We start from the raw sequence: 144179 nt of genomic DNA on the forward strand, positions 1-144179 counted from the left end.
CAAAAGGGCTAGAGGGGTAAGGTAGATGTTGAAGATCCACGGCAAGAGGATAGAACGCTGAAGGACTCAGCAGTTGGAGAGTGTGATGGAGGAGAGAAAAGGGCTCAGTTGAACCTGGGATGGTCGGTCAGAGAGGAAGGAGGTCAACCAGCCCAGTGCCTGGTCTGTGATGCCAAGGGCATCACAGAGTCGATTTATTTGGGTGGTATGATTGACTTTATCAAAGGCAGAGGAAAGGTCAAGAAGAATGAGAATGGAAGGAGAGCTGGAGTCGAGATTTGAGAGCAAGTCTTCACCGGTGTTCAGGAGTGCAGTTTCCGAACCTCCAGCTGCTCTGATGCCAGACTGGTGGTCGTCGAGACAACCCAGAGATTCAGTGTGGTGGATCAGCTGAGAGATGACCAGCTTCTCCAAGAGTATGCCCAGGAAGGAGGTAATGGAGATAGAGCGGTAGTTAGCTGGGCAGGAGTGGGTCAGCAGAAGGCTTTTTGAGGAGGAGGGGCCACAAGGGAGTGCTTGAGGAGTAGCGGGAAGGAGCCAGTGGCAAAGGAGTGCTTGCAGAAATTAGCCAAGGCTAGAGCTAGGGATGCAATGTTGTCCTTGATAGTTCTGGAAGAGTAGGGTAGTGCCTGTTTGGAGGAAACTTTCATAGAGGCGACTTGTCTAGAGACCTCACCCGGTTATATAGGCAAGAAAGGAGGGAAGGGGGTCCAAGGGAGGCCTGAGAGGAGCTGTGTAGAGGGGTGTAGAGGAGCGTGAGGACATGGTTTCATGAGTTTTGGTTATGGAGTGAGAGGCTAGTGCAGTGCAGAGTTTCATGAATGGCAGGGGTGAAGTGGGAACTGCACAAGGATTGGTGAATTCCTTGCAGATTTTGAACAGTGCAGTTGTGTTTTTAGTGGCTCCAGAGATACAGGCTTGGATATAGGCTTTTTTTCTTCTAGCGGATGGAGAGTCTGCATTGCCTTTGCAGCAGGTGGCAGGCCAGTCTGTCAGAGGATGTGCTTGAAGCCTGCCGCTTCCACTCAGCAACTCTGCACTTGCATTTCAGAAAGGCAAGGTTGGAATAATACCAGGTGTTGCGCTTGAAGGCAGGCTTCATGCAGATCCTCATGAGAGGGGCGAGGTTGTCGAGAGCGTTGGGGATGGAGAGGTGAAGTTTAGCAAGGGCTGTGTTAGTGTGAGAGTCAGAGGCCAGGGTGGTAGGGGGAGTGAAAGTGGCAGAAAAGGCAGCAGCTGACATTCGCTTCAATGATGGAGAAGGAAACTGGCAGTATGGCAGGGGCTTAGCCGGGGGCCTCAAGAGATCCAGGTGAGAGGACAGGGGAGCATGGTCAGGCCAGGAGAGAGGTGTAGGGAGAGGGTTGGAGATGAGGATGTCTACTGAGATGAGAGCTTCCAAGGTGTGTCCGGCAGAGTGCATCAGACCGGAGGGAAGAATGGAGAGGGAAAGAGAGTCACAGAGGCTACAGAAGAGTCCAGAGGATGCATCAGGGGAGTCAAAGTGAATATTGAAGTCTCACAGGAAGAGAAGCTTGGGGGTGGAGGCCAGGAGAAAAGAGGCGAGGTCAGCCCACTCAGAAGAGAAGAGGAAGACCAGATCAGGGGTTCTGTAGATGGTGGCAAGAGTCAGCGAGAGGATTGGAGAGACACCAAGCCTGCAGATGAGGCATTCAATGGAAGAGTACGTCTGAGTGGGTATGATAGTTGCAGGGACCCATTCATGGAAGATCAGGGCCTCTCCACCCCCAGACTGGTTAGGCCTGGGCTTAGAGAGGATCTTGTAGCCCTCCGGAAGGAGTGTGTCATAAAATAGTGGCAGATCTGGCGGTGATCCCCATCTCGGTGAGAGCGAAGATGTCAAGGTTGTAGTCTTCAAGGAGGGGGCAGATGTCAGAGGAGTGTTTATTGGCAGAGCGAGAGTTGAGGTTAGCTAAATGGAGCTGGTTGCCACATTTGATGGTCTTCCTAGGGGGGGTCGAGGAATGTGTTACACCTGTCAGTGGTGGTGGAGGGGTGGCAGAAGGTGGAGAAGCAGGTGAAGGGAGGAAGTTGATGAGAGATGATGGATGCGTATCAAGAAGGAGGAGTCAGGCTGAGATCCCTGGACCATGACAGTGTCATGCTGGTAGACATTAATGATGCCCCTAGAGGATGTTAATGTTAATGTTGAAGGATATTTGTACCGGGCACTATCACCAGCGGAGTGGTCCCCTGGTTCTCTGGCAGCTCTGAAAAAGGGGGTAAGAGGAGGTGGTGAGTTAGTCGGGATAAGCTGGAAAAGTGCAAGAGAGCAGTGATGTGCTGTTGGCGGCCTCAGCCCGGTGGGTCCATTGGCTGGGCTTGGGGTGTTTTCCGGTCGGTAGTCGTTGTGTGCTGTTGTGCGAGTCTATGTGTGGTTTTTTTTGTTGTTGCAGTGTAGTGAAGTTTGTGCGGATTGTTGTGTTATAGGCTTGTGGTTGTGTTTGGTTAGAGTTTGAGAGGTGTATGCAGAGGGAGGAAATTGTTAGAGGATTGGTTAATTGGCATTGCTGTCTGGAAGCGAGGTGCTAAACTTCTGTATTTTTTCCAGGTGAGGCGCGGGAGCATCTCCGCATCTCCATCCAGGTCTGGGACCGGCCGACACTCACAGTCCCTTCCACACATGACGTCCATTCACATTCATAACCTTTGCTCAAGTTCGGCCCCGGCCACCTTCGTCAAACCTGTCTGTATGCAGGGCAAGCAGGCTTTTGTGAGTCCATCCCAATCTGGCTCAGATAGCATTCCCAATCTAGTGAGTATGCGGCATTGGTCAGCCAATGCTACTCGATCCATGTGTGGCAGTGGAGGGCCTTCATCATCTTATTCAGTTGCTCATGCAGGTTACCATTCACAGCCCCTTCGAAGCGTGGCACATGCCAACGCCTGCAATTATGTCCAAAGGCGGCACCTGCCATCATTCACAACTCCATCTGGTCTCGGCCTATGCCAATGTGCACAACTTAATTCAAGTGTGGCAAGTGCTAACTTTCACACAACTCTACACAAATATGATACCTGGTAGAGATTATGGAGCAGGTGTGGTTGTTGGCTGGAGTTGGCTAGGGATGCTGATTTCTGTCCTCATAGGTGTCACTTGTGACCTATTTGACCTAGCATTGTCTCTCTTGTTATGGTAGGAGTTTTCTTTAGTCGGTTCTGTATGTTTCCAGTGTCATCCTAAATTCTGTCATCCTGTTCTTTGTTTTTCCCATTTGATTGTTTAGTTTTTTCAAGTTGAATCTGTGATGTTGAAGAGCCAGGTTTTTAGTAGTTTTCTGAATTGTAGGTGGTCTTTGGTGCTTCTTATTTCTTTCGGGATGTTGGTCCAGGTTTTTGCGGCTGGGTGGGAGAAGGAGGAGCCCCCAAGTTTTTTCTTAAGGTATGGTTTTTGTTCCAGGCGGATTTCGTTGCTTGATCTGAGGAGTCTCGTTGGCTAGTAGATTGTTATTTTTTTTTGTAGGAATTCAGCTCCCTGTCCGCTGATTGCCCTTTGTGTTATGCACATTGTTTTGAAGGTGATGCATTGTTTGACTGGGAGCCAATGCAGTGTTTTTAGTGCTGGAGTGATGTGGTCTCTTCTGGATAGTTTCAGGAGGAGTCTGGCTGCTTTATTTTGGATGTGTTGTAGTTTCTTCAGGAGGTATTCTGGCATCCCTAAATAGAGGCTGTTTGCGTAGTCGATTCTTGACTTGATGAGGGCAACCATTGTGAGTGTTTTGTGGGTGTTGGAGAGGAAAGGTAAGATTCTTCTTGTTGTGTGAAGGAGGAAGAGCATTTATTGATTATTGCATTTATTTGTGGTTCAGAGGTTAGGGTGTTGTCCATCAGGACTCCCAGATTTTTTACCACCTTAGATGGTGTTGGTGCAGTTTACATTTCCGTTGGCCATAGAATGGAGGTGTTGTTCTCTTGGTTTTTGTATATAATCATGATTTCTGTCTTTCCTGGGTTGATTTTCAAGTTGATGACGTTCATCCAGTTACAAACGTCTTTTAGACACTCAATTAGGGTTGAGTGATCGGCATGAGTGTCTTCGATTTTGTAGATGATTTGAGTGCCGTCTGCGTAGTTGTAGCATGTAATTTTGTATTTTTTGAGGATTCTGATTACTGAAGTCTGGTAGATGTTGAAGTACAGTGAGGATGGTGAGGACCCTTGTGGTACTCCACAGTGGTTAACTTGTGGGGTGGATTTGAAGGGTTTTATTTATTTATGTTCTGTCAGCTAGGAATGATTTAATCCAGAGTAGTGCCATGTCTGTTATGCCTATATCTTCTAGTCTTTTGGTTAGGGTGTCATGACTAACTGTGTCGAAGGCTGCAGAGAGGTTGAGTAGAATCAGAGCTGATGTTGTTTTGGAGTCTGCATTCGTTTTTAGGTCGTCCCAGATGGATAGTAGTGCTGTTTCTGTTCGTCTTGCTGGTCTGAAACCGACTTGTGCTTGGCCTAGCAGGTGGTGTTTTTCTACATGTTCTTGGGTTAATTGGTATACGGATGTTTCAAGTAGTTTTGCTGGGTAGGAAATGTTTGAAATCGGTCTGTAGTTGGAGAGGTCTTCTACGTCGCCATTTGTGTTTTTTAAAAGCGGTTTTATATATGCTGATTTGAAGGATCTTGGTACAGTACCTGTTGCTAGTGAGAGATTTAGGAGGTTACTGTAGAATTCTGATGGCGTTCCTTACGCGAGGATTGATTTGTAGATGTCAGGGGGGTAGGGATCCATGGGAGATCCTGCTTTCCTGCTGTGTTTTACCAGCAAGACGAATGCCTCTGTTGATATTTCAGGAAAGTTACAGTGTTTGTGCTGTGGTTCTTTGTTAGGTCCAGTTGATTATATATTATGGTTGGTCTGTTTTGTATGATTTGTCAGATGTCGTTGATTTTGTTCTTAAAGTGGTCTGCCAAGTCATTGCAAAGTTTCTCTGAGGGGATTGGATTGTTGTCGCAGCCAGTTGGGTTTCTCATTTCTTTAAGGATGTTGAACATTTATTTTTGTGTGTTGGTGGCATTGGTGATTCTGTCATCATAAGGCCTTGTCTTTGCCTTTTGTATGTCCTTCTTGTATGTGCGGATTTGTTTCTGGAGCAGTATTTTCTTGTCTGGGTTGTATGGAAAGAGTACTTCCCATAAGGTCCACCATTAATGGGTGAAGAAGAGAAAGGGGAGAGGACTGAGACCATATGGGTAATCTAAAGGTCCAAAGAGGGAACAACAAACAGGACGTCAGTGACAGTCTGCCTGGAAGGAGTGTTGACGTAGATGTCAGTGCTGGGCAGGCCTGGATTGGAGATCAGGAGATCTTTCTTGATCGTTTTCCTTCCAAGTTTCGAAAAAAGAGAGGGATATGTAGAGGAGCAGGTTGATACAACGTCCCTAGCCCCCGACCTCTCACCTCTGTCATACTTGAACAGCAGAAGAGTCCTATGTGGGACACCAGGTATTATCCCAATGCTGCATCGAGTGTATGAGAGCCGATATGCACTCAGGCAACCGTATCAAATGTACCCTCATACTGAATGGGTGGAAGGATGTCGGCACACACCTTTGGACATCATATAGCTATAAGTGAAATCTGACGAGGGCAGAGTGATGTCATGAAGGGGAGATACAAAGACACACTCAAATGATATGCAAATGCTTAAGAATAACGATGTAACTGAAGCAAAAAGAGAAACATGTAATCAAATATGAAGAAATCATATATGCAAAGAAGATAAAGTAACCTGCTGATTAATAAATGTATATGCACAGAAACTGAAGGCAGATGAGGCATATAGAAGCTTGCTGCAGAAGAAGACATAACGTGGTTGGGACGGCCATGATGGAAAGATGGTTGCTGGACTCATATTAAAACCAATCAAGCTACCTCAGAGACAGACCAGTGCTGCAGAGACTGGAGACGCTGGAAGAACCGCTTCATGTGAGGAATAAAGAGGAGTCCATTGGCCTTGTATCAAGGATTCTACTTCAAGGAATAATTTCAAGGCACAAGGGGAGTCAGAAGGATAAGCCATGTATGTAAGACATAGTTCTCTTAGATTAAGTAAAGAAAACAACATCTGCAGGAGCCAAGTGTTGGACAATTAAAGATTAAAAAGGCCTATACCAGGTGAAGTGAGCAAGTCTCTTGAGGCTGAGAGGAGTGATGACACCCAGCATCATTGAATCAAATAGCAGTAAATAGAAGGTCAAAATGGACACCTTCTTGTTTTCCTCACACGTGATTCAGAAGTTGAAAACAAGGGCTATTCATTAAGCTCCAGACGAAGTCCCAGAATCAAGAGCAGGATGCTCGGTGACCTACAAAGGATAAGCCGTGGCTTGGGGCCGGTCCGATGCAAGATGATGGACTATTTGGGAAAGTGGGGAGTAGTCGGACATTACTCTCAGCACCTGGGGTCCATTTTGCTTATGTGCTGCTAATGAGCCGAAAGTCCAAGGTTGAGAAATCATGCCAACCAATCAAAGGGTCTATGTAGCAACATGCTGTACAATGTTGCAAAGACCAACCTGCTGCCATTGTTTGTTTGTTTGTTTGTTTATTTTATTTGTATAGCGCTCCAAACTCGGAGGTAGAAGGGAGCTTAAGAAGACGGTTATTTGGTTGTGATACATACAGATTCCAATTACAGCAGTTTACAAGGTATACAGACATGTTAGAGCAAAGGCAGGGTACTCCCTTTTTGGGAGGATCTACAGTAATCAAGAACAACAATTTACAGAATTTACATAAATTTGAACCTATGGTGGGGTTACTCATTGTTTAGGAGCCATCTGATGACGTGTTTCCTGAAGATCTGGAAGGACTCGATAGTTTTAATGTGGAGAGGTAAGGTGTTCCAGAGTTGGGAGGCAAGTACTGTGAAGCTAGCTCCTCCAGCTCTTTTTAAGAGGAATCTGGGTACGGACAAGCAAAGGGCATTGGAGGATCTAGTGGTTCTAGTGGCGAATTTCATGGAGAATTTGTTGGTGAGATAAGGTGTGGCTAAGTGGTTTAAGGCCTTGTATGTGAGGCAGATTGATTTCAGGTCGATTTTTTGTCGGATGGAGAGCCATTTGCAGGATTTCCTGGCAGTGGAGATGTGCTCCCGTCTGGGAATGTTGAGTGCTGCGTGTAGTGCGTTATTTTGAAGTATTTGTAATTTATTGATTATGGATTGGTTGGCACCTAGGTACAGGCTGTTACAGTAATCCAGTTTGGATTGTAGAAGGGCTCTTGCAAGAGTAAGGCAGCTGTTGGAGGATAGGAAAGGTCTACTGGCCCTGATAAGTTTGCCGGTGTAAGCAGAGGCTGAGGCAATCATGTTAGTTTGTTTGGAGAGGTTGCAATTAGCATCAAGGTAAAAACCAAGCGTTTTTACGCTTTTGGCGATGGGGATGGTGTGACCATCGATAGCGATGTTGTTGTATTTGGGATTCAATTTTGCAAGGTTGCTGGGAGAGCCGACAAGGAGGAGCTCTGTTTTCTCATCGTTCAGGCAAAGGCCATGGGAGGCCATCCATGCCTGAATGATGGAAAATATCTCGTTTATCCGGGTGACGTCTGTCTGGTAGTTGCCTGTGATGGTAATGAGAATCTGGGTGTCATCTGTGTAATTTGTATAGGTGACACCCAGACGGTCCAGTTGGTCAAATAGAGGCTTTGTAAATATATTATACAAAGTGGGGGAGACACACAGGAGCCTTGTGGGACTCCGCAGGCGATGCGGATGGGGTCAGCAGCATCAGTGGCCGAGAAGACCCGCATGGTTCTGTTTGCCAGAAAGGATTGTATCCAAGTGACTGCAGCAGATGAGAAGTGAGCTGCGGTGGCTAGGTGGCTGCAGAGGATTTTATGGTCGACCAGGTCGAAGGCCGCTGAGAGGTCTAAGAGGAGTACGATAGCGGTGTTGCCTTTGTCTTTAATTTCATCAATTTGGCTTTTGAGGTCAACAAGGGCAGTTTCTGTTCCGTGCTGCGGTCTGAAGCCGGATTGGCGCATTCCTAGTAGTTGGTTGGATTCTAGGTATTCTTGAATTTGGAGGTAAGCGACTCTGTCCAAGATTTTTAGTAGGAAGGGAACTGTGGTGATGGGTCTATAGTTGGTGGGGATGGCTGGGTTGAGGGATTGTTTTTTCAGGAGTGGAAGAACCCATGATTGTTTTAGATTGCTGGGTACAGAATTGTTGAGGAATGATAGGTTGATGAGTTTCCCTGGCCGCGTCCTTTATGATCTGGGCGGGACAGCTATCTCCTTTGCAATTTGAGGGCTTAAGGGAGGAGATGATTTTCTGAACTTCTATCGTGGTTACTTTCTTGAATGTAAAGCCTGATTTGGTATTGCTGGGCGTAGGTGAGCCAAGGTTGGTGAGTTTATTGTTAGTAAGTTGTAGGCATTTGTCCTCGATTTTAGTTTGGAGTCCTATGATTTTATTGTTAAGGGCGTTTTGGATACTGGTGCACCAGGGTTTGTCTTTTGAGCAGGTATCAGTGGGCGGATTGGGATTTTCCAGCTCTTTTAGGATTTTAAATAATTCTTTAGTGGAGGATCCAGCCTGATCAATTCTGATGTTGTATGTCTTTCTTTTAGAGCAAATTATTTCATTTTTGTATAGGGCGGATATGGTCGTGAGAGTTGATTTATTTTCAGTGGTAGGATTGGTTTTCCAGGTGAGTTGTGCTTTTGCTTTCTTTTTTCTGAGTAGCTTGAGTTCTGGGGTGTACCAGGAGTTCAGGTGAGCTCTTGGTTTGACTTTGCGAAGTTTCAAAGGGGCAATGGTGTCCATCGCCTTGGCCATGGAATCATTGAATGTTTCGACCAGTAAGTTTAGGTCAGCGTTAGATGGGAGTGCATTGAGGGTGGGTAGGATCAAGGGTATGAGTGTTTCAGCAGTAATATTGTGTTTGTTCCTGCTAGGGCAGGCTTGAGCTAAGGGGCTATTTTTGGGCATGGGTTGGTTGGTGTTGACCTCAAGTAGGATGAGGTGGTGATCCGTCCAAGTCAAAGGTTGGGGGTCCTTGCAAAGTGTATTGCAGTTGTGGGTCACTACCCAGTCAATGATTCTGCCTTTCTGGTGGGTGGGGAGGACAATGAGTTGTACGAAGCCAAGTTCAGTTCGTGCATTGGCTAAGGATGCGGCAGGTGCGTCGTTGGGGTCGCAGTAACCTAGGTTCAGGTCCCCGAGGATGATGATTTGTGCTGAGGGCTTGGCGTTTTCAGCAATGAGGGATGTGATGTCTTCTTCTGTATAGATTGCCCTACTTCATTTTATGCTAATAATAAAGTAGAACTTTGCCATAATCTTTGAGTCTGTCCCGTCACTTGGGTCAAAGATCGTTATTGGTAATTCCATCTACCAGAACAAACGCTTCAAGGTACTAGAGCACAGATAGTATAGGTGATAGAGTAGCAGTTAAAGTAGCTAGGGGAGATGGAAAGCACCATGGAGGGAGAGAACAGAGAGATGGAAGGGGGAGAAAGAAGAGGGACAGATAAACTGAACAATGCATGACGAACTCACCAGGCTGCCTAGCAGCCACGTGAGTTCCCTGACTGGTTTTGTCGGCCGACCATCTGCGTGGTTAATCATTGCTTCTCCTTTGACCTCAAAGCCTGCAAAACTGGTTATCCCCAGATGCTCTGAATTCCACCCTTGAACTCCTAGCTAGAGAATTTTAATAAATGTATAAAGAAAGCACAGCACATGCACATTTATAAAATCCCCATGCACGTATCTCAATGTGCATGCATCTTTAAGAACTGTTGTCTTACCTCCACAATGACCCCTTCGTGACAGACCCCCCTTCCTCGCATGCACATCATGAAACTCTATGTCGCCCAGATTCTAGGTGCTTCATCGCACACCATGTCTGGATCGTGTTTACATTTCCTTTGGTGGTTTTGGCATTTGTCGTTCTATACGTGTGCATATCTAATAAGTATCAACTTAAACAAAAAGTAACACTAAAGTAAGGTATCCCATTCACAATTAACTACACTGGATACATATGAAATTGTAACATTGCGCTAACTTTGCCGCACCCCCAGTCACCAATATGGCACCTTTTGATCATTGGAAACTTTCCTGACCACCCCGACAGTAGCAATGGTGGGCATCAATGGTTGCGACACAGTTCATTTTAGTGTCTGCCAAATTCTCTTGTTAGTGCCAAATTGATGAGGCTCCCACAAGCCTGAAACCGGTACCCCAATTTATTTCTGGTTTACCAGGTATGGCTTAAACCCATGTAAAGGTAAAGCATTAGGAAAGCCGCCGCGCATGAGGAACAGACAGGCCAGGAAGTCACGCGCTCAGTTATGGAAATAGTCAAGCTAAATGCAAAGTTCTATTTTATCAATAATTCACATAAAACAGGGACAGCAATAAACACGAGGAGTCTCGATGCTCTCAAAGTCCTCATAAGAAATAACAACTTATAAACTCAAAATATGTCATGATTGACATCTTGTTACAATCTTAGTTACAAAAACCTATGAGGTGAAGGTATTGGTGAAGGTATTGGTTAAGGGATTTGACTATGTATAAGGGTTAGCTTCTTCATTGGTTACAGCTTATCTAGTGGCCCCACTTGGGACCACCTCTAAATTGTTAACATAAAAAAGACCAAATTGTAATAGAAAATGATTGCCCACTGCAACAGTTGCAAAACGGCATCATTGGAAAGCGTTGATTGGTTGGCAATGGCTTTACCAACCTCAGATACTTTGCATGTCATCAGCACATGAGCAAAAATAGTGATAAGGGGAGTGACGTTAAGGAGCTGCTTCTTCCCTCCCTGATTTCCTAGGCCACGAGCCAGGGATTCTAGCTTTGAACTTGGCCTTGTCCAGCACCTTTTATTCTGATAACGTTTGGGGAGTTGTGACAGGTGCATATCTGTGTCTGGCGCTAATGAATGGACACTGCTCTCTAGTTAAGAGTCATGTGTGAGGAGACCACATTTTGCATTATTCTGCTCTGCTTTTACTGTGAATTTCGCTCCTATTACCATGGGTGCTAGTATCCTCGTTGGCCTCTAGAGACTCAGTCAAGCTACTCCTCATTCAATTTTAAGCTTTCAATTAGCCAGCACCTGGCACTCAAACGTTGTTTTCTCTTTGCTTAATCTAAGAGAAATATGCCCTGCTCTTGAGAATTACTATCTTCTGTCCTTCTCTGGAGCTCTCCAAACCTCCCTTTTCTGCAGTAACCTTGGAGGGGAGCCGTGTAGCCACTACCTGGCCTGTGCAGGTTTGGGTTTCAGCTACTTCAGCAAATAGAATCTCTCAGCAGCTTCGAGGCGCCTTTGGGTTCCCCATGCACTCTAACGTGATTGCGCTATCCATGTTATCCAATATGGCCACTCGTTCCTGCTGCATTTCTGCATTAAGAAAGCTGTGTGTGCATTCTTATGCGTCTTGCCTTTCAGCGAATACATTGACTATGATATGTTTCTAGTGCCTATTGAGTGTAAAGAACATTCTTCATGTCTAAATGCATGTTGGACCTAGTGTCCGTGTACCTTCATGGTGAGTGCATATCTGCTTTACGTCTAGTGTGTCTACGTGTGTCAGTTTGGCAGTGATGTCACTCGTTCCAGTTCATCTTGAGTTTGCAGATTCATCTCTTCTTCGATGGTTCCAGGATAAGGTCGGTAGGGTTGTCTTAGTGAGTAGCATCTAGCGTGCTTCTGGTATTTTATTTATTTCATTTGATATTTTTAAGGTGCTTATACACCACAGGGTGCTTCAAGGCGTTACAATATAAACAAAAGGGGGGTGGGAGGGACAAGGGAGAAAGATACAATAGTGGTCCTACTAAGCCTTGTGACATTCGGGGTGTGCAAGTGCAGAACAAGAAGTGCGAGGGAGGTGGGGGGGAGTGCCAGTCTGCGCGATATGCAAAGTGCTAGAGTGGGAAGGGAAAAGCAGGGTAAAGAGGATAAGGTGCAAGTGCTAAGGGTAGGCCAGGAAGACAAGTACCATGAATGCAGAGGCGGGAGTCCACAAGATAAGTGCAATGAAGGGGAGTGAACTGTGCGGGGGGCCTGGAGCTCAGAGGGAACCAGGCAGCAAGCCAGTATTTAGGCAGAGAAGTGGCTGACCCCATACACGACATACTTCTCTTGTTTCTACGTTATGGAGGCGGGGAGGGACGGACGTACGTTATGATTGACGTATTGATCTGTCTCTCGACATCTAACTAGCCAGCAGCACAAGTCATTTTGCGCATTTTAATGTCTCTATTCTTCAATGAGATGCTATGTCATAAACATGTGCAACAAAGTTACATGGGTGTTCCATTCAAGTCAGTAGAGAGGCAGGCCCCGGCTCAGGAGTCATGTAAAATGGTACACACATTCCAGGAAGAAACACAGAAGACTGATTACAAGAAGGACACATTTTTCAAGTCGTGCTGCAGTTCGTGTGTAAAAAAAGAAAGTTACTTTGTACGCAGTGTATGAATCCATTATTATTATAATGAAGCAACATTATGGGGTGAAGCTTTTCTGAAGAGCTCACCATGATAAACAAATCACTATTAAGGGCTAAAGATTGGGAACGTTTGAGGGACTGCCCAATTTTAGCAGTTTGCAGCGCATGCAGTTGAATGAGTTGTCCAAGATCACACACTTTGGTTCTGGGGTGGTGATGGAATTGTGGGCTGATTCAGCTATTTCCGCACGTTACCCACTTCTTGCTACTGAAAATGGAAAATATGTGAATGTTTTACTTCATCACCTAACATAATGACCTGTTTTGTAGACATTTCATGGAAGCAATACACATCACGTAATACACCTTCTTGACAGTATTTTTAAACTGTGTTTTACAGAGGCATCGCTATAGGTAATGAGTGTAGCTTTATCTTCATCTCTATCAGAAAAGTCCATTGCAAAAAGAATTTGAACAATAATTGATTTCAGCCTAAAGTCTTAAAGCTCCATTTCAAATCTTCTAATGCACTGCACGTGTAGGCTTGCGGATCCTTATTCGTGATGTACAGAAGAAAATTCGAAATTGTTTCACAAAGCCAGCTGTTGTTAGTGTTAAATATGCATAACTGAAATGAAGCTAGGCAGTGACATATGACATGTGGGTAGTTATTTTCTATCCGAAGCCCTTCCCTACCACTCTAGAAGAAGAAGGTACTCTGCTTAAAAATGCCAATACAATATGAGTAAGCAAACTTTTTACAGAAGACAGCACAGTACTAGATTGACCAGGTTCACTGCATCATCCAGTGGCAAAGATGGCTTTGGTAAATGCGCCTCAGCACTTTTTGTTCCAAAGTGTCAAATGTAGCTGCCGAATCCCCTGCACAGGCTGGCACTTCATGATCTATATTGGCACTGGCTGGCAGTTTTTACAGCCATTGTTTGGCGGTAGAGAGCTCTATATCTTCACAATACCGATGCCATCTTCGTTTTTAAAGCCAGCACTATCGGATGCAGGTGGGTTCCTGTGTAACAGCATACGTCTTACTCTCACCACAGTATAGATACAATCAATCGGCCTCAGAGAAGAAAGGCAAACTCAGCTTAGCCTGAATTGTACTATGTTCAGGGAGATGAACATTGATCTCTGCAACTAGTGTTCAAAACAGTGGACTATCTTTAGTACAAGTGCAATCAAATGTATTGATCTGCATTTCATCTATGGAAACGGCATATAATCAATGGGCCTAATTCCGGCAGTAGGCTTACTGGCACTATTGTTACCGACCGGCCCACTTGTAATGAGCCCCAATAAGTTCACCACATAGAGGTGATTACACTATAGCACTTGTGCTACCATCTGAGACCATACAGAATCTACGACTCTCAACAGAGGACACTGGCCCTCATCATGAGTTCAGCAACGCGTTCAGCAACGCGTGACTCCTCGGCACAACGCGGTTTCCTGGACAACTTAAGTATATACAAGAAACTGGCGTTGCCACGAGTGGTTGAGCCTCTCCCTGCGACCGGCTGGCAACAAGCTAGGGTAAGTTATATACCTGACCTAGAGCAGTACAACGACCAGATTTGGGATGCACAGATCGTTATAACACGTTCACTTATCTGTAGATCAGGGATTCTGAGGGTTTAACACGAAGCTATTATGAACTACTGCCCTGCTAAGGGCTTCTTTGCAGACCTGAGATCCAAAACACACCAATAAGTGAACAGCATACGAGTGGGTATAAGCTGCTCTTATTGTTTTTACCGATAGACGGGCATCATTACCACAGGTACATTTCTGTATATCTGATTGATTCACACGCCCGTGCAAACACTGTACCATATTTCGAATGTGCAGATTACAACCTAAATATCTGTGAGCAGTGAGCGCTGTTCGAGAGTGCAGTATTTCCTCACTTTCTTTTGGAGGCGTGTGCTGAGAGGCGTGTGCTCTGGTGAGCCTCTGGCACATAACCACTTCCCTCCGCGAAGCGGACCGCGAAGGGACTGACAAGGGCAGTCAGCAGTGTGAGCAGTGAGCGCTGTTCGAGAGCGCAGTATTTCCTCACTTTCTTTTGGAGGCGTGTGCTGAGAGGCGTGTGCTCTGGTGAGCCTCTGGCACATAACCACTTCCCTCCGCGAAGCGGACCGCGAAGGGACTGACAAGGGCAGTCAGCAGTGTGAGCAGTGAGGGCTGTTCGAGAGCGCAGTATTTCCTCACTTTCTTTTGGAGGCGTGTGCTGAGAGGCGTGTGCTCTGGTGAGCCTCTGGCACATAACCACTTCCCTCCGCGAAGCGGACCGCGAAGCGACTGACAAGGGCAGTCAGCAGTGTGAGCAGTGAGCGCTGTTCGAGAGCGCAGTATTTCCTCACTTTCTTTTGGAGGCTTGTGCTGAGAGGCGTGTGCTCTGGTGAGCCTCTGGCACATAACCACTTCCCTCCGCGAAGCGGACCGCGAAGGGACTGACAAGGGCAGTCAGCAGTCCGCGGTCGGCGGGAGGAGGAAGGAGAGGTCTGCAATCAGCGCGTGTCGAGGGAAGGGCTTTTCTTACCATGTCTGAGCTGGTGCAGAGAGCCAAAAGGAAACCATCGGTGAATGATCTCGAGCCGAGAAATCTACGGAGCAAGAAGCAACGTTGTCCAGAGCTTCTAAATAGCAGTTTTACCGATGCAGCTGAACAGGTAACAGAATCTGGCCTTTCGCTGGATACACATCATCACCTCCCCCTACCAACATTTTCGAATAATGCAAAGACTCAATCACAACACTCAGAGTGTGTCTTCAATTTCCTCACGATTGAGAGGAGGGGGGAGGAAACCTCCACCTCGGGGAAGGGTGTTACAGACTTCTCTATGACTAGCGAAACACCCACGCCCAAAACTTTGCCCCATGTGGTAAAAGGGGGAAGCAGGGAACCCCAAGCGTCACCCAAGACAAGCCAAGTCCCACGGTTGGAACCCCCCCCCATTAGACTAGAGAACCATCTATGCCCGCTCGTTTCGGAGAGAGAGCCAGTGGACGCCAACGGGAGGAAGGGGGCCTTGGGGGCGGGCCCACCCGATCCGCTTTCTATGGGGGGGGAACAAGTGAATATAATGATACACACGATGGGGGAAATGGACGACCTGCGAACACCGCCAGGCGGCGAGGAGATCTCCCCTCCCACATCATCAATCGATCTAGAGGCTAGCTCCGTAGCTCTAGAACTTAGTCCCTCTACCTCCCTGAAGAGTCTGGTGCCAGCGGACAGGGTGAGATCATTGTCGCCTCAAGGAGAGGCCAGTTCAATAGACTCTTTAAGCCCCCAGGACCACAGCGCCTCGGCTATCACAGCATCCCTTAGCCCGGTAGCGCTGTCCCAGCCGAACGCAAGTCCATTGCCCATCGCTTCTCCAGTGATCATCTTACCATCGAGTCCTCTATCTGACAGAAGGAGGACGGAAACCTCTGCTTACCTAAAGACACAGGGGAACTTAAAGAAAACGCTCCCCAAAAGACCAGCACGCTCAAAAGTTCCGTATAAGAGGGGGGGAGTAGGAGGGAAAAAAACTCAGCATCAGAATCCCCCAAATGCAATGATCACCCTCAAAGACTTTTTTGGCAAAAAATCGCGTCGTGAAGGACGGGGACAGCAGGAATTCTCTGACGCGGAGCTGCTGGCCATAATGGAAGACACGGCCCTACATCTCTCAAATTTAATTCTACCTCCCAAACGTAAACCTCAGGTGGAAGAGGTTATCAACAAGACGGGGGCAGTGAAGCTACCCACCGGGCCGGCAAATGTCCTTCCCAGTAAGTCGTTACCAGGGCTTGAGTTTGGGCTTGGCGAGGAAGGAGACACTCAGGCTGGTCCGGATGTGAGAAGAAGTCCTTCAGCGATAAGTGACGTTCTGGAAGGTGCACCCAGAGAAAAAGAGTGCTCTTTAGCTGCTAAAACCCAGGACCCCGGTCGGCAGCCCCAGGAAGTTCAGGATAAGGATAGGAGGGGCCTGCGGGAGAGGAAGGAGAAGCCCTCGCTCCTTCCTGACTCGGAAGAGGGGGCAGCCTCTTCGTTTAAATCATTCCTCCCTCCACCGCCTCTTGATTCAATTTTCCCCCCTTCCCTTAAAGGAGTCAAGGAGACAGGGTTAGGAAGCGGCTTAGATAAATGCATCGGGAACGCACCGCATCTGAACTCCCCTGTACTTCCTCGACGGATGAGCGAACTTACTGCCAAACCGATGCCAGAAACACCTGGGAAAAAGCTAGACCCAATGACGATCTTGTCCACTGTCACGATAGCATTGGCTCCGTTTGGGAAGCTGTACGAATCGATCCATGAAACTCTTAAAGATCAAAACACCCTAATAGCATTGATGCACTCCAAACTTATCTATCTGGAGGGCTTCGTGCTGGCCCACAGGATTTGTGGGCTTGACTTTCAAAGTGCCTTGGGTAATAAGAGACCTCAACATGCGGACAGGGACCTGATTGATACATCGATGGCGCCCAAACAGGTTTCCTTAAGTAATCAGGAGTCCCAAACAACGGAGGATGTCTGCAGTTCAGCTGATCTGAGGGCCATAAGTGAAAACGCAATCCTCCCCCAGCCCCCTAGGATCGAGGCAGTTTCAATAAACCCGCAAATAAAGAACTCAGCAGGCACGAAAAACGGTGTGGTAGTTCTTGACCTCCCGGAAGATGGTCAGATTCAACCTGCAGAGAAGGGATCCAATTTTGCAGCTTTCCGGATCCCATCAACTTTTGAAATCTTTAAGCATGTAGGAGTTCCCTATCCGGCTCAAGGAAGAAAAAAAGCCCAGAGGGCGGCCAAACCAGTGCCAACTGAGTCGAGGAAAACAGCAAAGCTGAAACCGAACAACACAAGAGAATCAAGGATGGCAAATGACCCATCACCTGTGCAAAATAGGAAAGTGTTCAAACTAAAGCCAGCTGATCAAAATCAGGAGGATCCCCCTGACTCAGAATCGGTTAGCGACTTAGACTCAATTGATCTTATCGACCTTAGCACATACTCGGTGGAAGAGGAAGAGATAGATCTGTCGCCCCCAATCCAGCAAAAACGAAAAATCCCAGAGACTCGTGAAAATAGAGCTGCGGAAGAACCAAAAACAAAAGCCCTCCTTATGGACTCGTCAACATGCACCCCTCGGGCAAAGAACAAGAGGAACTTGAGCCAGACCTCTAAGACAGGTCCAGAGGGACTGAGAACCAAGAAGGATAAATTCTCACACAAACCCACGGAAGATAGGCGCTCCCCCCGGCCTATTACCAGGAAAAAGTATGATAGTGACAACAAAAGAGCTCCTGTAGTTCTAAGAGAGAGGTCGCCGAGGGAAGCAAGAGACCGTAAAGAGAGATCAAAGGCTGGAAGAGCTTCCACAGCAATCCTAAATCCGCATTATAAATCACGAGTCTATGAGCAGAGGTGGAATGAAAGGGGAGCCGGGTCGGAGGGGCTCTCACGAAGAGCAGCTGGGGATCTAGATCCTCCAGGAAAAAAAGAAAAGACTACCAGGATCTTCAAACTCCAAAGGGTCCAGGAAAAACAGGACAGTTGGATCCTGAATCGTAGAGCCCTGGCAAAACTATTTAGCGACGCTTGTCTCTCGCAAATCAACATCACAAAGGAGATTAACATTCTCGAGCCAAATCCTAATGGAAGAAAAGACAGCTCGTATCTCCACATTGATTCAAACTATACACAGCAACAGATTTGGGGGGAAAGGTCTAACCTCTTGAAATTGGGCTTCGAGCTGTTCTATGTCGCAGACGGCATTCTGGGGCCCAAACCATCCCAAGAGGGTGCTTCACGAAAAGCGACAAACTATAAGGTGAACGAACGAAACTACGGTCGCCAAAGGCCGAGCTCGCAAATCACGCGAAGACACGAACCGCGAAGCGAAGAGGGGGGCTTCACTAAATTTGGCAAGTTAGAGGACACCCCACTAGCAAGAAAGAGTTTCCAGCAACTATCTACCGGAAGAAGCAGAAATGAGAGGGAATGGGAACCCGACGAGAAGTCGATTCCTCCTACTCGTCGAATTTTCCATTTAGTTGAACATCAATTGAGTGATAGAGGGGTTCGCAGGATGCCTCCACGCGATCTGCAGCCCTTGAATTTCAATGATCAAAACGGAGATAAGCCAGAATCCAGCAGAGGTCCACAAAGAAGCAAGTAGCCACCACAAGGATTAATCACGGACTTCTTTGGGGATACCAAGGCACCGTCGATATGGGATCCCCCCTCTCTAAAACTAGGGTCTTGGAACACTAGAGGCTACAAACATCTGACTGTGGAGTCAGACGTCGACCTTACAGGTTTCGATGTGTTGTGTTTACAAGAAACTTGGTTAAGGGAGAAACCCACTTTGGACGGTTACCATCTGATTCACTCGCCGGCCCTTAAAGAAAACATGGGCAGACCCAGATCAGGGCTTATTATCGCCATCAGATCGGGAAGTGGCCTTTACCTGAAAAAGATACTCAAAACAACAGAGTTTATATTAGCGGTAATCCTTACTTGGAACACTTCCCGTAACGTTGGTGATAAGGCCCCGCAGCTTGAGATTCTACTGGTGAACACCTATTGGAACCCTAAACGGGTGACCTGTGATAATTACATCAATCAAATGGAGACGATTATCGATGATTATCTAACTTCGAGCACTGCCAACTACACGATCTTGGTTGGCGACCTGAACGTCGACTTAACCAAAGGATTAAACTCGGCTACGGAAAGATCTCGCAGATGGACAAATCTAATAAAGGCTAGAGACATACATAATCTGCTACAAAGAGTAGCCCCTAATGCAGAGGCTATTCCAACTTGGGAGAGAAATAATCAAACGGCCATCATTGATTACATCCAGGTATCAAGGAGCTTTTTAGCAATAAAGGAATCCTTTGAAGTGACCAGGACTAAATACAGTGATCATAACATCGTGAGTTTTTCTTGGGCCTCTCCAAGAGCAGAAGTCCGCTACACAAATGCAAATCTAGAAGTTAACCAAAGTGGCATACGGCTGAAGATGTCCGTATCTGCAATTGCTCAGTTGACACGTCTGTACAAAGAAGAGAAAAATGGAAACCTTATTGGGGCCAAGGCATCGACAGATTACGTCTCAGTTCTCTCGACATTTGCCTGCAACAAAGGAAAGAAGCAGCCAATAGCAAAGCCATTTAATCACGTATTCAACCCGCAATTAGTAGAACGCAGAAAATGGCTGAGAAAATTGAAGCGAGCAGCAGCTATCTCGGACTCTCCAGGGAAAAAAGAAGAAGCAACTCAGGCGGCGATTAACTACAAATCATGGTTAAGGTCATCGAAATACCAGCGTGCTCAAGATGACGCTGAGCTCATGCTACGAACTATTTGTGGTAAGAACGTGCGAGACTTCTGGTCCCTAATTAAGGGGGACTCGAAAGTCCTGAATCAAGCCCTTCAAAACTCAATGGGCCTCATTACGACCCTGGCGGAGTGGGTTTACGCCAGCGGTATTCGCGGCGGACCCGTCCGCCCCACTACGAGTTCCCGTAGCGCCATGGAGCGTTTTCCGCCTGGTTTTTCCGGGCGGAGAAATCCATGGCGCTACGGGACCTTGTTGTTAATTACGCCACCGTATTTTACGGTGGCATAATTAACGCCTTCCCCACTCCCATTATACCCTATGGGGCAAAAATGGGAATGGGGAAGGGTAAAATGGGGAATGGGGATTTACCGCCCCGCCAACCTCGGAATGGGGCGGTAAATCCGCCAACCCCCATGGCGCTATCGGCAGCTTTCCGCCGTGCTCCATGGTGCATTTGGCGCCACGATTTCCGCCAGGGTCGTAATGAGGCCCAATAAGCGATGCAAGTTGGGTATCTCACTTCCAAGACCTCTATGGAGTTCCATCATCATCTAAAAACCTACCTATTCCAGTTCAGCAGACAAAAAAGATCGTTTGGGCGGTTCCGACAGATATCGAGACAATTGAGTGGAAAATTAAAAAACTTAATGGCTCCAGAGCTGCCGGCCTGGATGGCATCACGAACTATGATCTGAAAAAAAATTTGAAAGCATGGTCAATCTTCATTAAAGAGGTCTTCATGGCATGTGTCAAACACTCTGAGATCCCACTATCATGGAAGAAAGCTCTATTGGTACCTATTTTTAAAAAGGGCTCTAAAGACACTCCCTCGAATTATCGCCCAATAGCGCTGCTGGACTCCATAGGCAAAGTTTTTGGAGCTCTATTGTTGGACAATTTTCAATCTTGGATACTTACATCAGCCCTCCATGATCCTTTACAGGGAGGATTTGTGAAAAACATTGGCACGACGGTAAACATATTGGCTTTGAGCACACTGAAAGCCAAGGTTTCAGAGGGACGGCCTAAGATATATATGGCTTTCATTGATTTGGTCCAGGCCTTCGACCGTGTGGATCGAGGACTACTCTGGGAGAAATTATATCATCATGCTTGCCCATCTGAGATTCTGGACCCAATAAAGGCCCTGTACTCAGAAACTTCAATGTGTGTCGGTTAAACAATCTGGGCCGTCTCTCCTCCGAGATCAAGACAGAGAGAGGCGTTAAGCAAGGCTGCCCTCTGGCTCCGGCCTTGTATAACGCCTACATAGCGGATTACAAGGAACACGAGGAGAGAGTACGAAGCTTTCCCCCGACATTGGGAACAAGCAAAATAGCGCGCCTGCTGTATGCAGATGATATTATTCTCATGGACCTTACACCTATAGGCCTCCAGAGACAGATCAACAATCTTAATGCCTATCTCAAAGAAAACCATCTCCAGATGAATTTCGACAAAACCAAAATAATGACGTTTGGAAAATCGTCTCGTGATGCGGAGAAATTCGTCTGGGCAGTGGACAACCAACAGCTGGAAAAAGTGACTAACTTCAAGTACCTTGGGATTATCTTAAACAAAAGCTCAAAAGAAGTCCCAATGCAAGATAACATACTGACTAAAACTCGCCTTCTTGTAACCCAGGCAAGAGCGGTAGCGAACAAATACGGCCGTTTCACATTAGTGCCAGTCCTGACCTTCTACAGAGCGAAGGTAGTCCCCACTTTGACGTATGGAGTTGAAGCCCTACCCAATTTACCATCGAACTTTTGGGAAAAAGTGGAGGGACTCTTCTGGAAACACCTGCTCAATCTGCCACAGTCGCTCCCAATTGTATTAATAAGGAGAGAGTTGTCACTGCAATCGCTGAGCTCCATTGTGGCTCGAAATGAAATCATGCTCTATCGAAAAATGCTACTACCCTCTCCGCCGTTGATACTAAAGGAAATACGTCAAGAAATAATAACAGGGTCGTGCAAAATGCTGTTGGACTGGTCACTAAGAATGACAACCCTCCTAGACTGGGCAAGCAGCTCCAGTGACGACCTTATTAACAATCCGGTAAAGGTGAAAGTGCGCATTAAGGAGCAAGATTGGATTGACACATTGGAGAAGGCATCGACCTCGAAATTGATATCCGACCTACCCTCAATTTGGCAGAAAGTTAATTTTACTAAACAGTACTTGTTGAAATGTCCTGACAAAAAAATACGAGAGTCCTTCCTGAGAATTCGATTGAACATTATTCATACAAAGGAAGTTCTGTTAAGAAGGAACAAGTCTGAAGAAAAAGGGTGCAGATTCTGCGAAATTGGGGACGAGGTGGAAACTATTAAGCACCTGTTAATGAACTGCCCGGCCGTGCTGACAGCACGCACACTACACCTCGGTCCTCTATTCAGAAATCTGCAGTTCTACGATGAAGAGGAATGGTGGTGTCGCCTAATCAGCGGAGAAAAGACGTCCTGGGTCATAGCAGTGGTGGGCTTTTTCCGTGCTATTGGCCTAATAACTCAATAAGGAAGGGAAAGCAAATGGAAATCATGGCTCGAAAATCTTCTCTCTATTATTATTGTGGGAGATCAGAGGGAAACACCATGACTTTTGCAGTCTTCCCCGCCCTTATTTCTCTCCTTATCCTCTTTGTCTGCTGTTCTCTGTCTTCTCTTCTGACTGTGAGATCCCTTTAACATCAAGGTCTTTCTCTTTCTCTTTCTCTTTTTTCTTCTCTTCTTTTCATCTTTTGACTTCAAGGACTCAAAACCTTGTAAAAATTGTTATATACAATTAAATCAAGTAATAAAAAAAAAAAAAAAAAATATCTCTTTATTTTTAAATTTGAATGCATTTCATAATGTGTGATGCCCAGGTATGTACATCTGTTGAATTTCAAATGATACGCTATGATGTACATTTTCCACGTTATATTTTGCTTTTGATACTACACACTTTCAGGGTAATTCATATAATTTCGCACAAAACTGGCGCACGCGGCTGGCGCACAGTGTGCGCGTGCGAATGTCTGCGCAAGCCGCGTGCGCTAAAATCGATTTCTGCGCACAGCGTATTCATGGATTTTAGCCTCCAAAACCAGCCGTGGTGCAGAGTGGCGTAGCGACCCTGCAGCAGCGCCAGTTACACCCCCAAGAACACCCTCGCGCAAGGAAAAGCCATCAAAATCCCCAATTCTGCGCAAAGGGCCAAGCTAACCCTGGACCAGTTTACAGGGCTGCCAAACAGCAAAGCCAAGCAGGGAACGTGTATTACTGGGGTGTGCGTGAAGTTTCACACGTGAAAGGGCCTGTGCGAGTGGGGGTTCGTGTATTCCTGGGGTTCGCGTGAAGTTTGACACGCGAAAGGGCCCTGTGCGAGCGGGGTACATGTATTATGGGGTTTGCAGGAAGTCTCACACGCCATTTCAGCAGGGTACGTGTATAACTGGGGTTCGCGGGAAGTTTTACACGCGAAAGGGCCCTGTGCGAGTGGGGTACGTGTATTCCTGGGGTTCGCGTGAAGTTTTACATGTGAAAGGTCCCTGTGCGAGTGGGGTACGTGTATTCCTGGGGTTCGTGTGAAGTTTGACACGCGAAAGGGCAACGCCCGTGCGCGACATGTCACAGGGCAGCGCAAAGGGCCTTTAGTCCAATGAAATCGCGTACGTGTGCTGACCCGCTTACGCGCTAAGGGCCTTTCCTCGAATTACACACTGACATGCACATTTTTCACGTGCCAAATCACTCTGTATCAAGCTGGCCACGCATACACACACGGAAGACCACGCCCCTGCCCTGAAGGCCATTTTCCTGCCCCTCAGAGCCCAGAGCACGCTCCCACCTGCCATCTGCAGCTGCCTGACTGTCTGCTGCCCACGTTCCCTGCTATTTGGTGCCTGCACATCAGCCATCTGCAGGGGTCCAGTTGCTGTGTCCACCCCTGCTGGAACAGAAGACTCCCGACTGGGATACCATCGCTCCACAGCCCAGCCCCAGGACACAGTTGCCCACCCACGCCTGCCTCGGGGGTCGCCATGTCGGGGCAAACACCATCTGAGACCACTGGCGACCCCCAGCCAGAGGCGCAGAGGGCCACCAGCTTCAGTCAGAAGGAGTCCTACACGTGATTTGGCAGTGTGGGTCCTCCCAGGTGTTCCCTCTACACCCTCCACGGACCCTGCAGGCAGCCCACACCACAGGGGACTACCCCGCACCCCTCGTCATGTCCCGCAGGCAGCCCATCCACCATGGGCATGCCCCCCAGCCAAGCCACATGTCACCTTGCACTACTGATCAACAACGGATGACCCCCTGCACCCCCACCCCCCCAGCAGTGCAGGGCACCTGCCAGCAGGGCCCCACTCATGTCCCACTCATGTCCCCCTGCACCCCCACCCCCCAGCAGTCAGGGGCACCTGCCAGCAGACCCCCACTCATGTCCCCCTGCACCCCCACCCCCAGCAGTCAGGGACACCTGCCAGCAGGCCCCACTCATGTCCCACTCATGTCCTCTTGCACCCCCACACCCCAGCAGTGCAGGGCACCTGCCAGCAGGCCCCCACTCATGTCCCACGCATGTCCCCCTGCACCCCCACCCCCCAGCAGTGCAGGGAAAACATACTGCCGATTACACACTACGTAATCAGACAATTCAAGCCAAGAATTCAAATAAAAAAGAATTTGCAGTAGAGGACAACAAACTAACTGAACATGAGTCTGTTGCTGGGGCCTTTGTCACAGAGGAACAGATCCAATGTGTGGGAGAACTATCCGATTATGACACATTGTCCGGTGAGTGCCCATGCGTGTGTGTGTAATGCATGTTTATGTTGTTTGGGTGACGGGTTCTGATTGAGTGGCAGGTGAGGGTGTGTGTGCCTGAGTGGTATGGGTCACCCATGTGCTTCATCCAAAAGATTCAGCGGCCTTGGATTTGGGTGTGACAGTCTCCCTTCTGCCCACATTAGTAATTTGGCTCAACATTACGGCAGTTGCCCTTGAAGTGGCATCTTGCAACAACATTGTTTGTATTTTTCAGTGTTCGTTCAGGCTGATTGTTTCAATTCTCCCACTTTTGCTATGCATTCCTCAGCCCTATTGTCACATTTGTGACATGCTTTTGTCATTGATGAACCCCACATTGGACCACATGTGTTACCTTGTTAGATGAATGATTTGACCATTCAGGCTAATTGAGTATTGGCCTGATCACAGGAATTTTTGGGGCCTTTTTGAATGTGGAACATTATAGTTGTTTCCTGTCATGTTGAAGTGACAAACCATTTATGTGTACATCGGCCTGCAATCACTGTATTTCTGTACACTGGATGTGTTGCAGTGTGTGGCATACACCTATTTTGTCACACTATGTAGAATTTTTCATCTCATCATGTCCATCTCACATGGATGGCTGACAGTTTTCATTCACTGACATATGGATGTACTTGTGGAATGTACCATGGCTATGGTACATGCCATTTGTGTGATGGCATGTGTGATGTATGTGTATTGGACATGCCACTCACAGGCCAATGTGTGATGGCAGTGCTACCCAGCATGCTGCAAATGTGTTGCTCTTCCATGTTGGTGTCATCAGTGTCTGCTTTTTGCCTCTCCTTCAAACTCAGTGACAGTGCATGCATGGGGGGGTTATAGTCATGTGGGACATGTGTAAATCATGTACTGGTTCTGTAGCTTGTCAGGCCTATTTGTGTGCTATGGTGCTAATGCCTGTTTCCATTTTTTGTCTTTCATGTTTTTGCAGGGGATGACGCACTTGATGCTGTTGAGGTTGAGGAGATGGTGCAGACCCAGGAGGAATCTCAGGCACAACCGGGCACCAGTGGGGGACGTGGTGTGGTGGTGGGTGAGAACCCAATCTTGCTGCAGAACATTCTGTCGAGGGGTGCCTCTGGGTGCACCTCCCCAGACCTCTAATCAGGTGCTGATTTGGATGATGAGACCTATGTGGTGTCGCAGGTAAGTGTTCTTGGCAGGGATTCTGTTCTGTCCAACCCAGCTGTACCAGGGGTAGAACCCTCTATGGGGATGTCAGTGTTGGTAAATCTGCCTTTGGTGGTTACGGATGCAGGGTCACACTCCACAACATCTGATCCTGTTCCTGGGCCAGCAGATCAGAGGGGGAATGCAGTCCTGCAGCCTCAGGCAGTGCCGGCACAGCAAGGCGCAGATCGCCTTGCCCCAAACAGGTGTGGTGCCCGCTGACGCGGTGACCGTACGCCACCAGGCAATACCGCATGGGAACAATCCATTTACGGTATGGCAACCCAACAGGCAACATCAGTTGAGATGATGGCTCAAGCAATGGAGAGCGTGGCCACTACCATTGTCCCCCCTGAAAGGCAGATGGAGCTACTACAGCAGGCAACAGACTCCATTTGCCAATCACACAGGAGAACATGTTGGCGTCCAACAGGGACAGACGGGCGGCACTGGAGACTTTACGCCAATCGATATCAATAGAGTCCCAGGGCCACAGGGAAGCCCTGAGGGTTGAACTCCATCACCTCAGGGAGACTCTTGTTGACCTTGAGGCTTCCACTAACTTGAGGACAGAACAGCAGCTAGAGCGACTCACACGTTCGCTCTCAGCTGAGATGCAGGCAACTCGGGAGGAGATCCGGGCATCACGTCAGGTGCTGCATGGGGATCTCCGCACTATAATCCTCCAGAACGAGACCTTCCACACCCGCATGCTTGCTGCCATGGAGGACCATACCAGGGCTTTGCGTGGGCTGCCTCCCATAGCACCACCACCTCCTGTGGCAGCAGCAGAGGGTGATGAGAGCGACAGCAGCAGTTCTCCCACATTGGCATAGCCGTGCAGGCCATGAGCCCATGGAGGTGTTTTTTTTCCCAACATCCACACAGGTGAGTGTTGGTGTGCACCTGGGTGGCCTCCCCCCCCCCAGCTCCCACATGGTCATATTTGATTTTTGATTTTTGATTTTTTTTTTTTTTTTTTTGCAGCATTTTGCCTTGTGTGGCTCCCGTGGGCATCCACTGTATTCCGGCTGGGCACATGCAGGCTTGTCCTGAGTTTGGGTTAGATGCTTGGGTTCGTGAGAGACACACCCCTCCTGCTTCCCGTTTCCATGGGCTTGCAAAGGGTGTGCCCAAGTGACATTGACTTACACGGTGACATAGGACTCCCATGAGCTGTGTGGGCAGTCTGTAGTCAATACTGTGTATACATTCCTAGTGGATATTGTTGTTGAATTGTACACTGCATGGTGTATTGCTATGTGCTTGTGCATCCATGTCTTTTGCCTAATTTGCAGGTTGATTCCTCATGTCTTCACAAGGCTGTCTACTTTAGAGATGGAGTTCATGTTGTAAGCAGTGCACTTGGACATTTGCGTGGCAGCAGCACTGTACAGTTGGAAGTGGCCGATGTGCTGGCATGATCAGGTTGTAAGACTACCACTACTTTAACTTAGTACTGTCATGTTTACGCTATGTTTGAGGTTGTGTAGCTGCATTGTATTGTTGGTAAGTATTTGGTCATGTGTGTTGTTAGTTCTACATTACTGGGAGCATATTGTGTGTGGGCAGTTTCCATTAAGGACACTGTACTTTGACACTTCTGTCATGTTTTGGGGATTGCTTTGTTTGCTCTCACATAGCATGACATGCCATGGTGTGTTGGGTGGCGATGCTGGGGAGGGGTTGGGTGACATGGCACTGTTGTCATGTTGTATTTTGCAAGGGGGTAATGATTTTTGCAGCATAGCAGTGTGTCTTTTGATGACACAGCATTGGTGGTGTTTGTGTAGGTAGGGATGCACACAATGTAACACTTCCAGGTGACCAATCTCAGGCTGGTATGGTTGTGACAGTTGACTGTCCCTTATGTCATCGTCATTGATTGTCAGCTGGTATGTGCCAGGGCTGTGTGCACTCCACAGCGGTGTGATTTTAGGTGAAGTAATTAGCCACCAGCTGCGTACGGGCTGCCTCACCCCGTGCCCTTTCCCCTCCCATGCGCAGCGGGCGTGCATGCGGTTGGGGATGTGGGGGCACCACCATATCCACGGGCAGGCCCCGGCATGTTGCAACGTTGTGCAGGACACATGCTGCCACTATGATCCTGCACACTACTGGGGGAGCGTATAACAGCTGCCCGCCAGAACAGTCAAGGGAACGAAAGCGTGACTTGAGCACTCCGAATGTGCGCTCCACTATGCCCCGGGTTGCAATGTGGGCTGTGTTGTATCTTACCTCGGGTGGCGTGGTGGGGTTCCGAATTGGCGTCATCATGTGGCTGCTCAGAGGGTAGGCACTATCCCCTGGGGAGGTGGTGATGGGTATCATTAGTGGGGTTGTGACATTGCTCAGTATCTGACATGCATGCATGTGCTGTGGCATTTATACTCACCGAGCAGCCATGTATTGCCATGCCGCCCAGCTTCTAGGTCCCGGTTTAGGGTTGACATTCTGTAAATAAAACTGTCGTGGGTGGACCCTGGATAGTTGGCATATACTGAGGTGATGATTCCCTTGGCATCACATACTACCTGGACGTTGATGGAATGCCAGTGCTTGCGGTTTCTATAGATGTGCTCTGATGCCCTGGGGGGACGTAGAGCCACATGGGTGCAGTCAATGGCACCTAGCACTTTGGGGAAATGTGCCACCCCGTAAAAATCCTGGACGACAGCCTGCCTTTCTGCAGGTGTTCTGGGCAGGTATATGTGCCTGCGGACTGATGGGCGTGCAGTCATGATGGTCAAGACCTGGTGTAGGCAGCGTGACTGCGTGGCCTGTGACACCCCCCCCACTATAGCAGTTGTCCGTCGAAATGATCCAGTGGCCAAGAAGTGCAGTACATTGAGGACCTTATGCAGGGGGCTGAGTGCTTGGGAGCACAGGGTGGGTGATGTGAGGTCATCCTCCCACTCACTGACCAGGTTGAGTATTATGTGAGGTGGAAACCTGTACCTCCCATACACCTGGTCATCAGGCATCCCAAAAAGGCTGGTTCTGGGTGTAAAAATTCTGGGTCTAACTATCCTCATCCTACTCCTGCAGTATCCCACGACCACTGCTGCTAGGAACGGTATATTCATCCTGACTCTGTGCTTGTTTGTTTTTTGCACGCACTTTTATGCTGCGCGGGTCCACGTACGCCTGCTTCCTGCTGGCGTACGTGTTTCCTGATTAGCGCGTCTTTTTTGGCGCACGCCTTAGCCCCGTTCGATTCCATGAATGCGTGTTTTGAATGTGCGTGTGGGTGTTCCGCGCACTTGTCTCCTGTACTTCCCCTGTGATGCCCACATTTTCACGAGTTGTTCCCCATTCCGCGTGTCACGCCCCCTGTTCCTCCTACTTTTGTTGTGTGCACTGCGCTATGTGCGATTTCGCTGTGCGCTTAGCACACGCTGTTTGGAGACGTGTGCACCAGCGTGCACCACGCAGAATTTTGGCGCACATCTTGGGATTTCCATGTGCACGGACTTCCATGAATCGCTGTGCGCGGGTTTCGCTGCGATTTTGGCACTGCGATTCGCACGCTTTCGCACGCTTGCGCTGAAAATTTCAGCGCACATTAATTCCATGAATCGGCCTCTATGATTGTAACATTGCTCAGCCCTGAAGATGGAATTGAATTCCGAAATGCATTGGCTTATGAGCTAACACTGTCAAGACTGCTATCGCCTTTAAGGAAAATTAAACAAGACTTTGGGCACTTTCGCTAAAGAGCCAATGTATTAATTGTGCACATTATCATGACTTCGAAATTAATTATGAAGTAACATATATCAAAAACTGCAGCTTTTTGTAGAAGAGCATATTGTGAGCGATCGGCCCACTGAGTGGAAACACCCAGTCTTTTTTGTCCTCATTATGAGTTTGCCCGTTTCCTGGGGGTAATACTGCCAGGATACCGGCAGTCGGCCCCCAGTACTGTGGCATGCCCGCCATATTCTGAGTGCCGGTAACAGTGGTATATCACGCATTACAGGGAATCCCATAGGACTCCATGGGGGAATTGCCAGTAATACCGGCTATTGTTTGCCGGTACGGTGGCGGAATACTTTGCTGGCATGCAAACATGCCGGTATACGGTAATATCTGCACATTATTTCTGCTCTGGCAGAGCTATAATGAGGGCCATGGCTAAATGCATCTGATTGAAATGTACTTGTCAAACTTGCTCAGAACTGATACCTTCTGCATTGCCCGGTACAATATTGCGACAAGTGTTATTTATTTGTTTTTGCAAAGTAATATGGGGCACACACTTCTTTGAAACAGGCAGCCATGCGCATGTCCCCTCCCAATGTGTGTGCTTGGTCAAGTGCCGTTTTGCCCTCCTACAAAGATGACACTGTCCTACACTCACACCACAACTCTATGTGTTGCTGGCCCACCCTGTTAAGAAAGTCAGGACACAACAGTAGGTTTGTACATGAAAACAGGTCACCTCTGAACGTGCTTCTGCCACAGAGCTATCTGCTGAAACATCTTTGCACTCACATAACATTAACATTCATTAAATGTTGCTGCAGTACATGATCAACATGCTGCTCAATGAAATGGGAAAAGACTATACACACCTGTTTTACTGAATGCACACACTTCTTTTTTACAGTGTACTCCGAAGGCAACGACAGATTGATGGATGAAAAAGGCCTTTATTTACGACCATAAAAACTTCATAATTTAAAGAAGAGCAAATGAGAGGTTCACTTAAATCGGATCTATAATGTGTTAAATAGAATATGTCTAAATGTAATTGGTTATGAATCTTTCTTTGGTTTTACAGATTGTACAGATTTTAGAAGAACGATTTTAAGGTTGCTGGTGATTAATTATGTTTTCTCTTAATTATGTAAAATTATCATTTCAGTGTGTATACATGTGTGTAAAGGTTTAATAAAACTGTACACACAAAACCCAAATAGGATACAAAGATTTGCAGGGTATTCTTTGAGTGCAGTTATTTTTGGCAGTAATTTGGCACATGTTCTATATCCAGTTTTCAACGCCATTGTCATGACAAATAATTCTAAGTCGTACATGAATACAAAATGGCTTTTTTATGTGCCTGGCTACCAACTCTTTCTTAACTTTGGTGAAGACCAATTCACAACACAGTTTTCCACTACCTTCCTTTCCCATTGCACCAGCTCCTGCATGTTGCTTACCCATGTTTTCATTGTTGGCCAAGACTGGTAGACACATCCCCCTTCCATGCCATCAGTGCTGAAATGCATTCCTTTCATACAATATTGCAGACACATGCTACGGAGCACCTTTACATCACCTGTGTGGAAACATTCTGTAAAGACCTTCAAATCTCTGGTCAGCCCCTGTCCCCTGCAATCTTCACAATGACTGTAGGAGGCCACGAGCCAGGTTCCAGCCATTTCTTCCTCTTCTCATGTTCTTCCCTCCCTGGTGGATGCACGCAGCATGATAGTGGGCCTCATTCCGAGTATGGCGGTAAGGGATAGCGGCCACCGGTAACGAGACCGGTGGCGGTGATCCCTTATCGCCATACTCCGAGTTCCCTTTGCGCCCTCGCCCTTAACGCCTGCTTTGAGCAGGTGTTAAAGTCGAGGGCGCAAAGGGGCCTCCAAGCCAATAACGGTGACCGTAATGAACGGTCACCGTTATTTGCATCTTCCCCATTCCCATTGAGCCCTATGGGGGCTCATTTGGGAATGGGGAAGAGCCTTGGTGAATGGGGAATTACCGCCCTGCCAACCTTGGAATGGGGCGGTAATTCCGCCATCCACCAAGGCGCTGCCGGTCCGGGTACGGCGTCAACCAAGGCGTTAATAGCGCCATTGGTTAGCGCCGTACTGGGAATGAGGCCCAGTGTCTGTTTTTCTCCCATGCATGTTTGTTGGCGGTACGGTACTTTACATATGGTAAGCCACTTTCTCACCACTATTTGTTGGGATTGATCATAATTGAGAGACCTTCACCACCAATGATTACTTATTGACTGTGACCAATTTTTTTCTAGTTCTTCACAAACGTTGAAGAATTGATGCCAGATCTGTGGGAACCTCTCACGCATGAAATTGGCTTTATTCACTTGTTTGCCAGTGGCTATCATTTAAATTTCTAAACCTCTGGATTAAAGAAGTGCAACACATTTTATGAAATCGTTCTTCGCCCATCGTACTCCGGAAGTGCATTCTGCAACCAGGACCACCAGCGAGCTTAGAATTGTTATCCTGCATAAATCCTGAACATGATGAGCGCAATGTTTTCCACTAAATCAAGGGCTCTCACGCTGAGCATTACTACCCAACGTAAGCCTTTTTTCTTTGAGTGCATTGTCCATTGCTGCCTGACCTCGTTGCCATGTGCCATCTTATGCAAGGAAAATGTGTTTCATCAGGTATTTTAAGTAGGAATTCTTTTAAATGAACTGTAGTCCAATAAATCACAAAAAGCTGAAATGTTGGTGAACGTCGCAGCACTTAAACACAATTGCACATGTACTACATAGATTACCCACTGCAACAATGCCAAGAAGAGGTTGAGCAGACCAAGAAAGGCTGTTGTGTTCATCTTCACAGGTAACTTGCATTGTTAGGTTGTTGGCAATTACATGTTTTTGAAAATGGATCACAAGTTTGCCACAAGCTGTAGTGTCAGTTAATGTGATGCATGTCAGCATCTTTGCAATGTCCAGCAAATAGCCCTAAAATACTCCTTATTTAGGCTTCCACAACAGACCCTGGTTTGGCAATTCTCCTTCCTCTGCTTCAAACTTGCTAATTTCTTCTACACTAGAGATACTGTAGTCCTGGTGCATGTGATGTGATAGGTAAAGATAGGATCATTAGGGAAAATGATGGCCATTCATAAAGTATGCAATGATAAATACGAATTAATAAATGTTACCATGGAGGTACTGGGATTTTCAAAAATGGTTGAGAAGGAATGGTAGAGAAACGAGTACTGTAACAAATATTGTACAGTTCGCCACTGTGAGTAATAGTGGCCCTACATTATTTCGCCCGTCTGCCCCATCTTACAACCAGGGTTTCCGCCACCGAAGATTATGACAATATTTAGGGCCTCATGACACGGTAGGTGGTAAGGGTTTACCGGTACCGGTAAGAGCACCGGTACCGGTAAACCCTTACCACATTACTACGAGGTCCCTTTGCGGGACCCGACCTTAACGGCTGGTGTAGACCAGCCGTTAAAGTTGGTACCCGCAAAGGGACCTTGGTGCTAATTACGGTACCACAATTTGCAGTACCATAATTAGCTCCTTCCCCATTCCCATTGAGCCGTATGGGGCAGAAATGGAAATGGGGAAGGGCCATGGAGAAAGGGGGAATTACCGCCCCGCCAACCTTGGAATGGGGTGGTAATTCCCCTTTTCTCCATGGTGGTACCGGTATGGTACCGGCGGCAACCATGGTGCTAATAGCACCATGGTTTACCGCATTCCGTGTAATGAGGCCCTTACTCATGAAATGTAATTGTAGTGAAACCCTAGAGATTAAAGGAGCGCAACTCGGCATACAACGTCCAATAAGGTGGTGTCAGCTATGTGCTAATTCTGAGCTGGAAACACTGAAGCACCTGTTAAGAGAATGTGAAAGCCTAAATGGAATAAGAATGACCTTTCTAAAATGTTATGTTTAATAGTGACAATATCTCAACATGTTGGAATTTGTTTATTGAGGGAAATTATATGAATTTTATATATTTTAAAAGAAAGGTTTACTGGAAGTGTATAGAAAATTTAAATCAACTGTCTGATAGGTAGTTTAAAAACTTTCCTTAATTATTGAAGATCTGGTTTTAAGCAATTTTAAAATGATTTTATGATCAAGGATACACATATAGTGATTTGATATTAGATATTGTCAAAGTCCATTGTGAAGATGTGATATATTGTCTTGTGTTATTTCATGTATTTATATTTTGCAATGTTTTTACTATGTTGTACAGACAAAACCTACTAGGTTGTATGTATATTAATTAATTAATTAAATAAATAGGTGATACTGGAACGTTAGGCTCTTGAACATGTAAGACTGTTTTTTGATGGGGTAGATTAGGTAAAATATTGAAATGTAATGAATTCTGTGAAATCTGTTACCTCTTCTGTAAATTATGTCTCCTGGGTAGGAGAAGTTGCAGATTAGCAATGGTCCTTAAAAGACTTGTACAGCTCTGCAATTGCATTTAAAGCAAATTCCAGCCACCGCATGTAGGTTTTTCTCATGAATACATTTGGTGATGCTTCTGAATGCTGCAAAATGAAATCTTCCCAAGTGAATGTCGTTTGACAGCCGGTGTCCCTTGTTTGGGGTGTGATTTGTGCTTTCCAGTTGTCCTTTTTCCTAGGCCTTACTGGGAAAGTAATACAATGTAAAATTAAAATCAGGATGTGATGCCTTAAACACAGCAAATACATGGCTGAATATAGACACGTTTGAAACTAAATAACATTATTATACTTCAGGATAATGTCTAAGCGGGACAACATGAGCACACAAAATAAATTGCTCTTTTGCAACTTCGGGACCTTGTGGAATCTTGTCAGTTCTTGGTTCCCATGAATCGGGTTCGACCCTTGCATGAGATGGAAACAGCTCTTATTTTAATGTATTCATTTTTTATTTTTTATTTATTTAGTGAATTAGTTCAAAAACCACTTCAGACACAAGTAAACAGTCAAGATACAGGATAAACATATCTAACACAAGTTAATTTCATATAAAGTTAAAAGCGATTTCAATAAATTCATCACAGTATAATTTGGGTTATTTGGTCAATTCCACCACAAGTCTTCCCAAGTTAAAAGAGGGTGAATACTAAAATAGAGCTCTTTTGGATATTAGGGAGGGGGATCTTTTGAAAAGCAGTAACAAATTGCATTTCTCTTGTCATAATACTTGACCTTTCGGCAGCGTTCGATAGGTTAGATCACCAGGTACTTACCTGCCCTCGTCTGAGGCCAATGTATCTGTTGCGGCTGTACTTTGGTTTACTTCATTCATTACTGGGCGTAGGCTCAGCTTCCTGCTGGGTGGTTTAGCCACTGACTCTGTTGCTTCTAAATATGGCGTCCCTCAGGGATCGGCCCTTTCACCTTCATTAACATCCCTGTGGAACCATACCACGATCTTCTTTCACAGTTGAATGTCGATGTGGTCCGGATGGTAGGACTAGCGAGAAAACAGGGCCGACCTGAACGATACGGGTGTCTGGCGCAACGCTCGGATGCAGGCTGGCGGTGCGCCACATGCTGCTTTTGAATCCCTACACCAGCCGGGGACCCGGCCTCGTGTTTGCTGGAGCCATGTGATCTGGCCCCGTGGAGAATGGCCCTGTGAGTGGGGAATCATGTCTGGGCTGCTGCAGCTGGGGACTGGAAAGAAAGGGTTGGAGAGTGTGGCCCTTGAGAATACGGATTGGGAGAAACACCCCAACAGGGAGAACCGGCGGGAGCTAGACTGTAACTGGAGGCAAGTGGAGCGGCGCATTGAGGGATATTTACTTCGCCGGCCTACTGCTGATCCTTCCTACGAGGCCTGCCCTGCAGTGTTTGAGAAGATCTGGGCACTGAGCATGCAGGGCCATTAGACTTATGGTGCACATGCGTCATTAGCCTGAAACCCGCCATACAGGGATATGCGAAAGCAGCGTGGAGAAAGGGGATCTTCACTGGATCACTATCCAAGTGGGCTGACCAAGTGGCGAGCTACTCATTAAATGACTGGATACTTCAGGAAAGTGTGGCAGCTGAGGGAGGTCTGGGATCTGCCAACTCTGGCCCATTTTTGATGGAGAAAGTTCCAACAGAGGGGAGTTGGGCCTTTGGAAGATAGACCTCTGTGTGAAGCCTGGGGGAACCCGTGCGGAGATCCAGTGGGACAAGATGGGCAAGGGTGACAAGAACCAACGCAACCTGTCCTTTGATGGGCAAGCGGTACGGAAAAGGCCCAAGGCTTCGGAAGAACCAGCTACACCATCTGGTAGCTCCAAGGGTAGGATGGAGACTATGGAAGAGGCCGACTTGGGCATGAGGGACATCGTGCTTCACCTTAAGGAAGCTATAGGGAAATTAGATACTAAACTTGATGCCCTTGATACCAAGGTGGATCTCATACAACTAAGGCTAGACAAGCATGGGGCCAGACTTGACGAGGCAAAAAACAGAATTTCTGGATTTGTAGTTGCAGAAGCAACTGTCTCGACCAGGTTGGCAGCCCTAGAAACAGCAGTAAAATCAATTATTGTGAAGACTGGGCACAACACAACAATATACGCCTTGTTGGGATCAGACACCTAATGGGGCTGGGTCGCATGGAGGACTTTGTGGAAAATGTCTGCATAACACTATTTGTCAGGGGCGGTACTTTCACCAGTATTCATTGTGGAGCGCTCCCACAGGATCCCAGCCTTGTGCCGTGTATCCTGTCCCAGAAGCTCTGCCACGCCCCAGAATGACCCAAATCCTTGATGACAAGGACCGGGACACAATATTTCAGCTGTCCAGTGGAAATGGGCCCCTCTGCCTCGACGAGGACCAGCTGCAGATATTCCCGGACTTTTTGGCATCAGTACAGGTGGCAAGGAGAACATTAATTGGTGTGACGCGCAGGCTTCGGGATCGTGACATTCGGTACGCCATGTTGTTTCCAGCCAAACTCTGCATCAATATGTGGGGAGAGCACACTTTTTCATCACCGGAGGAACATCAGACAATCACACTTGATATTGAATAGTATGGTCAGGGGATAAAAATGATCAAATGCATTGGTGCGGTGTATGGAACCATTGAGGAAAATTATGGCTTTGTGAAGCGGGCCGCTCTTGGATCCGTCTGTGGGGCTGTTGTGCAGTGGGGAATCTGCAGACATTTTTAGAAAGGTTGGGGCTGGGTGGAGGCACGAGTACCCTGTGTGTGTTCTATAAATGTTGTTAGGGGGTGGAAATGGGGTATTCCTAGACTAGTTGGGGATGGTCCTGGGGGAAGAAGGAGGGTTGGATATTGTTGGACTGTTCATCTTATGATATGATATGATATTTTATTTGTATCACGCTCATACACAAGTGTTTTCAGAGCGCGACGAGGCAAGGGAGGGGGACAAGGGAGAACAAAACAGCGATCTTACTAGGCCCCGTGACATTGAGAACACACAAGTACAGGGCAGAGATAAAGGGGGAAAGTGCAGGGGGGGGAGTGGAAAGTGCTGAGCAAAGGATAAAAACAACAAGTGATAGTGCAGCCAGCAGGTTGCAACTGCTATGTTTAAGGCACAGACAGGAAGTGTCTGATTAGTGCAGAAAAAGGAAGGACTGTAGGGTTACAGATACAGACCCAAGTGCAAGGTTTGCCAGGAGGCAGTGCGGGCGCATGGCATGGTGGGCAAGTACCTGGGCCCAAAATCAGAGAGTAACCAGGTGCACAATGCCCAGCAGAACAGATCAGCAGGGGAGAGGAGGAGAGAAGGCAGAAGCAAAGAGGAAAGTCTTGAGGTGCTTCCGGAACCAGCGATAGTTCTCCTCAAGTTTGTGGCAGGGAGGCTGTTCCAGAGGGAGGACCCAGCTGAAGACAGAGATCTACCCCCAGCTCGTTTCTTTGAGAAACGACTGCCCCTGAGGGAGTTAGAGGTGGAGGAGCGAAGAGCTCGAAAGGGACGGTATTTACGGACGGAGAGTTGAAGGTAATTTGGACCCAGGCGCCAGAACACCTTGTGGACAATACAAAGGGTCTTGAATTTAACCCTTGAAGCCACTGGGAGCCATTGAAGAGATTTTAGGGCTGTAGAGATACGATCCCAAGGCTTGAGGCCAAGGACAAGTCTCACAGTCATGTACTGGATGAGTTGCAAAGGGTAGAGAGTAGAAGCAGGTAGATTTAGAAAGAGGCTGTTACAGTAGTCCAACCTAGAGAGAACTAGGGCTCGAGAGACAGAGAGCTTCTGGGGGAAGGAGAGGAAAGGCAGAATACCTCTGAGGGGGTGCAGTTGGAAATTTGACTTTTTAGAGACATCAGAGATGTGGGCAGAAAAGGAAAGCGTGGAGTCAAAGATGACCGCAAAGTTCTTAGCCTTGCAGGTGGGGGTGGGAGGAGAGCCAAGGGAGGCCGGCCAGACAGTGACAGGAAAGGAGGGTGAAGGTGTGCCGATGAGGAGAATCTCCATCTTGCTGACATTAAGGTAGAGATTGTTGGCGGCACACCACTCCTGAATAGCAGACAAACAATCCAAGATGAGAGAAGGAGAAGGGGTGGCAGAGGGAAGCCTGAAAATGAGTTGAGTGCCATCTGCATACACTGAAAATTGGAGCAGAGAGTGGCAATGCAGTGTGCGAGAGGTGCCAGCTATTGGTTGAAAAGCCAGGGAGAGGGGTTAGACCCCTGGGGAGTTGGTTTAAGCCTGGGAGTGGTTTGAACAAACCACCCCTTAGGGGGTTGAATATTATATACATTTCTGTTGTGAGAGTGTCTCATCGCAAGAGCTGTTTCCTAATATTCTGCATTCATGCAAAGAGCCGGCCTCGATCCCTTGGCAGGTCAAGTGTCCTAATAGCTTTTTGTGGTATGCGGGTGGGGCTGACTCAGACATGATAGAATGGGAGGGGGGGTGACCTAGAGGTCAGGGTGTTAGAAGTTTTAAAATGATGACCTGGAATATATGAGGGACAACCTACCAGACAAGCTCCATAAAATACTCCTTTATTTGTGATGGAACGATGTTAGTGTGGCATTTATTCAAGAGACCCACCTCATGCAATCCCCTGAAGGTAAAGGAGCATCACAATGGGGCTGCCAGTCATAGTATTCGTCCTATTCCTGCTATGTGAGGGGTGAAGCCATCCTTATGCATAGCTCTCTCTGATTCCGCCTGCATGAGGAGCACAGGGATTGAGAGGGGAGGGATATATTGAGGGGATCGGGTCTCTTTACTAAATATATCCTTTCTGAATATTGATGAGCCAGAATTCTACGATGGTCACTTCGCATCTTTCTCGGGTTCGGCAATTTTCTTGGGGGAGACTTCAACACGGTTATGGATGGGGACATAGGCAGATCCCCTAAGGGTATAAGGTGTCCATCCAAGTCGTGTCGTAAAATCCTGGACCTCTGCACCCTATACAACCTAACAGACATTCGGCGTATACAACACGCAACATTACGTGATTCCTCTTTCCACTCGGGGGTACATCGCACAGTTTTTCGCATTGTCTTTTTCCTTGTGTCCAAACAAGCGACCTTGGGTATGGAAGGCTACAAAATATCGCCACAAACCTTATCAGATGACTCTCCAGTCACCTTAAAATGTTATATTTCCGGAGCAGCTGTGATGGGTGGAACTGGTGTTGCAAAGCAGAATTATTCCAGGACTCTGCCTTTCATGGGGAGGTAAAAAACAAAATATGCATATTTTTGACAAACAATGAGGGCACTGTTGACTCCCCGAGTACATTGTGGGAGGCTTTCAAGTACTGTATGCGTGGGATTTGTCTCTCCAAAGAAGTTGGTCTCTTAAAACTAATTAGCAAGGACCTGGAGAGTGATGCGACCAAGCTTAAAGCTGTGCAGCGAACACTGCATCAGACAGGAGAGAGTAGCACGTTAGCAGATTTTAGGAAATAACTTAACGAGTTTCAAGCAATGCAGTTAGGGTGGTCCGATTTCTGTGTTGGCCTTATATTGTTAAGCAATATGGTGCGGGGCAGAAGACTGCTGTGCTTCTAGCTCGAATGCTGGCTGCGGAGAGACAGCCGGCTTATATTGACTGTGGCTCTCATTACAAGTGATCCGGTCCTGAAATAAAGGTGCCGGTAACAAGTTGCCGGCAGTTTTTCCGAACCCGGTCACTGCGAGTCTGCCGGTAAGGGCACGGAACGCCCGGCAAGCCTGACCTGCCGGGAAATCAGGCCCCTACCAGCAGCAGGCTGTTCACTGCAGCACCGGCACTGTTACTAACAGTGCCAGTGCTTCAGGTTTCCCATTCCCATGGAGTCCTGTGGGACCCCCAAGTTTGATGGGGCTACCTTTGTTCATGTGTCATGGGAATGTCCTCTGGAAGCAAGACTTGGAGGGGAGGTGTTTGAGACAATATCGTCCATGCTCAGAGAGCGTGTGATGCCGACCCAGTGATAGCACTTTTGGGGTTGACCTTACATCTGCCCAAATATGCCAGACGGCTGGCCGGCCTCCTGCTGATACTGGCATGCAGAAGAGTAGCCATGGTGTGGTGGAAGAGACCACTTCCGACCGGGTTTCGGTGGGCGGAGGATATTGCATAGTGCCATGATTTTAACATATCCTACATTCGGTTACTGGCCTTACACGCTTGCCCCTCCCCCCACCCCCATGTGTGGGGAATCTCTGGCTAGTTTGCATTGACCATCTCTCGGGCGCTCTCTCTGTCAGATCATCGATAGGCACTGTGGTGAAGTGCAGGGTATTGGACTGGCATCTATAAGTTCATATGATGAACTGTGGGACATCATGTTGACACTCTAAATGCTATATTACTGTGAACAATGTCTTTTTTTTAAAAGTTGGTTTCTTTATTGTTTGTTGTAAAAGCGTTTTTTTAAAAATGCGTTAGCACACCTCCATCTATTCACATATGCTTGGTAGGCCTACAGCCTGCTCATTGGCAGTGCAGTTTGCATCTAGCAACACACCGGGGAGAGAGTGGAGAGGTGTGATCAGTTTCTCTTTTGTCATATAGACAATGGAAAAAAAGAAATACATTAAGCACAGGTCACCCGACAAGGCTCTCGTCCACAGGTAAAAGGGGCATTGTGCATGAATCGATATTCCAGATCTCATAGACAATTAGCATCTGGGGCGGAGGCGCAGCCAATCAGGTTCCGCGGATCTTGGGCTGAAACCTGTAACTTCAGCCCCACCTGCAGGCTGCCTCCCCTGCTGCGGGCCGCCATCTTTCCCCCAGCCCTCCCGTAATTAAAAATAAAATAAAAATCTCATTTCCCTCCCCACTTCCCTGACTGTTGCGGTGGCAGTAGCAGCACCTGCCACTGCAGCAGCTTCATTTTTTCTCTGACCGCAATGGTCATTGTAGAGGGGCTCTGTATGGAGCCTCACCTTCTATAACCATGGCGGCCATCTTGGTTAAATATTTTTCGTCATTCAGTGGGATGCGCACCACGTCCCGTTGAATGAAGAAAAACTTCTTTTTTTAGCACCCCGGGTTACCGCTTTGGTAACCCTGGGTGCTGATGCCGTTAATCCCCGTTCCAAGGCCAAGGTTAACGGCCCGGTGCCCCACTACGCTCGGACTGATAACTTGGGATGCCGGGCCGTTACCCCCTGTTCCAACCATTGGAACAAGGGATTAACGCCATAGTATTGTATTTTCTTATGTTGCTGGTCCATGTAGCTATCCCAAACAAAACCAGAGAGAGAGAGAGAGAGAGAGAGAAAACCAGAGAGAGAGAGAGAGAGAGAGAGAGAGAGAGAAAGAGAGAGAGAGAGAGAGAGAGAGGAGAGAGAGAGAGAGAGAAAGAGAGAGAGAGAGAGAGAGAAGAGAGAGAGAGAGAGAGAGAAACAGAGAGAGAGAGAGAGAGAGAGAGAGAGAGGGGAAGGAGAGAGAAAGTGAGAAGAGAGAGCAAGTGAGAGAAAATGATGGATCTCTCAACGAAAGGTAGTTGAAAATTGATGAAAAGTCTTGGGCCTCATTACAACCCAGGTGTTCACCATGGTGCTATTGGCGCCATGGTTCACGGCAGTACCTTACCGATTCCGCCATGGTGAATGGCGGAATTACCGCCCCATTCCAAGGTTGGCAGGGCGGTAATTCCCCATTCACCATTGGCCCTTCCCCATTCCCATTTTTGCCCCCATAGGGCTCCATGGAAATCGGGAGGTGATAATTACTGTACCGCAAATTGCGGTACTGTAATTACCTCCAAGGCCCTTTTGCGGGTCTCGTCCTTAACGGCTGGTAAAACCAGCCTCTGAGGGAGGACCCGCAAAGGGACCTCGGAATTGGGCGGTAAGGGATTACCGGCACCAGTGCCCTTACCGGTACCGGTAATCCATTACCGCCCGGGTCGTAATGAGGCCCAAAGTCCACTTTTCAAAGATTCTTAGAGTAGTGGGTGAACCATTTCCCCTTGCAACTGGTCACATCAATAGCCATGACAATTGTAGACTAGCCAACTATTCTGAGGTGAGGCAGAGTAGGAGCACATAAAAACATACCAATTTTAATTCATTTATTCGAATAAAAACTGTGTTCTTTATTTTTAGTTAACAGGCAAAATTAAGTCTGGTTTAAAACGGTTATTTAGTTGAAGTCTATGTCGATGTCAATTTCTCTTGCATAATATTTCTTTCTACAAAGGCAAGTTCATAATAAAATAGTTTGCTTGAAGGTTCGCAGAGATGTGAGGTAGCTATCATTGTTATATTGTGTATTTATATAGCATGTACTTAGGAACAAGGGCAGACAAACTCTGTCTGGAGCACATAAGGGAAGCAGCGCGTGGGAGGCATTGTTGGAACACCTAAAACATTCTGATCATAATGAGGGCTCGAGAATGGTGCTGGGGAGTCTCAGTGGGGGAGACACAGAGCCCCCCCTCTCACTAGGCTGATATACTCTGCACAGGAAGGATGTTATTCATGCATGGGAGCGCAGGTGCTCCTTGATAACTTGAGTCTTGATGGAGGGCATGTTTAGCTCCCATGCCCACCCAAACGATTTAGGGTGAGGAAAATATATTAATGCGTGAGAAACTGAATGCATGCCACTGCAAGGGGGAGAAGCATGCAAAGTGGGAATAGCAAATATAGTGTTTGGTAGCAGTTATGGACACGTAGGTAGGCCCCGCTCTCAGGCACGAGTGATATTAAAGTACAAAAGTTGAAATATAGTGTACAAGGATGTAAATAATAATAATAATTTGGCACTTATATAGCGCTACGAACCCTCAAGTATCTGAGCGCTGCTTTTTATTACCCACGGTGTGTTGTGGTGCTCATTTATCGACCTCGGAAGGATGAAAGGCTGAGTTTGGCCCTGCCGGGATTCTGCACGGATGTCAAAGCGAGCGCTCTACTCGCTGTGCCACTTGACCAGTGTGTCCCTGTAAATGTTGGCCCTGGTACCAGATGCAGGAAATAAAGAAGCACCGCCATATTTGAAGTGAGGCCTAGTCTGTTGTGGGTCATGGTGAAAGTTGCTGCAGGACAATGAGTTTTGAATCACCTTCCCATCGCAAGCCCAGCAGGGAAACGGGACACAGAGGCCTTCAGGCCTGATAGATAAAAACACAATCGTATCGCGTTGCAGGCCTGCAAAACCAGAAAGGAATGTGAATGGCCAAGCAGGGGCAGGGCTGCATCTGTCCTGAAGGACAACCCTGTGGGAGCCAGGGTAGAGGTCTGGAGCTGCCAAAAGGCCTGGCTTAGATTTAGAGCATTAGCGCCCCCCAGAATCATGGCCATCCCATTTGAACTGCTAGATGCCCACAAGCAGAACACCTAAATCTATCAGAATTTGGCTGATTAGTGTGGTCATCTAGAGGCCCTTTAGAAGCTCCGGGGAGGGGTTGCTGATAAGGGGGGGAGCAAGGAGTGAAACCTCCCCTGATTTGTATTGCAAGGAGCAAGAGGTGATGCCAACAAATGCAGTCCTGCAACAGGGAGTCATGGTGGGGCGTCCGTATGTCTAGTATCAAGATAAACGCTCCATTATTCTAGAGGGCCAATTTCACCTCAGAGGTATCCACTGAGCTCATGCTAATGAGCAGGTGCACACCATGTGACTAGGCCCGTGAGGAGGGTAACACTCCCAGAGGCCTGCCAGTCAGGTAATGGGAACCCAAGGTTACGGAGCAGAGGACCACGTGGGCAGGGGTAGATTAGAGTGTGGCCTATCAGCCGAGGGACTGTAGGGAACTGTTACTACGTATATAGGGGTAGCCAATGAGGGCGGGAGAGGGAGATGAAAACTGTATATTATGTGCATCACGAGTGACGACATTTTGTTTTATAATGGCATGTCTGCTTTGAACTAACCAAGATCTCCGCGGCAGTTGGGTTCTACGATACCCTCTGTCACCCTTTTCCTTAACCGTTGTTGTCCTTCCAAAGAAGTGCACCATGCTTTTTTCCTTAGAGGATTATTTGTTTTCTGTCTGCTTGTCTGGAGGTCTGTTTTACAGGTGCTTACTCATTTCTGAGTTGTAAAGAGATGATATGAGTCTGGTGTATTGGCAAACGCCGTGGAACATAAAATGGCATTGATTGCTCTCAGAGTCTTCTCATTCTTTAATGTCTGAAGATTCATTCTGGAGAGGCTTTGACACCTGGCTCTGCCTACCACCCACCCCCCCTCAACAGATGTCCAGCTTCTCTGCCAGATACATTGGTGAACTTGTCTTCCCACCATTAGAGTTGGCAGAGCTGGAACTGAAGATGATTTGTGCTTGGATGTTGTCCATGGCGGGTGCAATGTAATTACATTTAGGTTGTCCCTTGATTAGGCAGGTGGCTGTGTTTAATGGGTTTTTCAGTGGTGCCTCTCTGGAAATACTGGCAAGTAGAGCATTGCCACCATCTAGGTGTGAGAGGATTAGGGCTTGGATGGGAAGTCTTATTCAGGTTGGTATGGCTTCAATGTGTGGAGTAGAAAAGCTGATAATGAGGACTGTGGATTCTCCCTGTGATATGGTGACAGATCCCAGGCAATGGATTTTCAAAGTGTAGCCAGATAGCAGAGAAAGAGAGATGAGTTATAATGCAGTACATAAGGGAGTGGCATGTCCACTTCTTAGCATCCAGCAGCAGCCTAACCTCCACCCTCCAAATCACCTACCTTGTTAGGAAAGTTAAGGCTGACAAGTAGCTTTCTCATCATCAGGGAATGAGATCAGACATAACCTTCAACAGTCTTCTCTTCCTGGCAAGATGTCCTCTTATGCCTCCGCGGTAAGTCCCATTCACCAGTCATTACTTTCATCATTAGTCCGTCTTCTCCATTTTGTGCACCTGCTATAATGATCACATGAGACGATTAATCTTGAATTGTCCAGAGTAAGCAGTAATGTTGGGGAGAACTGATGCTTTCCTCCCATCGTGGGTTGACTGTACCTCTCAACTACATGCATGTCACAAACACAATGGGGGTCATTACGAGGTTGGAGGTAAGGGAAAAACAATGCCGGTAAAGGATTACCTGCATCGCTTACCGCTCCGGTCCATTACGATCCACCAACCAGCTATTAGCGGCACCGTAAATAACGGTGCCTCTAATAGCGGCATTGGCGCGTGCACGCGACCCTACATGCCGGCAATAGCGGCATGGCGTAAACAGGAGCTGAATACAAGTCAGGCGGACATGCAAATAACGGCCTACTGAAGCCCGCAAAGTACCTTACCAGCATGGAGTAAATACCGGCATCGCGAACCATCCGTAAACGGCCATGTGCAGTGTTCCCAACTACCAAAGGTGCACACAATCATCACAGGTGGAGGCAATGTAGACTGGGCCAGCACAAAAGGAACACAACCCACCCCTACCCACACCCAGTCACACACCAAAATGATTCCAATACTAGTAGCAATACTGGGGCTGGAGGACATTATTGCAGTGGAACTCCAGCAACAACAACAACAACAACAGGCAGCACAGAGGAGATACAGGAGGAGAAGGAGGGTGAGGCAGGCACAGCATGCACCACCAGTGCAGGCAGTTGTACAACACAGGCAGCCCCCAATCCCTCGAATAAGAGCCAGTCCATTCAGCCTAACCCCTGAGCAGATCCACACCCTGTATCGTATGGACCGGGACACCATCACCACCATTGTGGACATGATACATAATGACATTGCCAGCCTCATAGACATCCGTACCGCCATCCCCCCTCTACTGAAGGTGGTGTCTGTGCTCCACTTCCTGGCCACAGGCACCTACGAGCACACAGTAGGGCAGATGCATTGCATATCACAACCATTATTCTCACGGACGCTGAACCAAGTGCTCGATGCCCTCCTGAAGCACACAGGTGACCACATATTCCTACCACGGACTGCCCAGGAGATCTCAAACACCAAAGTGGCTTTCATTCACTGGCAGGCTTCCCAGGTTGCATCGGTGCCATCGACTGCACCCATGTCGAATTGGTGGTCCCACATGCCATGGAGGCAGTGTACCGCAACCGTAAATTATACCACTCCATCAACGTGCAAATGGTATGTCACTCAAACAAGATCATCACACATTGTTATGCCCGATTTCCCCGATCAACCCATGATTCAATGGTCATGCAGAACTCCACGATACCACGCTACATGGAGCGACACGCAGGACAACAATCCTGGCTATTCGGTGAGTTGTATGTCAAGCTCATGGCAGTGTGATGTGGGAAGATGATTGGGGGAGAGATGCATACTTCACCTGGCTGAGATGGGGGGGGGAGAGATGCATACTTCACCTGGCTGAGATTGGGGGGAGAGATACATACTTCACCTGGCTGAGATGGGGGGGGAGATGCATACTTCACCTGGCTGAGATGGGGGGGGAGAGATTTATACTTCACCTGGCTGAGATGGGGGGGGAGAGATGCATACTTCACCTGGCTGAGATTGGGGGGGAGAGATGCATACTTCACCTGGCTGAGATGGGGGGGAGAGATGCATACTTCACCTGGCTGAGATGGGGGAGAGATGCATACCTCACCTGGCTGAGATGGGGGGGAGATGCATACCTCACCTGGCTGAGATGTCGGGGGGGAGATGCATACTTCACCTGGCTGAGATGGGGGGGGAGAGATGCATACTTCACCTGGCTGAGATGGGGGGGGAGATGCATACTTCACCTGGCTGAGATGGGGGGGAGAGATGCATACTTCACCTGGCTGAGATGGGGGGAAAGATGCACACTTCACCTGGCTGACATGGGGGGGGAATGGTGCATACTTCACCTGGCTGAGATGGAGGGGAGATGCATACTTCACCTGGCTGAGATGGGGGGGAGAGATGCATACTTCACCTGGCTGAGATGGGGGGGGGGGAGAGATGCACACTACACCTGGCTGAGATGGGGGGGGGGATGCATACTTCACCTGGCTGAGATGGGGGGGAGATGCATACTTCACCTGGCTGAGATGGGGGGAGAGATGCATACTTCACCTGGCTGAGATGGGGGGGAGAGATGCACACTTCACCTGGCTGAGATGGGTGGGAGAGATGCATACTTCACCTGGCTGAGATGGGGGGTAGAGATGCACACTTCACCTGGCTGAGATGGGGGGGGAGATGCATACTTCACCTGGCTAAGATTGGGGGGAGAGATGCATACTTCACCTGGCTGGGATGGGGGGGAGATGAATACTTCACCTGGCTGAGATGGGGGGGGAGAGATGCATACTTCACCTGGCTGAGATGGGGGGGAGATGCATACTTCACCTGGCTAAGATGGGGGAGAGATGCATACTTCACCTGGCTGAGATGGGGGGGGGGAGAGATGCATACTTCACCTGGCTGAGATGGGGGGGGGATGCATACTTCACCTGGCTGAGATGGGGGGGAGATGCATACTTCATCTGGCTGAGATGGGGGGGAGAGATGCATACTTCACCTGGCTGAGATGGGGGGGAGATGCATACTTCACCTGGCTGAGATGGGGGGAGATGCATACTTCACCTGGCTGAGATGGGGGGGGGATGCATACTTCACCTGGCTGAGATGGGGGGAGAGATGCATACTTCACCTGGCTGAGACGGGGTGGGGAGATGCATACTTCACCTAGCTGAGATGGGGGGAGATGCATACTTCACCTGGCTGAGATGGGGGGGAGGGATGCATACTTCACCTGGCTGAGATGGGGGGGAGTAGAGATGCATACTTCACCTGGCTGAGATGGGGGGGAGGAGACGCATACTTCACCTGGCTGAGATGGGGGGGGAGATGCATACTTCACCTGGCTGAGATGGGGGGGAGAGATGCATACTTCACCTGGCTGAGATGGGGGGGGAGATGCATACTTCACCTGGCTGAGATGGGGGGATGCATACTTCACCTGGCTGAGATGGGGGAGATGCATACTTCACCTGGCTGAGATGGGGGCGGGATGCATACTTCACCTGGCTGAGATGGGGGGGAGAGATGCATACTTCACCTGGCTGAGATGGGGGGAGATGCATACTTCACCTGGCTGAGATGGGGGGAGATGCATACTTCACCTGGCTGAGATGGGGGGAGATGCATACTTCACCTGGCTGAGATGGGGGGGAGATGCATACTTCACCTGGCTTAGATGGGGGGGAGATGCATACTTCACCTGGCTGAGATGGGGGGGGAGATGCATACTTCACCTGGCTTAGATGGGGGGGAGATGCATACTTCACCTGGCTGAGATGGGGGGGGGGAGATGCATACTTCACCTGGCTGAGATGGGGGGGAGATGCATACTTCACCTGGCTGAGATGGGGGGGGAGATGCATTCTTCACCTGGCTGAGATGGGGGGGGAGATGCATACTTCACCTGGCTGAGATGGGGGGGAGAGATGCATACTTCACCTGGCTGAGATGGGGGGTGTGATGCACACTTCACCTGGCTGAGATGGGGGGGAGAGATGCATACTTCACCTGGCTGAGATGGGGGGAGATGCATACTTCACCTGGCTGAGATGGGGGGAGATGCATACTTAACCTGGCTGAGATGGGGTGGGGGAGAGATGCATACTTCACCTGGCTGAGATGGGGGGGAGAGATGCACACTTCACCTGGCTGAGATGGGGGGGAGAGATGCATACTTCACCTGGCTGAGATGGGGGGGGAGATGCATACTTCACCTGGCTGAGATGGGGGGGAGAGATGCATACTTCACCTGGCTGAGATGGGGGGGAGAGATGAAAACTTCACCTGGCTGAGATGGGGGGGGAGATGCATACTTCACCTGGCTGAGATGGGGGGGGAGATGCATACTTCACCTGGCTGCGATGGGGACGAGATGCATACTTGCATACTTCACCTGGCTGAGATGGGGGAGAGAGATGCATACTTCACCTGGCTGAGATGGGGGGAGATGCATACTTCACCTGGCTGAGATGGGGGGGATGCATACTTCACCTGGCTGAGATGGGGTGGGGAGATGCATACTTCACCTGGCTGAGATGGGGGGGGGATGCATACTTCACCTGGCTGAGATGGGGGGAGAGATGCATACTTCACCTGGCTGAGACGGGGGAGGGAGATGCATACTTCACCTAGCTGAGATGGGGGGAGATGCATACTTCACCTGGCTGAGATGGGGGGGAGGGATGCATACTTCACCTGGCTGAGATGGGGGGGAGTAGAGATGCATACTTCACCTGGCTGAGATGGGGGGGAGGAGACGCATACTTCACCTGGCTGAGATGGGGGGGGAGATGCATACTTCAACTGGCTGAGATGGGGGGGAGAGATGCATACTTCACCTGGCTGAGATGGGGGGGGGGAGATGCATACTTCACCTGGCTGAGATGGGGGGATGCATACTTCACCTGGCTGAGATGGGGGAGATGCATACTTCACCTGGCTGAGATGGGGGCGGGATGCATACTTCACCTGGCTGAGATGGGGGGGAGAGATGCATACTTCACCTGGCTGAGATGGGGGGAGATGCATACTTCACCTGGCAGAGATGGGGGGGAGAGATGCATACTTCACCTGGCTGAGATGGGGGGAGATGCATACTTCACCTGGCTGAGATGGGGGGAGATGCATACTTCACCTGGCTTAGATGGGGGGGAGATGCATACTTCACCTGGCTGAGATGGGGGGGGGGGAGATGCATACTTCACCTGGCTTAGATGGGGGGGAGATGCATACTTCACCTGGCTGAGATGGGGGGGGGAGATGCATACTTCACCTGGCTGAGATGGGGGGGAGATGCATACTTCACCTGGCTGAGATGGGGGGGGAGATGCATTCTTCACCTGGCTGAGATGGGGGGGAGATGCATACTTCACCTGGCTGAGATGGGGGGGAGAGATGCATACTTCACCTGGCTGAGATGGGGGGGAGAGATGCACACTTCACCTGGCTGAGATGGGGGGGGAGAGATGCATACTTCACCTGGCTAAGATGGGGGGAGATGCATACTTCACCTGGCTGAGATGGGGGGGAGATGCATACTTAACCTGGCTGAGATGGGGTGGGGGAGAGATGCATACTTCACCTGGCTGAGATGGGGGGGAGAGATGCACACTTCACCTGGCTGAGATGGGGGGGAGAGATGCATACTTCACCTGGCTGAGATGGGGGGGGAGATGCATACTTCACCTGGCTGAGATGGGGGGGAGAGATGCATACTTCACCTGGCTGAGATGGGGGGGAGAGATGAACACTTCACCTGGCTGAGATGGGGGGGGGGAGATGCATACTTCACCTGGCTGAGATGGGGGGAGATGCATACTTCACCTGGCTGCGATGGGGACGAGATGCATACTTGCATACTTCACCTGGCTGAGATGGGGGAGAGAGATGCATACTTCACCTGGCTGAGATGGGGGGAGATGCATACTTCACCTGGCTGAGATGGGGGGGATGCATACTTCACCTGGCTGAGATGGGGTGGGGAGATGCATACTTCCCCTGGCTAAGATGGGGGGAGATGCATACTTCACCTGGCTGAGAATGGGGGGAGATGCATACTTCACCTGGCTGAGATAGGGGGGGTGAGATGCATACTTCACCTGGCTGAGTTGGGGGGGGGAGATGCATACTTCACCTGGCTGAGATGGGGAGGCGGAGAGATGCATACTTCACCTGGCTGAGATGGGAGGGGGAGAGATGCATACTTCACCTGGCTGAGGTGGGGGGGAGATGCATACTTCACCTGGCTGAGATGGGGGGGATATGCATACTTCACCTGGCTGAGATGGGGGGGAGATGCATACTTCACCTGGCTGAGATGAAGGGGGGAGATGCATACTTCACCTGGCTGAGATGGGGGGGGGGGAGATGCATACTTCACCTGGCTGAGATGGGGGGAGATGCATACTTCACCTGGCTGAGATGGGGGGAGAGATGCATACTTCACCTGGCTGAGATGGGGGGGGGAGAGATGCATACTTCACCTGGCTGAGATGGGGGGAGATGCATACTTCACCTGGCTGAGATGGGGAGAGAGATGCATACTTCACCTGGCTGAGATGGGGGGGAGATGCATACTTCACCTGGCTGAGATGGGGGGGAGATGCATAATTCACCTGGCTGAGATGGGGGAGAGAGATGCATACTTCACCTGGCTGAGATGGGGGGGAGATGCATACTTCACCTGGCTGAGATGGGGGGAGATGCATACTTCACCTGGCTGAGATGGGGGGGAGATGCATACTTCCCCTGGCTGAGATGGGGGGGAGATGCATACTTCACCTGGCTGAGATGGGGGGGAGATGCATACTTCACCTGGCTGAGATAGGGGGGGTGAGATGCATACTTCACCTGGCTGAGATGGGGGGGAGATGCATACTTCACCTGGCTGAGATGGGGAGGCGGAGAGATGCATACTTCACCTGGCTGAGATGGGAGAGGGAGAGATGCATACTTCACCTGGCTGAGATGGGGGGAGATGCATACTTCACCTGGCTGAGATGGGGGGGAGATGCATACTTCACCTGGCTGAGATGGGGGGGAGATGGATACTTCACCTGGCTGAGATGAAGGGGGGAGATGCATACTTCACCTGGCTGAGATGGGGGGGAGATGCATACTTCACCTGGCTGAGATGAAGGGGGGAGATGCATACTTCACCTGGCTGAGATGGGGGGGAGATGCATACTTCACCTGGCTGAGATGGGGGGAGAGATGCATACTTCACCTGGCTGAGCTGGGGGGGGAGATGCATACTTCACCTGGCTGAGATGGGGGGAGATGCATACTTCACCTGGCTGAGATGGGGGGAGAGATGCATACTTCACCTGGCTGAGATGGGGGGGAGATGCATACTTAACCTGGCTGAGATGGGGGGAGAGATGCATACTTCACCTGGCTGAGATGGGGGGGAGATGCATACTTCACCTGGCTGAGATGGGGGGGAGATGCATACGTCACCTGGCTGAGATGGGGGGAGAGATGCATACTTCACCTGGCTGAGATGGGAGGGAGAGATGCATACTTCACCTGGCTGAAATGGGGGGGGGGAGATGCATACTTCACCTGGCTGAGATGGGGGGGGATGCATACTTCACCTGGCTGAGATGGGGGGGAGAGATGCATACTTCACCTGGCTGAGATGGGGGGGGGAGAGATGCATACCTCACCTGGCTGAGATGGGGGGGGAGATGCATACTTCACCTGGCTGAGATGGGGGGGAGATGCATACTTCACCTGGCTGAGATGGGAGGGAGATGCATACTTCCCGTGGCTGAGATGGGGGGGAGATGCATACTTCACCTGGCTGAGATGGGGTGGGGGAGAGATGCATACTTCACCTGGCTGAGATGGGGGGGAGAGATGCACACTTCACCTGGCTGAGATGGGGGGGAGAGATGCATACTTCACCTGGCTGAGATGGGGGGGGAGATGCATACTTCACCTGGCTGAGATGAGGGGGAGAGATGCATACTTCACCTGGCTGAGATGGGGGGGAGAGATGAACACTTCACCTGGCTGAGATGGGGGGGGAGATGCATACTTCACCTGGCTGAGATGGGGGGGAGATGCATACTTCACCTGGCTGAGATGGGGGGGAGATGCATACTTCACCTGGCTGAGATGGGGGAGAGAGATGCATACTTCACCTGGCTGAGATGGGGGGGAGATGCATACTTCACCTGGCTGAGATGGGGGGGGGAGATGCATACTTCACCTGGCTGAGATAGGGTGGGTGAGATGCATACTTCACCTGGCTGAGATGGGGGGGATGCATACTTCAGCTGGCTGAGATGGGGAGGGGGAGAGATGCATACTTCACCTGGCTGAGATGGGAAAGGGATAGATGCATACTTCACCTGGCTGAGATGGGGGGGGAGATGCATACTTCACCTGGCTGAGATGGGGAGGCGGAGAGATGCATACTTCACCTGGCTGAGATGGGAGGGGGAGAGATGCATACTTCACCTGGCTGAGATGGGGGGGAGATGCATACTTCACCTGGCTGAGATGGGGGGAGATGCATACTTCACCTGGCTGAGATGGGGGGAGATGCATACTTCACCTGGCTGAGATGAAGGGGGGAGATGCATACTTCACCTGGCTGAGATGGGGGGGAGATGCATACTTCACCTGGCTGAGATGGGGGGAGATGCATACTTCACCTGGCTGAGATGGGGGGAGAGATGCATACTTCACCTGGCTGAGCTGGGGGGGAGAGATGCATACTTCACCTGGCTGAGATGGGGGGGGGAGAGATGCATACTTCACCTGGCTGAGATGGGGGGAGATGCATACTTCACCTGGCTGAGATGGGGGGGATGCATACTTCACCTGGCTGAGATGGGGTGGGGAGATGCATACTTCCCCTGGCTGAGATGGGGGGAGATGCATACTTCACCTGGCTGAGATGGGGGGGAGATGCATACTTCACCTGGCTGAGATAGGGGGGGTGAGATGCATACTTCACCTGGCTGAGATGGGGGGGGGGAGATGCATACTTCACCTGGCTGAGATGGGGAGGCGGAGAGATTCATACTTCACCTGGCTGAGATGGGAGGGGGAGAGATGCATACTTCACCTGGCTGAGATGGGGGGGAGATGCATACTTCACCTGGCTGAGATGGGGGGGAGATGCATACTTCACCTGGCTGAGATGGGGGGGAGATGCATACTTCACCTGGCTGAGATGAAGGGGGGAGATGCATACTTCACCTGGCTGAGATGGGGGGGGATGCATACTTCACCTGGCTGAGATGGGGGGAGATGCATACTTCACCTGGCTGAGATGGGGGGAGAGATGCATACTTCACCCGGCTGAGCTGGGGGGGAGAGATGCATACTTCACCTGGCTGAGATGGGGGGGGGGGATGCATACTTCACCTGGCTGAGATGGGGGGAGATGCATACTTCACCTGGCTGAGATGGGGAGAGAGATGCATATTTCACCTGGCTGAGATGGGGGGGAGATGCATACTTCACCTGGCTGAGATGGGGGGGAGATGCATAATTCACCTGGCTGAGATGGGGGAGAGAGATGCATACTTCACCTGGCTGAGATGGGGGGGAGATGCATACTTCACCTCTCTGAGATGGGGGGAGATGCATACTTCACCTGGCTGAGATGGGGGGGAGATGCATACTTCCCCTGGCTGAGATGGGGGGGAGATGCATACTTCACCTGGCTGAGATGGGGGGGAGATGCATACTTCACCTGGCTGAGATAGGGGGGGTGAGATGCATACTTCACCTGGCTGAGATGGGGGGGAGATGCATACTTCACCTGGCTGAGATGGGGAGGCGGAGAGATGCATACTTCACCTGGCTGAGATGGGAGAGGGAGAGATGCATACTTCACCTGGCTGAGATGGGGGGAGATGCATACTTCACCTGGCTGAGATGGGGGGGGAGATGCATACTTCACCTGGCTGAGATGGGGGGGAGATGGATACTTCACCTGGCTGAGATGAAGGGGGGAGATGCATACTTCACCTGGCTGAGATGGGGGGGAGATGCATACTTCACCTGGCTGAGATGAAGGGGGGAGATGCATACTTCACCTGGCTGGGATGGGGGCGATATGCATACTTCACCTGGCTGAGATGGGGGGAGATGCATACTTCACCTGGCTGAGATGGGGGGAGAGATGCATACTTCACCTGGCTGAGCTGGGGGGGGGATGCATACTTCACCTGGCTGAGATGGGGGGAGATGCATACTTCACCTGGCTGAGATGGGGGGAGAGATGCATACTTCACCTGGCTGAGATGGGGGGGAGATGCATACTTAACCTGGCTGAGATGGGGGGAGAGATGCATACTTCACTTGGCTGAGATGGGGGGGAGATGCATACTTCACCTGGCTGAGATGGGGGGGAGATGCATACGTCACCTGGCTGAGATGGGGGGAGAGATGCATACTTCACCTGGCTGAGATGGGGGGGGAGAGATGCATACTTCACCTGGCTGAAATGGGGGGGGGGAGATGCATACTTCACCTGGCTGAGATGGGGGGGGATGCATACTTCACCTGGTTGAGATGGGGGGGAGAGATGCATACTTCACCTGGCTGAGATGGGGGGGGGAGAGATGCATACCTCACCTGGCTGAGATGGGGGGGGAGATGCATACTTCACCTGGCTGAGATGGGGGGGAGATGCATACTTCACCTGGCTGAGATGGGAGGGAGATGCATACTTCCCCTGGCTGAGATGGGGGGGAGATGCATACTTCACCTGGCTGAGATGGGGTGGGGGAGAGATGCATACTTCACCTGGCTGAGATGGGGGGGAGAGATGCACACTTCACCTGGCTGAGATGGGGGGGGAGAGATGCATACTTCACCTGGCTGAGATGGGGGGGGAGATGCATACTTCACCTGGCTGAGAAGGGGGGGAGAGATGCATACTTCACCTGGCTGAGATGGGGGGGAGAGATGAACACTTCACCTGGCTGAGATGGGGGGTGGGAGATGCATACTTCACCTGGCTGAGATGGGGGGGAGATGCATACTTCACCTGGCTGAGATGGGGGGGAGATGCATACTTCACCTGGCTGAGATGGGGGAGAGAGATGCATACTTCACCTGGCTGAGATGGGAAAGGGAGAGATGCATACTTCACCTGGCTGAGATGGGGGGGGGATGCATACTTCACCTGGCTGAGATGGGGAGGCGGATAGATGCATACTTCACCTGGCTGAGATGGGAGGGGGAGAGATGCATACTTCACCTGGCTGAGATGGGGGGGAGATGCATACTTCACCTGGCTGAGATGGGGGGGGGAGATGCATACTTCACCTGGCTGAGATGGGGGGGAGATGCATACTTCACCTGGCTGAGATGGGGGAGAGAGATGCATACTTCACCTGGCTGAGATGGGAAAGGGAGAGATGCATACTTCACCTGGCTGAGATGGGGGGGATGCATACTTCACCTGGCTGAGATGGGGAGGCGGATAGATGCATACTTCACCTGGCTGAGATGGGAGGGGGAGAGATGCATACTTCACCTGGCTGAGATGGGGGGGAGATGCATACTTCACCTGGCTGAGATGGGGGGGGAGATGCATACTTCACCTGGCTGAGATGGGGGGAGATGCATACTTCACCTGGCTGACATGGGGGGAGAGATGCATACTTCACCTGGCTGAGCTGGGGGGGAGAGATGCATACTTCACCTGGCTGAGATGGGGGGGAGAGATGCATACTTCACCTGGCTGAGATGGGGGGAGATGCATACTTCACCTGGCTGAGATGGGGGGAGAGATGCATACTTTACCTGGCTGAGATGGGGGGAGATGCATACTTCACCTGGCTGAGATGGGGGGGAGATGCATACTTCACCTGGCTGAGATGGGGGAGAGAGATGCATACTTCACCTGGCTGAGATGGGGGGGAGATGCATACTTCACCTGGCTGAGATGGGGGGAGATGCATACTTCACCTGGCTGAGATGGGGGTGAGATGCATTCTTCCCCTGGCTGAGATGGGGGGCGATGCATACTTCACCTGGCTGAGATGGGGGGGAGATGCATACTTCACCTGGCTGAGATAGGGGGGGTGAGATGCATACTTCACCTGGCTGAGATGGGGGGAGATGCATACTTCACCTGGCTGAGATGGGGAGGCGGAGAGATGCATACTTCACCTGGCTGAGATGGGAGGGGGAGAGATGCATACTTCACCTGGCTGAGATGGGGGGAGATGCATACTCCACCTGGCTGAGATGGGGGGGAGATGCATACTTCACCTGGCTGAGATGGGGGGGAGATGGATACTTCACCTGGCTGAGATGAAGGGGGAAGATGCATACTTCACCTGGCTGAGATGGGGGGGAGATGCATACTTCACCTGGCTGAGATGAAGGGGGGAGATGCATACTTCACCTGGCTGAGATGGGGGGGAGATGCATACTTCACCTGGCTGAGATGGGGGGAGATGCATACTTCACCTGGCTGAGATGGGGGGAGAGATGCATACTTCACCTGGCTGAGCTGGGGGGGGAGATGCATACTTCACCTGGCTGAGATGGGGGGAGATGCATACTTCACCTGGCTGAGATGGGGGGAGAGATGCATACTTCACCTGGCTGAGATGGGGGGGAGATGCATACTTAACCTGGCTGAGATGGGGGGAGAGATGCATACTTCACCTGGCTGAGATGGGGGGGAGATGCATACTTCACCTGGCTGAGATGGGGGGGGAGATGCATACGTCACCTGGCTGAGATGGGGGGAGAGATGCATACTTCACCTGGCTGAGATGGGGGGGAGAGATGCATACTTCACCTGGCTGAAATGGGGGGGGAGATGCATACTTCACCTGGCTGAGATGGGGGGGAGATGCATACTTCACCTGGCTGAGATGGGGGGGAGATATGCATACTTCACCTGGCTGAGATGGGGGGGAGAGATGCATACCTCACCTGGCTGAGATGGGGGGGGGGAGATGCATACTTCACCTGGCTGAGATGGGGGGGAGATGCATACTTCACCTGGCTGAGATGGGAGGGAGATGCATACTTCACCTGGCTGAGATGGGGGGAGATGCATACTTCACCTGGCTGAGATGGGGGGGAGATGCATACTTCACCTGGCTGAGATGGGGGGAGAGATGCATACTTCCCCTGGCTGAGATGGGGGGGAGATGCATACTTCACCTGGCTGAGATGGGGGGGGGGAGATGCATACTTCACCTGGCTGAGATAGGGTGGGTGAGATGCATACTTCCCCTGGCTGAGATGGGGGGGAGATGCATACTTCACCTGGCTGAGATGGGGGGGGGGAGATGCATACTTCACCTGGCTGAGATAGGGTGGGTGAGATGCATACTTCACCTGGCTGAGATGGGGGGGGATGCATACTTCAGCTGGCTGAGATGGGGAGGGGGAGAGATGCATACTTCACCTGGCTGAGATGGGAAAGGGAGAGATGCATACTTCACCTGGCTGAGATAGGGTGGGTGAGATGCATACTTCACCTGGCTGAGATGGGGGGGGATGCATACTTCAGCTGGCTGAGATGGGGAGGGGGAGAGATGCATACTTCACCTGGCTGAGATGGGAAAGGGAGAGATGCATACTTCACCTGGCTGAGATGGGGGGGGGATGCATACTTCACCTGGCTGAGATGGGGAGGCGGATAGATGCATACTTCACCTGGCTGAGATGGGAGGGGGAGAGATGCATACTTCACCTGGCTGAGATGGGGGGGGAGATGCATACTTCACCTGGCTGAGATGGGGGGAGATGCATACTTCACCTGGCTGAGATGAAGGGGGGAGATGCATACTTCACCTGGCTGAGATGGGGGGGGGGGGAGATGCATACTTCACCTGGCTGAGATGGGGGGGAGATGCATACTTCACCTGGCTGAGATGGGGAGGCGGAGAGATGCATACTTCACCTGGCTGAGATGGGAGAGGGAGAGATGCATACTTCACCTGGCTGAGATGGGGGGAGATGCATACTTCACCTGGCTGAGATGGGGGGGGAGAGATGCATACTTCACCTGGCTGAGATGGGGGGAGATGCATACTTCACCTGGCTGAGATGGGGGGGGAGATGCATACTTCACCTGGCTGAGATGGGGGGAGATGCATACTTCACCTGGCTGAGATGGGGGGGGAGATGCATACTTCACCTGGCTGAGATGGGGGGGAGATGGATACTTCACCTGGCTGAGATGAAGGGGGGAGATGCATACTTCACCTGGCTGAGATGGGGGGGAGATGCATACTTCACCTGGCTGAGATGAAGGGGGGAGATGCATACTTCACCTGGCTGGGATGGGGGCGATATGCATACTTCACCTGGCTGAGATGGGGGGAGATGCATACTTCACCTGGCTGAGATGGGGGGAGAGATGCATACTTCACCTGGCTGAGCTGGGGGGGGGATGCATACTTCACCTGGCTGAGATGGGGGGAGATGCATACTTCACCTGGCTGAGATGGGGGGAGAGATGCATACTTCACCTGGCTGAGATGGGGGGGAGATGCATACTTAACCTGGCTGAGATGGGGGGAGAGATGCATACTTCACTTGGCTGAGATGGGGGGGAGATGCATACTTCACCTGGCTGAGATGGGGGGGAGATGCATACGTCACCTGGCTGAGATGGGGGGAGAGATGCATACTTCACCTGGCTGAGATGGGGGGGGAGAGATGCATACTTCACCTGGCTGAAATGGGGGGGGGGAGATGCATACTTCACCTGGCTGAGATGGGGGGGGATGCATACTTCACCTGGTTGAGATGGGGGGGAGAGATGCATACTTCACCTGGCTGAGATGGGGGGGGGAGAGATGCATACCTCACCTGGCTGAGATGGGGGGGGAGATGCATACTTCACCTGGCTGAGATGGGGGGGAGATGCATACTTCACCTGGCTGAGATGGGAGGGAGATGCATACTTCCCCTGGCTGAGATGGGGGGGAGATGCATACTTCACCTGGCTGAGATGGGGTGGGGGAGAGATGCATACTTCACCTGGCTGAGATGGGGGGGAGAGATGCACACTTCACCTGGCTGAGATGGGGGGGGAGAGATGCATACTTCACCTGGCTGAGATGGGGGGGGAGATGCATACTTCACCTGGCTGAGAAGGGGGGGAGAGATGCATACTTCACCTGGCTGAGATGGGGGGGAGAGATGAACACTTCACCTGGCTGAGATGGGGGGTGGGAGATGCATACTTCACCTGGCTGAGATGGGGGGGAGATGCATACTTCACCTGGCTGAGATGGGGGGGAGATGCATACTTCACCTGGCTGAGATGGGGGAGAGAGATGCATACTTCACCTGGCTGAGATGGGAAAGGGAGAGATGCATACTTCACCTGGCTGAGATGGGGGGGGGATGCATACTTCACCTGGCTGAGATGGGGAGGCGGATAGATGCATACTTCACCTGGCTGAGATGGGAGGGGGAGAGATGCATACTTCACCTGGCTGAGATGGGGGGGAGATGCATACTTCACCTGGCTGAGATGGGGGGGGGAGATGCATACTTCACCTGGCTGAGATGGGGGGGAGATGCATACTTCACCTGGCTGAGATGGGGGAGAGAGATGCATACTTCACCTGGCTGAGATGGGAAAGGGAGAGATGCATACTTCACCTGGCTGAGATGGGGGGGATGCATACTTCACCTGGCTGAGATGGGGAGGCGGATAGATGCATACTTCACCTGGCTGAGATGGGAGGGGGAGAGATGCATACTTCAACTGGCTGAGATGGGGGGGAGATGCATACTTCACCTGGCTGAGATGGGGGGGGAGATGCATACTTCACCTGGCTGAGATGGGGGGAGATGCATACTTCACCTGGCTGACATGGGGGGAGAGATGCATACTTCACCTGGCTGAGCTGGGGGGGAGAGATGCATACTTCACCTGGCTGAGATGGGGGGGAGAGATGCATACTTCACCTGGCTGAGATGGGGGGAGATGCATACTTCACCTGGCTGAGATGGGGGGAGAGATGCATACTTTACCTGGCTGAGATGGGGGGAGATGCATACTTCACCTGGCTGAGATGGGGGGGAGATGCATACTTCACCTGGCTGAGATGGGGGAGAGAGATGCATACTTCACCTGGCTGAGATGGGGGGGAGATGCATACTTCACCTGGCTGAGATGGGGGGAGATGCATACTTCACCTGGCTGAGATGGGGGTGAGATGCATTCTTCCCCTGGCTGAGATGGGGGGCGATGCATACTTCACCTGGCTGAGATGGGGGGGAGATGCATACTTCACCTGGCTGAGATAGGGGGGGTGAGATGCATACTTCACCTGGCTGAGATGGGGGGAGATGCATACTTCACCTGGCTGAGATGGGGAGGCGGAGAGATGCATACTTCACCTGGCTGAGATGGGAGGGGGAGAGATGCATACTTCACCTGGCTGAGATGGGGGGAGATGCATACTCCACCTGGCTGAGATGGGGGGGAGATGCATACTTCACCTGGCTGAGATGGGGGGGAGATGGATACTTCACCTGGCTGAGATGAAGGGGGAAGATGCATACTTCACCTGGCTGAGATGGGGGGGAGATGCATACTTCACCTGGCTGAGATGAAGGGGGGAGATGCATACTTCACCTGGCTGAGATGGGGGGGAGATGCATACTTCACCTGGCTGAGATGGGGGGAGATGCATACTTCACCTGGCTGAGATGGGGGGAGAGATGCATACTTCACCTGGCTGAGCTGGGGGGGGAGATGCATACTTCACCTGGCTGAGATGGGGGGAGATGCATACTTCACCTGGCTGAGATGGGGGGAGAGATGCATACTTCACCTGGCTGAGATGGGGGGGAGATGCATACTTAACCTGGCTGAGATGGGGGGAGAGATGCATACTTCACCTGGCTGAGATGGGGGGGAGATGCATACTTCACCTGGCTGAGATGGGGGGGGAGATGCATACGTCACCTGGCTGAGATGGGGGGAGAGATGCATACTTCACCTGGCTGAGATGGGGGGGAGAGATGCATACTTCACCTGGCTGAAATGGGGGGGGAGATGCATACTTCACCTGGCTGAGATGGGGGGGAGATGCATACTTCACCTGGCTGAGATGGGGGGGAGATATGCATACTTCACCTGGCTGAGATGGGGGGGAGAGATGCATACCTCACCTGGCTGAGATGGGGGGGGGGAGATGCATACTTCACCTGGCTGAGATGGGGGGGAGATGCATACTTCACCTGGCTGAGATGGGAGGGAGATGCATACTTCACCTGGCTGAGATGGGGGGAGATGCATACTTCACCTGGCTGAGATGGGGGGGAGATGCATACTTCACCTGGCTGAGATGGGGGGAGAGATGCATACTTCCCCTGGCTGAGATGGGGGGGAGATGCATACTTCACCTGGCTGAGATGGGGGGGGGGAGATGCATACTTCACCTGGCTGAGATAGGGTGGGTGAGATGCATACTTCACCTGGCTGAGATGGGGGGGGATGCATACTTCAGCTGGCTGAGATGGGGAGGGGGAGAGATGCATACTTCACCTGGCTGAGATGGGAAAGGGAGAGATGCATACTTCACCTGGCTGAGATAGGGTGGGTGAGATGCATACTTCACCTGGCTGAGATGGGGGGGGATGCATACTTCAGCTGGCTGAGATGGGGAGGGGGAGAGATGCATACTTCACCTGGCTGAGATGGGAAAGGGAGAGATGCATACTTCACCTGGCTGAGATGGGGGGGGGGATGCATACTTCACCTGGCTGAGATGGGGAGGCGGATAGATGCATACTTCACCTGGCTGAGATGGGAGGGGGAGAGATGCATACTTCACCTGGCTGAGATGGGGGGGGAGATGCATACTTCACCTGGCTGAGATGGGGGGAGATGCATACTTCACCTGGCTGAGATGAAGGGGGGAGATGCATACTTCACCTGGCTGAGATGGGGGGGGGAGATGCATACTTCACCTGGCTGAGATGGGGGGAGATGCATACTTCACCTGGCTGAGATGGGGGGAGATATGCATACTTCACCTGGCTGAGATGGGGGGGAGAGATGCATACCTCACCTGGCTGAGATGGGGGGGGGGAGATGCATACTTCACCTGGCTGAGATGGGGGGGAGATGCATACTTCACCTGGCTGAGATGGGAGGGAGATGCATACTTCACCTGGCTGAGATGGGGGGAGATGCATACTTCACCTGGCTGAGATGGGGGGGAGATGCATACTTCACCTGGCTGAGATGGGGGGAGAGATGCATACTTCCCCTGGCTGAGATGGGGGGGAGATGCATACTTCACCTGGCTGAGATGGGGGGGGGGAGATGCATACTTCACCTGGCTGAGATAGGGTGGGTGAGATGCATACTTCACCTGGCTGAGATGGGGGGGGATGCATACTTCAGCTGGCTGAGATGGGGAGGGGGAGAGATGCATACTTCACCTGGCTGAGATGGGAAAGGGAGAGATGCATACTTCACCTGGCTGAGATAGGGTGGGTGAGATGCATACTTCACCTGGCTGAGATGGGGGGGGATGCATACTTCAGCTGGCTGAGATGGGGAGGGGGAGAGATGCATACTTCACCTGGCTGAGATGGGAAAGGGAGAGATGCATACTTCACCTGGCTGAGATGGGGGGGGGATGCATACTTCACCTGGCTGAGATGGGGAGGCGGATAGATGCATACTTCACCTGGCTGAGATGGGAGGGGGAGAGATGCATACTTCACCTGGCTGAGATGGGGGGGGAGATGCATACTTCACCTGGCTGAGATGGGGGGAGATGCATACTTCACCTGGCTGAGATGAAGGGGGGAGATGCATACTTCACCTGGCTGAGATGGGGGGGGGGGGAGATGCATACTTCACCTGGCTGAGATGGGGGGAGATGCATACTTCACCTGGCTGAGATGGGGGGAGAGATGCATACTTCACCTGGCTGAGCTGGGGGGGAGAGATGCATACTTCACCTGGCTGAGATGGGGGGGGGAGATGCATACTTCACCTGGCTGAGATGGGGGGAGATGCATACTTCACCTGGCTGAGATGGGGGGAGAGATGCATACTTCACCTGGCTAAGATGGGGGGGAGATGCATACTTCACCTGGCTGAGATGGGGGGGGAGATGCATACTTCACCTGGCTGAGATGGGGGAGAGAGATGCATACTTCACCTGGCTGAGAGGGGGGGGAGATGCATACTTCACCTGGCTGAGATGGGGGGAGATGCATACTTCACCTGGCTGAGATGGGGGGAGATGCATACTTCCCCTGGCTGAGATGGGGGGGAGATGCATACTTCACCTGGCTGAGATGGGGGGGAGATGCATACTTCACCTGGCTGAGATAGGGGGGGTGAGATGCATACTTCACCTGGCTGAGATGGGGGGGAGATGCATACTTCACCTGGCTGAGATGGGGAGGCGGAGAGATGCATACTTCACCTGGCTGAGATGGGAGGGGGAGAGATGCATACTTCACCTGGCTGAGATGGGGGGAGATGCATACTCCACCTGGCTGAGATGGGGGGGAGATGCATACTTCACCTGGCTGAGATGGGGGGGAGATGGATACTTCACCTGGCTGAGATGAAGGGGGAAGATGCATACTTCACCTGGCTGAGATTGGGGGGAGATGCATACTTCACCTGGCTGAGATGAAGGGGGGAGATGCATACTTCACCTGGCTGAGATGGGGGGGAGATGCATACTTCACCTGGCTGAGATGGGGGGAGATGCATACTTCACCTGGCTGAGATGGGGGGAGAGATGCATACTTCACCTGGCTGAGCTGGGGGGGGGGGGAGATGCATACTTCACCTGGCTGAGATGGGGGGAGATGCATACTTCACCTGGCTGAGATGGGGGGAGAGATGCATACTTCACCTGGCTGAGATGGGGGGGAGATGCATACTTAACCTGGCTGAGATGGGGGGAGAGATGCATACGTCACCTGGCTGAGATGGGGGGGAGATGCATACTTCACCTGGCTGAGATGGGGGGGGAGATGCATACGTCACCTGGCTGAGATGGGGGGAGAGATGCATACTTCACCTGGCTGAGATGGGGGGGAGAGATGCATACTTCACCTGGCTGAAATGGGGGGGGGAGATGCATACTTCACCTGGCTGAGATGGGGGGGAGATGCATACTTCACCTGGCTGAGATGGGGGGGAGATATGCATACTTCACCTGGCTGAGATGGGGGGGAGAGATGCATACCTCACCTGGCTGAGATGGGGGGGGAGATGCATACTTCACCTGGCTGAGATGGGGGGGGAGATGCATACTTCACCTGGCTGAGATGGGAGGGAGATGCATACTTCACCTGGCTGAGATGGGGGGAGATGCATACTTCACCTCGCTGAGATGGGGGGGAGATGCATACTTCACCTGGCTGAGATGGGGGAGAGATGCATACTTCCCCTGGCTGAGATGGGGGGGAGATGCATACTTCACCTGGCTGAGATGGGGGGGGGGAGATGCATACTTCACCTGGCTGAGATAGGGTGGGTGAGATGCATACTTCACCTGGCTGAGATGGGGGGGGATGCATACTTCAGCTGGCTGAGATGGGAAAGGGAGAGATGCATACTTCACCTGGCTGAGATGGGGGGGGGGGATGCATACTTCACCTGGCTGAGATGTGGGGAGATGCATACTTCACCTGGCTGATATGTGGGGGGGAGATGCATACTTCACCTGGCTGAGATGGGGGGGGAGATGCATACTTCACCTGGCTGAGATGGGGGGAGATGCATACTTCACCTGGCTGAGATGGGGGGGAGATGCGTACTTCACCTGGCTGATATGTGGGGGGGAGATGCATACTTCACCTGGCTGAGATGGGGGGGAGATGCATACTTCACCTGGCTGAGATGGGGGGAGATGCATACTTCACCTGGCTGAGATGGGGGGGAGATGCGTACTTCACCTGGCTGAGCTGGGGGGGGGAGAGATGCATACTTCACCTGGCTGAGATTGGGGGGGAGATGCATACTTCACCTGGCTGAGATGGGGGGGAGATGCATACTTCACCTGGCTGAGATGGGGGGGAGATGCATACTTCCCCTGGCTGAGATGGGGGGGAGATGCATACTTCACCTGGCTGAGATGGGGGGGGGGGATATGCATACTTCACCTGGCTGAGATAGGGTGGGTGAGATGCATACTTCACCTGGCTGAGATGGGGGGGATGCATACTTCAGCTGGCTGAGATGGGGAGGGGGAGAGATGCATACTTCACCTGGCTGAGATGGGAAAGGGAGAGATGCATACTTCACCTGGCTGAGATAGGGGGGGGGGGGATGCATACTTCACCTGGCTGAGATGGGGGGGAGATGCATGCTTCACTTGGCTGAGATGGGGGGAGATGCATACTTCACCTGGCTGAGATGTGGGGAGATGCATACTTCACCTGGCTGATATGTGGGGGGGGGAGATGCATACTTCACCTGGCTGAGATGGGGGGGGAGATGCATACTTCACCTGGCTGAGTTGGGGGGGGGAGATGCATACTTCACCTGGCTGAGATGGGGGGGAGATGCGTACTTCACCTGGCTGAGCTGGGGGGGGGGAGAGATGCATACTTCACCTGGCTGAGATTGGGGGGGGAGATGCATACTTCACCTGGCTGAGATGGGGGGGAGATGCATACTTCACCTGGCTGAGATGGGGGGGAGATGCATACTTCACCTGGCTGAGATGGGAGGGAGATGCATACTTCACCTGGCTGAGATGGGGGGGAGATGCATACTTCACCTGGCTGAGATGGGGGGGGGGAGAGATGCATACTTCACCTGGCTGAGATCGGTGGGAGAGATGCATACTTCACCTGGCTGAGATGGGGGAGATGCATACTTCACCTGGCTGAGATTGGGGGGATGCATACTTCACCTGGCTGAGATGGTGGGGAGGGAGAGATGCATACTTCACCTGGCTGAGATGGGGGGGAGATGCATACTTCACCTGGCTGAGATGTGGGGGGAGAGATGCATACTTCACCTGGCTGAGATGGGGGAGATGCATACTTCACCTGGCTGAGATGGGGGGGAGATGCATACTTCACCTGGCTGAGATGGGGGGGAGAGATGCATTCTTCACCTGGCTGAGATGGGGGAGATGCATACTTCACCTGGCTGAGATGGGGGGGGGGATGCATACTTCACCTGGCTGAGATGGAGGGGGGGAGAGATGCATACTTCACCTGGCTGAGATGGGGGGAGATGCATACTTCACCTGGCTGAGATGGGGGTATGCATACCTCACCTGGCTGAGATGGGGGGAGAGATGCATACTTCACCTGGCTGAGATGGGGGGAGATGCATACTTCACCTGGCTGAGATGGGGGGATGCATACTTCACCTGGCTGAGATGGGGGGGGGGAGATGCATACCTCACCTGGCTGAGATGGGGAGGCGGAGAGATGCATACTTCACCTGGCTGAGATGGGGGGGAGATGCACACTTCACATGGCTGAGATGGGGGGGGGAGATGCATACCTCATTTGGCTGAGATGGGGGGAGAGATGCATACTTCACCTGGCTGAGATGGGGGGAGATGCATACTTCACCTGGCTGAGATGGGGGGGATGCATACTTCACCTGGCTGAGATGGGGGGGGAGATGCATACTTCACCTGGCTGAGATGGGGAGGCGGAGAGATGCATACTTCACCTGGCTGAGATGGGGGGGAGATGCATACTTCACCTGGCTGAGATGGGGGGGAGCTGCATACTTCACCTGGCTGAGATGGGGGGGAGATGCATACTTCACCTGGCTGAGATGAAGGGGGGAGATGCATACTTCACCTGGCTGAGATGGGGGGGGAGATGCATACTTCACCTGGCTGAGATGGGGGGAGATGCATACTTCACCTGGCTGAGATGGGGGGAGAGATGCATACTTCACCTGGCTGAGCTGGGGGGGAGAGATGCATACTTCACCTGGCTGAGATGGGGGGGGGGAGAGATGCATACTTCACCTGGCTGAGATGCGGGGAGATGCATACTTCACCTGGCTGAGATGGGGAGAGAGATGCATACTTCACCTGGCTGAGATGGGGGGGAGATGCATACTTCACCTGGCTGAGATGGGTGGGAGATGCATACTTCACCTGGCTGAGATGGGGGGAGATGCATACTTCACCTGGCTGAGATGGGGGGGAGATGCATACTTCCCCTGGCTGAGATGGGGGGGGAGATGCATACTTCACCTGGCTGAGATGGGGGGGAGATGCATACTTCACCTGGCTGAGATAGGGGGGGTGAGATGCATACTTCACCTGGCTGAGATGGGGGGGAGATGCATACTTCACCTGGCTGAGATGGGGAGGCGGAGAGATGCATACTTCACCTGGCTGAGATGGGAGAGGGAGAGATGCATACTTCACCTGGCTGAGATGGGGGGAGATGCATACTTCACCTGGCTGAGATGGGGGGGAGATGCATACTTCACCTGGCTGAGATGGGGGGGAGATGGATACTTCACCTGGCTGAGATGAAGGGGGGAGATGCATACTTCACCTGGCTGAGATGGGGGGGGGGGAGATGCATACTTCACCTGGCTGAGATGAAGGGGGGAGATGCATACTTCACCTGGCTGAGATGGGGGGGAGATGCATACTTCACCTGGCTGAGATGGGGTGAGATGCATACTTCACCTGGCTGAGATGGGGGGAGAGATGCATACTTCACCTGGCTGAGCTGGGGGGGGGTGCATACTTCACCTGGCTGAGATGGGGGGAGATGCATACTTCACCTGGCTGAGATGGGGGGAGAGATGCATACTTCACCTGGCTGAGATGGGGGGGAGATGCATACTTAACCTGGCTGAGATGGGGGGAGTGATGCATACTTCACCTGGCTGAGATGGGGGGGAGATGCATACTTCACCTGGCTGAGATGGGGGGGAGATGCATACGTCACCTGGCTGAGATGGGGGGAGAGATGCATACTTCACCTGGCTGAGATGGGGGGGAGAGATGCATACTTCACCTGGCTGAAATGGGGGGGGGGGAGATGCATACTTCACCTGGCTGAGATGGGGGGGGGATGCATACTTCACCTGGCTGAGATGGGGGGGAGAGATGCATACTTCACCTGGCTGAGATGGGGGGGGAGAGATGCATACCTCACCTGGCTGAGATGGGGGGGGAGATGCATACTTCACCTGGCTGAGATGGGGGGGAGATGCATACTTCACCTGGCTGAGATGGGAGGGAGATGCATACTTCCCCTGGCTGAGATGGGGGGGAGATGCATACTTCACCTGGCTGAGATGGGGTGGGGGAGAGATGCATACTTCACCTGGCTGAGATGGGGGGGAGAGATGCACACTTCACCTGGCTGAGATGGGGGGGAGAGATGCATACTTCACCTGGCTGAGATGGGGGGAGATGCATACTTCACCTGGCTGAGATGGGGGGGAGAGATGCATACTTCACCTGGCTGAGATGGGGGGGAGAGATGAACACTTCACCTGGCTGAGATGGGGGGGGGAGATGCATACTTCACCTGGCTGAGATGGGGGGAGATGCATACTTCACCTGGCTGAGATGGGGGGGAGATGCATACTTCACCTGGCTGAGATGGGGGAGAGAGATGCATACTTCACCTGGCTGAGATGGGGGGGTGATGCATACTTCACCTGGCTGAGATGGGGGGGGGAGATGCATACTTCACCTGGCTGAGATAGGGTGGGTGAGATGCATACTTCACCTGGCTGAGATGGGGGGGGATGCATACTTCAGCTGGCTGAGATGGGGGGGGGGAGATGCATACTTCACCTGGCTGAGATGGGGAGGCGGAGAGATGCATACTTCACTTGGCTGAGATGGGAGGGGGAGAGATGCATACTTCACCTGGCTGAGATGGGGGGGAGATGCATACTTCACCTGGCTGAGATGGGGGGGAGATGCATACTTCACCTGGCTGAGATTGGGGGAGATGCATACTTCACCTGGCTGAGATGAAGGGGGGAGATGCATACTTCACCTGGCTGAGATGGGGGGGGAGATGCATACTTCACCTGGCTGAGATGGGGGGAGATGCATACTTCACCTGGCTGAGATGGGGGGGAGAGATGCATACTTCACCTGGCTGAGCTGGGGGGGAGAGATGCATACTTCACCTGGCTGAGATGGGGGGAGAGATGCATACTTCACCTGACTGAGATGGGGGGAGATGCATACTTCACCTGGCTGAGATGGGGGGAGAGATGCATACTTCACCTGGCTGAGATGGGGGGGAGATGCATACTTCACCTGGCTGAGATGGGGGGGAGATGCATACTTCACCTGGCTGAGATGGGGGAGAGAGATGCATACTTCACCTGGCTGAGATGGGAGGGAGATGCATACTTCACCTGGCTGAGATGGGGGGAGATGCATACTTCACCTGGCTGAGATGGGGGGGAGATGCATACTTCCCCTGGCTGAGATGGGGGGGAGATGCATACTTCACCTGGCTGAGATGGGGGGGAGATGCATACTTCACCTGGCTGAGATAGGGGGGGTGAGATGCATACTTCACCTGGCTGAGATGGGGGGGGAGATGCAAACTTCACCTGGCTGAGATGGGGAGGCGGAGAGATGCATACTTCACCTGGCTGAGATGGGAGGGGGAGAGATGCATACTTCACCTGGCTGAGATGGGGGAGATGCATACTCCACCTGGCTGAGATGGGGGGGAGATGCATACTTCACCTGGCTGAGATGGGGGGGAGATGGATACTTCACCTGGCTGAGATGAAGGGGGGAGATGCATACTTCACCTGGCTGAGATGGTGGGGAGATGCATACTTCACCTGGCTGAGATGAAGGGGGGAGATGCATACTTCACCTGGCTGAGATGGGGGGGAGATGCATACTTCACCTGGCTGAGATGGGGGGAGCTGCATACTTCACCTGGCTGAGATGGGGGGAGAGATGCATACTTCACCTGGCTGAGCTGGGGGGGGGGAGATGCATACTTTACCTGGCTGAGATGGGGGGAGATGCATACTTCACCTGGCTGAGATGGGGGGAGAGATGCATACTTCACCTGGCTGAGATGGGGGGGAGATGCATACTTAACCTGGCTGAGATGGGGGGAGAGATGCATACTTCACCTGGCTGAGATGGGGGGGAGATGCATACTTCACCTGGCTGAGATGGGGGGGGGAGATGCATACGTCACCTGGCTGAGATGGGGGGAGAGATGCATACTTCACCTGGCTGAGATGGGGGGGAGAGATGCATACTTCACCTGGCTGAAATGGGGGGGGGGAGATGCATACTTCACCTGGCTGAGATGGGGGGAGATGCATACTTCACCTGGCTGAGATGGGGGGGAGATATGCATACTTCACCTGGCTGAGATGGGGGGGAGAGATGCATACCTCACCTGGCTGAGATGGGGGGGAGATGCATACTTCACCTGGCTGAGATGGGGGGGAGATGCATACTTCACCTGGCTGAGATGGGAGGGAGATGCATACTTCACCTGGCTGAGATGGGGGGGAGATGCATACTTCACCTGGCTGAGATGGGGGGGAGATGCATACTTCACCTGGCTGAGATGGGGGGGAGAGATGCATACTTCCCCTGGCTGAGATGGGGGGGAGATGCATACTTCACCTGGCTGAGATGGGGGGGGGGGAGATGCATACTTCACCTGGCTGAGATAGGGTGGGTGAGATGCATACTTCACCTGGCTGAGATGGGGGGATGCATACTTCAGCTGGCTGAGATGGGGAGGGGGAGAGATGCATACTTCACCTGGCTGAGATGGGAAAGGGAGAGATGCATACTTCACCTGGCTGAGATGGGGGGGATGCATACTTCACCTGGCTGAGATGGGGGGGAGATGCATACTTCACTTGGCTGAGATGGGGGGGAGATGCATACTTCACCTGGCTGAGATGTGGGGAGATGCATACTTCACCTGGCTGATATGTGGGGGGGGGAGATGCATACTTCACCTGGCTGAGATGGGGGGGAGATGCATACTTCACCTGGCTGAGATGGGGGGGAGATGCATACTTCACCTGGCTGAGATGGGGGGGGGGATGCGTACTTCACCTGGCTGAGCTGGGGGGGGGGGAGAGATGCATACTTCACCTGGCTGAGATTGGGGGGGGAGATGCATACTTCACCTGGCTGAGATGGGGGGGAGATGCATACTTCACCTGGCTGAGATGGGGGGGAGATGCATACTTCCCCTGGCTGAGATGGGGGGGAGATGCATACTTCACCTGGCTGAGATGGGGGGGGATGCATACTTCACCTGGCTGAGATAGGGTGGGTGAGATGCATACTTCACCTGGCTGAGATGGGGGGGGATGCATACTTCAGCTGGCTGAGATGGGAAAGGGAGAGATGCATACTTCACCTGGCTGAGATGGGGGGGGATGCATACTTCACCTGGCTGAGATGGGGGGGAGATGCATATTTCACTTGGCTGAGATGGGGTTAGATGCATACTTCACCTGGCTGAGATGTGGGGAGATGCATACTTCACCTGGCTGATATGTGGGGGGGGGGGGGGAGATGCATACTTCACATGGCTGAGATGGGGGGGGAGATGCATACTTCACCTGGCTGAGATGGGGGGGAGATGCATACTTCACCTGGCTGAGATGGGGGGGAGATGCGTACTTCACCTGGCTGAGCTGGGGGGGGGGAGAGATGCATACTTCACCTGGCTGAGATTGGGGGGGGAGATGCATACTTCACCTGGCTGAGATGGGGGGGAGATGCATACTTCACCTGGCTGAGATGGGGGGAAGATGCATACTTCACCTGGCTGAGATCGGGGGGAGATGCATACTTCACCTGGCTGAGATGGGGGGGAGATGCATACTTCACCTGGCTGAGATGGGGGAGATGCATACTTCACCTGGCTGAGATGGGGGGGATGCATACTTCACCTGGCTGAGATGGGGGGGAGGGAGAGATGCATACTTCACCTGGCTGAGATGGGGGGGAGATGCATACTTCACCTGGCTGAGATGTGGGGGGAGAGATGCATACTTCACCTGGCTGAGATGGGGGAGATGCATACTTCACCTGGCTGAGATGGGGGGGAGATGCATACTTCACCTGGCTGAGATGGGGGGGAGAGATGCATACTTCACCTGGCTGAGATGGGGGGAGATGCATACTTCACCTGGCTGAGATGGGGGGGATGCATACCTCACCTGGCTGAGATGGGGGGAGAGATGCATACTTCACCTGGCTGAGATGGGGGGAGATGTATACCTCACCTGGCTGAGATGGGGGGGAGATGCATACTTTACCTGGCTGAGACGGGGGGGAGAGATGCATACTTCACCTGGCTGAGATGGGGCGGGGAGGATGCATACTTCACCTGGCTGAGATGGGGGAGGGAAGAGATGCATACTTCACCTGGCTGAGATGGGGGGGGGGAGAGATGCATACTTCACCTGGCTGAGATGGGGGGGAGAAGAGATGCATACTTCACCTGGCTGAGATGGGGGTGGGGGAAGATGCATACTTCACCTGGCTGAGATGGGGGGAGAGATGCATACTTCACCTGGCTGAGATGGGGGGGGAGAGAGATGCATACTTCACCTGGCTGAGATGGGGGAGAGAGATGCATACTTCACCTGGCTGAGATGGGGGGTAGAGATGCATACTTCACCTGGCTGAGATGGGGGGAGATGCATACTTCACCTGGCTGAGATGGGGGGGAGATGCATACTTCACCTGGCTGAGATGGGGGGGAGATGCATACTTCACCTGGCTGAGATGGGGGGAGATGCATACTTCACCTGGCTGAGATGGGTGGGAGATGCATACTTCACCTGGCTGAGATGGGGGGGAGAGATGCATTACTCACCTGGCTGAGATGGAGGGGGGAGAGATGCATAATTCACCTGGCTGAGATGGGGGGGGGAGAACTGCATACTTCACCTGGCTGAGATGCGGGGAGATGCATACTTCAACTGGCTGAGATGGGGGGAGAGAGATGCATACTTCACCTGGCTGAGATGGGGGAGAGAGATTCATACTTCACCTGGCTGAAATGGGGGGAGAGATGCATACTTCACCTGGCTTAGATGGGGGTGGGGGGAGATGCATACTTCACCTGGCTGAGATGGGGGGGGGGAGATGCATACTTCACCTGGCTGAGATGGGGGGGGAGATGCATACTTCACCTGGCTGAGATGTGGGGGGTAGAGATGCATACTTCACCTGGCTGAGATGGGGGTGGGGGGAGATGCATACTTCACCTGGCTGAGATGGGGGGGGAGAGATGCATACTTCACCTGGCTGAGATGGGGGGGAGATGCATACTTCACCTGGCTGAGATGGGGGGGAGAGATGCATACTTCACCTGGCTGAGATGGGGGAGATGCATACTTCACCTGGCTGAGATGGGGGGAGAGAGATGCATACTTCACCTGGCTGAGATGGGGGGAGATGAATACTTCACCTGGCTGAGATGGGGGGAGAGATGCATACTTCACCTGGCTGAGCTGGGGGGGAGAGATGCATACTTCACCTGGCTGAGATGGGGGGGGGGGAGAGATGCATACTTCACCTGGCTGAGATGGGGGGAGATGCATACTTCACCTGGCTGAGATGGGGAGAGAGATGCATACTTCACCTGGCTGAGATGGGGGGGAGATGCATACTTCACCTGGCTGAGATGGTGGGGAGATGCATAATTCACCTGGCTGAGATGGGGGAGAGAGATGCATACTTCACCTGGCTGAGATGGGGGGAGATGCATACTTCACCTGGCTGAGATGGGGGGAGATGCATACTTCACCTGGCTGAGATGGGGGGGAGATGCATACTTCCCCTGGCTGAGATGGGGGGGAGATGCATACTTCACCTGGCTGAGATGGGGGGGAGATGCATACTTCACCTGGCTGAGATAGGGGGGGTGAGATGCATACTTCACCTGGCTGAGATGGGGGGGAGATGCATACTTCACCTGGCTGAGATGGGGAGGCGGAGAGATGCATACTTCACCTGGCTGAGATGGGAGAGGGAGAGATGCATACTTCACCTGGCTGAGATGGGGGGAGATGCATACTTCACCTGGCTGAGATGGGGGAGAGATGCATACTTCACCTGGCTGAGATGGGGGGAGATGGATACTTCACCTGGCTGAGATGAAGGGGGGAGATGCATACTTCACCTGGCTGAGATGGGGGGGGAGATGCATACTTCACCTGGCTGAGATGAAGGGGGGAGATGCATACTTCACCTGGCTGAGATGGGGGGGAGATGCATACTTCACCTGGCTGAGATGGGGGGAGAGATGCATACTTCACCTGGCTGAGCTGGGGGGGGGGATGCATACTTCACCTGGCTGAGATGGGGGGAGATGCATACTTCACCTGGCTGAGATGGGGGGAGAGATGCATACTTCACCTGGCTGAGATGGGGGGGAGATGCATACTTCACCAGGCTGAGATGGGGGGGAGATGCATACGTCACCTGGCTGAGATGGGGGGGAGATGCATACTTCACCTGGCTGAGATGGGGGGGAGATGCATACTTCACCTGGCTGAGATGGGGGGGAGATGCATACGTCACCTGGCTGAGATGGGGGGAGAGATGCATACTTCACCTGGCTGAAATGGGGGGCGGGGAGATGCATACTTCACCTGGCTGAGATGGGGGGGGATGCATACCTCACCTGGCTGAGATGGGGGGGGAGATGCATACTTCACCTGGCTGAGATGGGGGGGAGATGCATACTTCACCTGGCTGAGATGGGAGGGAGATGCATACTTCCCCTGGCTGAGATGGGGGGAGATGCATACTTCACCTGGCTGAGATGGGGTGGGGGAGAGATGCATACTTCACCTGGCTGAGATGGGGGGGAGAGATGCACACTTCACCTGGCTGAGATGGGGGGGGAGAGATGCATACTTCACCTGGCTGAGATGGGGGGGGAGATGCATACTTCACCTGGCTGAGATGGGGGGGAGAGATGCATACTTCACCTGGCTGAGATGGGGGGGAGAGATGAACACTTCACCTGGCTGAGATGGGGGGGAGATGCATACTTCACCTGGCTGAGATGGGGGGGAGATGCATACTTCACCTGGCTGAGATGGGGGGGAGATGCATACTTCACCTGGCTGAGATGGGGGAGAGAGATGCATACTTCACCTGGCTGAGATGGGGGGGTGATGCATACTTCACCTGGCTGAGATGGGGGGGGGGAGATGCATACTTCACCTGGCTGAGATAGGGTGGGTGAGATGCATACTTCACCTGGCTGAGATGGGGGGGGGATGCATACTTCAGCTGGCTGAGATGGGGAGGGGGAGAGATGCATACTTCACCTGGCTGAGATGGGAAAGGGAGAGATGCATACTTCACCTGGCTGAGATGGGGGGGGGGAGATGCATACTACACCTGGCTGAGATGGGGAGGCGGAGAGATGCATACTTCACCTGGCTGAGATGGGAGGGGGAGAGATGCATACTTCACCTGGCTGAGATGGGGGGAGATGCATACTTCACCTGGCTGAGATGGGGGGGAGATGCATACTTCACCTGGCTGAGATGGGGGGAGATGCATACTTCACCTGGCTGAGATGAAGGGGGGAGATGCATACTTCACCTGGCTGAGATGGGGGGGAGATGCATACTTCACCTGGCTGAGATGGGGGGAGATGCATACTTCATCTGGCTGAGATGGGGGGGAGAGATGCATACTTCACCTGGCTGAGCTGGGGGGGAGAGATGCATACTTCACCTGGCTGAGATGGGGGGGGAGAGATGCATACTTCACCTGGCTGAGATGGGGGGAGATGCATACTTCACCTGGCTGAGATGGGGGGAGAGATGCATACTTCACCTGGCTGAGATGGGGGGGAGATGCATACTTCACCTGGCTGAGATGGGGGGGAGATGCATACTTCACCTGGCTGAGATGGGGGAGAGAGATGCATACTTCACCTGGCTGAGATGGGGGGGAGATGCATACTTCACCTGGCTGAGATGGGGGGAGATGCATACTTCACCTGGCTGAGATGGGGGGGAGATGCATACTTCCCCTGGCTGAGATGGGGGGGGAGATGCATACTTCACCTGGCTGAGATGGGGGGGAGATGCATACTTCACCTGGCTGAGATAGGGGGGGTGAGATGCATACTTCACCTGGCTGAGATGGGGGGGAGATGCATACTTCACCTGGCTGAGATGGGGAGGCGGAGAGATGCATACTTCACCTGGCTGAGATGGGAGGGGGAGAGATGCATACTTCACCTGGCTGAGATGGGGGGAGATGCATACTCCACCTGGCTGAGATGGGGGGGAGATGCATACTTCACCTGGCTGAGATGGGGGGGAGATGGATACTTCACCTGGCTGAGATGAAGGGGGGAGATGCATACTTCACCTGGCTGAGATGGGGGGGAGATGCATACTTCACCTGGCTGAGATGAAGGGGGGAGATGCATACTTCACCTGGCTGAGATGGGGGGGGAGATGCATACTTCACCTGGCTGAGATGGGGGGAGATGCATACTTCACCTGGCTGAGATGGGGGGAGAGATGCATACTTCACCTGGCTGAGCTGGGGGGGGGGAGATGCATACTTCACCTGGCTGAGATGGGGGAGATGCATACTTCACCTGGCTGAGATGGGGGGAGAGATGCATACTTCACCTGGCTGAGATGGGGGGGAGATGCATACTTAACCTGGCTGAGATGGGGGGAGAGATGCATACTTCACCTGGCTGAGATGGGGGGGAGATGCATACTTCACCTGGCTGAGATGGGGGGGGAGATGCATACGTCACCTGGCTGAGATGGGGGGAGAGATGCATACTTCACCTGGCTGAGATGGGGGGGGGAGAGATGCATACTTCACCTGGCTGAAATGGGGGGGGAGATGCATACTTCACCTGGCTGAGATGGGGGGGAGATGCATACTTCACCTGGCTGAGATGGGGGGGAGATATGCATACTTCACCTGGCTGAGATGGGGGGGAGAGATGCATACCTCACCTGGCTGAGATGGGGGGGGGAGATGCATACTTCACCTGGCTGAGATGGGGGGGAGATGCATACTTCACCTGGCTGAGATGGGAGGGAGATGCATACTTCACCTGGCTGAGATGGGGGGGAGATGCATACTTCACCTGGCTGAGATGGGGGGGAGATGCATACTTCACCTGGCTGAGATGGGGGGGAGAGATGCATACTTCCCCTGGCTGAGATGGGGGGGAGATGCATACTTCACCTGGCTGAGATGGGGGGGGAGATGCATACTTCACCTGGCTGAGATAGGGTGGGTGAGATGCATACTTCACCTGGCTGAGATGGGGGGGATGCATACTTCAGCTGGCTGAGATGGGGAGGGGGAGAGATGCATACTTCACCTGGCTGAGATGGGAAAGGGAGAGATGCATACTTCACCTGGCTGAGATGGGGGGGGGATGCATACTTCACCTGGCTGAGATGGGGGGGAGATGCATACTTCACTTGGCTGAGATGGGGGGGAGATGCATACTTCACCTGGCTGAGATGGGAGGGAGATGCATACTTCACCTGGCTGAGATGGGGGGGAGATGCATACTTCACCTGGCTGAGATGGGGGGAGATGCATACTTCACCTGGCTGAGATGGGGGGGGGGGGATGATTACTTCCCCGGGCTGAGATGGGGGGGAGATGCATACTTCACCTGGCTGAGATGGGGGGGGATGCATACTTCACCTGGATGAGATAGGGTGGGTGAGATGCATACTTCACCTGGCTGAGATGGGGGGGGATGCATACTTCAGCTGGCTGAGATGGGGAAGGGGAGAGATGCATACTTCACCTGGCTGAGATGGGAAAGGGAGAGATGCATACTTCACCTGGCTGAGATGGGGGGGGATGCATACTTCACCTGGCTGAGATGGGGGGGAGATGCATACTTCACTTGGCTGAGATGGGGGGGAGATGCATACTTCACCTGGCTGAGATGTGGGGAGATGCATACTTCACCTGGCTGATATGTGGGGGGGGGAGATGCATACTTCACCTGGCTGAGATGGGGGGGGAGATGCATACTTCACCTGGCTGAGATGGGGGGGAGATGCATACTTCACCTGGCTGAGATGGGGGGGAGATGCGTACTTCACCTGGCTGAGCTGGGGGGGGGAGAGATGCATACTTCACCTGGCTGAGATTGGGGGGGGAGATGCATACTTCACCTGGCTGAGATGGGGGGGAGATGCATACTTCACCTGGCTGAGATGGGGGGGAGATGCATACTTCACCTGGCTGAGATGAGGGGGAGATGCATACTTCACCTGGCTGAGATGGGGGGGGGAGATGCATACTTCACCTGGCTGAGATGGGGGGGGAGAGATGCATACTTCACCTGGCTGAGATGGGTGGGAGAGATGCATACTTCACCTGGCTGAGATGGGGGAGATGCATACTTCACCTGGCTGAGATGGGGGGGATGCATACTTCACCTGGCTGAGATGGGGGGAGGGAGAGATGCATACTTCACCTGGCTGAGATGGGGGGGAGATGCATACTTCACCTGGCTGAGATGTGGGGGGAGAGATGCATACTTCACCTGGCTGAGATGGGGGGGATGCATACTTCACCTGGCTGAGATGGGGGGGAGATGCATACTTCACCTGGCTGAGATGGGGGGGAGAGATGCATACTTCACCTGGCTGAGATGGGGGAGATGCATACTTCACCTGGCTGAGATGGGGGGGGGTGCATACTTCACCTGGCTGAGATGGAGGGGGGGGAGAGATGCATACTTCATCTGGCTGAGATGGGGGGAGATGCATACTTCACCTGGCTGAGATGGGGGGATGCATACCTCACCTGGCTGAGATGGGTGGAGAGATGCATACTTCACCTGGCTGAGATGGGGGGAGATGCATACCTCACCTGGCTGAGATGGGGGGGAGATGCATACTTTACCTGGCTGAGATGGGGGGGAGAGATGCATACTTCACCTGGCTGAGATGGGGCGGGGGGGGATGCATACTTCACCTGGCTGAGATGGGGGAGGGGAGAGATGCATACTTCACCTGGCTGAGATGGGGGGGGGGGGAGATGCATACTTCACCTGGCTGAGATGGGGGGGAGAAGAGATGCATACTTCACCTGGCTGAGATGGGGGTGGGGGAAGATGCATACTTCACCTGGCTGAGATGGGGGGAGAGATGCATACTTCACCTGGCTGAGATGGGGGGGAGAGAGATGCATACTTCACCTGGCTGAGATGGGGGAGAGAGATGCATACTTCACCTGGCTGAGATGGGGGGTAGAGATGCATACTTCACCTGGCTGAGATGGGGGGAGATGCATACTTCACCTGGCTGAGATGGGGGGGAGATGCATACTTCACCTGGCTGAGATGGGGGGGAGATGCATACTTCACCTGGCTGAGATGGGGGAGATGCATACTTCACCTGGCTGAGATGGGTGGGAGATGCATACTTCACCTGGCTGAGATGGGGGGGAGAGATGCATTACTCACCTGGCTGAGATGGAGGGGGGAGAGATGCATAATTCACCTGGCTGAGATGGGGGGGGAGAACTGCATACTTCACCTGGCTGAGATGCGGGGAGATGCATACTTCAACTGGCTGAGATGGGGGGAGAGAGATGCATACTTCACCTGGCTGAGATGGGGGAGAGAGATTCATACTTCACCTGGCTGAAATGGGGGGAGAGATGCATACTTCACCTGGCTGAGATGGGGGTGGGGGGAGATGCATACTTCACCTGGCTGAGATGGGGGGGGGGGGAGATGCATACTTCACCTGGCTGAGATGGGGGGGGAGAGATGCATACTTCACCTGGCTGAGATGTGGGGGGTAGAGATGCATACTTCACCTGGCTGAGATGGGGGAGAGATGCATACTTCACCTGGCTGAGATGGGGGGGAGAGATGCATACTTCACCTGGATGAGATGGGGGGGTAGATGCATACTTCACCTGGCTGAGATGGGGGGGAGATGCATACTTCACCAGGCTGAGATGGGAGGGGAGAGATGCATACCTCACCTGGCTGAGATGGGGGGGAGATGCATACCTCACCTGGCTGAGATGGGGGGGGATGCATACTTCACCAGGCTGAGATGGGGGGGAGAGATGCATACCTCACCTGGCTGAGATGGGGGGGGGATACATACCTCACCTGGCTGGGATGGGGGGAGTTGCATACTTCACCTGGCTGAGATGGGGGAGATGCATACCTCACCTGGCTGAGATGGGGGGGATGCATACCTCACCTGGCTGAGATGGCGGGGGAGAGATGCATACTTCACCTGGCTGAGATGGCGGGGTAGAGATGCATACTTCACCTGGCTGAGATGGCGGGGGAGAGATGCAATGCATACTTCACCTGGCTGAGATGGGGGGAGATGCATACCTCACCTGGCTGAGATGGGGGGCGATGCATACCTCACTTGGCTGAGATGGCGGGGGCGAGATACATACCTCACCTGGCTGAGAAGGGGGGGAGATGCATACCTCACCTGGCTGAGATGGGGGGGAGATGCATACCTCACCTGGCTGAGATAGGGGGAGATGCATACCTCACCTGGCTGAGATGGGGGGGATGCATACTTCACCAGGCTGAGATGGGGGGGAGAGATGCATACCTCACCTGGCTGAGATGGGGGGGGGATGCATACCTCACCTGGCTGGGATGGGGGGGTAGATGCATACTTCACCTGGCTGAGAGGGGGGGAGTTGCATACTTCACCTGGCTGAGATGGGGGGGGATGCATACCTCACCTGGCTGGGATGGGGGGGTAGATGCATACTTCACCTGGCTGAGAGGGGGGGAGTTGCATACTTCACCTGGCTGAGATGGGGGGAGAGATGCATACTTCACCTGGCTGAGATGGGGGGAGAGATGCATACTTCACCTGGCTGAGATGGGGGGAGAGATGCATACTTCACCTGGCTGAGATGGGGGGGAGATGCATACTTCACCTGGCTGAGATGGGGGGGAGATGCATACTTCACCTGGCTGAGATGGGGGGGAGATGCATACTTCACCTGGCTGAGATGGGGGGGAGATGCATACTTCACCTGGCTGAGATGGGGGGGAGATGCATACTTCACCTGGCTGAGATGGGGGGAGATGCATACTTCACCTGGCTGAGATGGGGGGAGAGATGCATACTTCACCTGGCTGACATTAGCTGAGAGGATGGACCATGCTCATACCCCAAAGTAGGCCAGACTGGACCTGACACCTAAATGCAAGACGTAAGCTGCACTACTATAGAAACGAGGCAGTGCTGCAACCATTCCATAGCCATCAACATGTACACTGCACATAATCAGACCGTAGCCCCTGCAACACAATGCAGCGACATGCAGTTAGTATGGCCAATGCAAATGACTGAATAACATCATCACAATGGACATGTGTCCATTAGTGAGTACAAAGGAGTCACATGAGGCCAAAATACAGAATCTCACTCCTACACCACCACAGAGGTCCAGCATACCAGCATGGCTACATCAGGCGTGGAAAGTCAGATCATCAAGAGTCTGGCTTCAACGGTGACAGGATAAAAGCATACAATTAACTACACATCACCTAGATCATGGGAACAACCGGCATGGGCAACCACAGTGCATGAGCACTCTTAAGGAATAGGACACCCCTGCGCCCACTAGACGATGCCACACACACCTGTCGATCATATGAATTCCCACATTGCTGTTACTTTGAGTAGCTCTATCACTGCATGGATATGAGGATGCAGACAGGAAATAAATGCATGTTATTGTGTCATAGGTACAGGTCCCATTTGATGTAATCACTTACACATAACCATTGTTGCACACATGCAGGTGATGCTGGCTATCCCTTGAAGAGGTGGCTCCTTACCCCTGTCCAGAACCCACAGAACAGGCACGAAGAGGACTACAATCGTGCACATACACGTACCCGTGTGGCGATCGAGCAGACATTTGGGATTTTGAAGGCACGGTTTCGCTGCCTCAGCAGGTCTAGTGGGGCACTCCTGTACGGGCATGAGAAGGTGGGCAAGATCATCATGGCATGTGTCATGCTACACAATATGTGCATCAGACGGAATGTGCCTCTGCCCCCTGACATTGAACTGCAACCACCTGACGAGGGGGATGAGAAGGGAGGAGATGGGGCTGCACATCAGGGAGTTAGCGATGCACAGGAGGGACGTGTCGTGCTCCAGACTTTGATTAACCAATGTTTCTAACACACATGGATGCGGATTGTGCCATGGAGGTGGGCGTCAGGGCACTGGTTGTGTTGGGGACATGGACACTGTTCACCAATAAAGCACACGTACACAATAAGCAATGTACGGTCATGTGAATTCTCATATCACAACAGGTGTATTTAACAAGAAGAACATTGAATGTGCACAAAGCCCGCCTCCCCACACACCCTCTCCCCCTTCCCCTCCCCCCTCAACTTCCCCACATACCCTCTCCCCCTCCTACTCCCCCCTCAACTTCCCCACACACCCTCTCCTCCCTCCCCCCTCAACTTCCCCACACATGGTATGCACCTGCATGCTCCATTAGTCTGCAATAGTTCGGAATGGCAGGCTGCACCTACACCCCTTGTCCATTGCCAGCATCGGGTGGACCCCTGTCCGAACTGCGCAAGTTCCGCACAGACCTATGCAAGGGGCTGGTCTGTGTGGAGCTGGCATGCGAGGAGGTGCCTGGTTGTTCGATCACCTGTGCAGGACGCAGGGCCTCCAAGGCTTCCACCATGCAGGTGAGGACCTGCCTCACAGCCGGCAAATTGTTGCATATGTTTGTGGAAGTTGACTCAATGGCAGCTTTGAGGGACGCTGCACATTCCCTGAAATCCTCCCTTGCCTGTAAAACTAGAAAGGTACTCTTACTGTTAAAGCTGTAACCACAGAAGTTCAAGAAGAACAGGTCAAAACAGTTGATTGGGCTGATATATCGGACTGTTTGAAAAGAGGTGAGTTGCTAGATTTAAGCAATCCCTAGGTGAAACAAACCGCTCAATTGGTCTATACCGCCCACTCAGGAGATTCATTCTAAACAATTCGACAAAAACATACAATTATACAAACAAAAAGTTGATAAGAAAATGTGTTTTATAAAAAGTAATCATAAAAAATATTTTGGAACAAATAATAAACAAATAGTGCAAACAAGTTTCATCTGTTCAAAACATAATAAAGCAGCTCCAAACGAATAGTGCATCAAATTTAAGCAGCTCCAAACGAATAGTGCATCAAATTTAAGCAGCTCCAAACGAATAGTGCATCCAATTCAGTTCAATAACAAAAACATAATGTACATGCATGTGCAGTTTAGTGAAACATTCATTGCATCATGCGTCCCCCTAATTTCGTACAATAGTTCCTTATTTGTAGGGCTGACATTTTTTGCTGAAAAAGTCAATGAGTTATGCAGGGTCTTCGATGCAAGATATCTGATCAATTGCCAATGTGGTTGAATACTAGTTGGTAACGGAGATTCCAACTAGCTGTAGAACAGGTAGACCAATGTTCCCTGTAATCGTCACATTTCGGCGGTCAGAAGTGAATGAACAGGCCGCCTTCATCAGGGCTCCAAATCAGGGACCCTGTATAAGATAACATTATTGTGGTATGAGTGGGTTGTGAGCCGCGGAAGCCATAATTAATAGGGCATATGCTAATACCAAGTTAGTTCTCATGGCAGCCGGTTAGGAGACTTACTTGCCGGTGCGCATCATCTCAAGGGCATAGGTGCGCCCACACATTCGATAGGAGAAGGACACCAGATGCCAGGACCAGTTGTGCAGGTGCCGGGCCGAGCGAAAAGGCTTCACAGTAAATGCAAAAGTTTCACAGGTATTCTCGAGGCTGCGAAGGGATAAATCATAAAGGGCAGCCATTGGTGGTTGTAGGCCATCATAGCAATCATGGCAGCAAGTTCATAGAGTAAAAAGTGCACAGGTGACCCAGCCACATATGGGTACACACGGCGGTATGTGCGTAAGAGAAATAGGTTATGAAAAAAGAAGAAAGGGAAAACAGTCCAGGAGGAGATTGTACACTTTAAAATGAATAATTTATGCACATGGGTGAAGATTATAATTGCTCCACTATGAGCTGGTGCATGGAATGGTGGTAGGCAAAAACAGCGAGTAAAGCCCGTGCACATGACTGTCACAGTGTTCAGAAGTGGAGACTGCCAGTACCAAGTACTAGAATTAAGTTAACTGCATGTTAAGGCTGGTGGAGCAATCTCACATCTGGTAAAGTATGAATTGCAGCTCTGGGACTTGCCTGTGTGCTAGTGAATGTAGTGCTACATGCGAGCGGAGGGTGGGTGCTGGCAGGGTGGCAGATTTTCAGTTTAGAAAGGGGGGAAGCGCTGCCCGGCGCGCACACGTGGTCTGGTCAGAGTGGACTAGAGTAACGTGGGTGCGCGCACGAACAGGCGGCCCCAGGCTCACCTAGTTATTTCGGCAGGACACGAGAGACGGCAACCACTCTAATCTTCTCAGCCTGAGTCCGACTGAATCGCACAGACGCGCCTCCGGGAATGCGGAAGTTTAGGGCAGCGCGCCGCGTAGAGCCAGCGTTATGCTGGTTGCTGGGGAAACCGAGCATGCGCGTTCGCTCGAGTAGTTTGTGTATACTCGTTGCCGTGGTAACCGCGCATGCACCCTGCCAGTTGTTAGCAAGTATGTCATGTATTCGGTGGAAGAAAGATGCAGGTGTCGATTTGGTGCGCAGCATGCAGAGACGTCTGTAAAACACTATACACGGAGTGAAGTTGGGAATGGTGCGCCAGACACGAGTGACTGGTTAGGTATACAATATTCAATGATGTCTGGCTGCCACTGTGGGCAGAATAAAGTGATATAAGAATGGTGAACCAAACACCAATTAGGTATTTGAATTAACTATTTGTCAACTTGGTTGTCCGGAATGGAACATGTCAGTAATTGGGAAGGGCAGGGCGGCATGCTCTGACTATGGCCCCGGAATGTGGGGTGAGAAAGATGGTAATGTAAGTTAACTAGCTAAATCCCAACCTTAGAAAGTTGAGGCAATTTAGAGGTTGTTATAATTAGCAAATGGTAGGGGAGATAGTCTATGGAGCCAGCATTATAAATCTTTATGACAAAGGTTGGAAAATCTCATTAAGGCCACCATGATATGTATCCAGTTTATGGATCCATTGTGCCTCTTTCTTGAGGAGGCTGTGGTGGATGTCTGGTCCTCCCTTAACTTTCTCGATAACCCACCACAGAATGCTGTTAGGAGTGTGGTTGGCTGACAAGAAATGTTCGACCAATGGCGCTGATAAGTTTTTACAGTGGATTTTGGACCTGTGTTCAGATATTCTGGTGTTGATTGCTCGTGTGGTTTGACCAATATATCTAAGACCGCAGGGGCACTCTATGCAGTAAATTACATTTTGACTTTTGCAATTGTTCAGGTCCCGAAAAGTCCATTTGCGTGTGCCAATTAAGAAGAAACTAATTTTCTTAGTAAATTGGCAGGCCACTGTGGGATGTATTTACCCATGCATCCGAGCCCTACCTCAAAACTGTGCAGTATTGACATGGAAAACATCATGATGGCCAGAGCTTCCCAGAAAATGCACAGGGAAATGCATGAAGAATAGGCTGCCACTCATTTTTGCCGATGTTATGGGCACAGAAGGACGCTGCCTAAAACCACCATTGGACTACCCACACAGTAGTCTGAAACCATTGGGAGTGGCAATGCTGATTGCCAAAAGCAAACCCATAACTGTTGGGAATTCATTTTCTTAAATCCCAAAAAGGGGTGCAGTACCAGTACTCACCACTATCCAAAAGCCGGCGTTTTAAAACCACCAGATTTTGTAGAAAACTGAATAAATGAACCCAAAGCAAGCCAAAGAAAGACTTACTGAGAGGTGGATCCAATGTAAAGTTATATTCTGAAGTGACTTGAAGGTTTATAGCACGACTGGCTGAGCTGTGGATTTCAGCAGTTTAAGTAAATTTGGACTGAAAGACACTACAAATCTAAATGTTTAAATTGACTGAGTGACCTATTTCTGAGTGTCACATAGGTTGCAATTGTTTAAATGTCATAGTTTTGAACTTAGAATCAGCATTCTAGCTGCATATGTAAAAATGTTTAGTTTTATTTGAATGCAGAAAACTGGGGAACAGAAATGACATGTAGCTAAAAACTGGCTTAAAGAGATTCCAATTTTGCCTGGCAACTACCCCCCATCAGGAGTGAAACTTGAGTCACAGCTGTGTTCCCAGGCCTATCTGCCTTTTGCTGGCCACACTAAGGATATGCCATCTCTCTGATAATTGAATTAAGGGGAGCCCCCACAGAATACAGGAGCTCTGAACAAAGCCCTGTCCTGACCCAGGCAGATGGTTTATTGCAGATGTCATAAATGTAGCTTCCTCCTGGAAGGACAAAGGAGGGGCACTGCCTGTGAGAGCAAGCTGGCTTGGCAGAACTGGAAAAACCAGAAATTCAACCTTGTGCTGGAAGGAAACCACACCCCTTTGGGGCCAGAACATAACTCTAAAAAGATGGATAACTCATAGTACGGACATGTGAAAATTTTATAAATGACACCATAATTCTTGTGATTTTTCTGCCCACATTTTAAGAGGTTTTTAGAACCGGTGGCATGTTCAGGGGGGTTTTAGCGGAAAAGAGGATATTACTCAAAATGTGTGCATGTGAAAAATCTGACACTTCATCAACTAATGTCCATACTCCTTGCGCACATGTGTGTAAATTTGGGTTAATGTCCGATATTGCAAACCAGTTAAAAAGTGCAAAATATTGCCATTTCTGAATGCAAGCCCCCAGGAAGAGCAGAGTTGGAACAGGGGATACCTCCTGTGATATGTGATGGGTGCATGTAATTTCAAACCACTGTGTAGCTATGAAATATGTATTTGGTTCAAATCTAGATTTGTGTGCAAGTTGACAGGAGGAGTGGACTTTCTGCAGGCTGTAAAATGACATCACTCTGACACAACTTAGCTCCCCCAATCAGGGGAGAAATGAAAGCTTGGCCAATGATAAGTGGAGAGGGGCTGGCTAGTGATGCTGCTCACACACACCCATTTCAAAACACATAAAAGCAGAGAGACAGGACAGATAGGGACCTTCAAATCCATTTGCTGCGGGACGCTCTGCTGGAAAATCCCTACTTTACCTCCATCAACCTTCAGAGAGCCAACATAGAGACTTCAAATCTATCAAATTTCCAGAACCAGAGAGAGAGCAGAGCTGACCCAGACCACTGTTAGCAGGACCAGAGAGAGCTGACCCAGATCACTGTGAAGTGCAGAGACCAGAGTCCAGTCTAAAACCTGACCAGATCCGTGGCAAGGCCCATTTCACTCAAGAATATAGTGTGAGTACCTAGAAAACTGTGCAGAACCAATCTCTTAGTTAAAATAATATAATTCAATCCTATTTTAATCTAAGTAGAACTGCCTCCTAACTGCCACCTGTCATTTGTAAAGCTGTCACTTGTCATTTTCTAGTTGCAAGCTGCACTTGTCTTTTTGAACTTTAAAATTTCAAATCTGAAAAACGACCTTTATTTAATTGCTCATATCTCCGTGACCGTTTGTGCTAGAGACTTGCGGTAACTTTCCTCAGAAAGCTTAGAATCGTGGCTTTCCTACGAACCTAGAACCGCATTCCTACCCCCTATAGTTTTGCCGTAATCGTGAAAAACGCACTCGCGAATTTTGCCACGATTTGCAAATTTCTCCACGTGTGAAAACAGAAGCTTCTTGCTTTCATTTGCCAGAAATTCGTTTAACCTGCTAATTATCCCTGAATCATTGCTAGTGTGAGCCTGGACTAATATTAACTAGATACCACTCACCCTGAACCTCTAGAGGGAATTAAAAGCATTTTAACATATTTTCACTCCATTGCCAGCACATATCAAAGCATTTTGCCTGTGTTTTCAACTTCTGTAGTCTAAGTTGCTGGGTGAACTGAATTACATTTGAATTGCATTTCTGAGAATTGTGTGCCTTCCTTCCATTTCCTTGCATTGCATAAAAGGGGGGGTGAATTGTACAAGAAAGTGGTTACATTGTCTTTGCTGAAATCCTATCAAGTTATTTTCTTTACTGCATTTCATTCCACATTGCATCCATTTGAAACCATAAAAGTATTGTTGCTATCTTATCCATTTCATGTCAACTCCTTAGTGATTATCAAGAAGTGTGCTAGTGCCAGATTCTCCGTTGTTAATCTTGATCATCTCAGATTAAGTGTGATATTCAATTATTAATTTATTATAAAGCGTGATATATATATATATATATTGTTTAAATTATCAAATAAACCTTTAACTTGCAAAACAGAACTACTTCTTGGCTCAGTGGGGTCAGGAGGATTCCAAGAGAGGGGTGTTATATAGGGGTAGTCATCCAGAACGCATGAACTGGACATAAAGATATATCAATAAGGGTTTTCATTCAGTATTCTAGACTAGGCGTTGATTTGGCTGTAGTGCTGAATTGCATCCTCTTACAAATTGGGGGCTCGTGCCGGACGTTTGGATTAGATCTATCACTTGTGCAGATTAATACAGCGTGCCAGCTGACCAGATACACATATCCGGTCGGAGCACACGCTGTGTTACGCTGTAAAGCACTTCTCAAAGGAACGCTCTAAGAAAAAGGTCTGTTTTGCAAAAATAAAATACAAACTTCTGTAAGTCAGGACAGAGACCAATCTCTAGAATGACGACCTTAGTAGACATGAAAATAGCCAGTGAGCACTTCTTACTTAAGTTATTTGTGAGAGGTGAGTGGACTCACCAAGACCAAACAGTCTGGTTGCAGGCCATCACACCCCAAATCACGGAAACAGGGTCAGATATATGGAGAGACCAGGGTCCCTTACATGTGGCCCTGAGTGAACTATATATGTCCTCTAAGGCCAAGGATGAGCACAACAAGATTGCCAGGGTAGCGGCATATTTATATTTACATATGGGAGCCATGCAGGACAAATGTGCTGAAGGCCAAGATTTGGTGAGTAGGCAACTGCTGGCATTACAGAAGGCCCAATCTGATCTGGACTCTTCTGAGCAGAGGCTGCAGAGGAGCCAGGAGTCAGAAAATGATAGTAGGCAGTATATCAATAAAATAAAAGAGGACATGGATATACTGCAACAGGAAAAGGCTGACCAGGATACTAGATTTCTGGCCCTGCAGAAGGAGCACCAAGACAGTTTGGACTCCTTACTGCAGAGCCAGAAAAAGCTGGAGCAACAATTAGACTTTAACAGGGCATGCACGGAGCAGGTAGCCACCCTGCAAAGTCATCTAGATAGAGTGAAGGTAGAGAGCAACAAGCTGATTATGAAAGACCTGGATACCCAGGCAGAGTTTGATGAAGAACGCCAGAAAGCTGGTGCCTTCCAAAGGCAAAGGGACGACCTGGCGGCACAAATGCAGGCTCTTAGTCAGGAAAGAGACGCCTTAGGCCAGGAAGTCTGCCATTTAAAAAGAAAAATGGAAGAAAATCACCTGGCCCACCAGGGACTGGGTGACCTCCAAAAAGAACACCAGAACTTGTTAGAGCACACCAGGAGGGTGGAGGATGCTCTAGCAAGAAAGGAGCAGGCCAATAGAGACACAGCTCAGGAGGTAACCCTCCTGCAGCAAAGACTGGCCCAGTGCTCCAGGACCAATCAGGAAACACAGAGAGAGAATGAGGCTCTCTGCCAGCACAATGATAGGCTCCAGCAACAGGTAGCGATGCAGGAGAGACTGATAGAGTCTAGTAAGGCCTTAACTGAGTAACTGAAGGCACAAATGCAGGCTCTTGCATTGCAACAGGGAGCAGGGGCGGATAGAGATGAGGTTCGCTGGGAAAGGGAAGCTCCGGAGCATAACCTCAGGAGCCCTAGTACCAGAGGCCCTCATACCTCTCAGTCACTGGACTCTGCCACCCCCATATTCCCTGGCGCACATGAGCACCGGGCCACAGGGATGGCAGACTACTATCCAGACAAAAGTATGGGGCTCATAGGCCAGTACCACCCAGGTATGGAGGGGCGGGCATCCGGGTATGGGCACCCCAGCACAGTGCAATTTAGTGGGGAACCCCAGGAGAGTAGGCCCATTAAGGGCATCCTGAAAACCTCTGCCCAGTTAGGTCAGTGGGGGGGGGTACCCATCAAATCCTGGCAACAAGGAGGAATCTGAAGACTCCTCTGAACTGCGCAGGACACAGGAGACCAGGTCCCCACATTCTGCCAGCCATTCCCAGGCTCGCAGAATCCGGGAAAACCTGGAAGAGCAGACAGGAACCTCTGGGAGCAGTGCCTCTGAGTCAGAGGATGAATGGACAAGGGTTACCCGAACCAAAAAGGCCAATAAGGCAAAAAGGGCCTTGCTTAAGGACCCCTTAAAGCAGATTAAGGCGATCAGGAGCGTCATCACGCCTTACCATAAGAACGCTAAGTATTCTGTTTGGGAGCACTTAGAGTTGTTTGAGCAAATGATGGAGACTTTCCATTTGAAGGACAGCCAAAGCTGTATTCAATATGTAAAGTGGACCTTCTCCCCGGAATACTCCAGTTTCTTTGCGGGGCTGGAGGACCAAAATCATTTAAGATGGTACACCTATAAGGCGGCCATCTTGAAACATTTTTCCATTCATAGAAATCCTCAAGAGGCTCGCAAGGCAGCCTACAATTTACAATGTGGGGAGGATCAGGCCCCACAAGAATTTGTGCAGGAGTTAAAGCGTGCTTTTGCGCAGAGCACCAGAAGGGTGCGCACAGACAGTAGAGAATTCATTAATACATTTTTTCATGCCTTGCCCAAATACATAATGACCCAGCTCGTGAGGGATTTTCACGAGAAAAGATCTTTAGACTGGGTCATTGAACAGGCTACCCGGATCTATGAGGTGCAGAAACCGGTAGATAGCAAAAGTAATGCCCAGAAAAACCCCAAAGCCAACAGCACCCCTGCTGCTGCCAAGGTGGCAGAGGTAAAGGTCACCCCCGTTTTGGATTTGGAGATGGGGGGGCCTAAAAACCTACCTGCACCTAATAATGCTAGGCCCAGAAGGTCCTCGGGCCAGTCACAGACAGGGAGCCAGGGAGGCAGCCCCACAAATGGGGTCCCTCGCTCTCCTGATTATGTAAGTCCCCGTTACAAGGGAAATCGACCCATCCTGGGTTATGTGTGGACTCCTCCAGCCCAAGGGGGGGGATCCAGCCAAGCACCTAACCCAGGGAACTTCCCTCCCAACTTCCCACAGGAGGGCAGAAATTTACCAAACCCTGGGCAGAACTTTTTCCCCAGATATCCACCTGACTTTCAGCCCCAAAACCATCCATCCTTCTTTCCCCAATTCCCTGAGCCCAGACCACTGAATCCGGGAGAGGGGAGGCCAAGGGTGGAGGGGTATCCAAATCTTCCCAATCAGGGGTACTACCAAAGAAGGGATAGCTACCCTTCCCGGGATCAGCCCAGGGGAGAAAACAGGGCCCCGTATCAGCCTGAGCGGGTTTCCCAGTTAGAGCGCCAGGTTCAAAACATGGCGCGGGATCTGGGTCACATACTGAGGGCTCAGCAGAACCCTCAGATCGGCATGCCGGCGCAGAACGCACCCAACTCTGGACCTGGTGCTCCAGAACAATGACGGGGGCAGCACCCCGATAACTCACCGGTTCCCAGGGAGGAGGCACAAGGGGAAGGGGGGTGTAAAGCCTTGGAGGAAGCTTCCTTCCTCACTTGTAAACAGCCCCTGGAAACCCAGGAACCGGAAACAAAATCTCTTGCCCCTGAAAGTCTGCCTCCTAAGGAGCAGAGGGGGGGTAGGAGAAACAAAAGACCCAAACAGACTCAGTTTGAGGAGGAGTTACAGATCTTCCAATTTGAGGGAGAGGGATCCTCAGAGGATCCTGGGAAAAGGATCTTCTCCTTCAGAGAGGGGGGAACTCCTCCCAAAGAAAAATGGGTCCCTAGGGATGCAAATCCAGACTGGGGAGATGTGGAGACTGAGCTACCGCCGCCCACCATCACATCCCAGAACCAACAGCAAGAAAATCCCCTGGTTCAGACCCATCCTGGTGACTGCCTCCAAAAAGGGGGGGGCGGCCCGGAACCGGAGCCAGGGGAACCCACAATGGCTCTGATCTCCAGTTGCCAAATTTTTCTTTCAGATTCCCAAGGCTCTCCACAGAATTCTGCCCAAATCTCTTCGCTAGCGATGTCCAAAACCAGAAAATTAGCCCACCAGTTGTCCAAAAATGTACATTATCTGTGCCCCCTTGAGGAGAAGGAGGGAAGATATTATGCCCCGGTACAAGTACAGGGGCAGGGTACAATTTTGGCACTGGTGGACACTGGATCTCAAGCTACCCTTCTGTCCAGAAGGGCCTTTGACGAACTAAATGCAGGAAGGGGAGGGAATTACCAAATTCCTCTCACCTCTGTTCCTGGGCAACTCCAGAACTTTGACGGGAAGGAAATTCCCGTTGAGGGGACTGCAGATCTGGACATTAAAATTGGGCGACACAAGTTGAAACACCCGGTCATAGTTGTGACCCCAGAGGGCACCCGTTGTTTACTAGGGAATGACCTCCTGAGAAGGTTGTCACCCCTAATAGATTGTGTAAACAAGGTCCTCTGGACCCAGACTAGCCGACCAATAAAATTAAAACAGAGTGTCAACCATGTTAGTTTAAACGGCACCTGCCACATGGTTGAACAAAAATCTGACCAAGTAGAATTTCACTTCCAGAATAGCCAACTTCCAGACATGACAGTAATAGCAGTAGGACAACAGACTGGTGATGGAGGGTCCTCTCTATTTCTGAAAATCAACCTTCCTTCCAGCCTAAAGTGGTACTCCACGCTGGAAGGAAACACTCTGAAATTCTATACTAATCCACAATCAGAAACTCCCACTCCTATAGTCCAGAAAGATGTGAAATCAGCTCAGAGCCTGGCTGATATTCAGCAAATTGGAGAGCAGTTGTTCATCCCTGTTCAGTTAAATGATGGGAAGGACTCTGTTCTCGCTCGAGTGTGTGTGAACAACGGTAAGAGCTTCATCAGCGAAGCCATGTTCCGCCAACTCCCAAAAGATCCAGCCATTCCCACATTCAAACTGATAGACAAATGGGAAATGGACCTGGAAGCACCTAATTCCAAACATCTCCTGCCAAGCAGGTGTATGCTCAAAATCTCCATTGGCAACAAGAGCATAGTCCATAACTGTTGGGGCGTGCGAGACGTCACTGCCGCCTTTTTACTTAGGCGGTGACATTCTCAATCGCTTTGCCATTAGTTTGGACCTAATAAACTTCAAAGCTTGGTCCCGATTAGCGGATAATCCCATGGGCTTTGATTATCCAGAAAAAGCATTTAGGTCAGCTCAATTGCTACCTTATGCAGTTGAAATTCAGATTAAAGAGGAAGTCACCATCCCAGAAAGGACCCGACAATTCTCCCTGGAAGTGAAAGTTAAAAGAGGACAACATTTGAAAAACCCTGATGCTTACATACATCTAAACTCTTCTCTCCAACAGCAAGGGTTGGGGGTAAACCCAACTCCATTAGTCAACATAGAACATGACACCATTCCAATAGAGGTGGATAACAGCGACTTAAAGAGTATTACTCTAGCCGCAGGCACCATTATTGGAATGGCGGTTGATGACCGACATTTCTCCATTGATCTTGGAAATGAACTGTTAGGACCAATCCCCAAGGACTGCATTGACAGTGACAGTGACGACAATACAACACCAGACAGGATTTTTACCCGGCATGGGGGGAACTTCCTGGTGTACACTTCTTGCCCTTATGGTAAGGAAGATGTGACTTGTGACTTCAGGAGGGATGAGGTGATTTTCCAGGTCCATGATGGCTGCTTTTCCCACCTGAAGCCTCCAGTCCAAATCAGCGCTCTGACCAGGGACTTCTCCACCCAGCTGGAGGAGGCCGCGGAGATAGCCAAACCAGAAGTCTTTCCAGGCTTCAGGCAGATGGTGGAAGAGAGAGTCAACCTAGCTGATGCCTGTGTGACTTTGGAACAAAAGCAAAAGTTGAAACATGTTTTCTTGGATTTCCAAGATCTCTTTGCGGTAGACTCATATGACTGTGGTCGCACTGACATCCACACAACAACAATCCCCACGGACCCTGGCATGACTCCAGTGTTTGTGAAGCAATATTGCTTGCCTCTCGCATCAATGGAGTCCCTTACTGAAATAATTAAGAACCTTGAGTCCAGGGGAATAATCCGTCCCATCCACAGCACCTTCAATAATCCGGTGCTGGGAATATTAAAGCCAAACGGCCAGTGGAGACTCTGCGCTGACCATAGGGAGCTCAACAAACGGGTCCATACTTCCCGATGGCCTCTGCCCTACATTGACCAAGGGCTGGCCCAGATCCAGGGGTCACAGGTATTCACTGCAATAGACCTGACCAATGGATACTGGACCGTGCCTGTCAGCAGGGAGGACCAATACAAACTGGCTTTTACCTTTGGGGGCCAGCAGTACACATGGACCCGGACTCCCTTCGGATACCTCAACTCCGGCAATGAATTCAACATTTTCCTACATAAAGCCATGCCCGACCTGGGTGCGAGGGGTAACCTGGCTTATGTAGATGATGTCCTCATCAAAAGTTCATCTGTGGAGGAACACATAGCGGAGATCCGGTATGTTCTGACCCAGTTGAGGGCCGCCGGAGCAAAACTTTCCTTTCAGAAAGCACAGTGGTGTAGAACCCGTGTTAATTTCTTGGGGCATGAGATTACTCCTCAGGGTCTCTGTCCCCAGGAAAAGAAAGTGGAAGCACTTCAGAAACTGAAAGACCCCACAACTCTGCGGGAACTAAGGAGCCTCCTTGGACTGACGAATTACAGCAGAAAGTTCATTGAGGGCTACGCAGAGATCACCAGACCCCTGATTCATCTCCTGAAGGGGGGGGTCAAGTGGGAATGGGGTCCATAACAAGCCGAGGCAGTAAGACAACTCAAAAAAAGCGTCTCACAAGCACCTTGCCTAGCTTACCCTGTCAGAAACAAGGAGTTCTTCCTGGAGACGGGGTTCTCTAATACGTGCTTGACGGCAGTATTATACCAAAAGCATGACAGGGTCAATAAAGTAATCTCCTATGCGAGCAAAACTTTATCCTCTGTGGAGGAAAAATTCAACGATTGTGAGAAGGCACTCCTGGCAACGGTGTGGGCATTGAAGAATTACCGCCCGTTTATCCAGGGGGAACACATTATAGTGGAGACTCCACACCAGCCTCTGCAATATCTCCAAAGTGACAGAATCCGGGCCGGAAATGTGAGTAATTCCCGAATTACTTCCTGGATTCTGTCAATGCAAGGCTTTCCTGTGGAGGTCAGATATGGCCAAAACAAGAAGAGTCCCCTCGCGCAAGGTCTGGCTGACTTGCATGATTGTGCCAGAGAAAACTGTCTCGAGGACGAAAGTCTAAAAATCAAGGACAACATGGAGGCATACCTTAATTCCTCACACAAAGTCTTTGAAGAGGACAAGTGTGAGGGAATGCCCACTGTCTATGTGGATGGATGCTCGTACCATGTTGACAACAACGGGGAGAAAGAACTGGTGGCCGGCGTAGGGAATGCATGGGTGAATGAGTCCCCAGAACCCTCCGCTGGATACAAAATTGGTCCCCGAAGTAGTCAGGTGGCAGTATTGATGGCTGTGCATCAGGCCATCCTCACTGCTGTCCAGCATCAACTCCACGAACTGGTCATAATCACAGATTCGGATTATGTACGGAACGGCTTCGTGGAGCACCTGGTTAATTGGAAAACCAGAGGCATGTTATGTGCTAACAACAAACCCTTGAAACATGGGAAGTTGATCCAAAACATTGATGATCTGGTCACCTCGAATGAGATGACCATCTATTGGAAAAAGATCAAGGGTCATTCCAAAGTAGAGGGACCAGACAAAACTGGAAATGACTTAGCTGATCAGCTGGCCAAAACCGGGGCCATCCAAGGGGATCTAATTGAGATTGAGTCCCTGTTGGGGGAAATCCAGGTCACTGCTATCACTAGGTCCCAGACAAATGCTCACAACGACCTTTCAATTGCACAATGGAGTAAGGAGACCCCTGATGCTGATTTGATTACAGCTCAGAAGGGGGATCCAGTTATTGGTAAGTTTTACCAGCACCTTGAGGACCCTGAGAACTTTCCCCTGACGGATACCGATTACACTGGGAAAGAGGACCTAAGAGTGTTGATGAAATGTCCAAAAATGTTCCGAATCCAAGACGGTTTGCTGGTAAGGAAATCCAAAGCTGGCCACGATCAGTGGGTGATTCCTACCTCATTCCGAAGCCTGATGTTAAGTCACGCCCATGATGCGGCCACCGCCGGTCATAGGGGGTTTCACACAACATTGGAAATCTTAAGAGAGGTTGCATACTGGCCACACATGGGGCAGGACCTCGACCAATACTTGAAGGGGTGTCTTGTGTGTGCACAATTTCAGCCATCATCCCTCACGCACCGTGCGCCTCTCCAAAAGAGGGGGATGACACTGCCATGGTCAGATTTACAAATCGACTTTGTAGGCCCCGTGATTCGCTCTGCTAGGGGGAATAAGTACATGTTTACCGTCACATGCTTGTTCACCAAGTGGGTGGAATGTCTCCCAGCCCCAAATTGCAAGGCAGAAACCGCAGCTGCCATGATGATTAACCACATCTTTTCCCGTTTTGGTCTACCTCAAAGGATTGAGTCAGACAGGGGTAGCCACTTCACCAGTGAAGTAATGACAAAGATGTGGGAGATACTGGGGGTCAAAAGGAAGTTGCATATTGCTTATAGACCAGCTTCTTCTGGGGCAGTAGAGAGATATAACCGAACCATTGTGAGCGTATTAAAGAAGTTTGTGGCAGATTCTGGGCCAAGTTGGGATATCCGATTACCTCTGGTCCTAATGGCCATCAGATCTACCCCTTCATCTGCAACCAAAATGTCACCATTTGAGTTGATGAATGGGCGCAAGATGGTGCTTCCTCAGCATTTGCTCTACAGGACCCAAGAGCAGACACTGATAAATGCCTCCACTACTCATGAGTATGTGGAGAATTTAAGGAAACACCTTCAACATGCTTTTGCTTATGCTCAGCGGAATCTAGAAAGATCGGCTGATAGCATGAAGACCCACTATGACCTGAAGACTTCCAGGAAGGAATATCAGGTGGGGGACCGGGTCTATCTATACAACTTCCAAAGAAACCAGGCAAAACAGCGGAAATTCTTGCCTACATTTGAAGGGACCCTTTGAGATCATCGACAAGACCTCCCCTGTGGCCTACAAAATCCACATCCCCAAAGGTTCGGCAGAGGGGGAAGACAAGTGGGTCCACATAAACCAGTTGAAATGTTGCCATCCCAGGCACACTCTGCAACAACTGGAGGAATCCTCTGGAATCCTAGCGGGTACTGTCTCAGACTAATTCAGTTCCAACCATAAAACATACCACATCTAGTCTCTAAAATATTGTGATTTGCATGAAACTGTATCTTAGTTATACTGTTTTTTTTTTCAAAATAAGAATGTAATGTTTCGTTATGATGAAATGCATATGCTTCCCCACTATCTCAACAGTGGTGGAAAAATGTCTATGAGTAGGTATTGCCGCTCTTCCTTTGTCGTCCTAGGAGAAAGAAAACCTTGAGACGGGCCAAGGAGGACGATCCGGAGACCGCGAGCAGAGACGCAACGGGCCCGGGGTACCGCCCAATTTTCCCATCAGGACCGGCGAGGAGAACCGATCGATCCGACCGGATGGAGAAAAAGATGCTGAACTGTGCCATCTATTGGAAGAAGATGAGGAAACATCCCAGGTCTTGCGAGTCCCATTCGTGAAATAGAATGGCCATCGCCAGAGGGGGGCTTGTGGGATGTATTTACCCATGCATCCGAGCCCTACCTCAAAACTGTGCAGTATTGACATGGAAAACATCATGATGGCCAGAGCTTCCCAGAAAATGCACAGGGAAATGCATGAAAAATAGGCTGCCACTCATTTTTGGTGATGTTATGGGCACAGAAGGACGCTGCCTCAAACCACCATTGGACTACCCACACAGTAGTCTGAAACCATTGGGAGTGGCAATGCTGATTGCCAAAAGCAAACCCATAACTGTTGGGAATTCATTTTCTTAAATCCCAAAAAGGGGTGCAGTAACAGTACTCACCACTATCCAAAAGCCGGCGTTTTAAAACCACCAGATTTTGTAGAAAACTGAATAAATGAACCCAAAGCAAGCCAAAGAAAGACTTACTGAGAGGTGGATCCAATGTAAAGTTATATTCTGAAGTGACTTGAAGGTTTATAGCACGACTGGCTGAGCTGTGGATTTCAGCAGTTTAAGTAAATTTGGACTGAAAGACACTACAAATCTAAATGTTTAAATTGACTGAGTGACCTATTTCTGAGTGTCACATAGGTTGCAATTGTTTAAATGTCATAGTTTTGAACTTAGAATCAGCATTCTAGCTGCATATGTAAAAATGTTTAGTTTTATTTGAATGCAGAAAACTGGGGAACAGAAATGACATGTAGCTAAAAACTGGCTTAAAGAGATTCCAATTTTGCCTGGCAACTACCCCCCATCAGGAGTGAAACTTGAGTCACAGCTGTGTTCCCAGGCCTATCTGCCTTTTGCTGGCCACACTAAGGATATGCCATCTCTCTGATAATTGAATTAAGGGGAGCCCCCACAGAATACAGGAGCTCTGAACAAAGCCCTGTCCTGACCCAGGCAGATGGTTTATTGCAGATGTCATAAATGTAGCTTCCTCCTGGAAGGACAAAGGAGGGGCACTGCCTGTGAGAGCAAGCTGGCTTGGCAGAACTGGAAAAACCAGAAATTCAACCTTGTGCTGGAAGGAAACCACACCCCTTTGGGGCCAGAACATAACTCTAAAAAGATGGATAACTCATAGTACGGACATGTGAAAATTTTATAAATGACACCATAATTCTTGTGATTTTTCTGCCCACATTTTAAGAGGTTTTTAGAACCGGTGGCATGTTCAGGGGGGTTTTAGCGGAAAAGAGGATATTACTCAAAATGTGTGCATGTGAAAAATCTGACACTTCATCAACTAATGTCCATACTCCTTGCGCACATGTGTGTAAATTTGGGTTAATGTCCGATATTGCAAACCAGTTAAAAAGTGCAAAATATTGCCATTTCTGAATGCAAGCCCCCAGGAAGAGCAGAGTTGGAACAGGGGATACCTCCTGTGATATGTGATGGGTGCATGTAATTTCAAACCACTGTGTAGCTATGAAATATGTATTTGGTTCAAATCTAGATTTGTGTGCAAGTTGACAGGAGGAGTGGACTTTCTGCAGGCTGTAAAATGACATCACTCTGACACAACTTAGCTCCCCCAATCAGGGGAGAAATGAAAGCTTGGCCAATGATAAGTGGAGAGGGGCTGGCTAGTGATGCTGCTCACACACACCCATTTCAAAACACATAAAAGCAGAGAGACAGGACAGATAGGGACCTTCAAATCCATTTGCTGCGGGACGCTCTGCTGGAAAATCCCTACTTTACCTCCATCAACCTTCAGAGAGCCAACATAGAGACTTCAAATCTATCAAATTTCCAGAACCAGAGAGAGAGCAGAGCTGACCCAGACCACTGTTAGCAGGACCAGAGAGAGCTGACCCAGATCACTGTGAAGTGCAGAGACCAGAGTCCAGTCTAAAACCTGACCAGATCCGTGGCAAGGCCCATTTCACTCAAGAATATAGTGTGAGTACCTAGAAAACTGTGCAGAACCAATCTCTTAGTTAAAATAATATAATTCAATCCTATTTTAATCTAAGTAGAACTGCCTCCTAACTGCCACCTGTCATTTGTAAAGCTGTCACTTGTCATTTTCTAGTTGCAAGCTGCACTTGTCTTTTTGAACTTTAAAATTTCAAATCTGAAAAACGACCTTTATTTAATTGCTCATATCTCCGTGACCGTTTGTGCTAGAGACTTGCGGTAACTTTCCTCAGAAAGCTTAGAATCGTGGCTTTCCTACGAACCTAGAACCGCATTCCTACCCCCTATAGTTTTGCCGTAATCGTGAAAAACGCACTCGCGAATTTTGCCACGATTTGCAAATTTCTCCACGTGTGAAAACAGAAGCTTCTTGCTTTCATTTGCCAGAAATTCGTTTAACCTGCTAATTATCCCTGAATCATTGCTAGTGTGAGCCTGGACTAATATTAACTAGATACCACTCACCCTGAACCTCTAGAGGGAATTAAAAGCATTTTAACATATTTTCACTCCATTGCCAGCACATATCAAAGCATTTTGCCTGTGTTTTCAACTTCTGTAGTCTAAGTTGCTGGGTGAACTGAATTACATTTGAATTGCATTTCTGAGAATTGTGTGCCTTCCTTCCATTTCCTTGCATTGCATAAAAGGGGGGGTGAATTGTACAAGAAAGTGGTTACATTGTCTTTGCTGAAATCCTATCAAGTTATTTTCTTTACTGCATTTCATTCCACATTGCATCCATTTGAAACCATAAAAGTATTGTTGCTATCTTATCCATTTCATGTCAACTCCTTAGTGATTATCAAGAAGTGTGCTAGTGCCAGATTCTCCGTTGTTAATCTTGATCATCTCAGATTAAGTGTGATATTCAATTATTAATTTATTATAAAGCGTGATATATATATATATATATTGTTTAAATTATCAAATAAACCTTTAACTTGCAAAACAGAACTACTTCTTGGCTCAGTGGGGTCAGGAGGATTCCAAGAGAGGGGTGTTATATAGGGGTAGTCATCCAGAACGCATGAACTGGACATAAAGATATATCAATAAGGGTTTTCATTCAGTATTCTAGACTAGGCGTTGATTTGGCTGTAGTGCTGAATTGCATCCTCTTACAAATTGGGGGCTCGTGCCGGACGTTTGGATTAGATCTATCACTTGTGCAGATTAATACAGCGTGCCAGCTGACCAGATACACATATCCGGTCGGAGCACACGCTGTGTTACGCTGTAAAGCACTTCTCAAAGGAACGCTCTAAGAAAAAGGTCTGTTTTGCAAAAATAAAATACAAACTTCTGTAAGTCAGGACAGAGACCAATCTCTAGAATGACGACCTTAGTAGACATGAAAATAGCCAGTGAGCACTTCTTACTTAAGTTATTTGTGAGAGGTGAGTGGACTCACCAAGACCAAACAGTCTGGTTGCAGGCCATCACACCCCAAATCACGGAAACAGGGTCAGATATATGGAGAGACCAGGGTCCCTTAGATGTGGCCCTGAGTGAACTATATATGTCCTCTAAGGCCAAGGATGAGCACAACAAGATTGCCAGGGTAGCGGCATATTTATATTTACATATGGGAGCCATGCAGGACAAATGTGCTGAAGGCCAAGATTTGGTGAGTAGGCAACTGCTGGCATTACAGAAGGCCCAATCTGATCTGGACTCTTCTGAGCAGAGGCTGCAGAGGAGCCAGGAGTCAGAAAATGATAGTAGGCAGTATATCAATAAAATAAAAGAGGACATGGATATACTGCAACAGGAAAAGGCTGACCAGGATACTAGATTTCTGGCCCTGCAGAAGGAGCACCAAGACAGTTTGGACTCCTTACTGCAGAGCCAGAAAAAGCTGGAGCAACAATTAGACTTTAACAGGGCATGCACGGAGCAGGTAGCCACCCTGCAAAGTCATCTAGATAGAGTGAAGGTAGAGAGCAACAAGCTGATTATGAAAGACCTGGATACCCAGGCAGAGTTTTATGAAGAACGCCAGAAAGCTGGTGCCTTCCAAAGGCAAAGGGACGACCTGGCGGCACAAATGCAGGCTCTTAGTCAGGAAAGAGACGCCTTAGGCCAGGAAGTCTGCCATTTAAAAAGAAAAATGGAAGAAAATCACCTGGCCCACCAGGGACTGGGTGACCTCCAAAAAGAACACCAGAACTTGTTAGAGCACACCAGGAGGGTGGAGGATGCTCTAGCAAGAAAGGAGCAGGCCAATAGAGACACAGCTCAGGAGGTAACCCTCCTGCAGCAAAGACTGGCCCAGTGCTCCAGGACCAATCAGGAAACACAGAGAGAGAATGAGGCTCTCTGCCAGCACAATGATAGGCTCCAGCAACAGGTAGCGATGCAGGAGAGACTGATAGAGTCTAGTAAGGCCTTAACTGAGTAACTGAAGGCACAAATGCAGGCTCTTGCATTGCAACAGGGAGCAGGGGCGGATAGAGATGAGGTTCGCTGGGAAAGGGAAGCTCCGGAGCATAACCTCAGGAGCCCTAGTACCAGAGGCCCTCATACCTCTCAGTCACTGGACTCTGCCACCCCCATATTCCCTGGCGCACATGAGCACCGGGCCACAGGGATGGCAGACTACTATCCAGACAAAAGTATGGGGCTCATAGGCCAGTACCACCCAGGTATGGAGGGGCGGGCATCCGGGTATGGGCACCCCAGCACAGTGCAATTTAGTGGGGAACCCCAGGAGAGTAGGCCCATTAAGGGCATCCTGAAAACCTCTGCCCAGTTAGGTCAGTGGGGGGGGGTACCCATCAAATCCTGGCAACAAGGAGGAATCTGAAGACTCCTCTGAACTGCGCAGGACACAGGAGACCAGGTCCCCACATTCTGCCAGCCATTCCCAGGCTCGCAGAATCCGGGAAAACCTGGAAGAGCAGACAGGAACCTCTGGGAGCAGTGCCTCTGAGTCAGAGGATGAATGGACAAGGGTTACCCGAACCAAAAAGGCCAATAAGGCAAAAAGGGCCTTGCTTAAGGACCCCTTAAAGCAGATTAAGGCGATCAGGAGCGTCATCACGCCTTACCATAAGAACGCTAAGTATTCTGTTTGGGAGCACTTAGAGTTGTTTGAGCAAATGATGGAGACTTTCCATTTGAAGGACAGCCAAAGCTGTATTCAATATGTAAAGTGGACCTTCTCCCCGGAATACTCCAGTTTCTTTGCGGGGCTGGAGGACCAAAATCATTTAAGATGGTCCACCTATAAGGCGGCCATCTTGAAACATTTTTCCATTCATAGAAATCCTCAAGAGGCTCGCAAGGCAGCCTACAATTTACAATGTGGGGAGGATCAGGCCCCACAAGAATTTGTGCAGGAGTTAAAGCGTGCTTTTGCGCAGAGCACCAGAAGGGTGCGCACAGACAGTAGAGAATTCATTAATACATTTTTTCATGCCTTGCCCAAATACATAATGACCCAGCTCGTGAGGGATTTTCACGAGAAAAGATCTTTAGACTGGGTCATTGAACAGGCTACCCGGATCTATGAGGTGCAGAAACCGGTAGATAGCAAAAGTAATGCCCAGAAAAACCCCAAAGCCAACAGCACCCCTGCTGCTGCCAAGGTGGCAGAGGTAAAGGTCACCCCCGTTTTGGATTTGGAGATGGGGGGGCCTAAAAACCTACCTGCACCTAATAATGCTAGGCCCAGAAGGTCCTCGGGCCAGTCACAGACAGGGAGCCAGGGAGGCAGCCCCACAAATGGGGTCCCTCGCTCTCCTGATTATGTAAGTCCCCGTTACAAGGGAAATCGACCCATCCTGGGTTATGTGTGGACTCCTCCAGCCCAAGGGGGGGGATCCAGCCAAGCACCTAACCCAGGGAACTTCCCTCCCAACTTCCCACAGGAGGGCAGAAATTTACCAAACCCTGGGCAGAACTTTTTCCCCAGATATCCACCTGACTTTCAGCCCCAAAACCATCCATCCTTCTTTCCCCAATTCCCTGAGCCCAGACCACTGAATCCGGGAGAGGGGAGGCCAAGGGTGGAGGGGTATCCAAATCTTCCCAATCAGGGGTACTACCAAAGAAGGGATAGCTACCCTTCCCGGGATCAGCCCAGGGGAGAAAACAGGGCCCCGTATCAGCCTGAGCGGGTTTCCCAGTTAGAGCGCCAGGTTCAAAACATGGCGCGGGATCTGGGTCACATACTGAGGGCTCAGCAGAACCCTCAGATCGGCATGCCGGCGCAGAACGCACCCAACTCTGGACCTGGTGCTCCAGAACAATGACGGGGGCAGCACCCCGATAACTCACCGGTTCCCAGGGAGGAGGCACAAGGGGAAGGGGGGTGTAAAGCCTTGGAGGAAGCTTCCTTCCTCACTTGTAAACAGCCCCTGGAAACCCAGGAACCGGAAACAAAATCTCTTGCCCCTGAAAGTCTGCCTCCTAAGGAGCAGAGGGGGGGTAGGAGAAACAAAAGACCCAAACAGACTCAGTTTGAGGAGGAGTTACAGATCTTCCAATTTGAGGGAGAGGGATCCTCAGAGGATCCTGGGAAAAGGATCTTCTCCTTCAGAGAGGGGGGAACTCCTCCCAAAGAAAAATGGGTCCCTAGGGATGCAAATCCAGACTGGGGAGATGTGGAGACTGAGCTACCGCCGCCCACCATCACATCCCAGAACCAACAGCAAGAAAATCCCCTGGTTCAGACCCATCCTGGTGACTGCCTCCAAAAAGGGGGGGGGCGGCCCGGAACCGGAGCCAGGGGAACCCACAATGGCTCTGATCTCCAGTTGCCAAATTTTTCTTTCAGATTCCCAAGGCTCTCCACAGAATTCTGCCCAAATCTCTTCGCTAGCGATGTCCAAAACCAGAAAATTAGCCCACCAGTTGTCCAAAAATGTACATTATCTGTGCCCCCTTGAGGAGAAGGAGGGAAGATATTATGCCCCGGTACAAGTACAGGGGCAGGGTACAATTTTGGCACTGGTGGACACTGGATCTCAAGCTACCCTTCTGTCCAGAAGGGCCTTTGACGAACTAAATGCAGGAAGGGGAGGGAATTACCAAATTCCTCTCACCTCTGTTCCTGGGCAACTCCAGAACTTTGACGGGAAGGAAATTCCCGTTGAGGGGACTGCAGATCTGGACATTAAAATTGGGCGACACAAGTTGAAACACCCGGTCATAGTTGTGACCCCAGAGGGCACCCGTTGTTTACTAGGGAATGACCTCCTGAGAAGGTTGTCACCCCTAATAGATTGTGTAAACAAGGTCCTCTGGACCCAGACTAGCCGACCAATAAAATTAAAACAGAGTGTCAACCATGTTAGTTTAAACGGCACCTGCCACATGGTTGAACAAAAATCTGACCAAGTAGAATTTCACTTCCAGAATAGCCAACTTCCAGACATGACAGTAATAGCAGTAGGACAACAGACTGGTGATGGAGGGTCCTCTCTATTTCTGAAAATCAACCTTCCTTCCAGCCTAAAGTGGTACTCCACGCTGGAAGGAAACACTCTGAAATTCTATACTAATCCACAATCAGAAACTCCCACTCCTATAGTCCAGAAAGATGTGAAATCAGCTCAGAGCCTGGCTGATATTCAGCAAATTGGAGAGCAGTTGTTCATCCCTGTTCAGTTAAATGATGGGAAGGACTCTGTTCTCGCTCGAGTGTGTGTGAACAACGGTAAGAGCTTCATCAGCGAAGCCATGTTCCGCCAACTCCCAAAAGATCCAGCCATTCCCACATTCAAACTGATAGACAAATGGGAAATGGACCTGGAAGCACCTAATTCCAAACATCTCCTGCCAAGCAGGTGTATGCTCAAAATCTCCATTGGCAACAAGAGCATAGTCCATAACTGTTGGGGCGTGCGAGACGTCACTGCCGCCTTTTTACTTAGGCGGTGACATTCTCAATCGCTTTGCCATTAGTTTGGACCTAATAAACTTCAAAGCTTGGTCCCGATTAGCGGATAATCCCATGGGCTTTGATTATCCAGAAAAAGCATTTAGGTCAGCTCAATTGCTACCTTATGCAGTTGAAATTCAGATTAAAGAGGAAGTCACCATCCCAGAAAGGACCCGACAATTCTCCCTGGAAGTGAAAGTTAAAAGAGGACAACATTTGAAAAACCCTGATGCTTACATACATCTAAACTCTTCTCTCCAACAGCAAGGGTTGGGGGTAAACCCAACTCCATTAGTCAACATAGAACATGACACCATTCCAATAGAGGTGGATAACAGCGACTTAAAGAGTATTACTCTAGCCGCAGGCACCATTATTGGAATGGCGGTTGATGACCGACATTTCTCCATTGATCTTGGAAATGAACTGTTAGGACCAATCCCCAAGGACTGCATTGACAGTGACAGTGACGACAATACAACACCAGACAGGATTTTTACCCGGCATGGGGGGAACTTCCTGGTGTACACTTCTTGCCCTTATGGTAAGGAAGATGTGACTTGTGACTTCAGGAGGGATGAGGTGATTTTCCAGGTCCATGATGGCTGCTTTTCCCACCTGAAGCCTCCAGTCCAAATCAGCGCTCTGACCAGGGACTTCTCCACCCAGCTGGAGGAGGCCGCGGAGATAGCCAAACCAGAAGTCTTTCCAGGCTTCAGGCAGATGGTGGAAGAGAGAGTCAACCTAGCTGATGCCTGTGTGACTTTGGAACAAAAGCAAAAGTTGAAACATGTTTTCTTGGATTTCCAAGATCTCTTTGCGGTAGACTCATATGACTGTGGTCGCACTGACATCCACACAACAACAATCCCCACGGACCCTGGCATGACTCCAGTGTTTGTGAAGCAATATTGCTTGCCTCTCGCATCAATGGAGTCCCTTACTGAAATAATTAAGAACCTTGAGTCCAGGGGAATAATCCGTCCCATCCACAGCACCTTCAATAATCCGGTGCTGGGAATATTAAAGCCAAACGGCCAGTGGAGACTCTGCGCTGACCATAGGGAGCTCAACAAACGGGTCCATACTTCCCGATGGCCTCTGCCCTACATTGACCAAGGGCTGGCCCAGATCCAGGGGTCACAGGTATTCACTGCAATAGACCTGACCAATGGATACTGGACCGTGCCTGTCAGCAGGGAGGACCAATACAAACTGGCTTTTACCTTTGGGGGCCAGCAGTACACATGGACCCGGACTCCCTTCGGATACCTCAACTCCGGCAATGAATTCAACATTTTCCTACATAAAGCCATGCCCGACCTGGGTGCGAGGGGTAACCTGGCTTATGTAGATGATGTCCTCATCAAAAGTTCATCTGTGGAGGAACACATAGCGGAGATCCGGTATGTTCTGACCCAGTTGAGGGCCGCCGGAGCAAAACTTTCCTTTCAGAAAGCACAGTGGTGTAGAACCCGTGTTAATTTCTTGGGGCATGAGATTACTCCTCAGGGTCTCTGTCCCCAGGAAAAGAAAGTGGAAGCACTTCAGAAACTGAAAGACCCCACAACTCTGCGGGAACTAAGGAGCCTCCTTGGACTGACGAATTACAGCAGAAAGTTCATTGAGGGCTACGCAGAGATCACCAGACCCCTGATTCATCTCCTGAAGGGGGGGGTCAAGTGGGAATGGGGTCCATAACAAGCCGAGGCAGTAAGACAACTCAAAAAAAGCGTCTCACAAGCACCTTGCCTAGCTTACCCTGTCAGAAACAAGGAGTTCTTCCTGGAGACGGGGTTCTCTAATACGTGCTTGACGGCAGTATTATACCAAAAGCATGACAGGGTCAATAAAGTAATCTCCTATGCGAGCAAAACTTTATCCTCTGTGGAGGAAAAATTCAACGATTGTGAGAAGGCACTCCTGGCAACGGTGTGGGCATTGAAGAATTACCGCCCGTTTATCCAGGGGGAACACATTATAGTGGAGACTCCACACCAGCCTCTGCAATATCTCCAAAGTGACAGAATCCGGGCCGGAAATGTGAGTAATTCCCGAATTACTTCCTGGATTCTGTCAATGCAAGGCTTTCCTGTGGAGGTCAGATATGGCCAAAACAAGAAGAGTCCCCTCGCGCAAGGTCTGGCTGACTTGCATGATTGTGCCAGAGAAAACTGTCTCGAGGACGAAAGTCTAAAAATCAAGGACAACATGGAGGCATACCTTAATTCCTCACACAAAGTCTTTGAAGAGGACAAGTGTGAGGGAATGCCCACTGTCTATGTGGATGGATGCTCGTACCATGTTGACAACAACGGGGAGAAAGAACTGGTGGCCGGCGTAGGGAATGCATGGGTGAATGAGTCCCCAGAACCCTCCGCTGGATACAAAATTGGTCCCCGAAGTAGTCAGGTGGCAGTATTGATGGCTGTGCATCAGGCCATCCTCACTGCTGTCCAGCATCAACTCCACGAACTGGTCATAATCACAGATTCGGATTATGTACGGAACGGCTTCGTGGAGCACCTGGTTAATTGGAAAACCAGAGGCATGTTATGTGCTAACAACAAACCCTTGAAACATGGGAAGTTGATCCAAAACATTGATGATCTGGTCACCTCGAATGAGATGACCATCTATTGGAAAAAGATCAAGGGTCATTCCAAAGTAGAGGGACCAGACAAAACTGGAAATGACTTAGCTGATCAGCTGGCCAAAACCGGGGCCATCCAAGGGGATCTAATTGAGATTGAGTCCCTGTTGGGGGAAATCCAGGTCACTGCTATCACTAGGTCCCAGACAAATGCTCACAACGACCTTTCAATTGCACAATGGAGTAAGGAGACCCCTGATGCTGATTTGATTACAGCTCAGAAGGGGGATCCAGTTATTGGTAAGTTTTACCAGCACCTTGAGGACCCTGAGAACTTTCCCCTGACGGATACCGATTACACTGGGAAAGAGGACCTAAGAGTGTTGATGAAATGTCCAAAAATGTTCCGAATCCAAGACGGTTTGCTGGTAAGGAAATCCAAAGCTGGCCACGATCAGTGGGTGATTCCTACCTCATTCCGAAGCCTGATGTTAAGTCACGCCCATGATGCGGCCACCGCCGGTCATAGGGGGTTTCACACAACATTGGAAATCTTAAGAGAGGTTGCATACTGGCCACACATGGGGCAGGACCTCGACCAATACTTGAAGGGGTGTCTTGTGTGTGCACAATTTCAGCCATCATCCCTCACGCACCGTGCGCCTCTCCAAAAGAGGGGGATGACACTGCCATGGTCAGATTTACAAATCGACTTTGTAGGCCCCGTGATTCGCTCTGCTAGGGGGAATAAGTACATGTTTACCGTCACATGCTTGTTCACCAAGTGGGTGGAATGTCTCCCAGCCCCAAATTGCAAGGCAGAAACCGCAGCTGCCATGATGATTAACCACATCTTTTCCCGTTTTGGTCTACCTCAAAGGATTGAGTCAGACAGGGGTAGCCACTTCACCAGTGAAGTAATGACAAAGATGTGGGAGATACTGGGGGTCAAAAGGAAGTTGCATATTGCTTATAGACCAGCTTCTTCTGGGGCAGTAGAGAGATATAACCGAACCATTGTGAGCGTATTAAAGAAGTTTGTGGCAGATTCTGGGCCAAGTTGGGATATCCGATTACCTCTGGTCCTAATGGCCATCAGATCTACCCCTTCATCTGCAACCAAAATGTCACCATTTGAGTTGATGAATGGGCGCAAGATGGTGCTTCCTCAGCATTTGCTCTACAGGACCCAAGAGCAGACACTGATAAATGCCTCCACTACTCATGAGTATGTGGAGAATTTAAGGAAACACCTTCAACATGCTTTTGCTTATGCTCAGCGGAATCTAGAAAGATCGGCTGATAGCATGAAGACCCACTATGACCTGAAGACTTCCAGGAAGGAATATCAGGTGGGGGACCGGGTCTATCTATACAACTTCCAAAGAAACCAGGCAAAACAGCGGAAATTCTTGCCTACATTTGAAGGGACCCTTTGAGATCATCGACAAGACCTCCCCTGTGGCCTACAAAATCCACATCCCCAAAGGTTCGGCAGAGGGGGAAGACAAGTGGGTCCACATAAACCAGTTGAAATGTTGCCATCCCAGGCACACTCTGCAACAACTGGAGGAATCCTCTGGAATCCTAGCGGGTACTGTCTCAGACTAATTCAGTTCCAACCATAAAACATACCACATCTAGTCTCTAAAATATTGTGATTTGCATGAAACTGTATCTTAGTTATACTGTTTTTTTTTTCAAAATAAGAATGTAATGTTTCGTTATGATGAAATGCATATGCTTCCCCACTATCTCAACAGTGGTGGAAAAATGTCTATGAGTAGGTATTGCCGCTCTTCCTTTGTCGTCCTAGGAGAAAGAAAACCTTGAGACGGGCCAAGGAGGACGATCCGGAGACCGCGAGCAGAGACGCAACGGGCCCGGGGTACCGCCCAATTTTCCCATCAGGACCGGCGAGGAGAACCGATCGATCCGACCGGATGGAGAAAAAGATGCTGAACTGTGCCATCTATTGGAAGAAGATGAGGAAACATCCCAGGTCTTGCGAGTCCCATTCGTGAAATAGAATGGCCATCGCCAGAGGGGGGCTTGTGGGATGTATTTACCCATGCATCCGAGCCCTACCTCAAAACTGTGCAGTATTGACATGGAAAACATCATGATGGCCAGAGCTTCCCAGAAAATGCACAGGGAAATGCATGAAAAATAGGCTGCCACTCATTTTTGGTGATGTTATGGGCACAGAAGGACGCTGCCTCAAACCACCATTGGACTACCCACACAGTAGTCTGAAACCATTGGGAGTGGCAATGCTGATTGCCAAAAGCAAACCCATAACTGTTGGGAATTCATTTTCTTAAATCCCAAAAAGGGGTGCAGTAACAGTACTCACCACTATCCAAAAGCCGGCGTTTTAAAACCACCAGATTTTGTAGAAAACTGAATAAATGAACCCAAAGCAAGCCAAAGAAAGACTTACTGAGAGGTGGATCCAATGTAAAGTTATATTCTGAAGTGACTTGAAGGTTTATAGCACGACTGGCTGAGCTGTGGATTTCAGCAGTTTAAGTAAATTTGGACTGAAAGACACTACAAATCTAAATGTTTAAATTGACTGAGTGACCTATTTCTGAGTGTCACATAGGTTGCAATTGTTTAAATGTCATAGTTTTGAACTTAGAATCAGCATTCTAGCTGCATATGTAAAAATGTTTAGTTTTATTTGAATGCAGAAAACTGGGGAACAGAAAGGACATGTAGCTAAAAACTGGCTTAAAGAGATTCCAATTTTGCCTGGCAACTACCCGCCATCAGGAGTGAAACTTGATTCACAGCTGTGTTCCCAGGCCTATCTGCCTTTTGCTAACCACACTAAGGATATGCCATCTCTCTGATAATTGAATTAAGGGGAGCCCCCACAAAATACAGGAGCTCTGAACAAAGCCCTGTCCTGACCCAGGCAGATGGTTTATTGCAGATGTCGTAAATGTAGCTTCCTCCTGGAAGGACAAAGGAGGAGCACTGCCTGTGAGAGCAAGCTGGCTTGGCAGAACTGGAAAAACCAGAAATTCAACCTTGTGCTGGAAGGAAACCACACCCCTTTGGGGCCAGAACATAACTCTAAAAAGATGGATAACTCATAGTACGGACATGTGAAAATTTTATAAATGACACCATAATTCTTGTGATTTTTCTGCCCACATTTTAAGAGGTTTTTAGAACCGGTGGCATGTTCAGGGGGGTTTTAGCGGAAAAGAGGATATTACTCAAAATGTGTGCATGTGAAAAATCTGACACTTCATCAACTAATGTCCATACTCCTTGCGCACATGTGTGTAAATATGGGTTAATGTCCGATATTGCAAACCAGTTAAAAAGTGCAAAATATTGCCATTTCTGAATGCAAGCCCCCAGGAAGAGCAGAGTTGGAACAGGGGATACCTCCTGTGATATGTGATGGGTGCATGCAATTTCAAACCACTGTGTAGCTATGAAATATGTATTTGGTTCAAATCTAGATTTGTGTGCAAGTTGACAGGAGGAGTGGACTTTCTGCAGGCTGTAAAATGACATCACTCTGACACAACTTAGCTCCCCCAATCAGGGGAGAAATGAAAGCTTGGCCAATGATAAGTGGAGAGGGGCTGGCTAGTGATGCTGCTCACACACACCCATTTCAAAACACATAAAAGCAGAGAGACAGGGCAGATAGGGACCTTCAAATCCATTTGCTGCGGGACGCTCTGCTGGAAAATCCCTACTTTACCTCCATCAACCTTCAGAGAGCCAACATAGAGACTTCAAATCTATCAAATTTCCAGAACCAGAGAGAGAGCAGAGCTGACCCAGACCACTGTTAGCAGGACCAGAGAGAGCTGACCCAGATCACTGTGAAGTGCAGAGACCAGAGTCCAGTCTAAAACCTGACCAGATCCGTGGCAAGGCCCATTTCACTCAAGAATATAGTGTGAGTACCTAGAAAACTGTGCAGAACCAATCTCTTAGTTAAAATAATATAATTCAATCCTATTTTAATCTAAGTAGAACTGCCTCCTAACTGCCACCTGTCATTTGTAAAGCTGTCACTTGTCATTTTCTAGTTGCAAGCTGCACTTGTCTTTTTGAACTTTAAAATTTCAAATCTGAAAAACGACCTTTATTTAATCGCTCATATCTCCGTGACCGTTTGTGCTAGAGACTTGCGGTAACTTTCCTCAGAAAGCTTAGAATCGTGGCTTTCCTACGAACCTAGAACCGCATTCCTACCCCCTATAGTTTTGCCGTGATCATGAAAAACGCACTCGCGAATTTTGCCGCGATTTGCAAATTTCTCCACGTGTGAAAACAGAAGCTTCTTGCTTTCATTTGCCAGAAATTCGTTTAACCTGATAATTATCCCTGAATCATTGCTAGTGTGAGCCTGGACTAATATTAACTAGATACCACTCACCCTGAACCTCTAGAGGGAATTAAAAGCATTTTAACATATTTTCACTCCATTGCCAGCACATATCAAAGCATTTTGCCTGTGTTTTCAACTTCTGTAGTCTAAGTTGCTGGGTGAACTGAATTACATTTGAATTGCATTTCTGAGAATTGTGTGCCTTCCTTCCATTTCCTTGCATTGCATAAAAGGGGGGGTGAATTGTACAAGAAAGTGGTTACATTGTCTTTGCTGAAATCCTATCAAGTTATTTTCTTTACTGCATTTCATTCCACATTGCATCCATTTGAAACCATAAAAGTATTGTTGCTATCTTATCCATTTCATGTCAACTCCTTAGTGATTATCAAGAAGTGTGCTAGTGCCAGATTCTCCGTTGTTAATCTTGATCATCTCAGATTAAGTGTGATATTCAATTATTAATTTATTATAAAGCGTGATATATATATATATATATATTGTTTAAATTATCAAATAAACCTTTAACTTGCAAAACAGAACTACTTCTTGGCTCAGTGGGGTCAGGAGGATTCCAAGAGAGGGGTGTTATATAGGGGTAGTCATCCAGAACGCATGAACTGGACATAAAGATATATCAATAAGGGTTTTCATTCAGTATTCTAGACTAGGCGTTGACTTGGCTGTAGTGCTGAATTGCATCCTCTTACACCACACAATTGCCGCAAGGGTGATGGCCATATAGAGGTCATAGAGTGCGAGTGACATTTGGAACTGGTTGGAACAGTGAATGGACAAGATGTTCTCTTAGGTTTTTTCCTCGTTTGTAGGGCATCTGGGCGCAGGGTCCTCAGGTAAGTTCAGATGGGCTATATGCCAGTATTTATTAATGATCTGTTTAATTCTTGAGGAATGAGCTCCAAAAGTCACTACACAGGTTAGGCGTTCATCTTGAGGACCTGTGTTATCTCGATGTAATTGGAGAAGTGAGTCTCGGTTAGAGCTCCGGGCACGTTTGTTGGCTTGAGCTAGCTGTTTCTTAGGATAGCCTTGTGCTGTTAAGCGCGTAGTCAGCTGTTGGGCATGTTGTTTGTAGTCCTCCGGGGAGGAGCAGTTCCGACGTATACCTAGAAATTGTCCATATGGTAAGTTGTTTTTAGTATGGGCCTACCTAAAGCAACTACAAGTCATCTACTAATTACACGTGTCAGAACGTCCTCCCAACTGGGTCTAAACCTCCCACAACAACAACCACAATATGCCTATGGATACCTGGTGTAAGAACGTCCTACTACAACTTCACATACGTCCTTCCTAATAAAACTACAAACACATACTCATATCTGATGACAGAACGTCCTACTACAACTCCAAACTACAACTCCAAAACACCCAAAAACAACAGGTGTCATCACTACGCCTACTCAAGAATGGCATAACAATCCATTCCAAAAACTTCTCTAATACACCAAAACAACTGGTGCACAACAACTTCAACTACTAATGGTGCTACACATACCCAACTGCACCAATACACCTATCAACACCGTTTCACTACCGGTGACTCCTAACTCGACTGCTCAAAAGGTTCTACAGTAAGTGCTACAATGCACCAACCCGACAACACACCAAAGTATGAGCTCTCCACGAGTGATGCCCACAACTTACAAACCACGGAAACATCCACCGCACACCAAGCATTACATTACTCTACCAAATGCAACTCACCAAAACCACTTACACTTCCAAGCAAACTAGGTCACATTCCTGAGTCACCTAAATGCAGTGGTGACCAGGCACTACATTACATACAAAACACATACACATTTGGATAAATACTAGCAAATGTGCCACCTACGACTGCATGTTGCCCGAACGCTATAAAGGTACACTTCCCCTTAAACATGTCACACAAAAATCAAAATTCTAAAACATTACATTTCATTTTCAATATTCTATGCATGTGATACTCAAGGATAAAGTATAAAAACTCCATCATTGTTGCAATCTATTTGTGTTCTACTTCTATTAATTAGCACTATAAAATCAACTTCACATGCACTCCTCTTCACACCATAATGGTACTCCTAAACCCATCATTATACAGCCTAATCCACACTTCACTCAACACACATCACTTTAAACCGGCCAGAACACACCACCAAAAGCATGCAAGCCTTGTCTCGAGAGGATAGCTCAGGAGCAACGCGCTTGTCTTGAAAACAAGACAACGCGGAGCAACACAGGTTGATCCCTGGGTCCACACTTAGAAACCTATGGGTATTAAGCGCATTATAAATAACCAATTACAATTATAACAACATCCAACACCTACTTCTCTTAACATTAATTACATTTCATCATGGCGCACAGCTCCCCAACAACTTATTTCCGGTGACAATTCCATAGAAAAATGTAAACATACTCTCTAGAAAACCAAAGGAAATGCTGGAACGCGCGCTACTGGACCCTGGCCAGAGATTTCTACAAGATCACTCTCAAAATAAATATACTCCTGGGCTCCTTTTAAGCATCACTCGTTGCCAAAATGTGGTATGCCGGACCACAGGAAGGACAGTCAGGACGCAGGAACCAGACATGGACCAGGTAAGTACACAACAGGAATGTACTTTATTTGTTACAGGTCAAAGGTAAAAGTTGAACAGGACAGTAGGCTTCAACATACTTCCATGTCCCAGCTCCCATTTTGAAGTTTCTTCCGAACTGCCAAACCCAGAACTCTCAGCCCCCCTGAATTCCGCATTACCTCACACATTCCAGGGACAGCTCACAGCACAACCATCAGAGCATGCAGGATACCACAGTATTAAATCTAATGTTGTGGGTTGATTCATTTGCATGCACGCGACAACCATGATTTGAAGATGGATGACTTGAAGCTTTATATGCACCCACGAACCATACAACACTATCTCTCTCTACTGACCTGAACTACGGTTCCCGAGGGCGTTCAAATGGCCAGAGCTTTGAGGTCATACCAATGATATATAAGGCGCTATATAAATGCCAAGTAACATAACATAACATATGACGTTACCTAAAGCAATCCTCAGATATAGTTAGCTTTAGTTGACATGCTGGTCAATGGTGTCTTTACGTTTGGCCAACAGGACTCCTCTGGGTCTACTGTTGGCATTAAAGATCTAACAAGTGACAATGGACCTTTGTGGGCATCCAAATTTCACTGGTAGCTTTTGATATAACCATGATCCGATTTGGAAGAACTGGTGTCTGTTGCTTATGCAGAGTGAAATCTTTCAAAATATTGTTTGTGAGGTTTCCCATTGATTGGTGAAGTAAAACGATCCCACAAAACAAACAAGGACACCGCAGTGTTTTTGTGGTATGTCTTAGTATGACACACCAAGCTCAAAACTGGAAAGCCAAGAAAGAAAATATTTACTATAAAATCCAAAAGAGCAAGTCACTGCCCAAAGTTACAATCCTTTATCATAACAAAGTTAATAGTCAGTCTTAAACCAATATATATATATGTATATATGAATTAGTACTGAACAGCCATACATATACTTATATTATGCCACTATAGAGACTTTACAAATATGTGCTCAAATATACATACAAGAACACATTTTTTACAAACAAATGAAAAACAATAACCCAGGTTTGCGCAATACACTCGTTTGATGAAGTGTTAAACATTGCTATCAGTTGGGCTGTTTCTTTTGCAATTGTTTTATGGTTGGTATTTGTAGCGCTTGGCTACTTCATGTCAAAAAAGAATTAGCCATGCTGGATCTTTTCCAGATCTTGTTAGATCCAGCTGCTGCTACAAACTTAAAAAGCATAGCACTAACACATGCCTCTTGCAAGAATGAACGGATACTTGTATTTAGCAAGACAAAAACTCAGTACGTCATTATTTTGAGTTAGGCTTGCATGACCCAATGGGATCTTTATTGAGCTGGTTTGCCAAACCCTGGTTTGCCAAACCCTGGAATTTAATTTTAGTTCCAATGTTTTTCCATTCCGTTCTTTAATTGGTTGGTCATCCTGCTTCTTCTACAATTTGCACATGCCATGGTCCCTCTGTTGAGGATTTGGCACCTTTTCTATTTTGTTGTGCTATAATTAATTCCTTAAAGAGGAGATATTTAATTCTGATTTTTAGGGGCCTTGGTTTTGGGCAAGTTATAGCTGGAATAAATACTTGTACTGACTTTGCATTGTATTCTTTTATTCAAAACACCCTAACACTAAGGAGGCAATGCCGTATATGTCACCATATTTGATTTACTGATTTGTGCTTCATTATTCTTGTTTTGTGTTGATTAATTGTGGATTCTTATTTTCCATTTATGGTGGTTTTTTAACTTTTGGAATAAAGATCGAGAAGGAAAGGCAAGAATTATCCAGCAGGGCACATGGAAAAAGCATGAGGCCGTGGCCTACACCTCAGGCCAATTTGTATTACAGCAATGAATTGCAGGATGGCCTAATCCCAACCCATTGGATATCAGATGTTTGGAGACCGAGGGGGGCGGCCCTTGAACCATCGAGTATGGGAAGGGTAAATGGCTGGGAATCGTGTAACCTTAAAGGGGTTGACTGACTGGACCTTGACAAAGGAAGCCCAGCCAAACCACTGGGATACAAACTCCTGTCGTGAAATATATTGGGTTGGCAAGGGTCATCGATGACCCGTAATGGAAATCCTTTGACAGAGGTTTCCATGTAGTGCTGCTTCAGGAAACCTGGGCTGTTGAAAGTTGTTCGCTATCCTGGCTGTCAAAGGCCCCATAGGCAGGCCAAGTGGGTGCCTCTTGGTCTAGATAGATCTTAACCTAGGCTGGGTGGTGGTGGAATGTGTCTGTCCATTCAATCAAGCACCAGATAAGTCTTTTCTTTTGTATAATCTTTATAATAGACCCAATGGAATGTGCAGGTTGGATAAATTACAGGAATTGGTATTTAGCCAGGATAAAACAAGCCCCAAAATGCAATACAGCTTTGTTGCGGGTGATGTTAACCTCCAGTTTGAGCCGATAGGGGAACTGCAAGCTCATTGGGAAGAGCAAGATCTGACCTGTGATAATCCCACCGTGACACCAGCATACCCTAAAATAGCCTGTTGCCTAGCTATAGACACGCCCCGTATATTCCACAGTTTAAGTCTAAGGGACTGCAATGGTCACTCTAGAGAAGGATCAGGGGCGAAGTTCTATTTCAATGCCAGTAATGGTATGTCTAACATTGATCATGGGAAAAGATTAGGCAAGAGTGGGTAATTCTGAGGTCCTTGAGAGGTCTGAAAGTGACCACAACCCATTGAGCCTTAAAGTGCTGGGGAATTTGGCATCCGGCATCTGGGATCCGGCAGAGCGGAATTCACAAATAATCTCCATTTAGAACATGCCAGTAAATCACTGACGTGGGCTAAATTACTTGAACACTCTGTTAAACCTGCTATCTATGGTGCGATTCCGAATAATCTGGATTTTATTTGCCGGGAGGGGAGTTCTTCCTTGGAGACTGTGCTAGAGTTTGAGTGTCTGAATCCGAATTTGACTCCATTTATCTCATCCGACCCAGGCAGAGTAAAGAAAAGGGTGTTACAAAAGGATAGTCGCTATGACAGCACCTGCAGAGAAACTAAAAAGAAAAGAAAAGAAAGGCTTGCGTCAGACATGGTTCTAAAGTGGATAGCCAACCTCAGATTAACCAGGGCCAATTACAAAAAACTTACGGCTATTAAAAATAAAGATTATGCTTTAAATCAGTGGAAAATTCTCTCTGAAGCCCTTGACGATGGCGATAATGTACTCTTTTGGAAAATTATCGCTGTTACAGAATTGAATGGGGATCAGACACTAGATTGGTTCATCCCAAGTGATTCTTGGCAGTCTAACTTTTCTGAATTATAGAATGGGTTTGAAAGGAAAACATCAAGCGGGAGGGTTACCAAGGTGATGCCAGCACTGGCCAGTAGGAATGTAGTGGTTACCACGTAATCGGTGATCTCCAAGCTGGCTTTAGGAAGAATAGGGGGACAGTTGACCAGTGCTTCATGCTTTCCCTGTTGGTCTAGAAATATACAGCACTCAAGAAAATTAAGCTGTATGCAGTTTTTCTGGACCTGACGACAGCTTTTGAGATAGTAACATTTTATGGCAAACACGGCTGTCTCGGATCATTCAGATGCTCTCCTCGGAGAATCAAGTTATAGCCCGGTTTGGCCTAGGAGGAGAACTGACATCCCCATTCGACATCAATACTGGCGTGAGGCAGGGCGCGTGCTGGCCCCCTGCTTTGCAGCGTATATGTTCATGAGATCGTTGATGGATTATTGATGGTGTGCTAGGATTGTCCGAGGATGGTTGCAGAAAAATATCAAGCTCTGTTCAATGCTGACGATGCTGTGATTCTGCCCACCAGGCCTGAAGGCCTCCCTGAGTGTCTTCATGAAGAGTGTCTTCCACAGAGCTCCCCAAGTGCTCTAGCCCACCCTGGGCTTGGCACACTCCCTGATGGAAAGATGGTTGCCATGCAGCCAGATTTCTACTGGATTAGGTTATGACGTTTCGAGGGTCTGGAAAAATATTGCAGTGCATTGATACAGCTAATGACCCTGGAGGGTGACAAAAGCTCAAAATGGGTCTCCCATGTAAAGAAGGCTTTATTTGCTCCCGAGGAAGGTGGATACAGGCAGAATCTGCAGAGCCTAGATGGACAGGCACTTACTGAGAAGAAAAAGGGCCTTTATCCGTTCTAACGAACTGTTGTTAGGGACGGCATCTAGACTGAAACCGAGTCCAGTGTAACTTGGCTATAAAATGAAATCTGGATTTGAAACTTGTTTAGATATTGCTGTACCACCAGTTGAAAGGTCACTGTTTGTATTGTATTTATTGATTTTATATAGAGCTTTCATCCAAAGCGCTTTACAGTTTAACAACAAGAATAGATCGAACATGGAACAGTAGAAGCAAATAACAATATATACCAAACCAGTCAAACAGTATGTGGGCGTTGCCCCTAGCTCCCTTTACTAGATCCTGGAGTAGCATGGGCAAAGGTGAACGCCAATGTGTCGGGATAAAAGCGAAATAGTGATTCACTTTTTTTGTATATGTGCCGTGACCATCAAACTGAGACGTTCCTATTTGAGCCCCATTATCAGGACGGCTGGGGTGCGCCCTGCCAGTGAAGCAATGAATGATCCCATACAATCATTGGCACCGCATGTGGTCTTTGCAACTGCACGCTATCTGCATAGAGAGCGGATGTTAAGAAAAAGAGCTATAGAGCTGGTTGGTCTCAAAGGTGCGGGTAACGACAGTGCATGGAATCAAGAGGTGCTTCTTCTTAGATTGCTACTTTTGTAATAACTTGGTACTTTCCTGTGCGAGGCTGTGAGCTCTCCTCGCAAATTTGTATGTATTTGGTACATCTGTGTTATTTTGTACCTAGTATTTATGGAATCTTGTACAGTACTCTATTTATTAATGCTTGTATTTTGTCCCAAGTAATCATGTAACCTGTTGTGGCTTTTTACATCGTGTACCAATGCTGGAAACTGAAATGAACTGAATTCCTTTTAATGTGTCCTGCTTTGTACTTGAAGGTTGCATACCGAATAAAAGGAGAAACTGATCGGAGGACGGGGGTTAAGAGCTTCCTAGCATTACTAAGTGCTCTGCACACACCCTAAAATATTGACCCAGGTAAATGGAAAAAAGGACAAGAACAGAACTAGTTACAAGGATCCCATTCAAAAGGCTCAGAGTTGCTGCTCTTCTGGATATTGGGACTGGGTGGGCAAGAATACCTTCCAGATGTGTTAGTCCAGAGCATCATTTGCCTTGAGAGTTCCTGGTAACATAAGTAATCCAAGGGTCTAATCACGTGTGTCTACTGGAAGGAGGAACCCTACAGTATTGGGGGCAGTTCCCACAAGGAGGGTAGCTGCACGTCCGGGTCTGCTCATAAAATACATTGTGTGCACGGACTTTCCTGACTTTGTAGTGGTTCACTCGACGAGTGCACAGTGAGTGCAGTTATGCAGGAGGAGCTCTGAGCTTTGTGATTGACATTGTGAATCTTTTTTGGACTTTCCAACACATATGGACTCATAAGGACTTACAACGCCTATGTTTTAGAGTCCTACTCGAAGTTACGTCTGAGCCACGCATCTCCATGCCCAATCTGCTATAAAAACAACACCTTGCACGCATTCCCACGCGCGCATCGGATGAGTGCGCAGCAAGTGCAGTTACGCAGTTGGGCGGATGGGTGCTGGCTGCCTGAACTCTATTCAAAAACCAATATCACCATATACCAGTAAAGCTATTTATTTATTTGATATCTGTTCCTTTTCAACTTAGGACCTCTTCCTATACACTGAAATCAGCGATGCCTGTGTATTTTAAACCACCAGACCTAGCATCTGAATTATCAAATGACCAAAGAGAAAATGAAAGCGGTGTGCTATTACTTCCGACGCTCAAGAGTCGGAGAAGAACGCAATTCCTAACAACAGATATAAGAGCACATTGGAATCCAAAGTTCTCTGCAAATACGCATCTTATGGCTGTGACCGGAAATGTAGAAATCCAGAGGCTGACACAACACCAACAGAATCAACCAAGTCCATTGATATAACAGACCAATTGATGTCAGCGGTGGCTGCAGATCATGAGGCTAACATTGCGACTCTTGCAGTCAATTCGTCAAATGATCTGCAACTCGCCAATGAACAACGTAAAATGCTGGAACGGAATCCTCCGATTTCGGAATCTGTATTACATACAGTAATGGCGCAAATTCACATACCTAACGCAACCCTGTGTATCGCCGCGCTCGGAGTTTGCACCCGCGAAGCTGCCTACTATTGCTCCCTGTCTTGCCTGCAAAAACTATGCGCACTTTAATTGCCAGAAATGTAGACATACCTGTCCCTCAGCTCCAATCACCCGAGATACTGAGTTCTCTTTAGTTCCAGAAACCCAATTTCCTAACCTTCTGCCTCTATGTTCTATCCCATATCTACATGATCTAGCCCAATCATCCATTATAGGTATACATTCACCCAATTCCAGTGATTCATCCAATTGTGGGTCAGTTTCCTTTGCTAATCCAACTCCATGCAGACTAGATTTACGTAATCAAGATTCACCCGCTTTGTAAGAAGTAACACTCGGTGCACTGCCCTGTTGTCACTTGCTAAATTATATGAGGTGTTGGATAATAAAGTAGGATTCCAATCTAACCTTTGATATGAGATTAAACCATATCTCACTGAGCCTTTGACCCAAACACAACTTGGGACTGCCCAATCTCATCGGGAGCATGAAGCTGTTGGGTGTAACAGTAAAATGGCACCACCCCTCATTAAAACGTAGTTAAACCCATCCAACTTAAATACATCATGCACATGTATAGATCAAGCCATGCAACTGACTCAGCCAAGAGACAAGGCGTCTGTAGCCTCACAAACTACTATTCTAGATTCGAGTGGGTTGCCTCCCCAGTTTGAGGTTCCTATTTTCGAAATCTTTGGAGGAAAAAAACAAAGTCAAATCAACACAAAAAAATATATAAGAACCTAAAATGTCCACCTAAATGGGCAAAGTATGGCTCTAGAAAATGTATCCAAACTCTCACGACCCGAGACTAGATGACATTTTATCCTAAATCTTGCGTGACGAGAAAATTAAATAAGAACAACAATACACAAATGACTCCCAAGGCCTTGCTTTCTACTGGTGAATCTGATCTATCAGACCAAATTACTTAAATTCATGACCCCCTTGTTGAAGCAGACTGAATTACTGAAATATGTGAGCCTTCAGGTGATCTAATCCAAGCAGCTGAAAAGCTATCGGAACAACAAACTATTAATGTCGAAGGTAAAGATATGCATCCTCTAAAGGTCAGTCAAGATACACGTGCAAACCACTCGAATATTACAGAGAGTATTATGAGCTCTCACAACTCTTGGCACCCAGACAAACCTTCTTTAATATTTGAACAAAGAAGAAATGCCCTAGAAGGAAATAAGTCAACCTCAGTACTCCAGAAAGAATCTCAAATTCATAAACTAAATCCTCAGCCATATGATGATGTGTCTGTACCTCCTTTAGCACACATATGTGCTGATATGCAATGGTCTGGCCCTATAATGAATGTAATATCTAGCACTAATTTAACACAAACAACAAAAGGCCACAGCCTCTTGGTATAATGTAACCCTTCACCTGCTCCATAATATGAATTAAACAGAACCAGGATCCTAAATCTTCTTCATGATGTTGATGTGCTAAAGGATATTCAATCATGCGACATAACATAAGCAGAATTAATTCAAGAAAACAATCCCAGTATAGTAAGACTGTGGATTGAATCAGGAGTAATCCATAATTCTTTATGGCAAGCTAGATCGCAACTGTTCCTACTAGGTCTTTCTTTCAATCAAGATCATACACAAAATGAGACATCAGTGAACCAAATAATAAATACCCATCTCATCTACCTCATTACGATGAGAAACATTGTCATACCCCAATTGAAGAAGGCAAACGTGTCAGAACAAATGCAAAGTGTACTAAAGATCAATTTAGAGAAATCGACCAAGTTATTTTGAATCCTCCCAAAACCTGGGAAAATGAATGAGCTGAACACAAATAAAACATAACAACTCAATGGAAAAAGCTCACAACATCTGAAGTTAGCCAGCTGGAACACCAGAGGGTTCAAGCACTTGTTTTTTTAATTAAAATGATACCCTCAAAAATGATGATATTGTATTACAGGAAACAGGGTACATCAATCATCCGGTGTGGGATGGCTATGTTACTGACCATTGCCCAGCTAAAAAAGGCGAGTAGATCCTCCCAAAGTCAGGACTCCTAGTAGCTACTAGAATATCTTTGGGACTTGTCTTAGAGCATTGGGCTTCTCCAAACATATATATTCAGCTGGTGAAATTGAAGATGGCTAGAGGTAATTTAGCGATACTTAACTTGTATCGGAACCACTGGACATATCAGAGCATCATTTCCTCGCAGAAGTCATACTGATGCTAGAGTTCGTAAATTCGGACCCTGATATACTTGATATTGTGATTGCAGGAGATATCGATATAAGGTACATAACTGACAAGAACGTAGATCTGACTGACTCCGTGAGGCAATGGATGGCTCGTATGGAAGAGAGGCAATTTCTAATGCTGAATGGTACAATGAAAGGAGATAACCCCCCTAAACCAATGTGGAAACGCTGTATTTTAGAGTCAACAATAGGTTATATCTTTATTCAGAGAACCATGTTAAACGATATTTAAAATTTTGAGATAATTGAACAACAAGAACTTGATCATGACTTGCTACAATGCACCTGGAAATGGCAGGTAATAGATGATATCATCCAATATTATAGACACACCCTACTCGTCTCAGGTGGTAGGAACCGATTTAGTTGTACCGAGGAAACCCTAGCAAAGCTTAATAATTATATTGATACACAAAATGTGAAGTTTGACTCCAAAATATATAACCTGGAGGGTCGATATGTTCATATTACAGCCACCAAGCATGTCAAAGCCATGCTATATCCACAAACATGTGTTTGATCCTAAACTTGCTGATAAGAAAAGAAAACTACGAGCTGAGATACGAGCTCTTGCTGGCCAAGACTTGCCTTTAAAATCCAAAAAGATACATCATCTTAAAATGATTTATAGAAATTGGTGCTAAACTCGCCAAGCAAAATTTTATCAACAAGACCGCAAACAGATGTTAAATACCATTGCATCAAAAAACAGTGGCCAAATTTGGGCAACACTGAATAGCACTTATCAAACAAACAAACTACCCATCCAGGTGAATGCTGCACAAGAGTCGAGCTGGGTCAATTACTATGAACAACTTTATGGAGTATCCATATATCCTCAGGACACAGCTCCTAAAACATGGATTTCTGAAGCAACACTGATTTTTGATAGGGAGGATATTCTCCTCTTGATATGAAAACTTAGCAGACCAAGAGCCCCTGGCCCAGATGGTCTCACAAATGCAATGTTGAAGGCTCATCCTGAAGCGTGAACATATATCTTATATAATGTTTTCAATACAATACTTCAATCACAATATCTGCCCCCAACTTGGAAGAAATCAATTGTTATACCCATATTTAAAAAAGGACACCGAGAGCTCCCACAAAATTATCGGCATATAGCCCTACTTGACATTCCATGGAAAATGTTTGCTAGGCTGGTGTTAAGAGACTTGACAAAATGGGTGAATCAAAACCGTTTGGCAGATACCTTTCAAACAGGGTTTATTCCTGGTTTAGGCACAGCAATAAATCTGTTTGTCCTTTCTTTGATCAAACGTCAAGGCCACCAAACAAATCAGCCACTATATGTGGCTTTTATAGATTTTAACTGCTTTTGATTCAGTTCCCAGACAACAAGTATTGGAGAAATTGGAAAAAGCAGAGTATCCACAGTATATCTTAGCCCTAATTGGCCAGTTTTATTCAGATGCATCTTATCAGATTAGATTTTCTTCTGAAGGTCAATTATCAAGGTCCAATAAAACACACAAAGGCTTAAAGCAAGGCTGTATACTTGCAGCGACTTTGATTCACTGTCAAAAACCTCTACTTCTGAGTCACTTAATACAGTTGAGTCCCCCTCCTCCTCACCTGTTTCTTCTGATGATGAGAGTTGTTTCTTGCCCTTCTGTCGCCGGTCATACTGTTTTTTCCTGAAGAGCTACGGCCCTTCCTCGGATGGAAACCACTATGCCGCTGTACTGAATATGGCAGGCAAAGGACCCCCTCCCGAGAACACCAGAAAAGAGGAAAAAGACAATGGCTTAAAAAACCTTTTGAAGAAATGGTCTTGCCAAGTTTGTTCGTAGAACAGACGATCTTGAATGGAGAGTGAAAAGTCAGGAAAGGTCCAGTTGGACTGGATAGTCTGTGAGTAGGTGGGTAGGCAATCCGAGTATACAATCTGCAAATGGTTTTAGGAGAGGACAGCAAAATCCCCCATGCTCTGGTAGCGCAAATAGCGACAGCAATGAGAACAGAGGCAGCTGCAGTGTTATGCCAAACAAAAGCAGGAAGAGAGAAGGGGAGCGAAAGGTAAACAGAACAGAAAACAAAGGCGAGTAAGAAAGGCAGAAGAAAACTGTAAGTAATTATCGAAAGGGTACCGCCAAGAGCAGAAGAAAAGACAGGAAAGCAATGAACAAGGAGCGACTCGAAAGAGGGGCAGAGCGGGGAAAACCATCGCCAAGAAAAAAACAAAGCCGAACCAGCCCCGGTAAACGGAGTGAGACCCGTGTAAAGGGAAGCTGGTTGCGGAATAAGAAAAAACCACAGCAAAGACATAAAGGAGAGGGAACAAATGGAATAAGCACGCAAAAAGGCTGGCAGTAAAAAACATAGCGTTGGACCCAAAACCAAAAGTACTGGTAGGGTTGCAACGCAAAGACGGAAGTGAGGGGTGTGGTTAAGAAGGATGGAAACGACCAAGGAGGTCAAAAGACTAGAACGTTGCAGGAAGCAACGTGGAAAGCGTAGTGGAACTATTCAATGGCAGCGAAACCTCCATGTATTCCATAGGTGCCAGGATGGCAGGCACGTGACAATATGCCCCTTCCAAGGGGCAGACGACCTGGTTTGCTTGGGTGTAGACGATGGTACATAAGAACCAATCTGGGTGCATGTACATGCGAAACGGGTTCCAAGGAATCTACTGTATGGGGATATCCTTTCCAGTGAACCAAATATTCAAGATGCCCTTTCCTGTATCTAGAGTCCATGATCTTAGCGACCTCATATTCCTCAGAAGAAGTATTAACAGGAATCCGTGAGGAGGGAGTAGAACGCTGATAGGGATCCCCCTGGTATTCTTTGAGCAAGGAAGAATGAAACACAGGATGGATCTGTTTCATGTGTCTGGGCAGTTGTCAGCGGCAATCCACCGGGTTAATTCTTTTCAAAACGGGAAATGGACCCAGAACACGAGGTAATAGTTTTGATGGTCGCAAATAGCATGGCAGGTACTTAGTAGAGAGTCAAACCACGGTGCCTTTGGTCCAGGGTAGGTGAACTCTGGCGATGAGGGTTGGTCTGAGCACAATACCAGGCTTGAGTGACTTGTAGACCCTCACTAGCAACCTTGTGTGCATCCGTGATGTTGGCAAGGATGGCATCTACCGAGGGTATGGAAGAAGTTTGCAAATCCCTTGGTAGGATGGTCAAAGGGTGAAACCCATAATTGCAGTAGAAAGGGCTGAGACTGGTGGCAGTATGTATTGCGTTGTTGTAAGAGAATTCAGCAGTGGGCAACAACGATACTCAATTGTCTTGATGGTAGGTATAGCAGCGCAGGTACTGCTCCAGAGTGGCATTTAATCAATCGGTTTGCCCGTTAGTCTGCGGATGGAACCATGAGGATAATGCTCTCTCAATCCCCAGTTAATCACACAAAGCCTTCCAGAAATGTGACGCATATTGACTACCCTGATCAGAGGGTATTTTCTCAGGCAAACCGTGTAACCGGAACACGTCTTTGGCAAAAACGCTGCCTTAGCAGCTGCTCTCTGTAAACCGGATAGCGGGGAAAATGAGCCATTTTAGAGAAGGTATCAACCGTGACCATGATGCACGTACAACCCTCAGAAAGAGGGAGGTCCACGATGAAATCAGTGGTGAGACTATTCCAAGGTCGAGTGGTACCATTCCAGGGCATACTGTCGGGACACCGAGTTGGGGAGATAAAGACGGTCATTGACGAATATCAGCCCATCGCATCTGCAGACTATATCCTGTGGTGTGGTCTTGGGGGGTGAACTAGCATGACCTGTGGCCTCTCTCACTTTCTGGATGAAGGTGAAAACCTGACACACAATTCTTTTGTGAGGAACAACGTATCCCGGTTGATGATCAGAGGAGAGACCTGGTATGGGGATCCTGGAAAGAGAGTCGGCTAAGACGTTCTTGCTGCCCGGCAGGATTGAGATGGTAAAATCCTATTAAGCAAAGAAGTGAGCCCATCTGGCATGCCGGGGAATTAACACACTCCATCTGTTGGATCACTTTGAGATTTTTGTGATTAGTTCGAAGAAGAAAAGGAGGGGCAGCGCCTTGAAGTAGATGAGGCCGCTCGTCACAAGCAGTCTTCATGGCTAGCAGTTCCTTTTCGATCACAGAATAGTTGGTTTGACTAGCATTTAGAGTCTTCGAAAGGTAGGTCACGGGATGTTCCACTCCTTTGTGCTCTTGTAGCAAAGCTGCCCCTTTGGCTGCTGCCGATGCGTTGGCTTCGACGATAAATGGTAGAGTCTGGCCAGGTTGGTGAAGAAACGGAGCAGAACAAATAAAGCATTTTCAGGTGTATGAAGGCTTCTTCCGCCTTTCCTGACCAGGCAAATGGAGTGGCGGTCTTCTTAAGAAGAGCTGTGATAGGGAGAACCACATCTGAAAACCTTGGTATGAACCTACGGTAAAAATTGACTAGGCCCAAGAATCTCTGGTTCTCCTTGATGGAGGTGGGACATGGCCAATCCAAAATAGTTGCCACCTTCCTGGGGTCCAGCTCTACCCCATGCTTAGACAGGATAAACCCTAGTAGAAGCCTTAAATATGCACTTCTCAGGATTAACCAACAAGTGGTGTTCTTTGAGGCGATGGAGGATCTGGTGAAAATGTTCTTGATGACTTTGCGTGGAAGTAGAGAACACCAAGATTTTGTCAAGGTAAATGATGGTATTGTGGAACAGCAGATCTGAAAAGATTCAGTCTATAAACCTCTGGAAAATAGCGGGCGCATTCATGAAGCCAAATGGCATCACCCTGTACTCGTAGTGTCCGAACGAGGGGAGGAAAGCGGTCTTCCATTCACCCCCCGCCTGGACACGCAACAGATGGTACGCACATCTTAAATCCAGCTTGGAAAATATAACAGCTCCCTGGACCGCCTCCAAAATGTCCCTGATTAACGGCATCGGATACCTATCCCTGACGGTGACCTAATTAGGACCCCTGTAGTCTATGCATGATCTTAATTCATTGGTGTCTTTCTTGGGGACAAAGAATAATGAAGCCCCGGCTGGTGAGTAGGATGGCTGTATCAAACCATTGTGTAGGTTGGAATCGAGGTAATTCCAGAGCACCTCCTTCTTCTTGAGAGAAAGAGAGAACATGCACCCAAAGGCAATGAGAGAGTCAGGTAGTAAGTCAATGGCGCAGTCCTCAGGTAGGTGGGGTGGTAGCTCCTGTGGATCTTTATCCAGAAAAACCTCACTGAAGTCACACAGATCAGTAGGTATCAGGTGGACATCAAGTGGCATCAGAGAAGAGGGTGAGTCATCCACGGCCTTAACCGTCTGGTCGTACCGCAGCTTCAAGGGAGACCTGCTGCTTTAACAGGGACCACACGGGGGGACCATTAACCAGAGGGACTCCACGATGAACAACAGACAGGAAGATGGGTGGGACTTATTATCATAAGGTAGTGTCGCCAGAGATCTTTCTGCTGAGAGAAGGTTTCCACCACTTTAATATTGGCGCACACCTTTTTCCTGTTTTCACCCCTTTACCTTTCCTGTTGCAATGCACACTGGTTATAACCTCCCGGATACAGGATATTGTCGGTAGGGACCTCAGGATTGGTTCATTAAGGTGGGCTTAGCCAACACCAATCTCTGTGGCCCACTTGGCTTTAAAAGAGGGCTGGATCCCGTCTTTAAGAAGAACACCTGAAGACTTTGCAAGAAGTAGCAAGAAGAATTAATCCTAGGACACTGGCTGAAGGTACATTCTGCCTTATGTCTTCCGCCAGTGAAGGAAGGCCGGGATATCCAAAAAGGAAAGCAAGATCCCTCCCCTAAACATCACCCAGGGAACAGAGGGAGATACAAAACTCAGAGGACCCTCCAGCCTCTCCCGAACCAGTACCCAGCCAGCACACAGAGTGCCCTGTTAGGTTCTGCAGCAAGCTTCTTGGCTAGGAATTGCCGGAAGGTCTCTGGACCTACAACCAAGGACAGCGGAGCTGCCTTCAACACACTCCACAGCTGTGGGCCAGTCATCTTAAAGGACAACATAAGTCCATTGAAAAAGCAGCGAGAAGTGCTTTGACAAGCACCTACCGATGACCGCTATAAAGGACCTTTTCAAGCCAGTCGAGTTCCTCGATCTGCAACCCACGACAATGCTGACCTTGTCAAACCGCCATCGCTTAAAAACATCTAAGAGACATTTTAAGACCCATTTCTCCCTTTCTGCTAAAACCAAGAAACTTTAACAAACTGTTGTGGTTATTAACCATACCGACTACCCTCTTGTCAGTATCCAGAGTGCATCCCCTTTCTTTCTTTGAAATTGTCTGTCCTCTGCATTACTTTACAGGGTGTGTTGTATTTTGTGTAGTGTTGCTAGAACTGTCTGTTGTGAGCTTATGGCCCTTTAGGAGAGTGCATGTAATGGATGGGTTCACACAGAATAACTTTGAATCCAAATAATAGAACCAACTCAGGAAGAATGCAAAGTACTGTTTTATTAACAATGATCTAAAACAGGGAGTTTACAGAGAACATCAACGGACATACGCTCAGGTTCTCTCAGCGATTTTGACACAAACAATAGCTTTTATATCAAAGATACGTCAGAGGTGACATCATACTACGTGACAATAGTCAAAAACCTAACAAGGATCGTGTTTGGCTAAAGGGAGACATCTAAGTATATCTTCTATATGGACTAGGATTGTGATTGGCTGCTCACTATCAGGTAGACAACACATGCCTACCTCTAAAACACGTCATCTTCAAAAACCTTAGGTACACAGTTTCCCATTGGTCTTCAAACTATAAGGTACTTCAATATATGGACTGATATATTTGCTTAGCAAGCTTGTGCCATGTCTGGAACGTTCGGTTCACTTAGCAGAATGTAAGCCCAGACCCCGGTGCAGAGAGATGGGCAAGACTCTACCTCCCCACCCAGTTAGCCCAGCATCTCTCATCACCCATGACTTCTGACATGAAGATTGCCTTTGTACTTGGCCTTGCAAAGTATCCTTGTCATTGAGAATAAATGGGAATGTGAGCACTCGCTATCATGTCTAGGACTCCAAATCCGAACTCTATTTTCATCCGTGGCTCACGTGACAGGAGACCATGATTTGGTCCATCTTGCAGGTTTTAAATGCTCTAAATGAATTAAACTTGCCATTCTTGGTGTTCTTTCTTGCACCTTAACAAGGGATCATTCATCCTCTGCATATGTGCTCCTTTTCAGAATAGATAGCCGACCTTGGCTGCTTCTGTCTTGACTCCAGGTCAGACAACCTCACCATGCAGCTCCACGATTCTGCTTATTCTTGCTGCAACACTGCTCTCCCTTCTCTCTTCACGGGTCCTGCCTGACATCAGTATTCATGATACTGATGTCCAGCTTCTATATAATAGCGGCTTCATCTGCAGTCTATTTATTACGTATAGCCAGCTTCTATTATTGGTCTACCTTGCATTTCAGCATCTGTACAGTTATTGAACAGTTGATTTTCTGCAGCACTTCATGCACATGTAATCTTTTTCATCATATTTAAAGTTTACTTGATTCTCTACTTCATCATTAGGTTCTTTAGGATCCATACATCCTCTTCAGCCAGTGTCTTCGGGACGTCCTACATGCCTCCTGTCACAGCACTAGCTTCTTTTTGTTGCTCTTTCTCAGATTCCTTCAGGGAGTTCCTCCCTTAGGTTTCCATCACTTCGGGGATACATTTGATAAGGTAATGGCAGATGTCAAACACAGCACAGTCTAGTTTCTCTGACATATGGGAGGAGGGGGGGCGGAGTCTCCTGCAGAGGTATACAGCTGCTCCTCTACATTCCCCCCTCTGGTCGAGTCCACAACCACCTCCTCAAGTTTTTCGACAGCTTGATATTCTCTCTTGAAGAAGTGTTTCTTTGGTGTCCATATCTTCATCACCCCCCTCAGGGTGCCTGCTGTTCTGACATGTTCATCTACACTCCAGGTCATGTACTTACATTATCCTTCCAGAGTAAAATAGACCCATTGTCCCATGTACTTCTTGTGATTCTTTGGATACAGAAACTGTGTTCCCTCAGGTGCCATGATGCTGGCCTCTATGTGCTTTCTGACAGCATCATCAGTCAGCTCCTTGGTGTCTGGTTTGTCGCTGGCATCAATCATGATCTTAATTCCTACTGCTTTCTTTGCCATTTTCTTGTATTGGGAAGTCATTGTCCTGAGTAGACAGAACCCAAACATTACTAGCACCAGTATCGTGCCAAGGACTTTGAATAGATTTGCCAACCACAGAGGAATCCATGAAAACAAGGAGCCAAACCAACTGTCATCGTCAATGTCATCTGTCTCATCTTCCATCTTGGTATTGTTATGCTCACCTGGTCTCTGCGGGGGCATTGGGGCACGGTTGGAGCCCTCCCTGGACTTGGCTCCCCTGGGTCAGACTTCTTCCCCAGCTGCTGTAGGGTGGGCTGCTCTGGTTGCTGGCACTGACCCTCAGAGAATACGAGAGTCAGTGAGAATGCTGTGGCTGGACTGTGATTTCCCTCGAAACCCTTCGTTCCAGGATGAGGTGAGCATGCGTTTACCCATGTAGTGTTATCTGTTTTCTTGTGAGGATGAGCTCTCTGTCCTGCTTGTCATCAGCAGGGGTGCCTTTGATGGACCTTGTTGCTTCACTGGTCCGTGTGCGTGGCAGCCCAGAGCGGCTGTGGCTGAACCACTTTGAAGGTAAGTGTTCTTAACAATGATTATTGTCCATATCCTTTTGCAATGTCTTTTTCTCGTGATTATTGTCCGTAACCCCTGCAATGTCTTTTCTCTCCCCAATAGGTTTGAAGATGGCCACGCGGAGTCGCAGTGTTAGGAGCGAGTCCAAATGGGTGCCAGAGGGGATTACGAGGTTCCCAATTAGAAGGTAAGTTGGGTTTCAAGGTCGAGCGCATGGCTTATGTGTTGCGCGACCAAGTGTAAGATATTTATGCAGTCTCTAACCTTGTGTGTCCTTTTCTCTTGCAGGGATGGCCTAGCGGCGTCAGATGGGAGGCAGCTATCCGAAGATCTGCCAGCGATTACTGGATGGATGGATCCGTGAGGATGCTGGGTGAGAAGAAGAGCTCCCGCATAGCTAGACGCCAGGAACAGGTGAGGAAGCACCTCGACTCCGATGACAAGGGGAATCAGGTAAGATGCGATGCACTGCAGGCGATGGGATTGCAGGAGACAGGTAAAATGCGCTTCCGGCGATGGTGTTGCTGGAAGCAGGTAAGGTGCGCGCTGAAGGTGAAGTGTTGGAGTCAGGTAAGCTGACTTCAAGCAATGGTGTGGCTGGAGTCAGGTAAGATGCGCGCTGAAGGTGATGTACTGGAATCAGGCGAGATGCGCGCTGAGATGATAAGCTGGAATCAGGTAAGAGCGTCTCAGGCGGCGGTAAGCGTTACGCTGCAGGAAACAGACTAACGCAAAGCGCTTGCATGTGGGTGGGGCAGGCTTAAATAGCCTGGCCCCAGCCACGCCCCTTTGGCTCTGCCTTGTGGCCATACCTTGCCACTCCCAGAGACTGCTGTACGTGCACCCTGATGTTTGCTAATGGCCACGCCCGGCCTGGATGCATGTGGGGAGCCTGCTGGGGAGGAAGTAACACGTGCCCCAGAAACAAAGTGTGCAGAGCACACTTTCTCATGAGCCTGGCGCCAAAGGCGTCAGGACTGGGTCCATTTGGACCCTTTAGATGATAAAGAAGCCCTTGTCCAGTGACCATGACAGGTATGCAGGTCTGTCAACATCGTATGGCCTCTGTCAGGGTCCCATTCTGGCCATTGTGAGAAAGTATGAACGTGCAACATGATGGCCCGGTTTTGGTGCAAACTCCTCCTTCCATTGCTGTGATCATATCAAGGACGTCCCTATTCTGGAGGGACATCAATCGTATGGCTCTCAGCTCTTCTTTAATTGCGTTGAATCCCTTTATGATATGAAATGATAGTTTATTTATATAGCATCTATACACAATGTTTTTCAAAGTGCTTCAAGGGAAGGGAAGGAACAAGGGAAAATACAATGACATTCTTACAGGCCATGAACAGTAAGGATGTTAAATTAACTATCGTACTCGGCCTGACGACATTTCAGATAGTGCAAGAGCTAAGACATAGATAAGGAAGGAAGGGGGAGAGTGGGAAGTTAATGTAAACAGACAAGCGACTATCGTACTAGGCCTGACGACATTTCAGATAGTGCTGGAGGGGTGGGGAGGTAAACAAGTGAGGGGAGGGGGGAGGAGAAATACCAGGTTGCTATCATACTAGGTCCAGTGACAATTCTGATAGAGTAGGTGCATAGAAGAAAGTAAGGGGAGGAGGGGAGGAGATAGAAAAAGGGAGAAATGGAGAGGAGGAGAGAACAGAGAGTAAGCAATGAAAAAGAGTGGAGAAGCAAGAGGGGAGAGCAAATACAATTACAGAAGTCAGTAGTAACACATAATGTTGCAAGCCTCGATACAAGATGAAGATGGGAACAGCATGACTCAGGGACACCATGAGAAAGGGTGACGCACCGTGAATCAATGAAGTGCATAAAAGTTAAATCCAGCAATGGCCACAAGACGGTGATGGTGAAACCAGAATCTATCTGGACTGACTCCTGCAGAAGTAGGCTGGAGGGGCAAAGGGGGAGCAGGGTAGAAGAATCAAGCAAAACAGGCAACACCTGTGTGCGAGAAGGGGGGGTACAAGGGAACATCACAGGGGGACCAGAGGGGCGGGGATGGCCAGTGGGGACTGACGGAGTAAACATATGTTGGTGCATGCTTACCTGCTATCTGAGCCGGGGTTCGGGCCCTGAATCTTCCTATTCCAAAGAGGTCCAAACAGGAATTGCCCTTTTCTTTGTCTGCCCTTCACTTTGGAAGCCAAGGCACGAGATACCCTTGATCCAAAAGTTAAGAGCAGGAAGGAAGAGGCAGGGCTAAGACAGTGGTTGGTGCTTAGGCCAGATGACCTAGATTCACTGAATCTAAGTGATTTGGACACGGCAGAAACTACCGCGGCCGAAACATTTGCATTAGAAAGGTGCAAACTACCAGAAGTTTGCACCTTTCTCATGCGAACACACATACATAGTCACATCCACACACACAACACACTCATAACACCCCCCCACTCACACCCTCAGCACACCCCCACCCATACCCCCAACATAAACAAACCACACTTACCTTCATCTTCACGCTGGGTTCCTGCAGCACCAGTTCCCTTTTACTTCTGTGATCGGGAACCGGCGCCACAGGGTCCTTTTCTTTTTTTTTTTTAAATGAAAGGCTGCGGGGGTGGTCCCCGCAGCCCCCGCTCACTATAGCATAAAGTATAGTGAGCGGGGCAATGCGGGGGACACTGCTGCAGCCCCTGCTTAATTTTTTTTACAGTGCTACCACCAAAGGTTCGAACTTTTGGTGTTCGAACCTTTGGTGGTAGCGTTTTTAGAACTTTTGGTCATTGAGAAAAAGGGAAAAAGTGTGGCATCCAGCAAGGCTAGCATTGATTATCTGTAGGATCTCCCACCTAGTGATCTGTAACCATTTGGCATTTGCTACTGTTTGGATAAATATGGTTGTCATTATCATAGCAGTCTTGCTGGTCAACTTGTGCTCCTCAGGAATGGTGTCATACGCTGTTATTGATTTGGCTGAGAAGTAATTCTCTCTTTTCATCCATAGGAGTTCAAGTGTTCTTCTTTTTCGCAAGTGGTCATCCACCTTTGGAAATTCACCAATGTTTAGATCGCTCTGAGGCATCACTAATGCAGGAACATGGACGAGCACCAGGGAACACTCTCCGCCCCGGTCTTTGGGCAACTTCATATGGGCTCTAGATCCACAAGCCCAATATCGATCCATAAGGATGGCTGTCCCTTCTCCCATCCTGGGAACGTCAATTGTGGTTTGGCATTCTTTGTTATATCCTACATGTTTTTTTCCATGTCTTCGGAAGCATAGCGTTGCATTAAGCAATGGGATTTCAACTACTGGGCCTGATTCGTCTTCTACCCATGTCAGTTGTTTGGAGTGCTTGGCCCCAAGACTTTGAGCAGCCATCATTCACCTTCTGCACTTCTTGCACATAGTCAGTATTCAGAGGATGAGCTGCACAGGACATCATTCCTTCTTCCCATCCCTTCTTGGTATGCACTCATCCATAGATCCATAGTTGAGTTTGTTCCCAACATCCAGGTGATCCTGCTATTTCCATCACATCAAGACAGTTCATTCTCTTCATTTCTTCAATGATCACTTCTTCCTGTCCCGCAGCAGGATACACAAACATCTTGCTTTTCCATCCAGGCTCCTTCTCCATTTGTGTGGTATTGATATGGCCGTCCTGGTATGGGAATGACATTTTGATCTCCATCGCAGGTCGTCTAACTTACTCGGAACTGTCCTCGAGTGGTACATGCTGCAAAATGACAGAATCATTTTTCATCGTGTGCTGAAATCTCCTTCGAAATGAAAGTTCTTACTGTATTCATGGCATAGGTGATGAGAGAGCAGACATGGCAACTGTCATCAGATCCTCTTTTCCACCACCTTTTTCATGTGTAGGTACCACATGTTATTCCCCAGGTGAGCTGCATTATCCAGATAGGTATTTATCCCTTCATTATCTTCCTCTGCATATCTTTTATGTATTCTAAAATACTCATCGAGATCAAGGAATCTGTCATCATTCATACTCCTAGTGGGGAGAATCATAGGAACTCTTTCTTCAGTGGAAGCATTAAGATGATAGAGACTGTGAAAAATAAGGAGCAAAAAGACAATGAGAAGAATCATGCAAATATACGCCATGCACAGAAATGTGGGAATCCCTCTCTCGCGCCATCCTACTGATTGCTGAACTTGTTCACTCTCCATAAACATACAATTTTCTTCAGTGATCATTTTTAATACAATCATTGAGTTCCTTTTGTATCTTTGTAATGGCACAATTTGCTCAATTATAGCAATGAGGAGTCTCCTTATGGTATCCAGTTAATATGTCGAAATAAAAATGTCGAATGACAAAAATGTCCACAAAGAAATACCGAAAAAAATCACATTTATTATTTGTTTACATTACACGGTTTTGTTTGGGGGTTTCGCGAGTAAAAAAAAGGGTTTAATGAAAAAAAAAATTAAAAAGGGGGTTGGAGGGAACCCCCCCATTTCAAACAAAAAATAACAAAAAATTGACATTCGACATTTTTTTTTTCGGTATTATTTTTGGGACATTTTTGCATTCGTAATTATGAATTTCGAAATATTACTTATAAACCTCTCCTTATCACTGGACCATTTTTTGGATCTTGCAAGAAAGTGTGAATATTAACATCTCTTCTGACAAGAGCAGGGTACGACTGAAGTATGAACACAAAGTGCCTCATTACACGGTAGGCGGTAAGGGTTTACCGGTACCGGCAAGGGCACCGGTACCGGTAAACCCTTACCGCCTTACTGCGAGGTCCCTTTGCGGGACCCGACCTTAACGGCTGGTGTAGACCAGCCGTTAAAGTTGGGACCCGCAAAGGGACCTTGGTGCTAATTATGGTACCGCAATTTGCGGTACCGTAATTAGCTCCTTCCCCATTCCCATTAAGCCCTATGGGGCAGAAATGGGAATGGGGAAGGGCCATGGAGGAAGGGGGAATTACCGCCCCGCCAACCTTGGAATGGGGTGGTAATTCCCCTTTCCTCCATGGTGGTACCGGTATGGTACCGGCGGCAACCATGGTGCTATTAGCACCATGGTTTACCGCCTTCCGTGTAATGAGGCCCAAAGACAGCAACCACAAGCCGATGGACATCACTATTAACAGGCACAATGTGTTTTTTATCACCTTAAAACAGATACTCTCCACAAAATGAATCTAGATACTGGTCTCTTTTCCAATTTCTGATCAAGAACTGATGTTTAGGCATAATTCTAATGAATTAGTCACTACTTTAATACATTTCTAAAAGTTAATTTCAAATTCTGGAATTCCTCTGTAAATCCTTGCACTCCCTGCTAAAATATATATATATATATATATATTACATGGCCACGGTAGTGGCCATGTAGTTATGGTTAAGTTGCTGTTTCCATAGGAAGAGCACTTTTTGGGCGGCTTATAACTTCGCTCTCCCTGGAGGATTCGTTCAGGGGGGGAAAAGTTATAGGGGGGTTCCCAAAACTTTTTTTTTCCCATAGACTGAATGGGAAAAAACTTTGCGCACGGCTACAACCCGAACTGCTGGACGGATTTACACCAAATTTGCGGCAGGAGCGACGGCCTGGTCCCAAAAGCGTGTTTTTGTAAATTTGGTGTAAATCCATCCAGTAGTTTTTTTAAAAATGACTAAAATGTAAGGCAAAACAATTAGTGATATCTGCGTTCGCTTCGCGGACGGACTTCCCTGTTCGCTCCGCGCGCAGCACCCCGATTGGCCCGTGGGCTTGCGTCATGTCCGCGGACATGCGACGTGTTCGCTGATTGGACGGCGAGGGGTGTGGACCGCGTCAGATTTTCTGTGGCGCCCGCCATCTTGTATTCGCAGTCGACCGCGTACAGCGCAGTGAAACGTGGATAAAAAATTGTATTTAGTGCCGTGTGTTGGTGTGTAAGAGTTTTTTAGGGAGGGTGGGGGAGTATGAGATAGGTTCAATGCTTTGTTTTTTTATGTGCTAGACGTTTTTGTTGCGTTCGATTTGTCCGCGGAGAACACGGCTGTTCTGACATTTTGTAAATAAACTAAATGGTGGGGTGTTTAGAGGACGGAGTATGTGTCATTTTTGTTCGCAAGGAAGGTAAAAATGAGCTATGAACACTCGCGGTGTACTTAATTGTTCGTAAATACACAAACTGGGGGTGTCCTCAGGACGCTGTCCGTATTGTAATTTGTCTAGTTGAATGTGTTCTAAGAACACTCGCAGTGTCCCGAAATGGTTGCAATTACACAAAATGGGGGTGTTCTGAGAACTTTGTTTGTATTGTTCGTTGTCAGGGTGAAAGTGTTTTAAGGGCACTCCTTTTGTCCGCTAATAGTACAATTTACTAGGGGCGTCAACCGACTTTTTGTCCACTAAAGAAACGATAAATCCGGCTGGTGTGCGTCGACATTATGTGATAATCCTATGACTGGCGCTATTGACCTGGCTGACTTGCTTTGGCGACACTAAATCATATCTCCCGCCACTAAGCCTGATATTATCAAAGCATTCATATTCCCCACCTCTCTCCGTGACGTTACAGGGTGCGTAATGAAACGCGCCCAGTCGTCTCCAGTACTACGCGACTTTACACAGAACCCGGAAGACAACACACATTATGTCACAACACAGCGCGCCACAATTCAGAATATGAAACTGTGATTTAAAAGCAAAGAGCAAGATTGTAAATGTTGTAAAGTACATTTATTTGACATCAAATGTTTAGAGAATATTCAGCAATTTGCATTTGTCTTTGTTGTCGATCCGCAAAAGTTCATGTTGAGACACGCGATGTTCCTTTGCGGTACAGAGAGTGTTAGATCAGGTTACAACTCAGTGCGTCACAATTCGGAATATGAAACTGTGGTTTAAAAGTAAACAGCAGGATTGTACACTTGGTAAAGTACATTTATTTCACATGAAATGTTTAGTGAATATTCAGCGATTTGCTATTGTCTTTGCTGTCGATCAGCAAAAGTTTATTTGGAGCCGCGCGTTGTTCCTTTGCGGTAGATAGGCTGTTGGTTTATGATAAAAGCAGTAAATGTTCTCTCTGATAATCGGAAGGTTGCTCCAACAACGAGCCATTAGACCACCGTATTGGTTGGTATGTTGTTTGTCGCCGCTAGTACTGCGTAAGGGCATATTGGTCCTTGGCGATTGTCCCATAAAATGGTGAGGGTCATGAAGTTGCATATTTGGACTTGCACCTGGCAGTTGAAGACCCCATCCGCTGGAGTCTGTAAATTGTGACATAGACAAAAAGCGGTGATAGTACGCGGTAGAAAACATTATGCCACTTTCAACGAACAAGTTCAACTTCAGCGGTCTTTAATGCTACGCTATTGTAATTATATTTGGTATAAAGTAATGTAAAGGGTTACTCTATGGATGTGATATGCTGCGGTGGTTGTTGCCAGGGCATAGAGTCTTGGGTGCATGGCGAAATGGCCATGCACCCAAGACTCTATGCCTTGGCAACAACCACCGCAGCATATCACATTCATATTTGTTTATAAGGTTTGGTGAAAAACAAATGTATAAGGAACAAAGGTATTAGATACTATGGATGTGATGTGCTGCTATGGTTGTCCTTATTATTGTATACTTACTGTTTGGTCTAGTAATGGGAGTCCATGTTTTTTTTCTTCATTTCTGTGATAAAAGAAAATAGCATGTTAGTATTAGTATTTTGTAATGACTTATTACATTGTATAAGCAATATACTTTTATTTTTTTTCGACCCTCATATTTAGTAGAGTACAAATCAGAGTACTGTGCAATTGGCTCAGTTTCTGTATTTGTTGCTAAAATCATTGGGTCTGTAGGAGAAAAAAAATCCATGTTGGATTTAAAAAAAAACCTTTTTCGGTTATGCTACAGTTTATTTGTTTGTTTGTTTTCAATGTTCACTTGTTGTTTCTGGCTAATGCTTTATACTTTGGTTTGTTGTATTTCTTTTGGAACAGTAACAGATTCTTCATTTGTTTTGATATTATAAAAGTTTGGAGCAGTTAGATACCAATTGGCGTATTCTAACTGTCTATTTTTTTAATATATAGTAGTGGTTTTCATTTACCTATTTGGATATTGTTAAATTTTGGGACAGTTAGATACCAATTGGCGTATTCTAACTGTGTATGTTTTGGCCTAATTTAGTGGTATTCATTTATCTGATTAGTTGTTGTAGAATCTTTGAGTGTTAGATAGCTTTTGGAGTATTCTAACAGTTTATATTACTTTAACACACATTTATAATTTTGGGACAGTTAGATACCAATTGGCGTATTCTAACTGTGTATTTTTTGGTCTAATTTAGTGGTATTCATTTATCTGATTAGTTGTTGTAGAATCTTTGAGCAGTTAGATAGGTTTTGGAGTATTCTAACAGTTTATATTTTTGTAACACAAATTTACTTAAAGGTTTAAATACAGTTTATTTATCAAATTTTGGTTTTAAGAACATCAAATAAGCGTTTGTAAGATTCGCTGGTAATCTCTGCTTTAGAGTAATGGTACTATCATTACATTCAAACCATCCACATTTCTTTTTTATGTATGCAGTGTAGTGCCCTGAATTGGTTGTGGCTCCTGCGTGGTAGATTATACCTATTGTTGTGAAGGTTTTCTTACCAAGTGTTATTTGACCATGTGTGAATCCAGTCAGCTTGCAGTTGTTTTTGGTACCATCTGCATTGTAACGTAGAAGCATTAGTATTACGTATTTACTATGTGTTTGTATTACTAACGTGGAGCGATTATCTGAATTGCAGGTAGAGCATAATCTACCATGGTTTGCATTTTGTACAAGTTGCTGAAATGGAATGGATTCACAATTTGGTATTGATATATATATGAAGCGTTCATTGGGGATTTCTTCTTGTGTCACATTGTTGCAGAGAGTGCATGTATGTTTCCACATGTATGAAATCTGAAAGATTTCATTTATAGGTATGTTTTTGTTTTCCAGTACTTGTAGTAAGTACATTAGAAATTCTTGTGGATCTTCCTGTGAGTTTATAGTGAATTTCACCATTCCAGCACAGTAGTCCAATTGTCGTCTTATTCCAAAAACACTATATGTGTTGTCAGGATTGTTTGCTGCATTTCTGTGAAGTTCTAACATTTGCAAACACAATGGCCCTCATTACGACCCTGGCGGAAATCGAAAAACGATGGCGGAAATGCAATACCGCCATCGAATAGCGCTCGGTGCGATTATGACCCGTCACCGTAAAGTACGATGCCATTAGCGACACCGTAGTGAACGCCAACGCTAACTGCACCAAGTACGCGCACGCGCGCCATGCCAAACCGTAATTACCACCATGGCGTAATGGTACGCGAATTCCGATCCAAGCGGACATGTACCTAACGCCATCAAGCATGGCGGAATGTACCATTCCGCCATGGTGAGAAGTACGGCTTCGCGAATCAACCGTAAACGGCCCTACTGAGTGCCTGTACACCACTCCCTGGCCACATTGCACAACTCCTCGTAGGTGCAATGAAGACACAAATGCAACCAGTGAAATGTACAAGCCACCCATGCATGCCAACGAACAAATGAATCTAGGGGCTCCAAGTGCCTTGTGAGTGGCCATCCATTCATGCCATGGCACCATTGCCGCACTGATGCAGCACAGGCATGTGAAGGTTCAAGTACAGCAACATGAGCAGAAAAATGAGACAAACAAAAACAGGCCCCCCCATCGACTGACACCAGTGTAAGGCAACATACAAAGCAGTATCCTGAGGGAGACTGCACCAGCCCTGTACTCCTGCCAGTAAACCAACCAACCATCAGCATAAGCATGGACCACACAAGTTGGCAGAATGACTGAGCAGCCAGGCACATCTCAAGAGGGGCCAATGGGAGCTGCAGGGCACAGATGGCACGAATACAGAAGCCATTCCAATGGACATGACCTCAGTCTCCCTCCAAGAAACGCACGCAAACACAGGCACCTGTGACCAGCCATATTCTGATAATCACATCATTCCACCAATCCACCTGGCTGACCGGCATCTGTTACACAAAAGCAAATCCCCCGCCCATGAGCAGGACATCATTAAAACAGTCACAATGGTAGCCCCTATCCCTGACCACACTGGGCTTCGTAGGCAAACGCGGCCAGTACAGTACCACGCAACTATACTCAGAAGCCGGAACCCAATGCAGATCTTCTCACAAAACATCGCACCACAAATAGGAATATGCTACATTACTTGCAAAGAAGAACGCTACACGGTTAAAATCAGAATAGACATTTAATGCACCACAAAATCACCAAGCCCATACAGCCATTAGGACATGAACCCCAAAATACATTTCATCATTGTGGGCTGCATCCGCAATAAATGACCAGCTTCTTCTTGTGTGACGCCCTGTTCCTTCATGGTACACAGGGGCTACATTCACGTTCAAAAAGGCAACATGGAAGCGCCTAGAACGGCAGGGCCGTCCCATTAGGTAGGCACTAGTCCAGCTGAAAGCTCGAAATGTTGCTCCTAGCCACTAGTACTGCGTAAGGGCATGTGGCCCATTGGCGATCGTCCCATAAGATCGTAATGGTGCTCCACTGATTAACTCGAAGCAGCAGGTGCCGGGAGTAAAAGCCATCTGCAGGAGTGGCATACAGATGGCAGCGGCAAAAGGGGAGGAGATACCTGTCACCCAAATGAAATGAAAAAGAATAGTAGGCCATCAGAACTTGATTCGTATTACTCACTTCAATGATCACACTAAATCTACAGCCATATGCATGCTAGCCCACTCCAAAGGATTATTCCCACCCAAAAATCACTTGCGAATCATAACTTTGAAAATCGAGCTGGAAACACTATTACACACGAGTGCTTGTGTGCATGCGTCTGTCTAAACAGAATCCATTCGATGGGATTAGTAACGTGCATAGACACAAGTGTATGAAGGCGCGTCGAGACAGGGAGGGTACAACAAGGGCAGATAGACGATGGTCCCACTATGGCAGCTCTGCATCACATAGCGCAGGGGAGGTGGATAGATTCCAAAAAGCCCTGTACATGGCAAACTCTCCATTAAATCATCTGTCCATGCATCCATACATCATTTCCTCATCCCTGTATGAAAACGCCTGATTATTTACTCACATCACATGTGAAATTTCCATTGAGTCTGTGCGTAATGCAGTCTGCAAAATCCACTGTGCTCCAGGCCAGGATTCCAGTGTTGTGAAGTAAGATGTATTTGGGAACGTCCTGCCTCATCGTCCACTACGCTATTGCGCATCCCATACTATTCATATCAATCATTGCATTCTCGCCATGGCCCCTGTCCCAAGGACACTAAACAATAGAACGTTATATTTGCAGTCAGACCTGTGGGCGTCTCCTCGCCGCTAGCT

The sequence above is a fragment of the Ambystoma mexicanum genome, chromosome 12 (genome assembly GCF_040938575.1).
Source record: "Ambystoma mexicanum isolate Mex_15411 chromosome 12, UKY_AmexF1_1, whole genome shotgun sequence".
NCBI lineage: Eukaryota > Metazoa > Chordata > Amphibia > Caudata > Ambystomatidae > Ambystoma > Ambystoma mexicanum.